Source organism: Acartia tonsa, chromosome 1, assembly GCF_053477335.1.
Source record: "Acartia tonsa isolate MP-2025a chromosome 1, ASM5347733v1, whole genome shotgun sequence".
Classification (NCBI taxonomy): Eukaryota; Metazoa; Arthropoda; class Copepoda; order Calanoida; family Acartiidae; genus Acartia; species Acartia tonsa.
Genome location: NC_137260.1, coordinates 60,281,422 through 60,419,976, shown reverse-complemented (window position 1 = coordinate 60,419,976; position 138,555 = coordinate 60,281,422). Strand labels below are relative to the sequence as shown.

General features: G+C 32.9%; 7 protein-coding genes across 9 annotated transcripts; 1 reads left to right on the top strand and 6 right to left on the bottom strand.

Moving 5' to 3' along the window:
* Positions 1–39,513: 39,513 nt before the first annotated feature.
* On the top strand, positions 39,514–71,495 carry LOC145325222 (uncharacterized). 2 transcript variants are annotated; one of them, XM_080168142.1, is made up of 16 exons: positions 39,514–39,947; positions 49,605–49,655; positions 61,891–62,022; positions 62,641–62,724; positions 63,318–63,401; positions 64,105–64,197; positions 64,801–64,861; positions 65,249–65,377; positions 65,745–65,808; positions 65,960–66,096; positions 66,368–66,436; positions 66,707–66,881; positions 67,190–67,274; positions 67,555–68,184; positions 68,414–68,523; positions 68,773–71,495. In XM_080168142.1, exons 2-15 carry the CDS (start codon positions 49,653–49,655, stop codon positions 68,507–68,509), a joined length of 1,842 nt encoding a protein of 613 aa, XP_080024268.1. In that variant the 5' UTR covers positions 39,514–39,947; positions 49,605–49,652; the 3' UTR covers positions 68,510–68,523; positions 68,773–71,495. The 2 variants fall into 2 exon arrangements, with proteins under 2 accessions (XP_080024268.1, XP_080024276.1); XM_080168150.1 differs by lacking the exon at positions 62,641–62,724.
* Positions 71,496–72,880: 1,385 nt separating this feature from the next.
* On the bottom strand, positions 72,881–80,224 carry r-l (rudimentary-like). The gene is made up of 13 exons (XM_080168090.1): positions 80,095–80,224; positions 79,393–79,481; positions 78,475–78,566; positions 76,720–76,867; positions 76,054–76,151; positions 75,472–75,560; positions 75,318–75,378; positions 75,103–75,226; positions 74,789–74,857; positions 74,636–74,705; positions 74,037–74,305; positions 73,583–73,744; positions 72,881–73,314 (listed from the first exon to the last, which is right to left on the bottom strand). Exons 1-13 carry the CDS (start codon positions 80,192–80,194, stop codon positions 73,261–73,263), a joined length of 1,425 nt encoding a protein of 474 aa, XP_080024216.1. The 5' UTR covers positions 80,195–80,224; the 3' UTR covers positions 72,881–73,260.
* Positions 80,225–81,588: 1,364 nt separating this feature from the next.
* On the bottom strand, positions 81,589–102,506 carry LOC145325187 ((E3-independent) E2 ubiquitin-conjugating enzyme UBE2O-like). The gene is made up of 25 exons (XM_080168061.1): positions 102,419–102,506; positions 101,918–101,998; positions 101,310–101,395; positions 99,911–100,025; positions 99,472–99,593; positions 98,561–98,694; positions 93,762–93,928; positions 93,041–93,163; positions 92,762–92,831; positions 92,487–92,620; positions 92,038–92,139; positions 91,433–91,558; positions 90,600–90,755; positions 89,516–89,741; positions 88,913–89,001; positions 87,823–88,277; positions 87,166–87,500; positions 86,826–86,954; positions 86,102–86,267; positions 85,499–85,644; positions 85,204–85,274; positions 84,280–84,373; positions 83,200–83,413; positions 82,442–82,510; positions 81,589–82,097 (listed from the first exon to the last, which is right to left on the bottom strand). The coding sequence occupies exons 1-25, from the start codon at positions 102,479–102,481 to the stop codon at positions 81,995–81,997; spliced, it is 3,576 nt and encodes a 1,191-aa protein (XP_080024187.1). The 5' UTR covers positions 102,482–102,506; the 3' UTR covers positions 81,589–81,994.
* On the bottom strand, positions 102,494–108,391 carry trsn (translin). The gene is made up of 8 exons (XM_080168099.1): positions 108,257–108,391; positions 107,545–107,636; positions 105,995–106,082; positions 105,366–105,485; positions 104,851–105,002; positions 104,518–104,586; positions 103,177–103,255; positions 102,494–103,005 (listed from the first exon to the last, which is right to left on the bottom strand). The coding sequence occupies exons 1-8, from the start codon at positions 108,344–108,346 to the stop codon at positions 102,874–102,876; spliced, it is 822 nt and encodes a 273-aa protein (XP_080024225.1). The 5' UTR covers positions 108,347–108,391; the 3' UTR covers positions 102,494–102,873.
* On the bottom strand, positions 108,335–110,359 carry LOC145325215 (dnaJ homolog subfamily C member 24-like). The gene is made up of 4 exons (XM_080168112.1): positions 110,242–110,359; positions 109,920–110,036; positions 109,047–109,116; positions 108,335–108,621 (listed from the first exon to the last, which is right to left on the bottom strand). The coding sequence occupies exons 1-4, from the start codon at positions 110,309–110,311 to the stop codon at positions 108,471–108,473; spliced, it is 408 nt and encodes a 135-aa protein (XP_080024238.1). The 5' UTR covers positions 110,312–110,359; the 3' UTR covers positions 108,335–108,470.
* Positions 110,337–129,765, bottom strand: Sym (symplekin scaffold protein). Of its 2 annotated transcripts, XR_013881413.1 has the most exons (25): positions 129,638–129,765; positions 129,093–129,185; positions 125,518–125,583; positions 124,994–125,059; positions 124,759–124,844; positions 124,152–124,350; positions 123,823–123,899; positions 122,715–122,835; positions 121,899–122,126; positions 121,404–121,514; positions 121,006–121,109; positions 118,189–118,297; positions 117,916–118,056; positions 117,436–117,526; positions 116,892–117,121; positions 116,112–116,224; positions 115,357–115,517; positions 114,614–114,852; positions 114,067–114,292; positions 113,372–113,538; positions 112,699–112,848; positions 112,179–112,343; positions 111,623–111,781; positions 110,865–111,131; positions 110,337–110,684 (listed from the first exon to the last, which is right to left on the bottom strand). XR_013881413.1 is itself a non-coding variant. In XM_080168076.1 (24 exons), exons 1-24 carry the CDS (start codon positions 129,689–129,691, stop codon positions 111,003–111,005), a joined length of 3,285 nt encoding a protein of 1,094 aa, XP_080024202.1. In that variant the 5' UTR covers positions 129,692–129,765; the 3' UTR covers positions 110,337–111,002. The 2 variants fall into 2 exon arrangements, 1 of the variants encoding a protein (XP_080024202.1); XM_080168076.1 differs by having other exon boundaries at positions 110,337–111,131.
* Positions 129,766–129,984: 219 nt separating this feature from the next.
* On the bottom strand, positions 129,985–133,380 carry eEFSec (eukaryotic translation elongation factor, selenocysteine-specific). Its single transcript, XM_080168127.1, has 7 exons — positions 133,168–133,380; positions 132,611–132,984; positions 132,334–132,494; positions 131,660–132,125; positions 131,003–131,150; positions 130,536–130,685; positions 129,985–130,359 (listed from the first exon to the last, which is right to left on the bottom strand). Exons 1-7 carry the CDS (start codon positions 133,294–133,296, stop codon positions 130,117–130,119), a joined length of 1,671 nt encoding a protein of 556 aa, XP_080024253.1. The 5' UTR covers positions 133,297–133,380; the 3' UTR covers positions 129,985–130,116.
* Between the last annotated feature and the right edge of the window lie 5,175 nt (positions 133,381–138,555).

The window sequence follows — 138,555 nt, the reverse complement described above, 5'->3', positions numbered from 1 at the left end:
ATATGTAAAACATATAAAGATATCCAAAAACCTGCTAAAAGGCAATCTGACCCTATTGTTTCCTTTCTTAAAACGCCAGGGAATTTAATCTAAATATCTTGAACTAAAAAAAAGTTGAAAACCGGACCATAAACACCAAAGATATGGGGAAATATGTGAAAAATATAAAAATAGCCCAAAACCTGCAAAAAGACAGTCTGACTGTCATTGTTGTTGTCCTCAAACGACGGGAAATTTAATTAGATTTATTATTCTTGGGTGTACATACATAGAAAAAAAAACTACAATAATAAATGAATTAAATGAATATTATATACATTTATATATACAGAAAAATTTTATTGATATGGTTAATTTATAAAAATATTTTCTTCCCAAATGGCAGTTTCCTAAAAAATAGGAGTATGCAGTAATGTGTATTCACACATTGTTTTCATACAGGCCATATAAATAAGACAAAAAAAAAGATAATAAGCAATAAATGAAATCATATTGGAGAGGAAAGAATGGTAATAGGAAGGATTGATTAGGGCATACAAGTCTCACACCATTATTGCAATAATAGAAATTTAAAAAAATTTAAACAAATAAATTTTGATTAATTTATCAGATTTCAAACAATATTGAAAAGAAATATAAATTTATCTACATTCTTGACATAATGGGTTGTTACACACTAGAATTAAGCTTGATAACAAAGATTCTTTTAGATTTTTAATAAATTTTTTTCTTGGTTGATTGTGGGTTAATAAATCATTATTACAATGGTTATTCCATAATTCTTGAAAATGATACTTAGGAAATCTTTCAATAGATTTAAACTTCGGCTTTTTAACATCAAACATATTTGAGTTTCTAAGATTTCTGGTATGTAATTGGTTACGGCGAAGCCATGTACCTTGAAAGGAACTTGGTAGCTTACTGTTTATAAAATCATACATAAATAATAATTTCAAATAATTAGCTGATTCATGTAAAGGAAGGACATTCATTTTTTTAAATAAAGGCATTGTGTGTGAGATGTGTTTCTTACTAAAAACAATTCTTATTGCCTTTTTTTGCAATTTAATTAATGGTTCCATAGTAGATTTAAGACCACAACTCCAGGCAGGTAAACAGTAAAGTAAATGACTATTTATAAGGGAATGAAAAAGCATTTTTTTGCTATCTAAATTCAGTATATGTTTAGCTCTATTTATAAGAAATAAGGAACTAGAAATTTTTTTACGTAAATGTTCTACATGATATTTAAAATTTAAAGAAGGATCTATAAATACACCTAGGAATTTAATTGCAGGAATATTGCTACTTGAATTGACATAATTTAAGATTTTTATTTTCTCAGGATCAAACTCATTTTCATTGTTAAAGTTTAGCTTAATATTAAGAGCATTCCAATCAATAGTATTTTCGTTTTTATTAAATATCATAATTTTAGTTTTATCAGGATTTAAGCTCATTTGATTACTCCTAAACCAATCAGATATCTTTTTAAGTTCATTGTTTAATTTCAGTTTTATCTCTGTAAAGTTTTTACCAGAAATTAAAAAATTACTGTCATCAGCAAATAATAGGGTAAATAAATCAGTACAGTTTTTAAGATCATTTATGTAGATTAAAAATAGAATTGGTCCTAAAATAGAGCCCTGTGGGACGCCTCTATCTATTTTCAGCTTTGTTGAGTCACTGTTGTTTACATGTACAAATTGCTGTCTATTACTTAAATAATTTTTAAACCATTCAAGTTCAATGCCATTAATGCCAATTTTTGACAACTTTTTAATTAAAATATGGTGTGGAATTGTATCAAAACATTTTGCAAGATCACAGAAGACTCCAATTACAGTTTTGTTATCGTTTTTTGCTTCGGCTATGTAATTTAAGAGGTGTACCACAGGGTGTATTGTAGACTTTTTTGATTGAAATCCATACTGATGTTCAAAAATGATATTATTACTAATCAAATAACAAGAAAGTTGTTGATAAATGACTTTTTCTAAAACTTTTGAGAAAATAGCTAATAAACTTATTGGCCTATAGTTTGATGGATCAGCTTTTTCATTAGAATTATTCCCTTTTAACTTAAAAATAGGTATAACTTTTGCGATTTTTAATTCAGAAGGTATTTTTCCAGTTAAAATAGTTTGGTTAATGACATGAGAGAGAGGAAGAGCAATAACAGAAATAATTTTCTTTAAAAAAGAGTTTGACAGGCCAAAAATGTCCATACTTTGTTTATTTCCCATTTTTTTAACAATATCTATAACTATATTTGGGTTTATTGTATGCATTTTAAAACTGGAATTATAATTAGGTATATAGCTACACGGATCAATGTTAGAAGGATTTATTTTAGATGATATCTTGCTTGCTACAGAAGTGAAGTGTTCATTCAATTTCTCAGAAATTTCTGCATTATCCAAATATATAGAATCATTAAACTTCAATTCATTGATACATGTTGCTTTATCTTTTGTTTTTCGGATTGCATCTCTAATAATATCCCAAGTTTTCCTCAAGTCAGATTTACATTTTTTTAGCTCATTACAATAATACAATTTTTTAGCTGTTTTTATTGCACGATTATAGACATTTCTATATCTATTATATAACCTAATATTTTCAGCAGTTGGTTCATTAATACTTAACGTTGACAATTCAAATTTTTTATCTCTACATCTCATTAAACCATCAGTCATAAATTTTTCAATTTTATGTATGTTCTTATTAATTCTTATCTTTTGTAAAGGAAAAGAAAGTTCATAAAATTCATTAAAAAGCTCATAAAATTTATTAAAGCAATGTTGGGGTTCCATACTGTTAGTTACATTTTCCCAATTAACATTTCTTAATAGATTGATAAACTCAGTAATTTTTTCTTCATTAATATTTCTTGTAAAAATAAACGATTCTTTACTTGCTTTATATGAATAAGGTGTTATTGTGAAAATTGGAAAATGATCAGATATATCATTTAATAAAATTCCTCAATGAAAACTATTATCTTTTGCGTTAGTAAAAATTTGGTCAATACATGTTGCTGTTGTTCTAGAAATTCTTGTTGGTCTTGTTATCAAAGATAAAAAACCATTTGCAATGCAATTTTCAAGAAAATCATTTGTTTTTTCATGACAATAGTATTTTAGAATATCAAAATTAGAATCTGTGAAAATGTAAGAGGCACATTTAAAAGACATTAATTTACTTTGTAGGTTAGAAAAATTATCAATAAAAAAATCCATTTGTTGAGATTCTGTAAATCCAATTTTAGTAGTATTAGGCCGGTAGACATTACTTAAAACAAATTTCTCTCTGTTATATTCAAGTTGAATTGTGAGTGACTCAAATAAACCTTCTTCAAATGTTGACAATTCATTCAATATTTTGAATTTTAGATTTTTATGAATATAATAGGCTATCCCGCCGCCCCCTTTATTCTTTCTACACTTATAGATAAAGATATAATCATCTATTTTAAAAATATCTTGGTCATAGATAGTCCAGACTTCTTGGAATGATATTACATCTATTATGACTTTATTTTCTTTTAAATAATCTATATATTCTTTAAGCTGAATAAATTTACTATTGAGACTTTGTATGTTCCAAGAGAGAAATTTTAATGTTTTAAATTGTTTACATTTTTCAATAAATTGTTTGTTATTAAAATATGCACATGATAAATCAATTTCATAATACGGATTTTCATAATTATTACCATTTAATGTAGAATCTTTATATCTAGATAAGAAATCATATTCAATATTATTTAAAATCTGACAGATACTGCCCACCCTATCGAAAATCATTACATAAATATAGTGTGAGACATATACATAAAAGGTATAATGAAGAAAGGAAGTTGGGGCTGTAAGGGGAAAATAGGGAGAAGTTTTTAATGAATGAAAGATATGGAAATTGAGTATAATTTAACATATAAACAAAGATCACTAACAAGGGTATAAAATTATATTTACATGAAGCAATTTTTAGTTGCGAAGCTACTCTATAATTAAAATATTGTAAAATATAATGTAAGAGGATAAAACTTAATCAAAGTATTACATATAATAGAATAATAATGTTTATCTCTTAACAATATTTCTCAATTATTTGATTGGGTGTGATTTCAAACATTTTTACTTTAAATACTTTCTCACTCTTTTTGGTAATAAATTTGACAATTTTGCCATCTAAATGCCAAACTTTTTCAAATTTCTCAGATTGAATCAATTTTTGCATGACAGCATAACGGCGTTTAGTAAGATCAGCAGCAATACGATAGCTTTTTGTGCCTTTTTCACTATCAATTTTCCGAACCTTAGCAAAATTTTTGTTGGCAAGAATTAGATTTTGAAGGTTGCGGTTTTTGAAACGCACAAAAATAGGTGGGCACATATAATTACCACTCTTTGGGATGGGCAATACATGAGCTGTTTCGATGTAATCTGATGGATGTTCAACGCTGAAACCAATAGAATCTTTCTTTTTGATCAACACAGGCTCAAGCACTTCATGCACAGCAGCCATACAAAGCTTAGCATGGTCATATTCAGAGATATTTTTGGCTTGGGCTTCTGGTACAAATAAGCCATTTATACGCACACAGTAATTCCTTGATGCCTGCTCTCTAGCATCCACTCCTTCTCTGACAGTCTCAAGTCCTTCCTTTAAGGGAAGTATATCCTTATCATTAATTTGTGCTTTAAATGCAGATAGTTCGCTTTTTAAAGCATCTAAATCTGCCTTTTTAGGCCTGGACTCAAGATCATCATTGAGCTTCTTTATCTCCTCTTTCAGATCAGTATTTGCGTCCTGCAAATCACTCATGGCTTTAGAAAGAGAAGCCAGTTCTTTTTCATTTGCAGTAATACGGGCAGACAGACTCTCAATTACTTCTAATTTAGATAGTCTATCCTTGATATCCCGAATATCTTCTGTTAGTGTAGTTTCTACACTTAACTTGTTAAACTTTGACATTTTGTTAATTTGATCCCTTGTAAAGGAAATGAATTACAAATACATGTGTTTATAGGATGAAAACTAAACACTAACTGATATCTTTAATTGAAAAAAAATTGAAAATCGGACCATAAACACCAAAGATATAGGGAAAAATGTGGAAAATATAAAAATAGCCTAAAACCTGCAGTCTGACCGCCATTGATGTTTTATGGTTAATTATGCTCCTTAATAATGGGAATGTTGTCAAAAAGTTTCAGCATTCTACCTTTTATAGGTGCCGAGAAAATCACGTTTCCCCCACTTCGTGACTGACGGACGGACAGACGGACGGACATTTCAATTTATAGAGTAGCTTTGCTACTAATAAACAAAATAATAATAACAAGTACTCTTTAATATTGGAATAGAACATAATCATTATCTACAAATCAAGTAAGAATGGTGATTCCTGTGCCGACTATTTAAATAATATTCTTGGGGTAATACTAATAACTGGCATTTTAGATTATTGAAGTTAAAAAGTGTATTTATATACACTAGTCGCCGGAAGGAAAAAGCAGTTTTTTGAAACAGGCTCTCTGAGATTATTACAGATTCTGATATATACATATATAGACTTATGAAAAATGCAATGAACGAAATCAAAAGCGTTCCTTCTTGGGAGAAAATCCGGGAAAAATATTCTAGCTATTTTTAACCTAAAATGCACTCTTACAAGCCTACAAAAAATATAAATACATTTTAAACATAGCATTGCTCAGCACCTAGAAGTGGTAGAAAAATGCTACGCATATCATTGGAAAGCTTATAACCTCTAGTTTTCATATTGGTGTATAACGTTTTTGTACCATTATTAGTTTTTGAGCTATCCTCTGAAGTATACACAAGTTTTAAAAATGCTGCTTTTTCTTGAATTTTAAGTTTGATACTTGTTACACAAACCTTTACAAAATTATATTGATTAGCACCTAGGAGTTATATAATTATTTTATATAAGTATAATTGTATATTTTGGGTACATTTAATTTTAGCTTAACCCATTAGTGACGAACCGGTTTTTATCGCCCGGTTCCAGAAAACCAAAAAAAACTGGTTCCTAGTTTCTTAATTGCATCATTTGACAGTATGAATCCCCCCTCTATTACCCTAGTTTTCATTTCCCCCTGGAGCAGGCAGTTTTGCTTACTTCAGTTTGCTGGTATAGCTCAACAAAATTGGAAAATCAAGAAAAACGAGGTGATTTTAAAATACCCCTTCTAACTTTTTTGTTTCTGAAGTAAAGTTGCTGATTTTTTTCGTGAAATTTAAAGTTTATTGCCAACTACATCCATTTGTGAATTCGTTTTATTCAAATTATTATTTTTTATATGATTTTTTTATGTTCTATATAGGCCCGGTTCGGCATATGGGGGAAAAGTCCGAAATTTGTATTACCCGGTTTTACTAATAGATCTTTTTTACAACAACAACAAAAATCAGTTTTATTAACCGAAAAGGGCGGTACCTATAGCCAAAATCTTAAATGTGATATAAATCGTTTCGTATGTTAGTTGTAGCTCTATCAATTACATGAGGTTATGTTGTTTTCAATTACGGATCGTATCGTAGTTTTAAAAGTGTTTATCTCACTTTGGGCGTTCAAAAATTACATTTTTAACTTTTTGGGCCAAAAAACCGGGTTTTTAGGTCGAAAACGGGCTTTAATGCCGGGGGAAAGCACCAAAAAACGCCAAAAACGGTTACCAATGCCGAATGGTTTCTTTACTCGCGCTGAACCGGGTTTTCCTGCAACTTTCCTGTGCACGCCACTAGAGCAAAACAAAACAATTGGAATTCCGTTTTTACCATAATAAAGCTTCCCTGAGATTTTCAGCTCGATCGGTCCATAAAAGTGGCGCTCGGCACTAATGGGTTAATTAGAAATAATCTTTGAAATGTGTTTAGTTTGTAGTAAGAACCAAGGAGGGAGGGGGCAATATAGGCAATGAAATTCAGTATAAAATTTTGCCCTGGATGTTTTTGGGTTGGATGTTATAGTTATTAACCTGATTCTTTTTGTAAGATCTAATCTACTGGTAAAACTTTAGAAATTTAATTTTGTCACTTTTCTTCTAGGTGCTTGTGGGGTTAAACACCCCCCAAAACACTAAAATATAAGGTCTGAGCTTATTTTTAGGGATATCAATATAATTTTTTGTAATTTTTTTTACATGATTAAGGCAAGTAGTCACTAAAGATTTTATTATGTCACTTTTCTTCTTGGGACTAGTGGGTTATAACACCCCCAAAAACACTAAAATTTAAGACTTAAGCATATTAACACTAAAATTATAAGTTATGTGCCTATTTTAAAGATATCAAGATGATTTTTTTAAATTTAAAATCTATTCTCATAATTGAGGTACATAGCAACTAAAGATTTTGCTGTTTTTTTTTTGCTGTTTGGACTTGTTGTTATAGTTATCAAATGATTCTTTTTTAACTTGTCTTAAGATTGGATCTACCTGTAAAACTTAAAAATTTTATTTTTGGTGCTTTCCTTCTAGGGTCTTGCGGGGTAAAAAAGCCCCTAAAACACTAAAATTATGAGATTATTTTTAAAGATATCAAGCTAATTTTTCTAATGTAAACATTTTTCACATAATTGAACTAAGTAACTATTACAGATTTTGTTTTGGCACTTTCCTTCTAGAGTCTAGTGGGGTAAAACACCCCCCAAATACAAATATTATGAGTTCTGAGCTTATTTTCAAAGACATCATGTTGAACTTTAATGAATGATTATTTAGTTCAGTTATTTGAAAAAAAATTTCATTAACAAAATCAACCCAATATTTTTAAGAATAAGCCCAGAACTTAAAGTTTTAGTAGTTTTGGGGGCAGTTTTATCATAAATACGAAGAATTTCCCCATAAGGTGCAATGTAACAAAAGGGACTATACCCTATGTGTTTCACCCCACTAGCCCCTAGAAAGAAGCTCAAGCCTTAAATTTTTGTGTTTTGGGGGTGTTATACCCCACTAGCCCAAGAAGACAAGTGCCAAAAAAAAATCTTTAATTGCGTCTTAGCTCAATTATGTGAAAAAAGTATACATTAAAAAATCAGCTTGATATCTCTAAAAATAAGCTCAAGCCTTAAATTTTAGTGTTTTGGGGGTTGTCATACCCCACTAGCCCTAAGAAGAAAAGTGCCATAATAAAATCTTTAGTGCCTACTTAGCTCAATTATGCAAAAAAAAGTTTACATAAAAAAAATTAGCTTGATATCTCTAAAAATAAGCTCAGACCTTAGATTTTAGTGTTTTGGGGGGCTGTTTTACCCCATTAACCCCTAGAAGGAAAGTGCCAAAACTAAAAATTTTAAGTTTTACTGGTAGATTATATCTTACAAAAAGAATCAGGTTAATAACTATAACATCCAACGCAAAAACATCCAGGGCAAAATTTTATAATGAATTGCATTGCCTATATTGCCCTCTCCCTCCTTGGTTCTTACTACAAACTATACACATTTCAAAGATTATTTCTAATTAAGCTAAAATTAAATGTATCCAAAATATACAATTATACCTATATAAAATAATTATGTAACTTATAGGTGATAATCAATATAATTTTGTAAAGGTTTGTGTAACAAGTATCAAACTTTAAATTCAAGAAAAAACTGAATTTTAAAAATTTGTGTATACTTCAGAGAATAGCTCAAAAACTAATAATGGTACAAAAACGTTATACACCAATATGAAAACTAGAGGTTATAAGCTTTCCAATGATATGCGTAGCATTTTTCTACCACTTCTAGGTGCTGAGCAATGCCATGTTTAAAATGTATGTATATTTTTTGCAGGCTTGTCTGAGTGCATTTTAGGTTAAAAATAGCTAAAATATTTTTCCCGGATTTTCTCCCAAGAAGGAACGCTTTTGATTTCGTTCATTGCATTTTTCATAAGTCTATATATGTATATATCAGAATCTGTAATAATCTCAGAGAGCCTGTTTCAAAAAACTGCTTTTTCCTTCCGGCGACTAGTGATCGAGCTAAACTATCAAAACACAAGGAAACTTCAAATTTTTTACTTGCATAAATTTTACAAAATATTAAAAGGCAAGTGAAAAACACCTTTTTAGGACTTGAAAACTAAACTAAAATTAAAATGTATGAGGTTAAACATCGACATTATTGCATTTTTTGAACATAAAAACATTGCATGCGCAATTTTTAGAGATGATTTGCCTGAAATTTACGTCGGCAATGTGTTATTTGATTTTGACATTTCTATAGTTTTCTATGTGATAGTACTATAAATAGAACTGTACATAAGAAAATTTTATTTTCGTTAGACAATGAACTTTTGAACATTTAAATTCCTCATATCAAGGACATTTAATCTCTAAAAAATATATATATATAAATTGATCAATAATAAAAGTTGCGCCCCTAGCATCTAGAGGACTCTGTCTTCAAAGAGGTAAGGAGGTGGCATTAAAATGGCCTAAACCCATCCAAAGTCTTAATTAAAAAAACCTTAAAACTGAAACCACCCCGGAACCTATGTGAGGCTGTAAAGGCTGTAAAGGAGAACCATATCGGCCCAGATTTTAATTAGCGAGATCCTTCGCTACAGACAAAAAAATCTTACTACTTTATATAATGGGACTAGAGGATTCGCCCCTAGCCTTAAAACCCCTAATTCCCCTTAAACTTCCCTGGCACTTTTTTTTTCTTTTTTCATCTTCGCTGTTTCTAGCATAATCATTTTTGTGGGTGCAAAAGTAAATTTCGCAATATCGCTGTCTGTACAAAGTACAACTGAACAGGGATACAGGGATAGGACAATGAGCAATCTAAATATTTTTCACCAAATTCTAATGTGACCGGTAGTTGATAAATATTGGGTGAAAAAAAGGATTGAAGATTAATTTATTTAATCACCATGGCCTTTTATTATACTTCCCTGACAAATTAGTATAGTGGTAAAGGTAAATGCATTTTTAAGGGTTACAAGGTACAATAAAAAAGGGGCTAAGCAGCCGCTTATTAAAAGAGTAGCTTTTCTATAATTAGGGCCGGTTCGTCCGTACGTCCGGAACGGATAGCTTTTTGTGTTAATTTAGACATGTTAGAATTGTCCTATCGATTTCAAACTTTGCATGATGTTAGTAGTTAGGTACGATTTAGCGTAGCAACTCTATAATCATTTCCATAATGTCCGTATGTCCATTTTAAACATGTTGATTTTTTACTTTTTTAACAACAAATTATTATGTGATCTAATAATCCGATTGTTCTGATTTTTTGTATACTGATTCCTGGGAAACAAAGTACAATATTATAAGCAAAGCATCTCTATAATCAAGTCCAAAAATGTAAGTATGTCCATAAACATTATCCTGTATCAAAAAGTGTTTCAACAAATTTATTCACAATTTTGCTTTAACTCTTATTCATTTATATTCTGATTATTCAGTTCTGACACTATACAAGTGTTAATGTCCGTTTGTTCTACCGTTTCAGAGCTTCTAAGGATGTTGTCATCCTTATTTAACAACAAATTTTTATGTGATAAAATTATCCGATTGATCTGATTTTTGGAATACTGATACCAAGGACAACAAAGAACGATGCTATAAGCAAAGAATCTCTATAATCTAGTCCTAAAAATGTTAGTATGTCAAAAAACAATGTCCTGTATTTAAGCAGTTTTTCAACAAATTTACTTACAATTTGTTTCGATTATATACATTTAAATTCTGATTATTCAAATCTTACGCTCTACTTCAAGTGTTAATGTTCGTTTATCTTACTGTTTCAGGGCTTCGCTTTTATGGATGTTGTCATCCTTGTTTCTTTTAAATAAAACACAGTCACATAGATGTTTTTGAGGCTGTATTAGCCATGCAAATAGACCAAAAATCATTTAAAACAAAATTAAAAATGTTAAGCTAATGGATAGATTTCAAATTTATATATGCAAAAATTTTTAACTGGTGCCTTTGACACCAGATTATAGGCAAGGCAAATCAAATTTTAAATTGTTTTTGTGAATCGAATTTCGGTGCTTGTAAATGGCTTTTGGAAATTATTTTGAAGTATTTTAAAATGTTGAAAAGTACAAAACACAAAGAAATCTAATTATTAAATTTTTTTCCGCGGAAATAAAATCGAATTCGTAAGGAAATTTTATTAGAAAAAAATCCTTGACAAATTTTAAAATTTTGCTATTGCTAAAAAGTACGAATTTTCGTCATAAGAAAAGTTACAAAGAAAACGGTAGTTTGCAAAAAAAACCCTATTTTTACGTGAATTTTTGCAATGAAAACATTTAAAGTACAACAATTACTTATTAACATATGTTTAGAAAGGAATATTTTTAGCTGCGCAGCTACTCTATTAGTCTGTCTGTCAGTTTGAAATAATGGTGACTGGCTGGCAACTACAAAATATTTGCGGCTTCAGAACGACACTGACGTCCAAGGTGGAGGGTTCAGGGGGTTATTACCCCCCTCAAACATTGACCAAATATGTAGGATTATAAGGTGATTGATTAGAAATAGCGACATCTGTTGAACTTTCGGATATAAGTCGCAATTAGCCGCCATATTGGCGGCTGTGCTTACTCAATTTCATTCCGGTTGATGATGATGATATAGCCGACTGACGACAATTAATAGACCATATTTCCAATTAGAAGTAAATAGAATCATTCTAGTTCATAGAAATGTTTTTTTTATCTTAATTATCATGTTATTCAAAAGTCATTATTTATAAAAGATATGAAATTGCAAATCATGGAAAATTTTAAATGGTGTAATAAGGATTTAATTATAAGGAGTGTTAAAAGATTTCCAGTATGGCTTCGAAACCCATTAATATCCGCTGGATTAGAAACGGCTTTTAGTCATACTGAAAAATCATGCATAACATTGAATCGCAAACAATTTTTCTCGAATATTAAAATCAAAATCATAAACAGATACCAGCTTGGTTAGGCGGGACTTCGGCCCCTCATACTTTTTTTCCTTTTAATATCCGCGGAAATCTGTCCATAATATTATACGATGCAATAATTAACTACAGAAAATCTCTGTGAACGCGCTTGTTTTAAATATTTTGGGCAAAAACGTTTATGAACACTTGACAAAATATTTTTTCTCTGTTCTTTCTTCAAAATGTAAAACATATTTTATACAATTTTGTCATGTTCTGAACTTTTATAGGCAATAACTACCCTTTTTTTACGCCTGTCAAAGATGTACATCGTAATCTCTGTTTGAGTTTATAAGTTATGAAGTAGAAATGATTTACCACATGTTCGTCAATGTGAGACTTAAATAACATAAAACTTTGTAACTCAGGTTTTAAAATATGTGGTAGAAACTTTGCCATTATCTTTTCAATTTGATTTAGACCATTTTTTGCGGGTTGGTCCAAGCTTTTCAATTTGGGGGGGGGTCAAAATTAAAAATTCATTTGGTGGGGGGTAATCTTTATATCATATAGGCAAGGACGTCCAAGCTTTTTTTTTAAGGGAAGGGGGGGTAAAAATTCAAATTTCAATATTATGGCAAATTCATTGGCGGGGGGGGGGGTAATCACCCCTTTACCCCCCCCCCCCCTCATTGGACGTGCTTTGGGTGGTTACTTCATAAGTAACTCTAATATGTCCGTCTGTGATAAAAAAAATATCCTTGTTTATTGATGGATTTTTAAAACAATGTTATCATAAACTATTTCAAATTATGTGTGCTATAAAATAAAAAATCAAATAAAATTAAGTTTGAATGATGTCCTGTGGCCAACAGGAAAGGGACATCAGCAAGGATTTGTAAGGGAGGGGGGGGAGGTTAAAGGGCTAATAGCCCCCTGATTTAATTTAGTAAGGGAAATAACCCTTATTCCCTACTGTAAATTTTAGTCTTGGGGCACAAATTTATAAAGGGCAGTGCAAGGTACCATAAAAATATCGGCGCTCAATTTTACCTCCCGCTCCACCACCATAATAGAAAGCTTTTACGTCCTTGGACATCAACATGTTATGTATTGGTTTCTTGTGAACAAAATGACGACATTGTTATATTTTATCTGCTATTTCAAACACTGCACTGTTTCTTATTTGCTGGAATACAATTTTATTTCATGGGGAATAATGTGATGGATTTTTATTGTACTCCTGATTGTACTATGGACTAAAATAATTTGATGAAAAATTGTTTAAATTCCAAAAGTGTACTTTTTTTTCCAAATAAATTTTCTACCTGTACAAAATAGAAATATGCAAGACAGAGGGGAAAATGCAATGTTGGTTAAATAAATTTTCATATTATCCCCTAATAATTACTAAAGGCAGAATTCAAATAAATGAATATTTTGTTTTTATCTATTCGCAACCGTGGTTTAACAAGTAGCGCATCTACTGGTTTTCGAGTAGGTTATGGGCTTTAATTTCGGCTCAATACCGTGTTATGGAGACGTTAAAAATGTTTCTGATATGTTAGATCCGCGACATTAATAATTGGAGCAGGGGAAATGCCTTTGCCTAAAAAAAAGGCGCAAATCATTATTATGCACAGTAACATTTAAAACTTCCAGATAAAAGCCGTGCAAACAAAGAGTTGGTTGTTTGTTGGGTTTTACTTAAACTAATACCCCGTTTGTTTTGGACAGAAAATGGAAGATTGGATCCCCTTGGCTATCCTTGGTTGTTGGACCTGACATTAAAGTGTCATGAACAGCAGCCTGGCCCGTATGAGGTTATTGACGAGGTAAGGTAACCCCCACAAATCTATGGACGAAGCCTAAAAAATGTGCGGAATTTCTGGGTATATTGAGTGAAGAGTCTAGCTCCTGATGGCTACAACAACAACAGGTAAGGTACCTCTGTAGTTCTATCCCTGTACGGTTGAGGAAAAGGTGTCACGTTTCAATGTAATGTAGGAAAACTAGTTAAAAATAAAATGGAATTACGTAAATTCTTCAAGAAAGGCAACATCAAGAATGAATTAATATCACATTATTGTCCCTCAACAAGGACGTCCAATGGGAGGAGGGGGGGGGGGGGTTTAAAGGTGTAATTAGACACCCCCCAAAATTTTAAAGTTTGAATTTTTACCCCCTCTCCAAAAATTAAAAAGCTTGGACGTCCTTGCCCATGTCATATAAAGATTACCTCCCCCCCCCCCCCCTAATGAAAAGGCTTGGACGCCCTTGCCCTAAATATTAATGCAGAACAGTTTGCAAGCTATAAATTAGAGAGATTATAAGGGCAGAATGTAAAATGTCAAAAAAATAAATCCTATAGAATAGAATCGCTGCACAATTTTACAACATTTTCTTAAATTCATTTGTCATGCGCTGATATGAATTTATTTATATCTACCCAAAACTTTCTAGTTGTAGGTTAATTAAATATAAAATAAATTAAACTTCAATATTAATATTGCAAGTTTTTAATGAATGACATGTGATTAATTCTCTTTTAGCTGTGTTGGTTTTTATTTGCACTTTTAGTCGGATTTCTATAATAGGTTGCCTGCTACACTAAATCAACATTAAATACACATTAATTTCTACAATGGTTTTCAAGAAAGTTTTCAAGGGGGAAAAAATAATGGGATTAATTCAATTGCGGTGGCGGCGGGGTTAAATCGATCCCCTCACATATAAATTATTCTAATTTCAAAAAGTAAAAGTAAAAAGATATTTTTTTTTTTGGGGGGGGGGGGGTAGGGGTCATTTTTTTATTGGGAGGGTGGAGATCCCTTCCATGGGCCTATATGAAGCTTCACTGGAAAGGTGAACCATTTCAGTTCAGCGGTTGGTCAGATCCTTCACTAAAGACTGAAAAAGCTAAATCATATAAATAGGATAGAATACACCTGGAAAATTGTCGACAATCTAAGTTGCTAACATGGACAACACTCATTGGTTAGTTCGTTAATCCAGCAGGAGGGGAGATGGGGCGAAGGTGGTTGGATGGGGGAGGGGTCTTTATTTTAGCCAGCTACAAGTTTCACATAGAGTACATGATAATCTGGTCTAAGATCCAAGTAATAATTTGTCATTCATTATTATTTTGTCAGTTATCTTGTACTTTTCAATGTTTTTCATATAATTTTCATTTAAAAACGTGTTGTTTCTTATTTCTACGTTTGATATTATTTTAGTTAAAAAAACGTAAACAGGTTAAATGCAAAAAATATAATGTCAATTTTCCTTTTAACAGTAGAAAAAAAATCAAAGTAACTACAATGCGTGCCAAATTGCATAAAAAATCATGCAAAAAGTTTTAGCAGCAAATAATTGTATTTTTTGCTTAAAAATAAGGAAATTTGTTTGCACAATACCCGATACACTTTTCCTGCCATTCAGATCTCGTGCTGTACTTTTATACACCATTCCCCATAACTCACTCTTTTACAAGCGTTTCATGCAACAAGCATGACAACATCCATAAAAAAGGGAAGCCCAATGAATATGAAAAAAAGACAAACAAACACTGACAAATTGAGATCAGCAAGGTTTTTAATTCAAAGTTTTTTTTCAATCTATAACAAAACTTGCTTTTTTTCTGTTATAAGTTAAAGAGATGCTACGCTTATAATATTTTGAATAATAGATTTTTAAGTGACACAATTTTAAGTAAATGTTTGAAATGGACGAACTGACCATCTGGTAGTGACTATAGAGTTGTTGCACTAAAGAGTTTAAATCTTTTTGCTACAGAAATTCATATTAAGGAAGCTGATTATAGTGCCTACAAAAAAAGGGGACAAATGTTTTAACGCTTGGCCGAACTCTGCCGATTGACGTCATATTCCCTTCTGATATGACATCAATCGCCAATTTGTCCACTTTTTTGGTGACACTATAAGATGCTTCATATTAATGTTTGTAACCGATAAGATGTTTCTATATTGCAACAATTTGCATTGAGATGTATCCAGGATGAACGAACACGCCTTTAATGTAGAAAAGATTCACATCTGACAAGGATAAGGAAAACTGAACACGAGAGGGAGCGGCGTTTGTGTGTGTGTGACCACAGTTTGTCAGTCAGGAGGAAGATATGTAAAGAGAGAGAAGGAAATAAATTAAATTTCTAAGAGTGATGAATGGGGGAGAAAGAGGCTATGCTGTTGATATTTCTGTGTTTTAGTGTTGTGCATGTGTGTGTGTGTGTATGTTGTTGCAAAAATATTTGCAGGAAAACTGCATTTTCCTCTTTCCCCCCATCTTTCCCACGTTTCCCACTTTCTCTTTATGTCTTTCCCCTTTTTTTGTTTCATTATGTTTTCCCCAACTGCATCCTCCATTAGTTAGATACTTAAATGGAGCACAGTGTAAATTTTAGAAATAATGTACTTTTTTTAAAGATTGCAGTACTGTGTTTTGAATTTAAGTATTAAGTTGTTTTTAAAAAAGTACCTATAAAAGTTGACGTAATACTGGCCTACCATTGATCAATCAAAATCTATACTAGCATGCCATTGGTAATTTAGTCTCTGTATCATTGGCCATTTGTTTACAGGCACTATAAACAACTTCGCTTTTAAAATATAGCTGTCCTCAATTGTACACAATTGGCTTTGCTTATAAAGTTAGGGCAAGAGGTTACGTTTAGTACAAAAGCCTTAGTTATGTATGAATACCCCAAGGCATAAACTACCATACATTAGGTAATTGTATTGGTTTAAAACTCTAAATACTTAACCTCTAATTTAAAAAAAGAATATATTCACTATCCAAATATACAATAATCCATTCATTAGTCTAGCTGTTGCAGCTGTACTGAAAGCTGTTGCAACAACAGCCTTCAGAGTAAAGCTACAACCGTAGGGATCCTTCATAACAAAAGTACAAAGGGGGTGGCTAACAAAGTAGCAACAGATATAATGACATCTATATTTGCTTAAAATCATTTTGTCAGCATAGTTTATAGTTATTTATGTCAACAAAAGTATGAACAATGAACAAAATGAATCTTTAAAATGATATTATAATTTCTCTGGTATTCGCATTGACAAAATAAAATTGACATGTTTATTAGCTAAAAAAATAAGATAAAATATAAATGAATTGATATTTAAACTAAATTGTCATCTTAATATACTTTCTTTTGGTGTCATAATCCTTAAGTAGCGAAGCACAAAATTCATGGAAAGAAAAACAGACAAAATAATTATAAAAAGATGTAAAGTTGGTAAATATGCAATAAATCATAGAAATCACAATTTAAACCTTAATCAAAAAATAATATAAAAAAATTCAATGTTTTCTGGTGAATTGATACAGGGAATCTACGCTAAAAATTTCATCCATATTTCTACAATAGCAGCCGAGTAAATTGCATTTCCCCAATAGTGTTGGAAGGACAAAGTGAATTTTAGAGTAGTTTCGCTACTAAAACCATGTTAAATGCAAATGACATTTAATAAGTTGATAGAAATATATAGATTTATAAACATCAATATACTTTTATTGATTCTTCCTCTAAAGAAAACATTAAACTATTAACTGTTTAATAAACGTGAAGTAATGAAATGTGACACCTAGGAAAACTTTATTTTACTGGAAAAATAGAAGAAAAATAAAATGTACTGTAAGGCATCGGGAAGAAAACAAACAGCAGGACATTATCCATGAAGCTGAATAAATCAGATTAAGGTTTGCTTCACTGAATGAAAAATAATTATTAAATTTTCTAGAATAAGCGTGCTTTTAGAAGTTTTAAAAAATATGATTGATGTGTAAATCTGTCAAGAAATTGCTTGCAAAATGCTAAATGTAGACATTATACATACTTAAAACTGTCCTGAGAATCACCATTTCATAAATGTCTTTTATATTTTTGGAGTAAAGGTAGCTTTTAAGAATATATAATATATATAATGTATATCGAAATTCTGAATTGGTACAATATTGCATATTTTAATAATATAGTCCAGCGACTATTAAGGGAGTGGCACTCAGGTTAGTGAGGGTCAGTCCCTTATTACGGTTACAATATGATATACTATAATACTTTACAAAATAACAAGATAATAATAATGAAATAGGTATATTTGAAAAATCAGTTTTTTTTCAGTTTTTTGTATGCAACATTTGTTCCCCAGAATTCCTACAGTATACGTCGTAAGGGAGGACAAGAATTTGTCCACCCTCAATCACGCTCAGTTAATGTGACCCCGTAGGGGCTGACGGCTGTATTTGTTAGTTCACTCGTATGTCTGTCCTTATCCTGAGAAAGCCCCGGTGAGGCTGACCCAAGCATCAAAGAGAGATACAAGATCCTTGGTGTGGGGGGGATTATCCCAGGGGGACCACGGGAGCCCCGAGGGTGTTAGGGGTGGAGTCGCGACATGCCAAGAAGTATAGTAAAAGATAAAAGATTAAAAGTGTTAAAGGTATGGTCAAAAAGGAAAATCAATAAGTTTATAAATGAATAAGCAATTAAATAAATAAATAAATAAATAATTAATTAATTAATCCAGAAATAATAAGAGATATCGAATGTTACACTATGGGAGAGTTTATAAATGTATTAAAAGAAACAAATATAGGTGAATGTAAATAAATAAAATAAATTTTGCTGTTGTTGAAGGAAATAAAGTAAAGTAAGGTAAAGTAAAGTAAAGTAAGAATGATAAAAAAGCAGGTAATAAATGTTCGAAAACTTAGCAATTTATTGTGTCACTTGATGTTAATTAATTAATTCGTTCGTATTAAATAAGGTAGAGTCAAATTCAGTTGAAAAAATTTAACAAAATTTGATAAAAAGAAGAAACTTTGTGTAAATATAAGTAAAAAATCATTTCCTTAAAAATTGCAAAATTTATAGATAGAAATTAGAATTAAGATTAAGATAGATAGATTGATAAGTATTTAAGTGCACGTGTTATTATTTGTTTTTATAATTCCCTAATTATGGTGTTGCTTACGTTGATTTTATGGTGATTTGGGGTTTGGAAAAGGGTATACGTAGAGATTTGGATACTGAAAAACAAATGGGAATATAAGAAAAGAAAAGATTAGTCGAGAGTTTATCTGATATAAGTTCATCCATAATAGTAATAATAGTGACGTCGCCTTAATAAAGATTATAATTATACCGCGTGTTAGTATTTTAGAAGATTTGCTGTGTGTTAGATGTAAATTTGTTTGTAATAATAATGATCTTTATCGGTGAGCAAAAAAAAAAGGGTGTAAAGGCGGTGAAAATGTGTCAGAGACTTTCAAAGAAAAAATATTGGGTTGGTTAGGTGGTGAAATGCGAGGAGGGAAAGGGGAAAGAAAAGAGGAGGAGTGTGGAGATGAGAGAAGGAGAGACTGATCTATGGAGGGGATGTGCTGCAGGTGGATTAGGAAGTCCAAGAGGATGTCACCCCTTTGTTTCCCTCCGACGCGACAATTCACTTGATTAAGAATAGAAAAAACATTGCAATAGAATATGTAATAATTTGGGTGCAAGGGATAATTAGTCAATTAAGGGGAGGTCAATTTCCAGGAAGTGGTAAAAAGGGAAGTAATTAAAAGAAATCTCTTATTGGGAGTGTATCCTTACTGTTGCCTAAAATAATGTTGTCATGTGTTAATTTTCGTCTTAAAAATATTAGTCATACATTGACCCCAAAACCGACAGGTTGTTAACTTTTACATTTAAGTTCAAACTTAATTTCGTTCCGACGCTATGTCCCAGGAGCGTAGTCGCGAGGGTGGACGTCGTTATCAGGTGCGGCTGGACCCTCGCCGTGAAGTGTTATATTTCAACGGTCCTCAGCCCAACGTTATTACCATCAACAGAGAAGAGGATGAGATCGATGATGGAGCCGTAGCCCGTCGGAGTCCGTCCCGCCGTCGTTGTCGAGCCCGGAGCTGTGCAGCCCCCTGCCGGACCGATCATTGCTACTGTTCCGCCAGCGAATGTTCGAGGTGTTCCCTTGGTGGAGCAGGACATGATCGGTCTCTGGTATTCGATAATGCGAATACTGCGCAGGTTGACCCGGGTTGCTGAGGAGCTGTTGTTGAGGCTCTCCATCATGGGCCTGTGTCTGGAGGAGGTGGTGGAGCTGGTGCGTCGCGGCATAGACGCCCAGTTGTTCATGGAGCTAGCTCTGCCACTGTCCTCTCAGGCACGTGTGGAGAACCTCGAGTCGATTGCGGAGGCCGAAGTCCTGGACTATGCTGAGCGCGTCGCTTTATATTGCGACGTTGTGGACGAGGCACTCAATCCTATCGTGGTTCAGATCGACAGCGATGGCAGCGAGGATGAGGAGGAGTCCAACCAGGGCAAGGAAGAGGAGGAGGAGGAGAGCGAAGGGTCGGTCATTGACATCTCCGATGTTGACTAGATTTCCATCCTGCCAGCCCTGGCTCTAGTCTGACCTAGTCAATTCCGACCAACCAGTAACAATTGTAGAATTTTTCCTTATACATAATCAACACTTTAACCATTAAAAATTTTAAAATTACTTTCCAATAGTCAAATTAAGGTCCAAAGTTTAAAATAGTATTTATCAATAAATGTTCAATAAATGTTGTACAAAAGTGTATAGAATTTTGTGTTTTTTATTTTATATAGATAGTGTAAATTTTTGTGCAAATTTGATGTAAATTTAATGAGGTTTGTGTAAATTTATATTGGTTAAATGTCTACTGGTCGCGGAAATTGCGTACGATATAATATAGAATTGCAAAGTTTAAGAAGGATATGTGTTAATATTTGTTATTTAATATATTCAATATTCCGTCTATCGCATAAAGAACAATGAAATGAGATCTTAGTATGAAATAAAATATTGTTTAATTTCCGATAGCGTCATTTATGGTAATTGCGATGTTTTATAAGAAAAAAAGGTTGATTGATTTAAAGCTAGTCTATAACTAGGTAATGCATTAATGTGTTAATTAATGAAAAGAAAATAAAAAAGAATTTTGTTCCTTTGACGATAGCGTCACTGTTACCGATCATATTACTTAATAAATTTGGTTGTTAATTAATCATTTTCTAAGAAGTAGTTAAAAGATTTGGTTTTGAATTCTTTATGGTCGACTATAATTTTTAGATGGTTTGGCAATTGGTTCCATAAATATGGGAATCTATAAAGAGGTAACGACTTTAAAAAGGTTCTGTTCGTGAATGGGATATTAAAATCATCATCGTTTCTAAGTTCTCTATCCCTTATAACTCTATTGGTTATCCAAGTATTTTCGAATGTTATAGGCACTTTGTTAAATTTATAAATTTAAGTGCATAAAGTTAACTGCATGAAATTTGATTGATTTTAAGTATGGTAAAATTCGTAGTTGCTTAAATAATTCTGCGGTCGGAGTTCTACTGCTTACATTACTTATAATTCGAATAGCTTTTTTCTGTAGTATGAAAATAGGGCGTAAGTGTACATTTGCAGTCCCGACAAATAAAGGCGCGCAGTAGTCCTTTTAATATAAGAATTATATATTGGTAACATATGCTGTTTGTGCAGTAAATTTTTCATCATTTTAAGCGTAAAGATTAATTTGCTTATTCTAACACGCATTAGATCAAAGTGATATTTAAATGATAACTTATTGTCAATCATGACTCCTAAATGTCTGCAAGATTTTTCCTTATCATTTGGTGTTAAAATTAATTTTGTTATTTTTTCCAGCAAGTTTTGACCCTCGTCATTCATGTCGAAGTATACGGGAAAGTTGTTAAGTATGCCTAAATCGGTTTCTGATAAAAATCTGTTATTTCTAGGTAAACCAAAAAGCAGAACTTTAGTTTTTGATGGGTGTAGCAGCAACTTATTGCTGCTATACCAATCAAGTAACTTAGGTAATTCAACATTTGCTAATTCTATTAAGTCGGTTAGGGTATCGCTTTCCAAAAATGCACAGTTATCGTCAGCAAATAAGTAACTAAGTAAAACATCTGAGCAAGCATTTATATCGTTAACGTAAATTAGAAATAAAAGGACTCCTAAAAAGGAATCAACATGAAGTATTTTATATTCCTGGATTCATGGATCTTACACCAGATTTTCATGTTTTATAATAAAGTGAACACTTGAGCAGGCTAAAATAACAATCTCCCCCTCTCCCCATTCTCTTTTCCCCTACTGGATAAAAGGCCGGACCAATACATAAGGGGGAAATTGCAACCTAAATTGCCGAAAAGTTTTCTCCGGTTATATCATCAACGTATATTTTACATCCATTATCATAGACTTGTTATGATTTTAAAATTGTACCAGATTGTTACAGGAATCCTCATGCAAGCTTTAAAATCATTAGGACATAATAAATAATCAGTGCCTCAGTATTATAAAATTAAATATCTTTTGTATATACTATATGGAGTCTTTAAATTCAATTGACTGAATACGACCTGATTATAAAAAACATTTCCTCATAGTTGCTATCTGGTTTTGGTTTATACCAAGCAAAATTTTATAACTTTTCATTGTTTTATTTTGTACATTTTCATAAAACAATTGCTTATAGAAAATTTGATAAAAAAAAGGTCAAATTTATATAGTATGTAATAGCTCCTCTATTTATGATATGGTTTAGAATGTTGAAAACCTTTTAAAGAACCTAACATTTTGGTTAATTCTTAAACATCTATTCATAGACTCAAGAAAAATATTTGAAACACATTTGCTGAAATGACATAAAAGTATGAAATAATTTAATCTGTATCTAGGATCAGCACCCCTTTACCCCCACCTTTATGCAGCCTATCATCCTTTTATATTATTTACTTATCAAATCTACTAACTTTCTAACTTGTATTTTATTGCTCTTGTTAAAAAAGCATACATTAGTAGATTTTAAAAATTGCTGGTTTTGCGTTGATTTTGTACAGTGTAATAAATACAACAATTCCACAATTGCCTGTCCTCACATTGACCTGGCGTACTATTCTTTCTAAGGAGTAGAGCCACTCTATACCTGGTGTACACAGTAAAACAACTCAATCATTGCTTGTCCTTACATTGCATTGGCTATGGGGCACAGGCCACTCTATAATTAGTGTTAGCTGTGCATCAATTCCAAAACTGCCTGTCTTCACATTAGCCTAATATACTATTTTAACGAGCATAGCTACTCTATACCTGGTGTAAACAGTACAACCACATTGGCCTAGCGTACTATTCTAAGGAGCAGAGCTACTCTATACCTAATGTAAACATTACAACAATTCTACCATTTCCTCTCATTTCATTGGTTTGACGTTTTATTCTAATGAGCAAAGCCACCCTATAACTCTACAATTCCTCTATTGCCAGTTCTCACATTAGCTTAACTTACTATTCTAAGGAGCAGAGCTACTCTATACTTAATGTAAACATTACAACAATTCTACCATTTCCTCTCATATCATTGGTTTAACATTTTATTCTAATTAGCAAAGCCACCCTATGTAATATGGAAGTTTCTTTTACAATATATATGTAATCTATATATTATTTTAAATCTATAGTTTGCTAAATGATTAAACTTGGTATTTTAATACAAAATCTTATTGATTCAATGGCGATTAAAACTCTAAAAGTCTGAATATCGTCATGCTTGTGTGACCATCTGAAAGGTACTATGGTAACTGTACAAACTCTGGAGATTATCATCCTTGTGTGACTATCTAAAGGTACTATGGTAACTGTACAAACTCTGGATGTTATCATCCTTGTGTGACCATCTGAAGGTACTATGGTAACTGTACAAACTCTGGATATTATCATCCTTGTGTGACTATCTGAAGGTACTATGGTAACTGTACAAACTCTGGATATTATCATCCTTGTGTGACCATCTGCAGGTACTATGGTAACTGTACAAACTCTGGATGTTATCACACTTGTGTGACCATCTGAAGGTACTATGGTAACTGTACAAACCCTGGATATTATCATCCTTGTGTGACCATCTGAAGGTACTATGGTAACTGTACAAACTCTGAATATTGTCATGCTTGTGTGACTAACTAAAGGTACTATGGTAACTGTACAAACTCTGGATATTATCATCCTTGTGTGACCACCTGAAGGTACTATGGTAACTGTACAAACTCTGGATATTATCATCCTTGTGTGACCATCTGAAGGTACTATGGTAACTGTACAAACTCTGGATATTATCATCCTTGTGTGACCATCTGAAGGTATTATGGTAACTGTACAAACTCTGGATATTATCATGCTTGTGTGACCATCTGAAGGTACTATGGTAACTGTACAAACTCTGGATATTATCAGCCTTGTGTAACTATCTAAAGGTACTATGGTAACTGTACAAACTCTGGATATTATCATCCTTGTGTGACCATCTGCAGGTACTATGGTAACTGTACAAACTCTGGATATTATCATCCTTGTGTGACCATCTGCAGGTACTATGGTAACTGTACAAACTCTGGATATTATCATCCTTGTGTGACTATCTGAAGGTACTATGGTAACTGTACAAACTCTGGATATTATCATCCTTGTGTGACCATCTGCAGGTACTATGGTAACTGTACAAACTCTGGATATTATCAGCCTTGTGTGACCATCTGAAGGTACTATGGTAACTGTACAAACTCTGGATATTATCATCCTTGTGTGACCATCTGCAGGTACTATGGTAACTGTACAAACTCTGGATATTATCATCCTTGTGTGACTATCTGCAGGTACTATGGTAACTGTACAAACTCTGGATATTATCATCCTTGTGTGACCATCTGCAGGTACTATGGTAACTGTACAAACTCTGGATATTATCATCCTTGTGTGACCATCTGCAGGTACTATGGTAACTGTACAAACTCTGGATATTATCATCCTTGTGTGACCATCCGAAGGTACTATGGTAACTGTACAAACTCTGGAAGAAAGAGGAAATAAGTTTTAACCTAGTTCTAGCCTCTGCACATTTTCCTTCAAAACCCTTTCTTGCACATTTTCCTTATTGTCAAGCCAAAACCTGGATGTGCGCATTTGTTTGTGTGTGTGCAGTTCTAAAGTTCTTTATCAAACGAGAGAGGCTTACATTGAGGTTGTCATAGGGAGCAGGGAGGGAGGGGACATTGGACTGTAAATTGCAAACCCAAAGTTTTATAACCAAAAACTATGATTATTTTTATTGAATTTTGATTGGATTATTCAAGACTTTTCAACATAAAACCAATCTACAGCAGGGGTAATCATATTTATCATCATTGGGGGTGTATTTAAATTTACCGTCCATTGAATTGACTTATCCCTTAAGATCCCTGAATGGGGGAAAAGATACAAGAGAGATATTGCCAGTGGTTTCCAAAATCATTTAAGAATTGCTGTGTCACAGTACATATTGAGGTTACCCTCAATAAAAGAGTTAACCGTTATGTGACAACAAAAGTGGGTAAAAGAAAAATTAAATGGATATCTAATATCTATCAAAAAAATTATAAAAAGGAAGGAAATATTGTGTTATCTATAAAAGGTATTGCACAACAAACATAAATAAACTAATATTAACTTCCAAGCAAAAATATGAATCTCAAATATAATTAAACTAGTGGCTTCGCCCCATGAGGTAATGGAAAGTCAACCCTCCAGAATAATTTTAAAGTTATATTTTCAAAAAAGTTATTCTTTGCCGAATTACTCTTTGGTAAAATTAAACCCAGGTTGTGCGCCGTATGCACAAAAATTTCAATTCGTAAAAATTAAACCCAGGTTGTTCACCGTATATCTCGTACGGGGTGAGCATAAGCGACTACCCAGTATGGGGGGGGGGGGGTCATGGGGGCTTCGCCCCATGGTGCAGTGGGGTTCCCCCAACCCAATTACTGGTTTTTGTTTACAAAAATAAAAAAAAATAAAAAATTTGGAAATAGGGATTTTTTTATTTTTAGGGGGGTTGGGGTGTCCCACCCTCCTGAATAGGAATCGGGAAAATCATAAAAACATAAAAATCTAGGAAACAATCTAGCACCACAATTAATAAACAAATATTAATCAAACTTAGTGGAAAATCTAAAATTGATTAATCCCTGAAAATTTCAACTCTCTATCTTGAAAAGAAGTTGAGAAAATCACAAAAACTTAATAATCTAGGAATCGATCTAGCAGCCCAAATAACAGACAGATCAACAAAACAATTTATAGATTAGATGGGCATATGTCATAGGAATCTGCAATAAAAATTTCAGACGTGTATCTTAAATAGGAGTTAAGAAAATTACGTTTCTCCCATAGCATTATGGACTGACTGACTGACAGACAACTTGAATTAAAGAGTAGCTTCGCTACTAAAAAGAATAATGATGTAATTTTGATAGAATAAATGTGTTTTAAAGCGTGCTTAAAAAGTAATTGACACGTTTATCAACATTATATTTTTAAAAATTAATCATCCTAATAATAAAGTGACAATGTCAATAACCTAATTAGAATTGTTTAGTAACGAAGCTACTCTAAAGTTAACCTCTGTCTGTCGGACTGAATGTGATATTTCAGTATGGTTTCAAAACCAGTTCATTTCTGCTATATGAGCCATAATGAAACAAAGATGACAACATCCATAAAAGCGAAGCACTGAAACGGTAGGACAAACGGACATTAAAATTTGTATAGTGTCAGAACTAAATAATCATAATCGAACCAAAATTGTAAGTAAATTTGTTGAAAAACTGCTTGATACAGGATAATGTTTATGGACATACTTACATTTTAGGACTTGATTATAGAGTTGTTTCGCTTATAACATTATACTTTGTTGTATCAGGAATTAATATACCAAAAATCAGATCAATCGGATGATTAGATCACATAAAAATTTGTTGTTAAAAAAGTAAAAAAATCGACATGTTTAAAATGGACTTACGGACATTTTGGTAATGATTATAGAGTAGCTACGCTTTCTAAATCGTACCTAACTACTAAAAATCACCATGCAAAGTTTGAAATCGATAGGACAATTCTAATATGCCTAAATTAACTGAAAAAGCTATCTGTTACGGACGGACCTACCCTAATTATAGAAAAGCTTCTCTTTAAAAAAATATATGTATTGTTTCGTATTATAGACAACAAAACTGGAATCAACCTTCTTATTTTGCCATCCTCAGAAAGCTGTCCATCCATACTACAATGCGATAAATAACTATTAATAAATTTCCATTAATTTCCTTATTTATAGAGGCTTTGTATGTACAGTTGGATGTAAACCTCCTTGTTCTACTCTGTTTTTTGGAAGATAAACAAATATGAAATTAGTGGCAAAAAATATTTATCATAATTTTTCCTTACATTGTAGAAGAGAAGCTACTTTATGACTAGAGTATGTACGTACATACACATGACGATCTAGTTAAGACCATTAAAATTATAACACCTGGAAGACACTTAAATGGCTTCAAATTTAATAAGCTATATTATCATAAAACACAAAGTAGAACGATGTTTGTTTGCCTGTTTGTTTGTCTGTCTGTTTTCTGTCTGTATGTCTGTCTGTTTGTCTGTCTGTTTGTCTGTCTGTTTGTCTGTCTGTTTGTCTGTCTGTTTGTCTGTCTGTTTGTCTGTCTGTTTGTCTGTTTGTCTGTCTGTTTGTCTGTCTGTCTGTCTGTTTGTCTGTCTGTTTGTCTGTCTGTTTGCCTGTCTGTTTGTCTGTCTGATTGTAGCGAAGGATCTCGCTAACCGCTGAACCGTTCGGGTTCTTCTTTACAGGGTAGCTTCTCATAGGTCCCGGGAAGGTTTATAATTATTTTCTTGGGGGGGTTGGAATAGATAAATATTTTGTGAAAAAATTGTACTTCTAGCTTCAAAAAATAAGAAAATTACTGCCATTTAAAATTTTAAAAGCAGGAATTTTTGTTGTATAATATATAGATTACAATGCCGGATATCCGGTCGGATAGTTTCAATTGATATTGAAAATGGCCAGATATCCAAAACCCTAATATTTAGCAGAGTATTCATATAAGGTTCAATTTTAAAAAAGTCAGATAATTTAAAGATTGTTGTATTTACTGCATTAGATTTACTGCTTAAACTGCGCTACTTATGGACAAAATTGTTCTATTTATGAGGAAAATGATAAAAAATTAAAGTTGTGTACACCTTTATACCACAACTAATTATCAGCAGTTAGAAACAATTTTTGCAACTTTAAATTTTATTATAACCTTGGTTTTATACACAATAAATTTGAAAAAAATATGATTTAATAAAATACTCTAAAGTCATTTTTCAAAGAAAAATTTGATATAATTGATAGAAATTACTGTAAACAATTATAATCTAAAATGATATAAATTATCAAGGTTTGTTTTTCTGCTACTATTCACTTAGGGGGTTAGATACCCCCACGGGCCACACTCCCCAAAAAAACTCTTAGCATAATTAAGATACTTTTTCAAAACATGTGTATATAATCATCTGACCGTTTTAGAGATCTTATATAACATTTAGACACACATACATTCAGTTATTTAAGTACATATAGTTATATTTATGTTGAATCAACAGTTCATTAAAACGCAATTACTAGATCCTAATCGTATAAATTCTAAAAATAGATATTCAACCTATATATTTAACAAGGATGACAACATCCATAAGTAGAGAAGCTCAAAAATATCCGGAAGATATATAGCGGTTTCATAAAAATCATGAAACTAAAAAAATCACAAAAACATGTAAGATTTATAACGTGAAAATATAGGAATCGATCTAGCACCTCAACCAATAAGCAAACATTAATGAAACTTTGGGGATATGTAAATTGTTAACTTATTTAATCCCTAAAAATATCAGCCGTCTATCTCGAATATGAGTAAAGAAAATCATGAAAACTTAAAAATCAATGAATCGAACTAGCACCCCAACCAAAATTTCAACCGTCTTGAATATAAGTTGAGAAAATCATGAAAACCTAAAAATGTAGGAATCTATCTAGCACCCCAATTAAATGACGAATCATAATGAAACTTGGTGAAAATATAAAGAATATTAACATATTTAATCCCTGAAAACAATCACCCTTCTATCTTTTATAGGAGCCGAGAAAGTCACTCCACCTTTCTGTCTCTGACATTCAGACGGACGGACAGACGGACAAACGGACAGTTCGAATTATAGAGTATCTTAGGCACTGGGATGATTTATAACTTCTTCAAACTTTTTACATACTGCTACAGATAGACGTACAGACAATGGCAGCCAAAGATTAGCTTCGCAAATAAAAAGCACAATTTTGCAAAACATATCTAATTGTTATCAAGTATATTTGTGATTAATGAAGACTAAGTTTCGCTGCTGGCGATCAACGTGCATTTGCGTTTACATGGGGCGGTTGGCGGGACATGTATGTTTTTTTGTATCAATGCTCGGCAGCCTCAAAAATTTAGGAAAGCCCAGCAGAGATTGTAGAAAACAGGCCACATACAAGAGCGGCTTTCTTAGCTGTGGCTGCGGATTGGAAAGCTGCGGCTTGCTTTTAAAGGCGGCTGAACTTAAGGATATCAGCCGATAATGGTCTCACAATAAGATCCCCCCCCCTAACAATCCCTAGTTATTGTATTATTATAGTTCTCCGAGATTTCAAAGATATTCCATTTAGAGGGGAGAAGGAGTAAAAAAAGAAAAATTTAAAATCATGAGCACGCCATTAGCTACGTGTTCTAGTTAAAGTTTACGAAAATGCATTTTAATATTTTACAGGAAGGGATAGGACAATGATTGGTAAATTATTCTACAACCAATTCTTTTCATACTTTCCAGCTACAAACAGAGCTTGATCTTTAAATAATTTTTATGGTGCGCTGAATCGGGGCGATTCAGAGGTGAACTGTAGGTGCGCTGATGGTAAGCCACAGCGCACCTGATTTTTAAAAGATTTTTGGCGCGGTGTTGTTAAATCGCTTGCGCACTCACTAAAATATCGATCCGCGCCAGTACAACTTTATTACTTAAGCAGTGTCAGTAAGGTATTTTATATAAAATGCCGTGTCAGTATGGTATTTTATATAAAACACTAGCGGCTTCGCCCCTAGCCTCTAGGGGCTTTGCCCCAAGAGGTTTGATCAACTTAATTTTTCGTATTGTAGATTTAAAAAGAAAAGGTAAAAATTTTTTTTTTTTGGGGGGGGGGGTATTTTCATTTTTTTGGGGGGGTTGGGGGTGTCCCACCCCCCAAGAAAATAGCTTAAAACCATCACAGGACCAGTAGGTATATTCCCTGAAGAGTAGAGCCCAATTGGTTCAGTGGTTACTAAGATCTTAAGCTTCAGACGGACAGACGGACAGACATCGTTCTACTTTGTTATTTTAAAAATAACTATAAAAATGTTTTCACGATAGTTTTGCAATAAAATATTAAAGTAATTAAAAAAAATATTTATTTATTAAATAAATCACCCCGATTTGGTTCGGTACCGCGCCACTGGGCGCGCCAAATCGCCCATGTAAATTCGATTTAAAGATTGGTATTTAATAATTTGATGGTGCGCTGATTGAATCGCCCCGGTTTAAATCACCTATAAACGATTTAAAGATCAAGCTCAGATAAATATCTCAAAATATTATTTTTTTGCCTTTTGTTCTATCCCTGTTTCCCTGAATATTAAAAATACAAACTGCTCTTAACAATTATATAATATTATCTATTTTTTATAATTATTTGAATCCTAGTATAGTCACGCGTAGCCACATGTGCTGTGATGTATATACAGAGAAACTTTTTACAATTTCAGATAAACGAGGATGGTTATGTCCTTAGGAGCGCAGCAACAACAACAAGTTGACAAATTCCTGAAAGAAATGAGAATATGATACTATATTGAGCTTTTATATGAAAGTAACTGGATGTTTGTCTGTCTATTTGTAGCTTATGATGTCGATAACGATATTCTTCTGATTAATAAAGAACCTTCTTATAGGTCTAGGGAAATGGAATGTATATAACTTTTTGGGGGGCATAGTATGTTCACCATCCCAATAGAATTTGAATGGTCGACTAACCTTACACCCCCTTCCCTCAAGTGCCCCTAGAGGCCTCCAGGGGGCGTAGCTGTTGGTATATATATTAAATAACTTAAACTGTACGAAGGAGAAGCTCATATACGTACAGAGCATACTTATAGAAAAGCTGTAATAGTGAAAAATTTAAAAAGGATCTAGTGAAACCACAATAAATTATAGAGCAACACATTTTTATCCATGAGGAGATAAAATATATTCATCTTATTTTAAAAAGAATTTTCATGGTGATAAAAAAGAAGTTAAAAAATGAATCTAAAATGAAACCCATGTCGTGCACAGGGTTCGACACTCCCAGGGACGTTCCAAGGGGGGATAAAAGGGTGTTTACCCCCCGCCCCCCCCCCCCCTTCCAACGTATTTAGAGGTTCCGAAGACTAGACGCCCTTTAAATTTTAAATATATTAGATCCTATATCAGTTACTAGAGGCTGCACTCATAGCCATAGCATATCCAGAAAACTTGTCAGTTTAGCAGTTGTTGAAATCTTAAGCCACATATAAAAATTCCTACTACTTTAATTCAGTGACTAGAGGTTGCGCCTAAGTTTTCTAAGACAGAGAAATTAACACCATATCAAGACTTAAAGCTATTTCAAAATAGCCTAAAACCAAGCCGAGAACTTTGTGAAGATTTTTAAAAAATGGAGAATTCAATCGGTTAAGGAGTTACTGGAATCTTCAGCTACACCTAAAAAAATTACTACTTAATATCATAGGATGTATTAATTTTAAGATAATGCTTAAAAACAAAGCATTTATTTTCTGAAATGTTAATTTTTCTAAAACTTTCCTAGTATTATACATAACTGTCCTTGTTTATTTTCACAATAGTTTTTAATTAAGGATAATTTTTTTAAAACATCTTTCTTTGTTAAAAAAGATGCTAAAGATTTCACGAGAATTAAAAAATATTAAAATAAATATCCACGTGTATGTCCTTGCCTTTTATTTTTGGTATTCTTTAGAATTTATTTACGTGCTGCTCTAATCGAGATTGGGGTCACAACATGCGAATGCGGGTAAATTTGGATAGTTATCGATCAATAAAATAAATGGATATAGATTACGTGGATATCGTGACAAGGGAATTATACTGTCAATTTAGGTTGCTAATATAGTCCCTAGTTATTGGTTAATTTGTTCCTCCATTGTAACGGAAAAGGATGGGATAAAAAGGATGACAATATCCACACACTGTTACTTAGTTAATGATTTGGGGTGGGATTCTCCTTTGATATCTATCATTTAGAGAAGCCAGAGCATTATTTGCTTGTTATGGGATGCGATACTCTAAAACTGACAGATATTAGGTTTAGTAACATCTAAAAGACAACTGAACCTTTAATTGCATGACCTTTACATGGATCTCCTAACTGTGCATATTAATGGGTTGCACACGCTTAGTGTCCAAAGCCAGACATAGCAGTAGTAGGCAAGTTTTCAACATCTCTAGTTTGACGCAATTTGGACCAGACTTGAACCCAACATCTCACCAATAACAAGCAGGCACACTACCATTCCGAGGGTTGTTTGCTGTTAAGAATCAAAAGAATTATAACATCTTGAAATAGCAAAGTGCAGAAAACAAAAACAAAAAACCACTGTTCTAAGCTGTAAAAGAATAAGTATTACAGATAGTGAGCATACAGTTAAACACATTTGTAGTAAAGCATCTTTTTTAATTCTTTAAAGGTAGAAAGATTTTCTTTACAATGAAATCCCTAGAATATTAGCATTATAGATGAAGTCTGTTTAATTCTGATCTATTACCATATAAGATTAGAGGGAAGCATTTTATAATTGTATACAAAAACAGAAACCCTAAAAATCAAAAGCTCCAAACAAAATATTACTCAGCAGTAACCACATTTATTTTAAACTTTTATAACATTTGATAAGTTTAGTCTAAAAACTGTAGACTTTCATTTCAACTTTTAGATATTAATGATATTGGCAAAATAGTCTTGCATTACAACAATGTGTAAAGTAACTTATATCAACTTTACATCTAAAAATAACAACCATCATTAAATTTTTGTACCTTACTTAAAACTCAAATTAACAAACTTATTTCTTATGAGATACATTATTAATGTATTTATGTCCATTCCATTGGTAATACTGAATAAACAAATTAATAACATTATGCAAAAGAAATTTTTGACCCTCCAAGACACCATTAAAATTTTAAAAATCTTTAGGTTTAGTATCCAATCAGTGTAGTTTTGCAAATAGTGGTTCATGGTCTATCAGATTTCTGGCCATTCTTATAGGGTAGCTTTGCTACTTTAAAGGAAAGTGATAATAATATGAACAATAAATTGATGTATATCCTTGACAATATTGAAAAGAATGTGTCCTAACTTTTGTGTTTTTGTTTTAACCCATTTGTGACAAGCAAACAAAGTTCAAAGTTTTGATTCACTGGGCTTCAACAAAAGAGATTTTTTCAATAATTACTCAACAGAATTACAAGAATTACGGTGTCAAATTAAAGATCTTACTACATTCTATGGATCATTTTACATCTACTACTTTCTAAAACACCGACTAGCTAATTTTTAACATATCACAAAAGTAAGAAGATGTTCTTTACTTCTTCCCTAGATTGATAAGTTTGGCCTCTGCTAATTTTAGCCAACAACACAAGCTTTAATAAAAGTAACCAAAATTTTAAGCCAACAAATTTGAGAGTGTTGTTGTAATACTTTGGGTACCTAAATAATATATAGTACAATGTCCTCTCCCTTTCTGAGGGTTAATACTGTTTAGTGACAATAAAAATCCTAATTCAGTCACGCGTTAAAAAAGTCACAACACACTCTCATTGTCCAAAAATACTTTCATTTTGTTACATTAACTTTTAATAGGTAGATTATATTTTGAAGACAGCCAAGAACAATACCACATTCCAAAAAAATGCGTTTATGTGAAAATAAAAGTTTTGATTGGACGCATGTTTTGGTACGAACACAATGTTTTATCTGGATGTTGTCCGTGACCTCATGGTTTTTGCAAAATTTAAGACCTACTATAATTCATTTTTAATATTTTCGTTTTGTATTTATGTTACCGAACGATTTATTAAAAACAGGGCTCTTGTTAATCCCCTAGGGGCTCAGCAAAAAGAAAACTAGAACATTTTAGATATAGTTTTAAAGTTTAAAATATAGATTCAAAATTTATGTCATGCAGGGCTTTACAGCCGCAATTAAACCCGCAAATTATCCAACAATAATAACGTCTGATTTCGGCTGTAAACGATTAACGAACATTAACGAATCTAGAGTAACAAAATATTTAATAGGTATTTAATGTTATCTATAATACAAAGTAGAACGATGTCTGTCTGTTTGTCTGTCTGTTTGTCTGTTTGTTTGTCTGTTTGTAGCGAAGGATCTCGCTAACCGCTGAACCGATCGGGTTCTCCTTTACAGGGTAGCTTCTCATAGGTCCCGGGAAGGTTTATAACTATTTTCTTGGGGGGTGGGACACCCCCAATCCCCCCAAAAAATGGAAAATACCCACCCCCGAAAAAAAAAAAAATTTCTTTTTAAACTAAAATTAAAATAGTGGGGTCGACTACCCCTCGCCCCACAAAAAAAAATTCCCCCCCCAAAATTTTTTTAAAAATTTTCTGTAAATGTAAAATACCAAAATATAGGTTGATCAAAACTCTTGGGGCACAGCCCCTAGAGGCTAGGGGCGAAGCCGCTAGTTTAAAAAAAAGAAACAAAAATATATCCCAAAATTACTTAAAATACAAGATGCTTCATAATTAGGCATACTTACAGTAATAGAGATGCTTTGCTATAATATTATACCTTCTAATCAAATAAATAGGAAGATTATATCATCAGAAACATAAAAATCAACATTTTTAGTATAGACATACTGACTTTTTTATACTGATTTAAGAGTTGCAAAGCCATAAAAAAATATACCTGTTACAGGTATCATTATGAAAGTTTGAAATCAATATGTCAATTCTAAAATACCTAAAATAAAGAAAAGAGCTATCCGTTACGGACAGATAGACCTAAGGATGGACCTAAATGTTGCAAAACTTTGCCGTTAAAAAAGCCTAATTCATAAAAAAAATTATATACATAGATATAATACCCTATCCATGGAAATATTGGCCTAGACAGACAAAATCAATCATTTTAATAAATTCATTGCTGCATTTACCTTCAGACTGGGAGAATGCATCATATGATTTCATTTTTTTAAAAGTCAAAAATTGTAACTTAACAATTTGTAAATAGTTTAATCGTTTGATAAATTGGTGTCAATTGGACAAAAAGGACATCAACTAAGAAAAATTGCCCACAGAAAAAATCCCCCCCCTTATTTTTTGGCTTTATCTATAAAATTAAAATCTATGGTGGTGGATTCACGCCATCTGAATTGCCCCTAGAGACCTCATAGTATATAATATAGGAAAAAAATTATACAGACAAACATACATTGTGCCATAGCGTAGCTTCGCTTCTAATAGATCCATTTAACTGAAAGGGTAGCAATTCTAAGGAAAATACATAAATCATGATACACACAAGAACGTCAGTTGTGTTAATACGTAGCTCATCAATAGACTGACAATAATTTAAATAAATAAAACATTCTGAATTATAAATAAATTTATTAACGGCAGTACGATAAAAGTAAGCATAGATGATTTTGAGATCTAAACAATTATCGCGTTTGAGCGAGGCTGCTGTTCATGATCCTTTAACGTCAGGTACCCAGCAATTAAATAAAGGGATGCCAATATCTCCTGGTATTTGGTTAGATAACACAAAACCAACTCTTTGATTACACAACCTTTGTCTGGAAGTACAGGGAAATGAGTTGCATTGCGCCTGATTTGGTCCAAGGCAGTTTCCCTACTCTAACTATTAATGTCGCAAATCTCAATAACAAAGTAGAGTTGGTTCTAAAGTATACGTCTCAACAGTACGGACGGATGCTCGTACATATCTATAATACAAATTAGTACGATGCCTGTCTGTTTGCCCGTCTGTCTGAAGCTTAAGATCTCAGTAACCATTGAACCGATTGTGCTCTACTTTTCAGGGAATATACCTACTGGTCCTGGGATGGTTTTAAGCACCCCCCAAAAAATTAAAAACTAAAATCGACTACCCCCCCCCCCCCAAACAAAAAAAATCCCCCCCCCCCCAAATTTTTTTTTACTTTTTCTTTTTAAATCTAAATATCACAAAAATAGATTGATAAATAGGCTAGTTCTAATTATAGAGTATCTGCACTTTTAACAATTTGTGTATATAAGATCTGATTAAACTAGATAATGTAAGTAATATGTGTGTTGTAAGCATAACAATTAAATTTTAATCTTTTCCACACAAAAAAAAACATCACAGTTGCGGTTGCGCCCCTAGCATCTAGGGGCTATATTTTAAAAGGGGTTTAAATAGTCTAAAACCATCTCAAGAACTATAAGAAGCTTAACTGTAAAGAAGAACCATATCGGTTTGGCAGTTAACGATATCCTTCGCAAAAATAGGCTTACTGCCTCAATAGCATTAACATTTCCTCAAACTTTGCTATGTTGTCAACTGTTTTTACTGATATTGTATTTCGCGGATGGGATCGAACATCTTAATTTTTATTGAGATGAATCCGCCCTTCTACGCTGGCCCGGGCCAAAAGCCAGTACATGCAGGGGTATAAAGGGATAAGACAATTGCCGATAAATTGATGTACATCCTAAATGTTGATAGAAAAAATTACCCCTTCTGTAGATTATGGTCAATTGTTGAAACGCTTGGAAACTTAACTTGATGATCCATCAAATAAAAATTTAATAGAAGTCCTCAAAGTTAAGAAAATGTTATTATAAAACTTTGGTGACTAGGGTAATAAACAGTCCAATGTCCCCTCCCTCCCTCCAGTACATATAAGTGTCTATCTGTGTAGAGTGCGGTAGGGATGTTGAAACACAAGCCCTTTCCTTGTGTGACACAATTTTATATTTCTGTTTTCATAATAAGAATGGTTACCCTTTATTATTCGACAATCACTGAAAGTGTAAAAAATCTTTAGTTATGTGGACTACAGTTTAAATAAAAACCTACACATAACATAAAAAACAGAAGATTAATATCTTTTACAATTTTAAGCTCTCCAATTATATACATATATATAGTTTTTGTTTGTTCGTTAAGATTTCGATAACCACTGAACCGATTGAGTTCTCCAATTCAAGGAAACTTCACACATGTCTTTTTTGGCGCTACTGCGACAAATCCCAAATTGTGTCAAAAATGACCCACGTGGCGTCTTAAAAATAAGGGAGATGAGAGGAGAAGTGGGAAAGAAGACCCTCAAAAAAGAGATGGATAATCCCTCATTTATATGACGTCACATGGATCATTTTTGACACAATTTGGGCTTTGTCGCTACCCGCTAGTATTTTACTATGTTTATTGACTTTGTTCAGCATTAAATTGTTTACTTTTTAAAATAAATGTTACAAGTTTTTTAAACAGGAAAAAGTAATCTGATGTTATTAAGAGTAGAAACTTGTTTCCCCCCTCCCTACTTCAGTGTACTGTGCAACCTTACTTTATAATCTAATGGTGTTTCATCGCGTACAAGAAAATTTCATCAATTTAGCATTGTAAACCCTCTAAAAATTCTTTCGGCTCTATGCATGATATAATCATTGACATTCCACAATATGTGCTACTAGTAGGCGCGCCCCTAGAATCTTGGGGCTCCATGCTCAATAAGATATAAAAGGTGTAGAAAAATAGCCTAAAACCATTTTAAAAATAGGTTGAAATACATACTAACTTTAAAATAGCCTAAAACCATACCAAACTTAATCTCAAAAAATAAAATAGCCAAAAACCATCTCACGATATATAAGATTCCTCACTGTCAAAGGAGAACCATATCAGTTAAGCGTTTAGCGAGATACTACTTAATATAATAGGATTGATTGCCTGATATCTACATTCACATCATTCACATCATATAAAGATCACTTGTGGCTTCGTCCTTAGCACCAAGATGCTCTATATTCGAAAGGATGGAGCAGAAAAATAGCCTAAACCCATCTTAAGCAACTAACGGAAGTATTTATAATTTCACAATCATTAAGTTTGAATATCAACTTTTAATACAAGTTATTTTGTTAAAAACTGTAGCTGGGGTGTGCAATAATCGCTGGCAACCCTTTGTATAAAGAATATTTGTCTGTGCTTATCCCCTCCCCCCCCCCCCCCCCAATACATGTAAAAATTTAATCCTTTGTGTCGACACACATTTTCAATATTATATGACATAAAATAACGCCACTCTAATGACATTAACACTGTAGTTTCATGTTGATATAATAACAGCGCAAAAGATTGGCAGAAAGTTCTTTTGCGAGAGCGAAAGAACGTCACTTATCCATCTGATATGCACGACAGTACGCAAAGTACGAGCACGCTATAACATTTCATCTTGTACAGTTTTGAAACTATTTTTACTAAATTTTGACATAAAACATGCGATATTTCAAATCAATTATTGATTTCTCTAAATTATATGTGTTTTTTTTGTGTATAAATGCGAGGCTTGGTTTACAAAATTAAAATTCCAGGCTAAATAGCTAAATTTGTCTTTAGTTTCAACTTAAAATTTTCTCTATAGCAAGAGCAGTTAAAAGGGAAAAATAACATACATGGGGAGATGGGGAGGTTTGTGTGTGTGTGTTTGTGTTTGTGAGTGGTCACGTTGCACCCAGCATGGAAATATTGTACGTAATGTCACGTGTATTGCTTGCTTGCTACACACTCTCTCTCTCTCTCTCTCTCTCTCTCTCTCTCTCAGTGTAAGCCTGTCCGTATCAAGTCACGAGGCATCAACATGCTTTTCACATGCTGAGGCATACACCCCCGCCACCACCTCCCCTCCAACACTATGCCCTTAATTTCTTTGTATTTTACTGTCCTTCTCTATCTATAGTGTTTTCATTCTGTAGTTTTAATCCAAAATTCTCTCTCTCGCTCTGTCTCTCTCTCTCTCTCTCTCTCTCTCTCTCTCTCTCTGTCTCTCTCGCTCTGTCTCTCTCTCTCTCTCTGTCTCTCTCGCTCTGTCTCTCTCTCTCTCTTTCTCACAATTTACTGGGTCGGTGTAAGCAAGATAGAGAATTTGCAGCTCTATTCCAAATTCTAGACCGTCGTTTTCAACGAGACATATTTCGCCGTTCCTTTTCTCCTCTGTGGGTGCCCCACCTCCCCCCCGATAAGCCGCCCCTTTTTTACGTGAAACTAAATAATGTGCACGTTTTTCTCCCTATTCCAGCCCTCCTCCCTTTTCTAACTCATATCAACTCTCTGAATGAAATGAATTTAGTTCTCAGTGATCACAAGGTCGTGTTTTTTACACGACTTTTGCCAAAAAGTCGTGTATTTTTAAAATTTTCTTGCCTTACCCCCTTCCGTTTTTAATTTCCCTTTTCCCCCTTTTTCTTCCCCCCCTTCCCTTTTAAAAAAAAAAGTCGTGTAAAAAAAAAATTTCATGTGAGATCCCTGTTAGTTCTTTACAAGTTGTATTAATTCAAACAGCTATCGCAGAACAAGTTTTGCGCAAAAAAGTGCGAATTTAAGTGTTTATTTTTACAATCAATAATTATAGATAACTTATAGTGTTAAAAAATCAAACATTGACTATAATCTAAACTGTGACCCAAAAAGTGCTTATAACAATAATGAAATAAAACAATAACAAATAGTTATTTGTTTTGATTATCAAGTGAAAGCAGGAAAGAAAATATATTATCGGTGGTGAGAAAAAAATAACAAGAAAGTGTAGTTATACCATTTTAATCATATTTACCATTATATTATGTAATATATATAATAATGTAAAAGTGTTTATTATGTGTTAAAAATTATTAAAAATGATGAAAAAATAAAATGGAGTGAAATGTTTTCTGAAACTACAACAACAAATGTAAATTTTTATGAGGTATGTACTATGTAGTTTAAAAGACATGATTACGAAGGTCCTGGGATGGTTTCAGGCTATTTCATTTTCAGGCTAATGCCTTGCAATGCAATGGTTATGTATTTTTTTTCTGCCCTCTTCTTCCCCTTTAGCCTATAGATGCTAGGGGCGCAGCTGCAAGTAGTTTGATATAGAAAAACCATAAAAAATTAGAAATACCTAAATGATTTGAATGATTTTACTAAATATTGTTTTCTACTCCTACTTAACGAGGATGACAACATTCAGCAAGGCAAAAATTTAAAAATATATTAACTATGACCCAAATTTTGACAAATGTTAATAGAATAATTTTAAAAACGATATCATACATGGAGGGACAGGACATACCGTAACTCCATATATATGAAAGTTTCACAAGTTCAACAAGAAAAATAGATTTGTATGAAACTAGGATTTTACTAAACAAGGATGACAACATCCATAAAAACGAAGCTCTGAAAAAAAACAGTAGAACAAACAAACATGAACACTTGTAGAGTGTTAAAACTTAAGCAGAATATAAATGTAAAGGTATTAAGAAACTTGTTGCAAATTTACGCAAATATAGGATTCTGTTCAAGGACATACTTACCTTTTTAGGAATTAATTATAGAAATGCTCCATTTAAAATATAGGACCTTGTTGTCCTAAGAATCATTGTTTCAAAAATAAAATTCTAAAATAAATAACTTTAAAATTATGACCATTACCGATGGCAAGAAGCCTAATAATGCGCAAAAATGTTATTGAAATGTAAATTACTGTTAGTTTTTCATGCAAAAAGTGTATAAACATGTAATTCATATAGATTTTTAAAAGCGAAAATCTTGTACATTTAGGGTATATATGTATGTCCTTGAAACTTAATAATTCATTTGATGCTAAATTTAGGAATGCTAAAATTGTCCAATCAATTACAACCACATATTTAGCAATTTTTAAATCCTATTGATTCGACGTTTGAAAGGTGATACATATGACAATTAGGCACGTTTCGACTTCAAATATTTCTTATATTTGTTGGACTTTGCTTTAGTGGATGTTCTTCCTTGTTTCTCTTATAAAAATTAAATCAATCAATCTCTATTAATCTAAGTTTAAGCAAACATGTAAGATTTTTTGTTTGAATTAATCTATCATTAATCTATTACGCCAAACAAAACTGTGCTATAAATATAGTTTTTGAATTTAAAAAAAAAATTAGCACTCCGGGTTAGCTAAAAAAAGAGAGATTTTTTATTGATTATAATTTGGGAACTCTTGTGTCGTGTGCAAATGCCCCTTTAGGTCGGAGCCGGAGCCGCACCAAAATCAAACGGCTCCGCATCGGTGATAAATATTTGCCATTGGACTTTCTTCTGATTCTAATTGATAATTCAATTTGTGCAATGATATTGTAAAAAAAAGTTTTATATGGTCATAAAAAGAACCACGTTTGTTTAAGATAACTTTAAAAGAAACCCTTTTTAAAAAGTCTAATGTTTTTAAATATAATTTTTACACGTGTGATACCATATAAAAGTACCAAAATATTCAAAAATTTTCTCTTTTTTTAAAAGGATTTATTCAGAAAAGACTCTTGTTATTGAAAATATGTATACCAAAGTCGTACAGCTTTTTTTTGAGGAGGGTAAAATGAGAGGTTTTAAACACCCTTTGGGGCCTCTTGGACGTCAATAATGTATAAATATTTCAAAATTTGTCTTTAAATAGAATAAACTAATGTTAATATTATTTTAATCTAAAACCTGTAAAACAAAACAAGGAAAATCTGACCAGAATTTTGAGCGGTTCAATAATATTTTTTTATGCATTTTTCTTTCAAAGAATAAGGAAAAATCATTTACATTTGTGAACTTGGGAAGCAATATCCATTCATTCGAAAGTTCCCCCCCCCCCCTCCCAATGCCCCTTTAAACACAAAATTTTGAAATTGGTCAAGTTTATACTAATCATATGTATATGTTTAAGGTAGTTCCCTATTTCTGCTGGGCTAGGTAAAATAAACTTTGATGGTATATGCTAGTTGATTATTTTTAAATAACGTATTAACTTTTCTTCCGTATGGGATACTAATTATCCTATTTAATAAAGTAGTAAGGTTTTTTGTCTAAAGCTTAAAATTTTAATAACTATAAAAATGATTAAGTTTTCCCTTTTAATTGAAGCTTTCTATTGTTTTAGATTTAAGTCTTGGGATCATGGTTTTAGGCAGAGTACCTAGTTGCTAGGGGAGTAGCAGTTTTGTAAAACGATACATGGATTCTTCTTAACTTGGGGGAGTAAGAGGGGGGTTAATGTTCCACTTTCAGTTCAAGGGATATCCCCCTAGTTTGGGAGCTATGACACAATCATTTGCAAATTTAATGGCCATGGGCAAGGGATAATGCCTCTTATAAAAAACAATTTGCGTAATTTTTGGTAAAATAATTGTACCTTAAAACAAATTGGACATTAAAAAATAACTATTTAAAACGGCGAAAAGTTTGCGTAAAATGTTTTCTTTTAATGCATTATCCCCTTTCTTCTGGGCTAAGTTTGTACTTTGGCAAAATTTGCGTTTGCAATAATTTTGTTATTTTTTCTCTGTGTTATAAGGAAAATAAATTTACAGTTCTGAATGTACTTTGGAAAGTGACAGAGCACAGCTAATATTTAGCTCGTTTCATTTGAATTTTTTAGAATCTTGAAATTTAAATTTAGCCAAAAAAACTTTATTTAAAATTAACGGGAGGTTCATCTGTCTGTATGTACCGAAGGATATCGCTATCCGCTGAACCAATATTGTTCTATTGAACAGTGAAGCTTCTTATAGTTCTTGAGAAGGATTGTAACTATTTTGGGAGAGGGTACAACCATCCCCCCAAGAGAAATCACCCCTCACAAATATTTTTTAATATTGAAATTTGGTTCCTCTTTCCTAAGGGGTCTCTAGAGGCCTCTACAGGCGTAGCATTTTTGCGTAGAATAAAGCGTTTAGACTATGGCTGTAATCTACTACGTTTTTAGACGGATGTTCGGACATTCCTTAACTATAGAGTAGCTATGCTAGTTTGAATATTCAGACAAAAATTGATAACCTTCCCAGGACCTATAAGAAGCTTCACTGTAAAGGAGAACAATATCGGTTCAGCGGTTAGCGAGATCCTTCGGGACAGACAAAAAACGCTTACTACTTTATATAATAGGATACCTCAAACTGATGATCTAAAACATTTATAACAAATTCTTGCCACCTAAACGTTTTGTGGGCAGATACAAAATTAGAAACTTATTTTGTTGTTATGTTCAAAACTTGAAAATAGATTCAAAATATCCAAAAAGGCGAAGCTTAACTAATAAGACAAACAATAATATGGCAAAAAATAAAACAACAACAATCTTGATACCAGTCAGTCAAAGTTTTAGAGATGCTACACTCATATTATGCCCAATCTTTCTAAGCATCGCCTTTACTTTTAAAATGTCAAATGTAAATATGCTGATTTGCGTCAAAAATGGACGTACTGGCTTTTTAAATTTTCTAGATCTAACACGGTTTTCTCATCATTTATTACTCTTACATACATTAATTTACTATCAAAACTTTACGGATGGACACGCTCTTATTATAGAAAAGTTTTGCTTAAAAAAGAGGCACATTTACCACCGACTATGCTATGCTATGACGTATTTGTATTTTGAATTTACATTGGAATTTTTGTGTCATGCTTACTAACACGAGACTTTACAAGTTTGTTGTGCATTAACTTCCGCGCATGGAACATGTTTTCAAATCATCAGAACCGCAGGTTATTATTACAGCACAATCTTCCCCTTCTCACTCTCTTTCTTAAAAACCCCTTGTAAAATTGTTTGCTATTATGTCTTTTTATTATTTAACTTACACCAGATTTTCATGTTCTCTAATAAAGTGCAACACGCAGCAGGCTATAATAACGATCCCCTACCTACACCACCTTTACCCCATCCCCTCCCCTCATAATGGATGAACGAACTTACCAATAAATATCAGGGAAAATAGCAACATAAATTGTCGACATTTTTCCCCTGTCATAATATCCACGTATATTCTACATCTAGTGAACTAGTGTCTGTTTGTACGTCATGCTGTCTAGCACGAGACTTCAACAAGTTTTCAAATAATGTTGTGCATTATAAAATTTGATATCTAATTGATGGACATTGAATATATAATATCTTATTCTTCAGTTATATGTGTAAAATTCTGCCTTTTGTTGCCAATATTTAAATTTAATCTCAAATGTCCTTTCCTTAAACTTACACAGCTTTAGCTATATTAGTGAAATTAAGAATATATAAGAACATATTCTAAGTTGATTTTAATCTTACAAAATAGGTTAAAACCTGACTATGATCAAGATTTCACATGATTTTACTGGATACTCACTTAGACACACACTCTCACACATGTAGCAACTTTAGACTCTGGGTACTTTTATGAACGAACACAGTAATAGTGTCTGACTGATTATGACGTAACAAAAAAAATTAGCCAATGAGAGGACACTATAAATTTTACCATTGGTCAATAACGGCCTCTCATTGGCTAATTTTTTTTTGTTACGTCATAATCAGTCAGACACTATTACTGTGTTCTACTTTTATTAAAACCTGATTGGTTGGGTTTAAACATTCGCCATCCAACATTTACAAACGTTAATTTTAATTTTTAGAAGGGGCAGTTTTGTACATAAAATTATCGTCCAATGTCTTTCCCCTGGAGGAAAGAAAAATTCAGATAATGGGTCCAAATTGATTTAGAAGTGTTTTCATTTGTTGCATATTTTTGTCGAGACCACTCAAATATTTTTAAGACAGATAGCAACAATGATTAACCAGAAAAAAAACTTGTTTATGAAAGGTTAGGTTATAAAACTTTGCCTTTGTAAACCCCCTAAAATTACGGGGAAAAAAGATATCTTATTATCAATAGGAAAGGTAAAAATAAATGTATTCTTTCACACTCTGGAAAGCTTAAAAATCAAACTTGGACTGCATTTCAATGACTTCAAAATGAAGAGAGAAAAAAGGATGACAACATCCATAAGTGGTGAAGCTCAGAAACAAGGTTCATTAATATACAATTTAATACATATGAACAATATTTAAAGAGACTGACAGACTTTAAATTATGTGACAATCAAATTATAGCAGCACAAAATAATATTTGCCCATAAATATCTGGAAGACCTTTTTATGGCCAAAAGGACAATTTGAGTTATAGGTTTAATCATCAATTACAGCTTATTAAATCACATTTTCCAGAATTTTTTTTATAGCAGACTGACAGACATTTATAGTTATCCAGCAGCTTCGTTAGTTAAAAGACGGACTTTCCAGAAATAGTCACTGGTTTTAGTCATGCTATGGGTTTTTGAAATGAATATACACGTGGAGTTGTTTTAAAGATTTATTTAAATTTTAAGTCTTGTAAATAACCTTTCTTTATTTGTTCTAAGTGCATCTATCTACAACAAGTCTGTATGTAGAGCTGAGAATATTTACAAAATCATCATAGTTTTTTATTGTTTCTTGACGTAAGTTTAAATTTATCAACATAAATAGCATAAATTGAAAGACGTTAAAACAAGTCAACTTATCAAAAAAATTGACATAACCTACCAAAATTAGAAAATTTGTTACTATTATTAAACTGCTGAGCTTGATCTTTAAATCATTTTAGTGGTGATTTAGATCGGGGCGCACCAAAATTTCAGCCAATCACAGCGCTGCATTTTGAAGAAGGAGCTGTGATTGGCAGAAATTTTGGCGCGCCCCGATCTAAATCACCACTAAAATGATTTAAAGATCAAGCTCTGACAAGTTGTTTGAATTTAAATACTAGAAATCGTCTTTTATTAAAATATATGATTTAAAAATAATGATGTTTAAATTTAAAATTGACATACTTACTTTGAATTTATTTTGCAAAATTAAATTGTGTCAAAGTAATACAAAAACACATTTTTACATGCTTTCTATATGTTGATATAATTTAGTTAATTTATGTTGTCAGAATTCATATCCTGCATTTCATTTTAATTTTCTTTGATTGAGACATTTTATTAGACATTAATGAGCAGAAGAAAAAAAACATTTTTTTCTCATTTAGCTGCTACACCACTAGCATATAGGGGATGAAGGGCAGAAATATTAGGTAAAACCGTCTCTTGACCTATGCGATTTTTTCCTAAATTGAAGAACTTAATCAGTGTAACTTGCAAGATTTTGCAGACAATCAAGTTAAATACCTTACTTTTTATATTTTGACAGAAAGTTTGATGCTAAATAATAAATCCTAATAAACCACGTACAAGTTAAGTACCTAATGCCTATCTATATATGATTTATAAAGCCATGTCCATCGATATTCCTATTTATTTTACTAGATTTTTAAATAACTGTGAGTAAATAAGCATGTGAAGTGAGTTTTGATTGTATGCAAGTGTGTGTGGGTGTATTTGTGTGTCAAGTGCAAGTTGCAAAATAGTTTGCAGTTAAAAACTAGGTCGCCAGTGGTAAATTAGGCCAGTAGAGAGGGGTAGGTTAGGCCTACAGGGAGGGTAGGTTAGGCCTACAGGGAGGGTAGGTTAGGCCTACAGGGAGGGTAGGTTAGGCCTACAGGGAGGGTAGGTTAGGCCAACAGGGAGGGTAAGTTATGCCAACAGAGAGGGTAGGTTAAGGGTGTTGCAGTACAGCACAGACCAGAGGAATGAGTGTGCAATCACCTTCACGAAAATGCTAAATTGATTTCTTAGTGACAACAACATCAAAGTTTGCAATGTTTGAAAATATTTTTCTGTGTTCTAGTAAATAATTTGAATTAACTGTGGTTTTAACTGTAAAATAAAATTTCAAATGCAAAATTTAATGGAAGAATAATCTTTTAACTGCCCCTTGATACAGAGTTCGAAAATATGTTTAGTTTTGTTATAAAGATTTAATAAAGGGGTATTTTCTACGTAAATTTTTTACTTTTTATGCGGAAGTTATTGAACACACTATAACGAGGATAGAGGATAAAGTTAACCCAAATACCCACTTACAGACTCAGACCTTGAATTTAAAATGCAGTGGATGTGAAGAGGGTTGCTGCACATGTAATGTAATGACATAATATTCTAGAAGTTCTTTTCTGCTTCTAAAGCTATAAGTAATATTTATGAAAATAATGTGTAGGTATTAATTTTATACCTAGTAATTATTTTAAAAAAAGAAGAAAATAACATGGACTTTGAAGAAATTGTTAAGTTTAATTGGCAGAGAATTTTGGAGCAGAATTGATTTATTTCTAATAATTTTACATCACGTTTCTTATGCAATATTTAGCTTCTATGGATTTTTTCATCCTGTATTTCTTTAAAACGTTTCTGTCTGCCTTAGAGGTAAATGGATAGGTAAATGACTGATAAATTTATCTTTTACCCAAAAATAAATCTATGAATTTCTTAATAGCATGGAATATTTATGTAAAGGGAAGTCTGATTTTATTGGTACTGTCCTCTCCCTTCCTGGGTTAGACTGCAATGATAGGCAGTTGCTTGGCTGTTGGGGGGGGGGGGGTGAGGGGGGCTGCCTCATTGAGGTTGCACTCAATCATAAAGGAAGGGAAAGGACAATGGGGAAGTTTCTATCATGAGGCTGTGGCAAATACAAAGAAACAAGAACAAATGGATTTATGCGTAGCACAGCAACAACAAGCCAATTTTTTTATTAAGTAAACATTGTTTTTTATAATCTATTTGAATTTAGACATTCCAGTAACTTTTTGAAGGATCATAATCACGTGTTGCCCACGATCATTCGAACAACACCTAATTATATAATAGATATGATGCTAAAAAGGAGGTTGTGCGTTGTTAAAAGGGGAAAAATTGATATAAAATTCTTGGAAAAGTTGTTGGGGAAAGTTTGGATGGGGGGGGGGGGGTTGAGAGGCTGTTGGCAGTTCATGTAATATTACATTGCAGTGGCCAACTGCAGGGGCGTATTTTGCAGACAGGGAGAGGTCAATTGCGCCTATTATTTATACAAATAATTGACATACAATTTCATTTGTTAAAATTCCGACATTGGCGAAATTCCAAAATTTATTGGTCTCCCCATTAAAATAAATGTACATAATTAATAATTTTTAGTATGATTCCTTTTTTCATTTGCATAAGAACAAAAAAGTCAGTTTTAAACTTATTTTTCCTGTTACTTTTTTTTAGTGTCCTATTGCGTCTTAGCTGTTGGAACAAAACGATTTGAAAATGACGCAACTAGGGCCTGGTTGTTGCGTGCGTAAAGTAGCATGATTATAAACAAGGATAAGTTTAATGGTTTCTGTCGACTATGATATTGATTAAAAATAGTAATGATTGACGTAATATCAACATAATTAGATTTCAATTTTGATGTAATATTAGACACCAATCTAAAATAGCAGCTGAGTAAATCCTATTCATCACATACACAAACAGACAGGTTGACACATATTATAGAGTAGCTGTAATGCTAAAAAGCATATTTCAGGACATTTCAGGATATTTTGGAGTAAAATTAGATGACATTTTTAATGTCATTTTGCATTAAGACGGCCAAATTAAAAAATGGGATGCATTTGAAAACTGTCAGACACTGCTTTTGCAATACTAGGAAATTTTTTGGGTGTCGGTGTATATTTGTGTGTGTGTGTGTGAGCCTGTGTAAGTGTATATTTGTCAGGGGAGTGTTTGTGTGTGTTTTGTGGGTGTTTGTGTGTGTTTTGTGGGTGTAAGTTTGTGCATGAATGTTGGGTGCATTATTTCCTCGGGAGTTGTACATAGGTATACATTATACATACATGGCCTCAATTCTTCTACGAAGTTATGCAGTGCACAGCACACCTCTGTTAAACCTAGTGGCATTGAGTTGACATTTCATTGACATTTATTTAAGTCGACTGATGATATTGCCTAATGTTTTCTTTGACATTAAGGCAAACTTAATTGAATCCTCTACCTACCTTATAAAGCTATTATAAAAATTACGATATTGTTGTGTTGATACAATAACAACACAAATGATTAACAGGAAAGGAAATAGATATATGTAAAGATGCAAATTTTGTGTTATCACACTTTTCCTTATTTTGATAATAAATGTGATTTTATGGGTATTTTTCAGTAAGGACTGGTACAATGGTGTCTTATTAATCTTAATACACGAATGGGATGAAGATTGATTTATCATTCATTATCTTTAATGATAACAAACATAGTTTTATAAGAATGGATATATTATTACTTGGATATTAAGTAAAATTTTTATTTTCTATGATAAAGTGAAACTCGTGAACAAACTGACCAATAAATGATTTCCATGTTTTCCGCCATTCAGACTTTGTCCTTATTTAGGGTTTTTAAAGAAAAGAAAAAAAAACATTACTTAAAAAGCCATTCCGTCAAGTGTAAAGTATTGTTTTGACAGAAGCGGAAGAACATTCCAATTAATGGATTTTGCATTTTAGAGAAGCTTTCTGTGAGTGTACGGATGGTTTTAGGCTATTCTGAGTGGGAAGGGTTTGAAAGTCCCTATAGTTTTTTTTTAATAAAAAATAAATTGTATTATAATTTTATTTTATTTTAGGCAGATGATTAATTCTCGTTGAAAACGATTCACAGACAGTACTACATTATGGTAAGCTTATTAATTTTAAAAGATATTTAATATATGCAGATAATGACTGGCGGATTGCCTGGTCATAAAGTAGCCGTGCTAGTAAAATAATTTTATCCATAATTGACATTACCTTACATTATTAACTTTTTTTGCTTTTTACCTTATTACTTACAAAAAAATAGATATTTGCAACAAAAAATTATATGATACAAAATATTTCAATTTAATTTATATAAGAAAAATTGGCCAAAATAAAATCTTTTGAAATAAAAACGATGCTCTAATCCCCCCCCTCTCTTATTCTTTCTTCGGTTAGTTCATTTAATTTGTGTTTTAAAATTTGACAAAAGCAAGTTGCATTATTTTTTATAAAGATGTTGGACGTTCATGAAAGCCCTAATTATAGAGAAGGTTTGCTACCATAAAATATTGTTCTTATACCATGAATTAAGGAAGTTCAGAAAAGCCCCTGTAATAAAGTTCCCCGCAGGGATAGGCTATGGGAGATTTATGATCCAATTTAAGAAATTAAACCAAAATTGCACTTAGATTATAATTAAAGCATTTCCACTGATTTACGGCGTTTTGTTAATTTGAGTGTATGATCAATTCCGCATAAATCCAAAATGTTAAATCCTCAAAACCGCAAGTCAAAAATATAAGATAAGACAATTGCCGATAAATTGTTGTAGATCTACATTGATAATACACAAAATTACCACTTGTGTAGACTAGATCTCAATTAGTAACGGAAACGTTTGGACACTCAACTTAATAAACCATCCAATCAAAGTTGTTAATCCAACAAATAAGAAAATTTTACAATAAAACTTTGGGGAGTAGTGAAATAAACTTCCCAATGCCCACTCACTCCCTATAAATACTCCATCTAATTGAAACTTGCGTTATTTTACCCATATGAAGATAGTATGCAGAATTGAAGGTACACCGTTCACTGTTCACTTGCAACGGTTGGCAGAGTTGAATAGGACATAAAAAATAATTGCATAATCCCACGGTTGCAAAAATGCAAGTTGTCCTGGGCATTAATTTTAAAAAGACTGTCAAGATAAAATATATCAAGGCGTAAACTTTTCAAGTTAATTTCATGTCTCTTTGAGTGATACTAATTGGACCTTTTTCTTGCTCTGCTGCGCTCTAGCATCTAGAGGCTTTAATATAAAGTAAAATAGCCTAAAACCATCCAGGGATGTATGCTTAGTTTCCTTTAAAAAAAAGAACTCAATCAGTTTAGTAGTTATTGAAATAATAAGCTACAGACAAAAAGAACCATACTACTAAGAATATTGAGCACTCTTGTGATTCCTGGAAACCAGCTATAAACACTGCTCCCATCAACAGTTCACTGGGTGGTAGAGCTCTCTCTTCTTCAAGGAAACAATAAACACAACCAAAGCAATGAATAAATTCAATTTTCCTTATTCATTAAAAAACATTCCTATCCCACCACGTCACCTGTACGAGAAAGAAGTAATACACAAACTTAACAATGGCTATAACAGATTAAATTGGGATTTTTACTTCAAATGCAAGGAAAGAAATGACAGCACAAATGAGTCAACATCCTTCGGCTTCAAGACTAACAAGGTACCATACTACACTAACTACCATAAACTTGAACCATTTAAGAAAGACTTAGTCAAATTAGTTGCCAACATTAAATACCGCCCACATGCTAATGACTTCCAAAAAAAAACTAAAGGAAGACTGTAATAGAATCAAACAATCCAAAGAAGTTATTGTCAATGCAGATAAAACTTCCAATATGTATGGCATACCTGTTGAGACATATAAAACACACCTGAGAAACAACATAACAAAAGACTATAAAAAGTCAAGCAATAACAAAGTCAATCAAACAAACAAGGAGGCAGCACAAATAGCTAAGAAGCTTAATGTAGCAGAAAAGGCAGAAATTTTATCAGACTCACCTTGTTTTATTACTATCAAAGACCACAAACCAAATTTTCCAGGGCGTGTTGAATGCAGACTTATAAACCCATCCAAAACGGAAATTGGAAAAATCAGCAAAACTATTCTTGACAAAATAAATAAAACTGTCAAAACAAAAACAGGTTCAAACCAATGGCAAAACACCTACCAAACATTAGACTGGTTCAAAGGACTTAAAAACAAACACCAGCTAACATTCCTACAATTTGACATTGAATCATTCTACCCAAGCATTACAAAAGAACTGGTAAACCAAGCAATTAACTTTGCTCAACAATTTACACAAATTACTGAAAATGATATCAACATTATTATGCATGCCAGAAAAACTTTCTTATTCTCTTCAAACGAAGCCTGGGTCAAAAACAACAGTGAAGATTTTGATGTCCCAATGGGAGGATTTGACTCTGCTGAAATTTCCGAACTTGTAGGCCTATTTATTCTAAACGGTCTAGAAAAACTCGTCCCTAAAACACACATTGGCCTTTACAGGGATGATGGACTGGCTGCAATAAATTTACCAGGTCCAAGAATTGAAAGATTGAGAAAAGATATAACAAAATTCTTCAAAACACACAACCTACAAATCACAACCAATACAAACATCAAAATTGTAAATTTTCTAGATGTCACCCTTAACCTAACTACAGGCTGCTTCAAACCATTTAGAAAGGAAACAAATTTACCCTGTTATATCAACACAAAATCCTGCCACCCACCAAACATCATTAAGCAATTACCATTAATGATTGAAAAACGCATTTCTGATCTGTCTAGCAATGAAACTCTTTTTAATGAAGAAAAGGACCTGTATAATACGGCCTTGAAAACAGCAGGCTACAAGCACAACATACAATACAAACAACAAGCACAACACACAACCAACACAGCGAGAAAAAAACGCAAAAGAAAAGTTAATTGGTTCACCATCCCCTACAACGCTGCAGTTAAAACAAACATAGCCAAAGAGTTTTTAAAACTAGTAGATAAGCACTTTCCTCCAGGCTCAGAACTACACAAATATTACAATAGAAACACCATCAAGATTTCCTACAGCACAATGCCAAACATGCAGAGTATAATTTCTACACACAATAAGCGCATCCTTGGCGATTCCAAAATACCTACAATTGAAGGATGCAACTGTAGACAACCCCAAACATGCCCATTGGATGGTAAATGCAAAACTTCAAACATGGTCTATAGAGCCACTGTGACACTAGATTCAGACCAGAGCCAACATCAATATATTGGCCTAACCTCTGCAACTTTCAAGCAAAGATATAGTAGGCACAAAACCTCTTTCGCACGAGACACAGCTTGCACAAAGCTATCTGATTTCATCAAAACACAAAGACAGAAAAACACAAACTATAAAATTGAATGGTCAATTGAAAAACTAGCAAACCCTTACAATCAAAATTCCAAAAAATGCAATCTTTGCTTGACAGAAAGCTTCGAAATAATGAAAGCTTTCAAATCTAACATACAAACTTTAAACACCAGAAATGAAATCTTCAGCAAGTGTCCACACAGAGAAAAGTTCCTTCTTTCAAAGTGCATGACGTGAAACATATTCAAAGCAGTATTTTTTTATATAATATGTATTAATTTGTAAAACTGCAAATGATAAATATGACCTAATTTTGTCTATTTAAAGATTCCCTTTAAACACCTCCCCCTTTTTATATAAAGATGCTAATTCCCCCCCAACCTCAAGAGGATATAGGCAGTAAAAAAACCCCGCAGGGGGCACAATTTTCTAACACTTCTTTCTCATTTAGTTAGTCTTTAAAAAGGATTCAAAATGCATGGACATATATCTTTTTAACTCTTATTTTATACATCTTAATTGGAACTGATGATCTATTTTTATAGAGAAACATATGTATTCCGCAAATAAATAGTTAAAAAAATTAAATGTGTTTATACATATAATAATACTGTATATTATAGGATTTTGATTGACTTATTTCATACAAATTGCTTCGCTAATTTTGGAGGTTTTCATCCCTGTTATGCCTATAAATACGATACAAGAGGTTTATAAATCTTTAGTTTTGATAATAGTTTGAAAAAACTATTTGATACTTAACCTTAAGTTTCAAGAATGTCTAAAAGAACAAATTTATGAAGGGGCAATCTTTTCGGAATAGTTACTCGTGCTTAGTATACTTTTTATTGGTTTAATAAACTACAAAATATGCATTTACAACTATGCATGCTAAATTCCGACTATGCACGCCAAATACGCACATGCACAGTAAATGCACGCGATATTTAGCACCCTTTGTTAAGTACAAATAAAATATTTATTAGCACTTTAATTGTGCTTAGCAACTATGCCCCTAGAGGCAAATAGAGTGAGTCGACCCTCCAAACTTTTCTTTTAGTTTAAAAAAAAGAGTAAACGTAAAGGGTATTCAAACCAAGAACATAAAAATTTGATAAAATTAAATTTCAAAAATAGTTTTTTTTATTATAAAAAATTGTAGAGAGGTGTGCTTAAAGTCTTAAAAATAGATTTACAATTAACTGAAAAGTTTTCAAAACTATTTAAGTAAACTGATTATTTTTTTGTTAAATGATTAGTTTTAAATTTCGACTTAAAATGCATTTTTAGTCTGTGTATTTTGTTTGGTTGTACATACATGCACTGGGAATACGTTGGCGGATTTTCTTTGTTGAATTGTACTCAGCATGCAATTGAAATATTTACCCATTTGTTAGTTTAATTGTTGCTTTTTTGCATCCATAAGCAGACATATTAGTTTTTTTTCCAGGGATCCAAAGGGATAAGACAATTACCGATAAATTGAAGTACATCCCCAATGATGAAACACAGAATTACCCCATTTCTGTAGATTATAACTAGTTATTGAAGTTTTTGGACACTAAATTTGATTAACCAACCAATCGAAATTCATTTAAAATCCCCAGAGTTGTTGATTCAACGAATAAGAAAACGTTATTATAAAACTTTGGGGACTAGTGTAATTAACAGCCCAATATCCCCTCCTTCCCTGATTTAAATGACATAACATCCATCCCTTTCTCTGACTGTGTACAGTAAAATTGCACAAAAAAAACTAGACTAAAGATCCTTATTTAATTGGTTATTTTAACCACAATAATTTTTTTCTTTTTTGAATAGAATCCCTTTAAACAACTTTTGGGTTACAATTCCACCCCCCTCCTGTTTCAAGCATCTGCTGGGAGCTTAGAACCTTACTACAGCCAAAAAAATCACGAAACTTTTTAAAAATTGACCGACAGACAGACGGACAAAACAATTTATAGACTTGAAGTGCATTTTTCCTAGGATTCTCGACTGAAAATTTCAGAAGCCTATCTTCAATAGAATTGGGAAAAATAATTTTACGGACACAACCCAATCTTTCCCGATTTTGTATAATTTTTGAGGAACACGATTCCAGTGACGTCATATTTTTCTTTTCCGAAAAAGGGAAGTGGGGAAGAAAAAAAGAGATGGGAGAAAAGGGGGTTTTCCCCATCTCTTTTGAAGAGATTTTCTTCCCCCCTTCCCTTTTTCGGGAATCGTGTTCCTCAAAAATTATACAAAATCGGGAAATATTGGGTTGTGTCAATTTTACGGACTGAATGACGGGCAGACAGAGTGTTTAGTAAAAAAAGGGGTTTAGTAAGGGGATTATTATCGATTTGAAGGTTAATGCCACCATTTGCGTCGTATATTCTGTTACCAAGTAGCCAGTTTAAGTTTAAATATTCCAAATATCCAAAGTTTAAAATTGAAATAATTTATATTGTTTGATATAAATTTAAAACAATTGAATACGCTAAACAATTTATTTATTGTCAGAAAGGATAATATCTACATTCGTTATTTTGTAATGTAAGTAAAGTTGATAAATTATTAGACTTCCATAGGTGGGGTTAAAGGGTTATATTTACCCTCCTCAACCTTTGAAACCTCTCACCCCCTCCCCCTGAAGAGAAAAAGCTTGGGCGTTAATGTAAAGTCCTTTTAACCATATTCTTAAGCGTCAATACTTTTAACTCAACCTAGCATTAGTTTAAGAGCGTGTCAAGTCATATGTACTTAAACGTGGCGCTTGAGCCGGCCATTTAATAGTATATCGTACCATAAGATATTAAGTTCAACCCCAAGAAAAAAAAAAAAAAAAAAAGGTTAAAAAATACATTCATTAAAGGTAATGCAAAGAAAAAGAGTTGTAAGTGCAGTAAAAAAAATAGCCAACTCTGCAAAGATAAGGTGACACAAAACACGTTAGAATAAATGAGAGAGAGAGACGTGAGGACGTTTGAGAGAGAGAGAGAGAGTGCCAGGAGAGAGAGTCATGAGGACGTTTTAGAGAGAGAGAGAGAGAGAACAATTAAAAGATTTTGCAACGCATATGATAATATATTACCACTGTCCACGTTTTTTAACATGCTGCAGGTAGAAAAACTGATGATTCAGAACAAACATAGGATTTTTTTTTCTTATTTTACAGCAAAACACAATCGTTTCTAACATCATAACTTTATTTTTAAGTAATTAAGTATTTATAATATAAATGCTTATGTAAAAATTGAAATGTTAGGATTATTTTTTTTGTTTGTACTGTAAAAACAAAGACCAATAAAGTCTAAATTTATAGCTTCTTGAAAACTGCTTTGCATCTAGGCTCGGCAGCCACATCCGTGTTAATCTGCATAAGCTGCATGCAAATTTCAAAAATGCCGCAGCGCTTTTATTTTAAACTAACTGCAGCTACAATTGCTAAAAATGGAATCGTTTACCAAAAAAATAGGCCGCAACTACCAAATTAAACAATCAAAACCCGAAGTCGCTATTAAGCCAACAAACACAGCAGTTGTTTTTCTTTATGAATAATCTACCGTAAAAATTGGACGGTTTTTACATTTGTATTGTACTATATTGTAATAACCTTTACAAGGAAGATAATTGAAAATCTATTTTTGGAGGATTTATTAATTCTATCATGCGTTCCTTAAATAAAAACCTTCTTAGTAATTATGGTCGACCGTACGTCCGTCTATAGGATGAAAGGAAGGCTGCAATTTAGTTATAAACAATTATCCTTTATTCCTGACTTTCCAAATGCAGACTTTTGCCCTTTAACTTTTTAAATATATCTAAGATATATAAATATATTTGTGTAACCAAGCAAGTGCAATTTTCCGTCTAGAGTTAGTAAGGGATACAAGGAGATGATAATAAATTATTTTTTTTGTTGTATAATTCTTTCTTTGATAGCTTTTAATTATTGGAAAATGGTATAAAGGGGTGTTACCTCCCTTAGACTTTGAAAACCCTCATTTTACCCCTCCCCCCCTAATGTAAAAAATACATTAGACTAACCTTCTCAAACCCCTATGATTTCATCCCCCTAAATAAAAAAGCTTGAACATCCCTGAGTATAGATTAATCTAATCACCCATGTCCCTGCCTTCCTGGATGACATTAGCAAATCTCAATTAGGCCATAAGGTACTAAGCTTAGTCAAGACATGATAAGTATGTACTGTACATTTTATACAAACAACATCAAAATACAATAACAAGGATGATAACATTAATACAATAACAAGAATGATAACATTAATACAATAACAAGGATGATAACATTAATATGTAACAAGGCATAGAAAATAACAAGAGAGGTTAGTTGCAATGTTTGTATGTGCTCATTGGTTCTGGGAATTTTTCATTTTACAATCTGCCAATTAATTTACATATCTTACAGAAATTCCAATATTAATAGTCAGAAATATAAGTTAGATATTAAGAAGATGCACAATAATCAGAGGAATGGTCACAAAAAAGTAGCTGTCTGTGTTCATTAGCAGCTGATGCAATCACTCATTTGTAAGTGATAGACGAATATTTGGAAATATATAGAAGCCTTGCTATTAACTCCTGATAAGAGCCATAGAACGCAAATTATGATAAATAAATCATGTTTTTATTGGCCATTAAGTATGTTATTCTAGGAAATACTCCAATTAATATGATAAGGTATTTGTATATCTATGATACAAAGTAGCATGATGTCTGTCCATCCGGCCCTTAAGATCTTGGTAACCACTGAACCGATTGGATTCTACTTTTCAGGGAATATACCTACTGGTCCTGTGGTGGTTTTAGGCTATTTTCTTAGTGGCACCCCCAACCCCACCAAAAACCAAAAAAAATCCTCCCGCATTTTTTAGGCAGTGGTGGTCGCAGCACCAGAGGTACTTAATTTTTTTTTTAGATTACCTCCTGGGGCAACGCTCCTAGAGGATAGAGGCTAGAGGCGAAGCCGCTAGTTGTGTATATATATTTCATTCAGTTTCGACAGAAAGACTATTTTAAAATTAATTTGTTGTATATTTCAAGATATAAAAAATCCATTTTTTTATAAATTGTTTTAAATCGCCAAAACGTTTTGGATCTAAACTAAAAGATACAAATCTAAACTTGTACAGTATTGTAAAAATCTCGGCATATATCAATATCATATCTTATCATTGTTTATGGGGGTTTATTGAACACGAATTTCCAAGAACTCAATTTTTATCTAACAGTTCAGCATCTCTATAACTAGAAAGTCTCCGCACGTTCTGGCCATGTAAAATAGTAGTATCGGTTTTTACGCCAAAAATTTGTCCCTGTTTTTAATAATATTCATTCTAAGAAAAATCGTGCTAAAAATGTGCTCTCTAGAAAAATAATAAAAAAAAACGGATCTAAAAAAGCACGTTTTTATATATTGTGTATGAAAAAAGAGAGTAAAGTATAATTAGAGCGTTTCTAGAGGATACTTGTTTTTCTGGCCTCTAATACATGTACTGTACATACAGCTATTTCCTTCATTAAAAAAAGAGAATAATTTACTATATCATTAATTAAGTCGACATAAACTAATACAATTACATGCAGATAGGGGACAATGAGCTGTTTATTACACGGGTCCCCAAAATGTTATAATAACGCTTTCTTATTATAATTTTGTGTATCATAATTTGGGATGTAAATAAATTTATCGGCCTTTGTCTTATCCCTTTAGATTCCTAAATTACATATGAACAGGAACAGTAAAGTGTACAAGTATAAAGACACTGTGTATCGCACGTGTAGCAACATTGAATATTGTAAGTCACGTGTTGGTAAACTCTGCCAGACTCTAGACAGAGCCATACAAACGTGATATTATGTGTGGATATATACATATATATTTCTCTAACAATTATACTCGATAAGCAGCGTAGCAAAATCAACTTGTAGGTAAAAAAGAACAGTAATGCGCATTTTTAGATATCCACAGTGTCTCAAATACACAAAAAAAGCTACCTAATGAATAAGAGGGGATGTTAAGAGTTTAATGAATTTGCTGCAAAGGGAAGGGGCAGTTTGTGCTGTTTTAATAAAATATGTGTTCATAAGAGAAAAGACATAGACTGACATGCCATAATTAGAGTTGCTACGCTACTTATAACGTGATATTACATACATATGTTCTATCTACCTATCTCATACTCCTCAGTTTAAAATCAAACACAGTGGAATTTTGTCAATTTCCCTTTAAATTGTATGTACTGACACGATGATTTTTAACATTTAAAAAACTATATAAATAGGTGTAAAAGAGAATCAGGTTTTAATTCAACATCAGAAAATTCTAATAAAAATCCCTTTCTAAAACGTTTTGGCATTAAGTTTTACAAGGAAATGATTACAATAATGGCTAAATAAATCTATTGTATACTTTCTAACCCTTTAAACTCACAAAATTCTGGCTAGTTGGCGAATGTGCGGCCTTTTTTTTTGTAATGGTCCCATATATGACAGGGTTATTAATAACGTGTCTAAAAAAACCTTAGCAACCTAGCTAGTAATGCGTATGTATGTAATTCTCCTCCAGTTTTCCTTATTCGCACCTCACTACACACAAAGAAGAAAGAGGACTAAATCAGGGATCTAAAGGGATAAGAAAAAGGCCCATAAATTGATGCACTACGTACGTCCCCAATGATGTTACACTAAATTATCCATTCTGTAGATTACAATTAGTGGTTGAAACGTTTAGACACTCAACTTAATAGACCAACGAATCAAAATTCACTATCAGTCTCCATCTTCGCCAAACCAAAAAATAGGAAAACTTTTATATAAAACTTTGGGGACTAGTGTAATAAATAGCTCAATTCCTCCTCCCTTCCTCCCTGGGAGGACTAAATAGAAATTTCCACCATTTTGGTAAGGGAGACGAAATATGAAATTTAAATGAAATCAAAGAGTTAAGTAGCGCCGCAATAACAAGCTTACAACATGAATAACAGTAAATAATTCATCAAATATGGCAAATTTATAGCTTAATGCGACTTTTTACAGTTTTATAGATCGGTCAACAAATTTACAAGTTTTACAAATTTTTCTAACTGTTGCTCGTAATTAAATGATTATTGAAAGAAAATACTATGACGAACAATATTTGTTGACAATATCTACCAAAATTTGATTTTGATTGATAATGCTATCACATATTATTGCTGCGTTGCTTTATACCCGTTGTCTCTGGCATTTAACACTTGCATTTCTACTTAATTTAAATTCTTAAGACGGAGACGAAAAAAATTTCATGTGCACGTTTTATCTCATGTGAAAGAATACATTTTTTTCAGGGATCGGAAGCCTCACGTAAGCCGCGCATAAGCCTCAGTTTTAAACCTGCTTGTGAGCAGAAAAAAAAAAATTTAAGAAAGAAGGATTGTCTGCTAAAGAGCCGTTTTATACATCCAGCTGAATTTTATAGTGATAAAATCACGATTTCACTGAGGCTTACACGCGGCTTACGTGAGGCTTCCGATCCCTGATTTTTTTCATCTCTCACTCACAAGACATTTTTAGCAGAGACGGAGAGGATAATGAACTTCCCCCCTCCCCGATCTTGCAAAAGTTAGAACTTAAATTTTAAATAGGGGGTAATTTTTCCATCCTTCTATCCCTGTGTTTTTATTGTAACAGGACTTGCAAGTTTCTAGTTGCTAGCAAGCAAAACGATTTGGATTTATTAATAAACTAGACCTAGTTTAGATGAATCATGAAATGGAACAAATACAGGGTGCGCCACATAAATCCACAATTGTATGTTTAAACCTACTCTGTATAACTTTGGTGCTGTTATAAATCAGCAAAAGACTGTTTATGTAGTCACAATGTAAGATATAAACTGAATTTTTATAGTTGATATGCCATTTTGGGAAAATTGCATATCAGCTATCTTAACATCATTTCTTACTATTAGATACTAGTGGCTTCGCCCCAACCTCTAGGGGCTGTTTTGGTGGGGGAGATGACTGTAGTCGACCTCCCCCTTTTTTAACTTTAGTTTTTTTTTTAATAGGAGGGGTATTTTTCTTTTTTGTGAGGGTTGGGGGACGGGTGTCCCACCCCCGAAGAAAATAGCTTAAAAACGAGTAAAAAGCAAGGGGAAAGTTTAGAAATGGGAATAAATCCAAATAAAAACACAACATTATATAAATAAAGTTTTTAAATATCTAACCCTATCCAGATAAATATGAATGGATCTTATGGCCTCCGGAAAATATTTATGTCACCAGCGATGCTCAATTGTTTACAAATTATATCCACGCTCGTTACAAATTCACGTGCAATAAATGTGTCTTATTTATTATTAACACGAAATAAAAACAAGCTTATAAAGCTTATAAATTAATATTAAAGAAAAGTTAATAAATCTCTTGAATATTAAAATATTAAAGCTTTAAAAACTGATAATGATGAATTTAAATATACTATTAAAACTTTAAATTGAAATTAAAGAGTAACTTTGCTACATAAATTATTGTAAATCATGAATTGACGTACAGGACCTAATTCTAAAAAAACGTTGCTTCTAAAACTTGTTCTATTTACTGAATGCTTGGTAAATACACAAAAATGTTACATGCGTCATACTTAATATTTTTAATTGACAAATAAACTATTAAAAAAATGACACTAGCTGTAAAACGTTTAGACTGGTTAATAATTAATAGGATTAAGGTTAGAGAGAAATGAAAAAAAATCGTAGGTTTTTTTTAGGCTAATATTTTCTTTATTGATAACAAGTACAAGCATGCTATTGTGTTATGAGAAGAAAAATTATATTCAATTTGATGTCCATTTTTATTGGAGGTTTTTTCATGGGATTAAGTTTCAAATTCTGAATCATCCCGTAGTCAAAAAATTAAAAAAACATGTTTCTTTATGATTAATACTTTTTCAGACTGACCGGCGCGGGGCGGATGACCAGCTACGCCTGGGCGAGGACGAGAGGCCAGGTATGAGTGGTCAGTACAATCCAGCCGTGTCAAGCTCCAGCGGATATGGGCCTGGCTCTGGCGGTCACAGCGCTCAGGTTAGTCTACCAGTTAGATCATACGTTATATAATTAAAATAAAAAACAAGCAAGCTTGTCGAAGCTCTTTATAGTGCCCATAAAAAATTACGTCATACAATAAAAATGCCCAATGAAAGGCAAATACAAAGACTAAATTACCAGTGGCAGGCCAGTATACATTTTAACTAACAAATTGTAGGCCATTATAACGTCATTTTCTATAGGCACTATAAAAGGCTTCCAGTTTGTTGGGAAAGTAATGAGTTCAAGTCCCGATCCAAATTATGTTACAGCTAACTAAAGATGACAAAAATAGTTCTTAAACATACATTTTAACATTGTCGGAAATGCCTCGATCCAAAAACAGACAAAATTCAATCATAAATAAAAGGTAGTTCTGTATGTTATCATAAGACAGGTCCTAAGTAAGCCCAGGTCAATTGAAGAATAAGTGCTTGATTAAAATTGCGAAAAAGATTCCTGAATGTTTGAAAAACTATTTTGCCCCCAACTTTCCGTAAGTAATGAAGATCATTAATGAGACAAAATGCACATTAAAAATTTAAGTTCGAGGTAACATAGTTTTATCTGATGTTGATTTGAAAATTGTTTGCTGATTGCGTGCTTGTGTGCTAGGCTGGAGTACCACCAGATCTTGTTGAGGGTAGCAAGGATATGGATAAGCATAACCGACCACCTAAAATGAAGCCAGATCTTTCGGTAATACTTTTAGTGTAGAAAAGTATTTATTTGTTAACTTAACTTAACTTGTTTTTTATCATTTATGTTTTTTACAATGAAGTGAGTTCTTATTGTGTAGTACAGCTCTAGCCGCGCGTTTTTTGAGACATTTATGTTTTGTTTAAAGAACGTGTCCTATCTTTTGTGATTTTTTTAACCCATTCTTGACGAGCTCCCAATGTTCAAAGTTTTGATTAAATGGGGTTCAACAAAATAGATTTTCACAATAATTACTCAACAGAATTTAAAGAGTAAGGTGTCAAATTAAAGATCTTACTATTTTGTTCATGATGGCAATTTTCTTTTTTTGTTGTGTTTTAGTACCTTAAAACCAACTTATTTAAAAAAAACTTAATTACTTTAAAAATAAGAGGTCTACAAAAAAAACGATTGCATATCTAAATTCTATGGATCTTTTTACATCTACTACTTACTAAAAACACCGACTAGTTATTTTTTTTTAAATCACAAAAGTTAGGACACGTTCTTTGATAAATAATTCTAATATTTTTAAAGGTCATGTTGATGATTTCTTTTCCATGTAGTTTTGAAATAATATAATTTTTGTTTAGTTAAACAGTTTGGACCTGTTATCCCGCAGAAAAGATTTACCCGAGGATTTGGCCTGTTTCCTACTTCAACAAAAACAAAGACAGGTATACAAAAATGGGTATTATCCTCTTAAAAATATTTTTTCAATTTTGAAAATGTTTATACCGACCTCCCCCCCCCCCCCTCCCCCCGACAGAACAATGAAAAAATTTCAAAATTAAAAATGGATATAGTATAACTTGGATCTTACACCAGATTTTCATGTAATCTAATAAAGTGAAACATGCAGCGGGCTAAAATAACGATTTACTCCTTCCCTTTACCCCATCTCCTTCATTTCTCCCACTGCAGTCCACTGGATGCACGAACTGACCAATAAATGAATTCCATGTTAGCAAGCTTAATCTAAAATTTTCCTGTCATAAAATCAGTTAGGTTGAAGTTTTCCAAAACTACAAAGTATATAATATTTTTTAATGCGCGATACATAAAAGTCACTTAAATTTTTGATATAAATAAAAGTTTCAAATTCAATTTTTAAATAGGTTAAAAATAATCGTACGTCAATAGGTATTATTTTAACTCTTTCCTCATTTAACTGTTATATTAGATGATAAGGAACGTATTTTTAAACTATAGGAAAAGTTTTTGATAACAAGTTTTTAAAAAAAGTAAACAAGCCACTTGGCGCCCTATCAAAACTTTAGACATTAGAGAAACAATTATGTATTGAAACCCCACTACACCCCCTACCACACGCCACCGATTGTGATCTACTATGACACTATTCTAATAATGAAATTTCAGGCCCGTTTGGAAACGACAATGAGGTCCTTCCCCTCGTCCTTGGATATGGACCAAGAGAAACAGGAACTAAAGAGAAAACGTGGCTCACACGAGGTTAGTATAGATTAGTTATTTCTCGCATCGTATTATAAACAGCTTTCCGCGGATTAAAAAATGTATAATTATAAGATTAAAACCAGTTTTTTTAGCCCCGAGATGTCGAAGGCACGGGCTTCAAAACTGGTTTAAATCTTAAATGTTTGTACATTTTTATATTCGTAGAAAGCTGAATATAATACGATGCTAGACATTGATTTTTCGTGTGGATCCAATTCAAATCCACTGGATTTAATTCGGTTTCGAATGAATACGAGAATACCACGTTCACAATATTCTTGTAGAAAATTAATTGTAAGAGAAAACGTGCCTCTCACGGGGATAGATTCTAATTATAATTAATTTGGAAATTTATTAACAATGTGCTTTTAATTTTATTGTGTTTCAATCAACCTATTCAATACAATATGGAACAGTTTTTGTATGTTGTTACCTAGTAAACAAGGATTGCAACATCATAAAAGCAAGGCTCAACAAACCAGAAAGAAAAGACCATTGACAAATAAAAAGTACTAATTAAATACCTAAATGTTAAAGGAATCATCACATCAAGAGCTATATGTTACGTTAAAGACATCTAATTAATAATTAATTTTTTAGGACCCATTATCTCATCGAGTAATTGAAAAGAGGCGAAGAGATAGAATGAACAGTTGCCTAGGTAAGGTTATTTCTTAACATTATTAAAGTAAAAGAATAGAGGGGGCATGATCTATATGTTACTCTGCGTCCAGGGCGGGGATCTTGTCCTGCTTTACCAAGATAAAGACAGCCAAGTTCCTACAAAAGGGCAGAAAGCAATATGCTAGGGAAGGTAGATGTCTGAATTATACATCTATACTTGTACATTTATTTAACATTAAACAAAGACAATTATGGGAAAAGAGGTAAAACAAAAAGAAAAATAGAAAAGGAATAAAACATCTGATAGCGTTACATACATACAAACAAACATCAGTATCTTGTAGAAAAGCTTCACTACTTTAAAACCATCATAAATATAATGTTACTTTCCTAACAAATTAAAATAATGATTGCAATATTTCAGCCGACCTTAGCCGTTTAATCCCGAGCAGCTACACAAAGAAGGGGCGGGGCAGGATTGAGAAGACGGAGATCATCGAGATGGCCATCAAACACATGAGACATCTACAGCACCATCCTTGCCAGGCTAATGGTAAGTCTACAAATTTAGTTGCGCATTTTTTTCGATTTTGAACAAAAATGCTCTACATAAAATTCTTGAGTGTTGTTAGTCTGTCAGTTATGGTATTGGAAAAGTGTCATCATGTGTGACGTCATAAAAATATGTTTAAATCCATATCTATTTTATTGATTTTCATCCCCCCTTCTCCTCTCTTATTCCCCCCCCCCCCCCCATTTAAGACGCATTTTTGTGACGTCACACATGATACTTTTCAGCGCTTTTACCCTGCATGTTGAACATGAATACCTATAAAACTAAATAATAATAATAATTTCCAATTTAAGAATTTCTAATCTAAGCTATCTACAATTTTAAATAAATCAACTTTTTGTTTCAGAATGTGACATGGTAGACGCCGGAGAAAATACTGTCACAAAAACTTCAAATATTGAGTCTTTCAGGTAATTTTACCTTACTCTTTTGCTCATTTTAAAAACAATATTCATATATAAAAAAGAAAATATGTAGGTAGACGAAAATTAAATTTAAACATTTCGTCTTTTTTGGTGATTATTTTATGAAAGCAAAGTTTATAAAAAAAAAACTATTCAGAGTTGGTTACCATGAATGCCTGACAGAGACCATGCACTTCCTGGTGGAGAAGGAGGGTCTGTACGCCGGGGATCCCACCTGTGTCCGTCTCATCAACCATCTACAGAAACATTATGACCAGCTTAATAAGAACAATGGTAAGGATTTTAATTATTATAGTAATTTTCACACAAAGCACCCTGTTCAACTTCGATACACAGCCCCCCCCCCACCCCTCTTTATAAAAAGAATTTAAGTAGACAGAGCAGTATTGTTTACTTCAGGTTAGGTCAGGTTTTATTTAATCTTGTTGCGATGCTTATTAACATTAAACAAATCATCGATCTTTATTTTACTCTCTATTTATAAATTCAAGACAAAATTAAATATACTATTATTTTAACTTATAATAAACTTAATTTTTTTTAGCAAAATTATCCCGTGAACATCCCAACTCCAGCCATCCGCATGGAAAAATCTGGTCCTACAAACCAAAAGGTAATTGAAGTTCTGTTCTTATGTATTTTTCAATAGAATTATGTATCTTTTCAAATAAGCTAAACAGATGAAACCATCTATTTTGATCTGTTGGTTTTCTTCTCTAGCTGTATATGTCAGGTTTTACACATTGAAAGGTGATAAAAATTGGGGGGAAAAGTGGTTTTTAGATTATATTAACTAAGAAAATGGGAATAAAATCTTCTTCGAGCAGATATAAAACTTAAAAAATCCTAATTAAATTCAAAATAACAAAATCAATTTTTGTAGAAGACAGATCCGAAGAGGGTGTAAAATCTGAAATATCCGAGGAGTCTGGTTACCATTCTGTCAAAACTGAGGAGGAGGGACTCAACCTGAGCACCCACGCGTCTAGCAACAACAGTTTGTCTGGATCAGCGCCTTCATATCACCTGCTGGCGCATGGAGAAGGTTCTAGCTCCAGGTATTTAAGTAGCTTAGTTAGGTTTATGACTATGTGGAGAACATCCAACAGACAACCAACTACTTGATATTATTACCTTTGTGTGGGAGTTTTAACTATGCATTTGCGTGGTACAGAGCTCCAACAAGTTTCAGGAATCATAATTCTTTATGCAATGCTTATTATTTTATTCGTATTTAAAACCTTATCTTCGTATTTAAAGCAAATTTACTTTGGATGACCGACCTTGATCAGATTAGACCTTCACAGCTAGTGGAGACATTAACATGATCGCTGAAACCAGTTTTTAACTGTCTTTTTATTTGTAGGGATGCAGACAAAGATCGTCCAGACTCAAGACAAGAATTCTACTCTAGAGAGAGAAAATCTTCTTACACAGAACCAAATATGAAGGTAAATTTTAATATAGGAGTACTTGGCTTGACGGGCAGACCCTAGTTGAAGAGTAGCTGCGCTTGTAGTAAGTAGTGGCTAACTTATGTCAAACTAAAATCAAATTATTTCATTTGACACAAAGACTAAAGAAAGGATGGTTAAATCAAGGGAAGAAAGCAAATATCCCAGTTTTAGGAGATACAGACATACTAACATTGAGTGACTTATAAACTATTTATAAAACAAAAAATATGCCAATACTATTAAAGGATAAATATTACCCTGACCTTTCCTTTAGAATTGTGAGATGGACCAGGATGGACCAAGCGACCTGTCTCTCAAAGGCGACAGCATCCATGATTCTGAATCAAACAGATACAAATTCAAATCAAACATCCAGAAAAGATTTTCCCAGCAGGATCCAAGTATCGGCGGCAGTGGAAACAACAACGGCGATTGGCTGTCGTCCTCCAGAGACGGTAGTTCGGCTAAACAGTCCCACGGGTCATTGGCTGGCAACAGTCGTGGCGGTATTGAACAATCTCCTGACTTGGAGATTGGCGGGGGCGGCGGAAGCGATCGGGTACGCATCGCCAGCGACGGGTCGGCCTACGGTGGAAGCAACAGCGGGGCCGGAGTGGGTGAACGGTATCCTAACCTAAGTTTAGACTGTGATATGAAGAGTAGGATGGTGGAGGGGATGGATAGTGGCGAGTGTGAGCACACCAGACAGAAACAGAGCCCGGAGAATATTGCTCCCCTCTCCTCGCAACAGTCTCCGAGTGTGCCAATATTTGCTCTAAACTCCCGCGGCAGCTATTACGTACCAATGACAGTCGGCCTCTCCGTCATCTCCCCCTTCATGTCGTTGTACAAGGAGGAGTCATGTCCCATTCTACATCCAGTCACCATCTCAGTCAATTTTCAGGTAAAATATTTTTTCTCTCATAGAATTTATTTGTTTATGTTGCTTAAAACATAAGTGAAACAAGAACAATTATGTATAAAATTAGCGAAGCTGTGTTGAGAAATTTACAATAAAAGTAAAAAAGTGTTTTGGGTAGGAATAAAAAGAGGAAAGTAATATACTGTCAAGCTTTCGATAAAATCTCAATAATTCTTTTAATATTCTATTTTAAAGATAACTTAAATTTCAGAGCGTTCACGTGGAGCCGAGACCAAACAATAACACGGCAATGCGCTCAACTCATACGTCGGTTATAAAGCATTGGAAAGATAGAGGGTCGTCTTGATATTCCTATACGAGGTAAATTAGTTTGATTAAACATTTTTTTGATGACGTAGCTACACTAAACTATGAGATGTACGTCTAAGAGGACCTTATTGAATATTAAGAAAATAAATTCATCATTATTATTGCAGAATAGTTAATGTTCCTATTTTAATTAGAAATTGTAACTTTTAATTTATAAGTATATAAGTTTTAATAAAAGACTTCTGTTTTCTAATATTCTTCTGGAAAATTTCTTGATTTCTTATCATTTTATTTGTTTAGGTTGGCTAAAACAGCTGAGCCAGTTTGGAACTTAGTCAATCCAACATCAACAGCTGGTTTAGAGTCAGAACTTACTCAATCAAAAGGCATGGATGACATAACAGTGACAAAGCCACTGTTCAACATACAAACTCCCTCGGGGAGTCTGAAGTCGTACATCTGTACGGGCGGATTTCCACAAGGTTTTCAGAATAGCGCGGATCTTTTGTCGACGGTTAAAAATGGCGACTGTAGCTGCAAGGATAAATCTGAATTGTTGCCTTGCAAGACTCATCGAAGACATCACACAAAATCAACTTCGGTTGGAAGATACCCTGTAGCCTATGATAGTTTGGAGAAGGTCATTCTCGAAGAGGCCAACATTCATAATCAAAATACAAGAGCAGACAGGGAACAATCAAAGATTCCAAGTACAGCCAGTAAAGAAAACGGAGCCAACTGCAAACCTGTTTTGCCTTGGGATGCAACAAATCTGAACATGGGCCAAAAGTTGTTAAATTTTGTGTCGCCAGGTGGTGCTGCTGTCGTGGATGCCATTGATCTTTCATTTCAAAACAATGCCTCTTTACCACAATCTCATAATGGACGAGGTATTTCAAACAATGTTAGTAGTATCTAGGATTATTTTTGGATGGTTTCGCTTATCTTTGCTAATGCTTTTTAAAAGTAGAGGTTTCTTAACAAAAACTGAATAATTTGCTCTAATTAGTCCTGTGAAAAAAACTGATTCAATCAATAGAGAAAATTAAGTTTTTAATAAACATAACACCTCACAAAAGTGATTATATACAAAGAAATAGATATTTGCACAAGCACGTATTGAAATATTTATTAAAAAGCATAAACATATGATATGAGCCATTTAAAAAATTGTGATTGTTGCCCCTTATTTTATGTTAAATAATTCCAACTAAAGAAACTGAAATAAAATGTGTTAAGAGAACCTGAAAGAAAGTATGAACTGTGCCTAAAATATGAAATGTGATTTTTGAATTTTTTCTACTTAAACTAAACTTGGATAAACTGTGAATTATTGAACATAAAATAAGCCGTGAAACTGTAAAACTTTTAAGTGAAATAATCTATTATTTTAAACTATGAATAACTGTGATCATTATTAATGTTAAAACCTACCGAACACTTTAATGAATCCTATATAAAAAAATATATTAATCTATCTATTGTATGACTTAAATTATACTTTATGTAATAATATTCTTTTCCTTAAAATAAGTTAAAACGGGTATTCTTTTCTTTATCTTTCCAAACATTCCCTTGGGCCTCTTTATTTTTCTGAAACATTATTACTAAGATTTATATGATATTAAAATCTTAGAAATTGTGGAAAATTCATACAGCTATAAATCTGTTAAGTTTATTATTAAAGAGGTTTTATATTATATTAAAGGGAAGGTTCTGTGAAGAGAACCATGTAAATAAGAAAGAAAAAAAGAATTTGAAATACTATATTTAAGATTGTAAAAAAAAAGGTTTAATTTTGAAGACGTTCTAAAATAGTTCTTATCGTTATTCAGGATATATTACTCAGATTGAAACCCACCTCGAAGAAATATCCCACCACTTAAAGCATTGTAAGATATCAAACTAAGTTTAGGCCACTATCCTTAGCTTCTTTTAGGGAAAGAATAAGAAAACAATTTATTCTTTTTAGGACTGTGTGTGAAAAATAATTAAAAAAACAACACATCTGCATTTAAGGCTAAAATATAACCAGTGAAAAATAAAAGATTTTTTAATTGCTAAAAATTTAAAATCACTATTAAAAATCATGCAAAGTCCTTGAAAGAAATATAAAAATTTTACTTTTGTTATTCAGTCATTTAACATTTGTCGAGAGCCAAGATCTAATCCAGTCAAAGTCTTAGATAAATAAAAATACCAATATTTATTTAAAATGACATCTCAGCTAACTTTGAATTTAGTTTTTATTGATCTGAAATCAAAATGAAGTCGATAAATATTAAATTTCATGGATAATTATTTTTCTAAAATTTTCAGCACAAGTTTTAAAAGAAGACTTTCTGTGGGAGAGATGTTTAAAGTTAGGTAAATAACAGCAGTGCATCCAAATAGTTTTCATCCAAGTACTTGAAAATTTATACCTACCCGAAAATGAAGTTTATAAATATGGTGTATTCAATCCACAGAGAGAGGGAAAATTGGCTGTTTATTACACTAGTCCCAAAAGTTTTATAATCACGTTTTCTTGTTCGTTAGCTTAACAACTTTGGAGACTTTTGAATTGAATTTTAATTGATGTTTCATTAGGTTGAGTGTTCAAACGTTTCAACCTCTAATTTTAACTTTTAGAAGGGATAATTTTTTTTATCATCATTGGGGATGTACAATGTACATCAATTTATTGGCCAGATCTTATCCTTTTAGATCCCTGAATTTAATCAATGGCATTAATCTGAAGCCATTAATGGCACCTTGATATCAACAAAACCTTTGATTATAAAAAAATTTCAAGTTCTTTTTATGTACAATTATCACACATTAATTCTGTTTGGATACACTGCTTTAGGTTGCTTAAATCTGCACTCCTTCTGCATGGATAGTCTCCTTCTACTTATATTTAAAGAATATGTTACTTGATTGATATTGTAATACCTTACTATTAAAAGGCGCCATCATATTTATTGTCTGTTTTAATCTTGAATGTAAAATGTCAAGTGTTTTAACATAAATATGTACCTGACCTCAGGAGTTATTCATTTAATCGACGGTTAGTTGTATAATAATAATAGCCCTGATTATCCAGGGATCTAAAGGGATAAGACAATGGCCGATAAATTGATGAACAATCCCAATGATTATACACAAAGTTACCCCTTTTGTATATTTAAATTAGTTGTTGATACGTTCGAACACTCAACTTAATGAGCCAACCAATCAAAATTAATTGAAGGCTTAGAAATAGTTACGCCAATGAAAAAGAAGACATCATTTTAAAACTTGTAATATCCAATTGTTCCCTCTCTCTCTCTGCTGATTATCTGAAGTTCAGAATTCAGATACACTTAGAGAAAGGCTGTAAGACAACGCTAGATCTTGAGGAATCACATTAGAGTAAAACAATAAATTGGGAAAGGGTAAAATAACTGTATGTCCCGATCCCCAGGACCCTCTGCCCACTTTAAATTGTGTCTGAAAATCAATAGCGTCGGGAATATATTAACACAGCAAAGTCGCTACAAAAGAACAGAAAGCAATTTGCTCTAGCAGACGTAAAAGATCCCCAACGGGGGGATCCAGGTAGTTGTCTGGTTATATATCTTCGCCTTTGGGGGCTGTGCCCAAAGGGGTAATTTAAAAAGAAAAAAAATGGAGATGCAACCTCTAATTTCAAACTGATTTTAAAAAAATTGAGGGGGATTTTCTTGTTTTTTTTGGTGGGTTGGGGGTGTCCCAACCCCCAGGAAAATAGCCTAAAACCACCACAAGACCAGTAGGTATATTCCCTGAAGAGTTGAATCTGATCGGTTCAGTTGTTACCGAGATCTTAAGGGACAGACAGACATCAAGTTTCTTTGGATTATAGATTTATTGGAATCACAAAGTATGTAGGTGGCGTAATTGTATCATTTTGACAACTTCAGTTTTTTTCCAATTCAAATGTTCATTGGGCCAAAAATAACATATACACTTAATATCAACATTTGTAAATCAACAATATAATTCTAAGTATCCAAGGTCGCCTAGGGAATCTTTGTGATAATTCCAATTTTCTAAAACATCTAAAAGATAATCAGGCTTTGAAAACGTCTCAAAGCAACCTTGCGCGGAAAAAAATAACAGTGAAAATTCCTGGTTTAAAGATACTTAAAAAAATAAATATAGAGTACACCCTTAGATATTTGATGAAGTTAAAAAAAAGGCTGCTGGTATAGTAATACACCTACTTGAGAAAATGTTTCGTCCGTGTAAAAAAAGGTGAATTTTGTGAAATAACTTGTAATACATAGCATACTCAATCGTCCTTTGATAACGCACACAGTCACATACATAATACTCTTAAGTTCCGCTAATCTCCCTTAAAAATAGATAGTTGTTGATATAGAAATCTATTTATTAAAACCATGCATAACAAATAAATATTTATTAGTGTATATAAAGTTTTTATCAAAAATATAAAATATTTTATTAAAGATCAATTAAATCACAATAAAGTTCTTAGCAGCAAAGGTACAAAATGTAAAATAAAAATAAGTAAAAAAATATCATAATCTCTTTCATGTAAATAAGTTTATTTTTAAATAGGTATCTATTTAACTATATGGCACATATTTGATTGAAAGCTCATTTTTTTTATAGATAACTTTTAGGTTAAAACAACAATAAATGGAAACAAATTAAATATGCATATGTGTATGTATACCTATTTACTTAATATGGTATATATAGATTTAATATCAATATAAAAATGCTAATAAAGACTACAAATGCTTAGACTCGATTCTCCATCTACTTTATTCTTTGTAGGTATGCATCCCAAGCTTTTTGTCTGTATTCTTCAGCCTGAAATAATTAAGATATTTCTATAGAAAACCTCCTTACCTTTAAGTTACAAACTACTTGTCTTTTCTTTCATTTAAGTAAAATTAAGATGTAATAAACATAATAAAAAGAAAATCAGAGATCAAATCTCTAGTTTCTCTGAACAAAATTAGAATCCGAATCCTTTTCGAATAGTGACAATTTTAGACACAAAATCCTATAGAAAATTTTGCCAACAAACCCTGCAAAAATAATTGACTTTATTGTCCTTGTTGCCGACAAAGCTCACCTTAGTCTCAGGATTGGTATCAGCACAAATGCCCCTGCCAGCAATCACAAGATCTGCGCCCTTCTCCAGAACAGCTTGTCCAGGACTGGTGTACCTCTGGTCTCCTGAGTCGCTGCTGTCAGCCAGGTGAACTCCTGGTGTCATTTGCAACATGCCAGCACGCTAAAAATAAAAGATTTTAAACACTGTGTAGCTTCGAAATTTGGATAGTTGAATAGTAAATCTCTATCTCAAGAGCAGTGAAACTATATTAAGAACTGGATCATGCAGTAAAAATCTTTTTATCACATTATTAGAACTGCATTATTAACTCACAGACTGCCTTGTCCCCTTATTTTAACTTCACTTGCACCCCTTCTTTATTAATGCCTTTTTTGTTAATTTGGAACACGAATCTACTATATTGAAGCCATTTTGATTTTAAATTTTTGTGTTTGGGGAGATATATTGTTACCTGCGAAACTCTGGATTGAGCAATGAACCCAACAACTAGCTCCTCCATTCCCTTTCCTTCTCCCAGACCAACAACAGCTTTAGTGTAGTCTTTATTAAATAAATTTCCAGCATTGCTCATCTCTGCAACAAGCAGGACTCCAATCTGTCTGCCTGCATCAGCACACGCTGCTTGGACACCCTGAAGAAGGCCGGGTCCTGGCAGACCATGGACTGTCAGCAGGTCGGCCCACCCGCAGATTGAACTCGTTTGATGCTTAACTGTATTTCCTATGTATCAAAAAAAAAAGAAGTTAGCCATATAATAATTAAAAAAAACATTGTCATTTTATTTGTAGTTACATTTGTGCGTTTTAAAAAAAGTTTTGCGTATTCAAACATAAAAATTTGTTTTTAAAAAAGTTAAAAATCAGAATGTTTATAATCGACGTAGTAACGATTATAGAGTTGATACGCTTTCTAAATCGTTCCTAACTACTAGTGGAACCAACCATGCAAAGTTTGAAATCGATAGGACAATTCTAACATGCCTAAATTAACGAAAAAACTAACTGTGGCGAACGGACCGACCCTAAAAAGCTTCGCTTTTAAAAATCTTACCAATATCAGCTAATTTTCTGTCTTCAAACAACATAAAATCCAACTCTTTAGATAAGCTCGTTAACTCTTCCTAGATTTGATTAAGCTATAATAAAAACTTAAGTAGGTATAATGTGATATATTAATAGATATAAATGATCAGCTGATTTCTACCTGAACAGCTGATGACCAATCCTCAATGATGTCAGAATGAAGTTTGACAACAGCAACAGATTTTCCAACCTAAAATTTACAATTATTCTATTATACAAGCTCTTTAAACCTAAGAATCTTAAAAGATAAGACAATGGACGATAAATGTAATTTGTATTATACTTATTGGTTTAAAGTTTGTACCTAACCAACCAAATTTCAATAAAATTACCTAGTTTTTTAGCCAACGTATAAGATATTGCGCTTATAAACCGGCCAATGCCACTCAACCCTATTTAAACAAGCAAAAAAAGATATTTCCGAATATTTCTCACCTTTTTAACGAGCTCCAAGACTTGAGATGATTTAGTTTTATCAATAGCAACACAAAGGTTGGATTGTTTTCTTAGCATAACATCCAGCAGCCGTCTGGTAACAGGATTTACATTCATTTCAGATCTTAAAAACAAATTAGATTAGGTATTCATCAATTTAAATATCATTTATAAATAATAAAAATTAAAATTGTTATTATAATTTAAAAACCTACCTAGCTTGGAAAGACATATTTTCAGGGTGTTTTTCACTCTTTGCAACTCCATTCGTTGAGTCTTAAAAATAAAACAAAAATTGGATTACAGTTGTTACTAAAAATTTAAAAAAAACATATGTAAGAAAAAATCATACATTATTCTGAAACTTACTTGTTGTTTGATTGTTGTTGATAAAAGCTTGAACGGCTTCAACAGTTGCGGAGTTTATTTTTTTATGCTTAACTAACGTGTCAAGAACTCTAAAAAAATTATATTTAAGGGGGAGGGGGACTCGAGCTTTTTCTTAAAATTAGCGTAACTACATCCCAAAAGGAAACTTTTTTGTGAAATAACCTGTCCTCTCACTCCAAAGACAAAGCCTGTAATCACTGTTTACGCATAAGTGTCAAAACTTCCCCTTCCCCACCCCTTAATATAAAATTGCATGAAAGGAAAAAAAAAGTGAGTTTAAGTAAAAGGTGTGCAGGAAGTGCCACTTTTCAATTTTAAAACACTAAGCAAATAAAGTCCCAGCACGGCGTTTCTTTGGAAGCTGCAGACAATTTTCTGCAGAATTTATGCTGGGCAAGTTTTATCTGCTGGTTATGGAGGCTATTAAAAATCAACGAAAGCAACTGCCAGACAAAGTTTAATGGCTGAGTTAATTTGTATTGGTCTTCAAAACGTGACACTTCCACCTATACTCGTTTCATGTTTTGTTTACAAATTGCACTTAAAATACTTGGAACTTACTTTGAAATAGGGAAAATGCTGATAACATTAATTCCATCGTTGATGAGATTCTGTTTGCCACCCTGCTCCCTGTCAAGCAATACAACACACGTTGTCACCTGAAAAAATATTCTTTGTTGAAAACATTTCTCAGAACATTTTATGCACTCTGTGTACCGATTAAGGTGTTAAAGCATTGTAAAATATGATGAAACCTTAAAAGGAAGAATAAAAATGAACAATACACAGACGAGCGCAAGTTGTAGGGTAAAATATAGACTGATGTAATGATTTGAATTCCTTACACGCCTTAATATAAGGTTTGTTTTATGTGGATTTTAAGAAGGATTAGTGAAATACTCGGGTCAGAAAAGGCAATAATAAAGACGTCCAAGCTTTTTTAGAGGAGAGTGAAATGAGGGGTTTTACATTTTGAGAGGGGGGGGGGGGGGGAGTGGGTGGGTGGGAGTTGGACACATCTTTACCTTATTCCCTTAGGCGTCTATCGTGAAAATAGGAAAGATTTATGACGTTATCTGTTATCAATACATTAAGCTTCCATAAAAAAAATATTTTTTTACTCCCCCTGCGCGACACAAAAATAGCCAACACAACATTAACCGTGATCCAAACCTAACTCCCCCCCCCCTCCCCCCCTAAAACTACTCAACAAAAAACTTACTGAACCTTCATATCATGTTCTCTGAGGAGTTGAGCAGTTTCCTTTACACTTCCTCCAGAGGTGATGACATCCTCCACAATTATACAATCCTGACCACTGGTCCAGGTACCCTCAACCATCTTCTTTGTTCCGTAATCCTTGGCTTCCTTTCTCCTGGGATAAAGGTATCCAATCAATTCCGCATATTTACAACATTATGGCTAGCGCACTACGCTCTAGTTGGGAAAATCCGAGTTCAAGTCTCATTAGACATTGTACTTGGTTGACAAGTGCTGTGGCAATTTGTCGGATAACAATCACGCAAGCTTCCCTGAGATTCCCTTAGGTTGTAAGGAGGGAGATTTGTAGGAAGTTAGGACCATACAAATCTGCTATCATTGAACAGCTTTCACGAGAATTGCGGGTTAGCTTGAAATGTAACATGCAATTCATTCAGCTGTGCGCGAATCTTACCAATCTAGTGATTGGCCAAATGATTCTCACAACCAATCTCTGTGTGCATCTGAATCCTAACTTCAGAAAATCAGGGCTACAACAAAATGCTGATATGAATGATAATATGCAGAAGTGAATTCACACCAAAAGGGATAGTTTCACGAAGTGCATTTAAAAAAAAATAGTGAACTGTAAGTTTTTTCTATTTAAAATAACGTAGTAGTGCATAATATAAAGTTATTGATTAAAATTAAAAGATTTGACCAGGGATTTTCCTTAAAAAATGAGTTTTTCATTTTTATTTTCAACTTCGTTGCATGTTACATATGGCAAAAACTTTTTTGTCATAATTACAACTTTAGATAGCATTTGCTAGTTAATAGAACTTCAAACTTTTTATACAACGAAATACACATAACATCAAAGAATGACCAATAAAATATTTAGTATAGTACTTAGAGTAGTGATCTTTTTATATGTCTTAGTAGAATATATAAGGCATTGGATAGATATGGTTGTGATAAAGAATTTTAACATTGACCGGACCGAACTTTTTTTATTTGACAATATCTAAAAAAGTTAGTGATTTGCCACATAAATTACACTAGAATGGTCTATTTTATGTAGGTATATATATATATATATGTTGTATGGTTAGTTGGTATTTCCGCGTGAGATAATGTGTATATTGTAAACCGGACGGTTTTCTTTGTTTTTTTAAAAAGAATCTATAGAAAACCTGTCTTATAATGAACCGGACGTTATTTTTTATGTTTTTTAAGTAACTTGTCCCAAGGGGAACCCCTGTTCAATTTTTTTATAATTCTTGTGAAATATGTGGAAAAAATTCTCTTATATTGGTGTTTTGGCTATACATATTTGGAAAAAAATAGACCATTCTCATGTAATTTATGTGGCAAATCTCTTTAACTTTTTTAGATATTGTCAAATAAAAAAAGTTTGGTCTGGTCAATGTTAAAAATTCTTTAACACATAATAATATCTATCCAATGCCTAATATATTCTACTAAGACTTATAAAAGTTCACTACTCTAAGTACCTTAACTCTTTAAATACACTTCGTAGAACTATCCCTTTGATGTACTGCAAACAACAATTCTTTTACAATCTTATAAAAGCAACATAATGAATATCAAAAAAAATCTAAATTTCATTTACTAATACATTACACAATAATAATGTACCTAGCAAGTTGGCCCTTGAACAAAAGAATAGGACAATTACAAAACAAAAGATTACCTTTCAGTAATACGTGTAAGTAGAAAAGCTCCGCTTATTAAAATGATTGAAATTATAAAACTTACCTAACAACCATCCCTAGGTTTCCTTTGACCGACATAATACTGGCTATTGGCAGAGCAGTGTAGGGTACTCCACATAGCAGACTCTCATTACTATAATTTGTCTTTTATTTGCCAAGTTTCATTAACAATACAATAAATTCTTATTTTAAAGTATAAGAATGTTTGTCTGTCTATTTGTAACTAACAAAAGATCTCGCTAACCGCCAGGGAAAAGGGAATGTGATTCTCACAAACAATTCTAAAGGAAAATTTCCCCCACAGCTCCCGTACCCTTTTCATCCCCTTCTTACATGAAAATACAAGTTAGATATACTCCTGCAAAGGTTTCGTGATTTTTTTTGTAGAATTGATTGTTAGAATAGCTATACCTGGCTAACCGCCTGACCGATGTGGTTCTACTTTACAGTGAGGCTTTTCATAATTCCAGGAAAAGTTCAAAAATATTTTACGGAGGGCACCTCCAACTATCAAGACAATTTTCCCCCGGAAAAAAATCCTCCCACCCCCCTATCCAAAGAACCTTCATAATTTCATTAATTGAAAATGGTCCATTACTTTTCGCTCATACAATTTATCTATCCACTTAAACACAGGCATGCAAACCTATTCTAGTTAAATGTAATCTAATATAATTGGCCTTCTTATCAGGGAGGAAGGGGACATAGGGCTATTTATTACACTAGTCACGGAAATTTTGTAATAACGTTTTCTTAATTGTTATCTTAGCAACTTTGGGAACTGAATTTTAACTGATTGGTTCATTAAGTTCAGTGTTCAAACCTTTCAACCACTTATGCAATCTATATAAGGGGTAACTTTGTGTATGCTCATCGGTCATTGTCTTATCTTTTTAAGTCCCTGTTTTCTTATACCAATTTCAAAAAAATATGGATGCTTAAACTTATTACAAATATTCCTTTGCACTTCTTTGATTTGGTCCAGCATTATTTGAGCAACAGAGTCCAATATCTTAGGGTGGGATACTATTACTCTCAGATCAAAGTACACTAAAAAATTTTAAACAAAGATACTTTAAATGTGACGAATATTTAATACTTGAGAAGCAATACCTAAACATTATATCATTGGAATTATCACAGAAAATAGGTGGGCAGGGGTGGTTTTTTTATAAGCTAATAAAAAAAAACACCATATCTTCCCCCAAAGTTTACAATTAACGGAAAGCAAAATGTTATGCATAAAAATAAGGGGTTAAATGGATTATATCTAATAAACTGGATACAACATTGGACTTTAAATAAAATCTTGCTCATGTAGAGACGACTAACGATTTAATTGCACGATTTCAGAGTAGCCAAGCTACTGTCCATCCTTAAAATAAACAGGATCTCTGTGTCTGTCCATAAGGATCTCGCTAACCTCTGAACCGATATGATTCTCCTTTAAAATGTAGCTTGTAATAGATCCTGGGAAAACTATTTTTAGGTTAATGTACCACTCTAGAGAAAGCACTCCTATGAAAAAGCATCTCCCAAATTATTTTATTGTTTAAAAAAAGATAAAACAAAAAATTTAGGTTGCCAAATTCACTCTACTCCCCTTTCCCAAGTGCCCCTAGAGATCTCTGGTAGCGTAGCCGCAAGTATTGAAAAAAATTACCAGGAGACATAAGGCCAGACTTGAGTTTAAACTCTCCAAACTTTATAGCTCCAATATTTTCCAAGTCAAGGACAAGTTCTTCCACGCCTTGCAAGCTCATTTTTAAGTCTTAAATAAGATCAATAAATCAGTCAAAACCGAAGAAAAAAGCTCTGGACAAATTATCAAAAGAATTGAGCGAACATAAGTTATGAATTGTGCTTAGCTGTAAGCGAATAATACAATTTTTAAGTCTTGGATTTTATTGGAGGAAAAAAGTACGAAAACATAGTTAAAAATATCCTGAATGAAACAATTTACATAACATTTAAATAATACATATTTTGGTTCAATTTACAACAAATATTATTTTATGATAGTCTTACATTATTTTCATTCTACCAAAGGGGGTAATTTAATATATATTTATATTTGTCTAATATCACAACTGAGAAGTATCTTGAAGCTATTGCTTTATTTATATTTTTGTTATTGTATTTTTTTTAACTGTGTGGTAATAACTTTTCTCGTATTCATTCGAATCCGGTGGATAGGAACCGGTTCTCATCCACACGAAAAAACTATGTCTAGCATCGTATTATATCCAGCTTTCTACGAATATAGAAATGTACAATTATGAGATTAAAACTAGTTTTTTTAGCCCCGAGGTGACGAAGTCACCGGCTAAAAGCGGAAAGCCGTTTATAATACGATGCGAGAAATAACTATTAGAATATGAAGAAATATTTTTGAATTGTATTTGATAAATACCGAATTTATTCAAAAAGTCTAATTTTGTGGTGTACATTGCACACATATAACTATTAAAGGGGTAGTTGCACGAAATGCATTTAAACTCAAATTTAGTGAACTACATATTTTTTCCTGTTCAATGGTTTAAACTACATTTAAAGCACATATTTTAAAGAATTTTAATTTTCTACCATTGCATGTAGTTTAAAAAATAGCAAGGATTAGAAATCGCATTCTTGTGATATATGCAATTTTTATAGGTAACATTTATTTATTTTCACAAAATCAGCATGGTGACTAATTTAGAGTCGTCTAAATATTTGTCATTTATTGTAATATAAAATTATACATGTTTTGTGGTATACTTGTAACTTATTCTTAAAATCAGTTTTCTGAAATACACTTCATGCAACTATGCCTTGTGCTTTAATAAACAAGACGCTTTTAAACATTTAAACATTATTGGTAGTGATGCTTAATATATTATAGCAAAAATATTTTTTTGAATAGCTAGAACTAGAATGGCAACTATTGATAGTCTGTTACATTAGATATATATTTTATGTTAATTTGGCAAACTTTTCTTATTCTATGGAGTAAATATGCATATATTATTGAATTTTTTTTGTTGCTTATTAAATCTAAATATAGCTTTTAGCTAGACATGCATAACCAACCAACAAGTAAAATAATTCGAAATACAATTTTGGGAAAACAACTTAAAAATTTCTCTATAAATACACCGCAAATATAGTGTTTTCGTTTTCGTGTTTTATGTTAGTAAAAGTTTTTTTCTTGAATTTTATACCTTATTGTTAATTTCCTATGAAGAACTTCTTTCCCAAATTGCTCCAATTAATTCTGCTCGTTGGCTAAGCTACATCTGAAGTACTTTACTGTGTCAAGATATTTTATAAAAATATCTTTTTAGATAATTAATATTTGATTTAAATCCTATTTTATATGAGGAAAGAACATCTATAATTTTTTTTATAGCTAAGCAGCATACAATAATATTTGTTTTTTTTAATAAAGTTTCCTATTAGAGGCAAGTCGAGTGCTGGTCAAACAAAATAAAGCTGTGGTTTAGTGCAGTTTAATCACCAGTTAGAGAAATCACAAGCATGGACAGGGGGCACATTTAAGGTTTCAAATATAATGACAATGACTAGTTGAGTCCAAGGGCTTCTTTGTAGCTGGCAATAGCTTTCTGCAAGCTGAGACAGAATCCCTTGGAGGCTGGCAACAATGGGAAGTCTGGTAACTGCAACCTGCAAAAATATTTGTAAAAATTAGTATGAAATATTTTATTGAATCAATAGGAGGCATTTGAATTTCAATTCATCTTAGTAATAATGTAAATGGTAGCTATCCGCTTGCCGTCAAAAGTGTTGGGAGAGAATGCCTTGGCTTTCCACAGATATATTGTGCAACCAAAAGGTTGACCGACTGTTGGAAGTTACTTAACCTTATATTCCTAGGTGATAAAGCTTCACACTCAAGCAAAATTGAAAAGTATCTCGACCAATATAGAATATTTTTTTAAAAGTATCAAATGCTATGCAAAAGTCTAACTGACTAATACAAGGAATTTTTAATGAAATCAATTCTTAACCTGATATCCAATTCTGTTTTACTTTGAGCGAATGCGTAGTCCAAAGAAACTTTAATCCACCTTTCTAATCTGAATAAATAAAAAAACTCCAATTAATCTCAGGGATAATAATGGATAAGACAATGGACGATATATTGATATACTCACCCATTAATGATTAACAATATTACCCATTCAATACAATTTTTGATTGAAATGTTTGGACAAAACTTAAATTCAATGTAAGTATCCACCTAAGTTATGAGCCAAAGAATAATAAAACACCGGTTTAATAAAACTATTAATATCAGAGAGTAATAAAATGAGTGAAATTGAGAAAAAGGAAAAGATATGCATCCTTATAATAAAGTAACAGGATGTTTGTGTGTCTGTGTGTTTGTACCGAAGGATCTCGCTAACCGCTGAACCGATCGGGTTCTCCTTAACAGGGTAGATTCTCATATGTCCCGGGAAGGTTTATAACTATTTTGGGGGAGGGTACCACCACCCTCCCTAGAGAAATTAAATTTTTTTAAAATTTCTCAATTTTAGAAAGAGAGTTCAACGAAAAACAAACATCAAACGTAATTTTTTTTTACTTTTTCTTTTAAAATCTAAAATAAGAAATTGAATTATTAAATTCGACTCTCTCCTCCTCAAGTGCCCCTAGAGGCCTCTAGGGGCGTAGCCGCTAGTACATATATAAATATATAACTGACTTTTTGGTATAAAAATAGCTTCGCTACTAATAATATATACAAGGATGCAAAGATTCGTACCTCTCAATCATGCAAGGAGCATGGGTATCACAGTACGTCTTAATCTGTTCAGCAAACAGGCTAGGCGGGTTCATCACCAGTCGCGTCATGCTCTGCACCAGCTTCAACACCGCCATTTCGTTGTAGTTGCGCGAGTTCTCGGCACCCTCGCGAGTCCCGCGCTGTCGGTCATAACCGGCTTCGTTGTAGTAAGGTTCACGAACCAATATCAGGCCTTAATGGTTACAATTTAGCTAAATAAGTTTTATTTGAAAAAAAAATACAATATAATAGCAAATTAATGAGTGGCACTCTCACAATGAAAAAGAACACAGAGTCTATGCAGATTTTTTTTATAATAAAAATATTATTCAATAGACTTGTACCAAATATAAATACACAAATAACAAGGATGACAACATCCATAAAAACGAAGCACTAAAACGGTAGGACAAACGGACTTTAACACTTGTATAATGTCAGAACTGAATAATCAGAATATAAATGTATAAGAATCGAAGCAAAGTTGTAAGTAAAATTGTTGAAAAACTGCTTGATACAGAATAATGTTTATGGACATACTTACAACTTTAGGGCTTGATTATAGAGTTGCTTCGCTTATAAAAATGTACTTTGTTGTTCCAGGAATCAGTATACCAAAAATCAGATCAATCAGATTATTATATCACATAAAAATTAGTTTTTAAAAAGTAAAAAAATCAACATGTTTAAAATGGACGTACGGACATTATGGTAATGATTACAGAGTTGCTACGCTTTCTAAATCGTACCTAAATACTACAGAAATCACCATGCAAAGTTTGAAATCAATAGGAAAATTCTAACATGCCTAAATTAACGAAAAAAGCTATCCGTTACGGACGGACGTACGGACGGATGGACCGACCATAATTATTGTAGAAAAGTTTCGCTTTTAATACTCTGTAATTTATGATCAAATCAAATTATGAGGAGTATACAATTGTTTGTTTTAATAGGTAGCTTTTTTGTTTCACTTTAGAAAAGGTAGTACTTATGAACAAGATTAACTTAACATTATACTTTGATGGATGACAAATGAAAATTAAAATAAATAGTTACCTTGTATTGAAACAAGCAGCTGTAGCAAATTGGAATCTGGCGTCCAAGTTTCTGTTCCCTTGCCATTCCAAGTTCCTAACAAACTCACACACACCTTTAAGAGAATATTGTCAACTTTTTATTAGCTTCAGGTTTAAGAAAGGGGGGGGGGGGGCGAAAGTGACACTTTTTGAAACCAAAACTAAGAGTCAACAAAGGAACTCAACTAAAAAAAGGGTTACAGGTCTGAGATTTTGCATGGCAGTTGCTTTATAGGGGTACAATATGGAACTGTGAAGAAACGGCGGCGCAACCGCCGAAAACCGCCGTTTCCCGCCGTAATTTTTGTTGCCTTTTCTCGGCGGTTTTCGGCGGTTGCGCCGCCGTTTCTTCACAGTTCCATATTGTACCCCTATACAGCAACTGCCATGCAAAATGTCAGACCTGTAACTCTTTTTTTAGTTGAGTTCCTTTGACTTTTAGTTTTGGTTTCAAAAAGTGTCACTTTCGCCCCCCCCCTTAGATAATTTTCTTAAAAAATGCAGTCTGACATAAACAAGAATCATTTTAGAAATTAATTGTAAAGGCTAAAAGCGGCTGAAGGCCTGCATAAAGCAGTCCGACAGCCATTGTTGTTATGTACTTTAGGTTGCTTAAACATTATGGGAATGTTGACAAGAAAAGTCAGGGGTCTAGCTTTAATAGCAGCTTAGTACATCCCATTTCCTCTGGGGCTGACGAACGGTAAAGAAGAATTGTAGAGTAGCTTTACTTCTATAAGGTAGGACTTACAGTAAAGTTTTTGGAGATCATTGCATTGTTTTAGAGGTCATAAGACCGTACAAATGAGAAGAAAGCATTTCTATTGGTAGAAAAAAAAAGCTATACCAATGCATTTTTTTCTAAAGAGATATAATGAATATTTAAAAAGGTTGACAACCCTGCCTTGCCATCTTCATACAGATTAGGATTCAGCTTGTCTGAACAGTAGGAAATGTAGTTACATGTTGGTGGTACTAGAATTTACAACAGACGTTTATATTTTCTATCTTATAGTTATTTAAGTACTAGTAAATTAATCAAAAATAATCTGTTACATACTGTAACCTACTTACTAAAGCTACAAAATCGTGGATTTGGTATATTTTAAGTTAAGTTGACTAACAAACAATTTATATTTTCTTCACCTAATCTGTGATCTTGAAATATATTTCTCAAAATAAAAATACAATTGGTCTGCCTGAAGGATATTCTGGTCCCAGCTGGAAATCAAAGAAGAAAAGACCATCCTCGTAGGGTGTGTTCTTTGGTCCTTCAATCATGGCACTAAATAAATCCATCCTATCCTCAAAACCTCGCATTGTGATGCCAGAGGGTAAACTGGACCTAAACAGGATGTCACATTAATTTAAAAATTACAAGGACAATTTTGACTTTACAACACCAACAAGGTAACAGTATTTTGGATTTAAAATACCAGTAAACGGCAGGGATCTAAAGGGATAAGACAATGAATGAAAAATTAAAGCACATAATATTCCCCTTTGGTTATAAACAAAATTACCCATTCTGTATAAGTATTAAAATTAAAGTTTGAAAAGTTTTGACACTGATTGTTATAAAAGTTTTTGAGCAAAAGATTTTTGAGATGTGTTTATAAAGCCTTGGCTACCAGTGTAATTTACAGTACACTGTCTCCTCTCTTCCTATAATCCCGATTCCTTGCAATTTTTGGATGTGCTTAATCTTATGGGAGTCCCTTTAACATACCTTTTGAGTAGCTGCGCTTATATTATAGAGGATAAGCAACATTTTCCCTGGCGGGAATAATATCATTAATCACCTTAAAAGTTCGATTTCTTTTTTGATGCTTTTGACGAACGGCTTCATATTTCTTGGCTGGAAGATTGTGAGCTTGAACTTGTGCCCGTCAGGGACAGAATCAACTGTCTGGAAGCTGCCTGGAGTTAGAGGAACTATGGAGGAGAAACTTGTGTCACCCGCTTCACCTAAAAAAAGATTGATTTAATTTTTCAGTCCATTTCTTTTAAACCTTCACACTCCAAAATTGGTATTTTCAAGTTGCATTTGACTTTAAATGAAGACAAATTTTCAAATAACTTTAAACTTTTAAATAACTTCAAAAAAAAAAGTAGTAAAATTTTTATGACCAAATGTTAAAAATTTCAATAACTAATGAACTGATTAAGCTCTCCTTTTAAGGCAGGCTTTACATAGGTTCCATGATGGTTTTAGACTATTTCATTTATAGATTTAAGCCATTAGGTGGTTTTAGGACATTTCTCTGCTCCCTTCATACCCTTATAAATACAAAACCATATTAATATATGCTGGTGGCATAGCAGCTAGTATCAATATAAAACAATTCTATTCAACTTCTAAAACAAGGATAACAATATCCATATAACAAGCTTACAAGTTTTGAATAAAATAAACATTTTACTTTATTATTTGAATCTTAAAACCAACTGATAAACAAGCAAGATACAGTCAATTTATTTGTGATATTCGTTATAAGTAGGTACTTCAAAATAAACATAACATACCCATCGGAGACAATAAAGACTTAGATTCTAGGACAGGTGTATCACAGGGGATAAAGTTCAACATCTCAAGTTCACTGTCAACATTATCCAAAGCATTCTCGCACATCTCAAATCTTTTTGTAAAGTCCTGCAGAAAATTTGTTTCAGTCTTAAACTTTTCTCAAATGTATTAAAAAAAATACTGTTGGACAAACAAACATTAGCACTCATAGTGTCAGCAATCAGCACTTATAGGGACAGAATTTTATTCATAATAATAATGATAAGTAAAGACTATAAGTAACATATTTTAAACAGCTTCATTTTCAAAAATATTTTAACCAGACTAAAATAAATTCCTTTAGAGTTTGATCTCCATATTTGTGTCTAGCAACATCGTGCGCAAGCTCCAGAGCACTTTTCAACATTGATCTCAGTTCATCACACCTGTTCCGAGGCTGTTTAGGCTCATTATTTGATTTACTGTTATTCAATCCTTCGTTGGTTTTGGAAAGGTTTAGTGTTAAGGCTGTTGGTTTTACAGGCGGGCTTTCTGTAAAAGAATCAACCCCGCTGTCTTTGTCTGGTGTGGAATGGTTAGGTTGGTCGGCAGCAGGGCCTCCGGGGGATTGTGATACTCTTGTGTCTTGTGTTACTGGAGGTGGGCTGGTTGGACCATCTCCGTGAGAAAATAGTCTAAAAAGATGAATGTTACAAAAAAATAAGGATGAGAAATTATAAGAAATTGCGAAGTAAAAAACATAGCAAACCATTTTCCTATTGGCAAAGATAAAAAAGCATTAGAGCATAACCCATTTTTTTTCAGGAGAATCTTCACAAGATTTTCAGAGGCCTATCCTACATAACAACCATAACAACGTAGTAAATCTGCTTTTTCACAAAGCGTTATGATGTAATAAATGAGTGATGGAACCATTCACCTACACAAAATTTCCGTATGCACAGAAAGGGCTAATAACATCCCTCCTCCCCCCCCCCCCCAAAAAAATAACTATACCTGCTAACATGACTTTGAACAGCTCTTTCAACACTAGAGATCTTTTCTTCCTCTCTGAGTCTACCAACAAGCTCATTCAACAGACCATCATCAAAGAATTGTGTTCCCATCAAAGCATCAAGATTAGTCATTTGTGTATGCAGAGCTAGTAGATTTTTAACACAGCACGTAGCGCCAGGTTGTCCACTGCAGGGTTGCTGTAGCAAATCTGCCTGAACTTTGTCAAATCCCAGCAAGATTTGTTGACGCGTTGACTCTTCAGCATCATTAACATCACTGCCTTCCTTGTCACTGTCATCATTCTCGCAGTCACCAACTTCATACTCGACCTCAGTATCCCAGCTGTCATCACTGCTGGTGCCTCCCTCCTCATGGTTGTGTACATCATCATTATCATCATCCTGCTCCTCGTCATCAGCCCATAACTCTCCATCATCACTGTCATACTCACCAACCTACATATTAGCTGTATCAAAATTCATATCATGTATTTCCAAATTTAAAAACAATAGGTATTAACAGGGAATTTTTCTGTTATTGATAAGTAAAATTACACATTGTTTGCATTACAATAGAAAGGGAGACATTTTTAGTGCGGATTTTCCGTAAGTGTGTGTGTTTTAACTTTTAAAACTTTAAAACAGGATAAGAACTCTAAAATTTGACATGGCAATTGCTCAAATATGGTACCTACTACTATATGGAACTGTAAAGAAACCGCGGCAAATCCGCCGCTGCCGGCTGTGTTCTACTCCTGTTTTAAAATCTTATAACACAAAACTTTACGGAAAATCCGCACAAAAATTTTCTTCTTTATCAAATCCGGGAAAAAGGAATAGCCAACAAGCAAAATTATTCTAAAAAAATATATATATTTTTTTATGGGGGGGGGGGGGAGGCGTTAGATGAAAAGGTTGCCAACCAATACCAGCTGGAATTCACGTATAGGTTTTGTGTTTTTCCCCCCGAAATGATCTGTTGTTGGTATAAGCTGAGTTGCATAAAAAAACATGGTTACCTTTTTTGCAAAAGGAATAAAATAATCAAAATCACTAAATCAAATTAGTCAATAAAAGAATAAAAATAATACCTTATAAATATCTTGAGGATAACACAGTCCGGTTGTTTTGGTATTATAATCTTCTTTTTCATCCGCCCACCAAACTTGCACTTGGCCATCTAATATTTATGAGAATAAGATCTAAGGAATAGCTGTTAAAATGTCTAAAATTAATTGCCCCCCTCCCCCCCCCCCTTCACTTACAATCTTTAAATAAAAGTAACAGGATCTGTCTCTCTTTGTACTTAAGGATCTCGCTAAACACTGAACCCATATGGTTCTCCAATACAGTGTTGCTTCTCATAGGCCATGGGAAGGTTTATAGCTCTTTTGGGGGAGGTTCACACAAACCTCCCAAGAGTAATCTCCAAAAATATCAAAAAATCTATCTAATGTCAGCTAGGCGGCGTCACTGTTTTACTTACTGGTATTCCTTTCCTACAAGGGAGTCGAAACCTTTTCTATTTAAAACTATGTACTCTAGGGGCGTAGACACTAGTTAAATATACAGCAAAAGGGCAGAATCTATAGCACAAAGTCTGGGCGGAGTATTTCTTAATTTAAACATTATAAAAAGTAACCTAAAATAAAATTTTTAAAGCGAAATTAATTCCAATATAAAAACCTTTCTACCTGTATTGATATCTAAAACTTGACCCGCGCCTAATCCACAATTTTCACCCGTTCCTGCGGCAACCCTAATAACAATGGCACCAGGTCTAAACTTGAAATCCGGATGCTCTTTCAGATCATAAACACTGCTCTCAGAGGCCTCAATGAAAATAGGTTCCGGTCTGCTTCCCTCTGTGTAGGTTCGGTACCATTTCACCAGGCAACATCGTCCAGCATAGTCAACACTCTAAATTCATAAAAAAATAATTTATGGATTACAGGCAAATAAATTAACCTAAATTATGAATATAATTACACAAGGAGTTAACTTGAGTTACCATCTAAATGAAATCCCTTAAGACATAATTACTAAAAACAAACTCAGGAACAAAACATTGGACGATAAAATAATGCCGTACCCAATGATGATAGACAAAATTATCCCATCCATAGATTAAAATTATTAGTAGTAAGGATTGAAAGCCGAAGTTTAATTAAAAAAAACAAGGTTGACAACATCCATAAAAGTGAAGGACAAACGGAAATTAACACTTGTATAGTGTCAGAACTGAATAATCATAATATAAATGTATAAGAGTTAAAGCAAAATTGTAAGTAAATTTGTTGAAAAACTGCTTGATTCAGGATAATGTTTATGGACATACTTACATGTTTAGAACTTGATTATAGAGTTGCTTCGCTTATTACATTATACTTTGTTGTCCCAGGAATCAATATACCAAAAATCAGATCAATCGGATGATTAGATCACATAAAAAATTTTTGTTAAAAAAGTAAGAAAATCAACAGGTTTAAGATGGACGTACGGACATTTTGGTGATGATTATAGAGTTGCTACGCTTTCTAAATCGTACCTAACTATTAAAGGAATCACCATTCAAAATTTGAAATCGATAGGGCAATTCTAACATGCCTAAATTAACGAAAAAAGCTATCCGTTACGGACGGACGTACGGACGGACCGACCCTAATTATAGAAAATCTTCGCTTTTAATAAAGATAAAATAAAAGAACCCAAACCTTTAAGCCATTGAACTTGTTTTTAAAAATTTTGGTACCACTATGATAAAGTCTCTGAACAAACCTGAATAACGCCATAGTTATGAGGATGGAATCCCTCCTTTGACTCAATAACAAAGTCCCCAGGGAAGAATTCATGGTCATCAAGATGTTGAACAGGATATAATTCACTGGAGCTCAGTCCTGACTCCACCCGTCCGTCCTGCCACATCACTTCAACCTAAAAAAACAGATGATTATTCCAATAAGAGGTTTTAAATTGAGGAAATAATATGAATAAAATAAAGAGTTCTGAAAATATTTTTTCATTTTCCCAGGGGTGTATATAAATTCTGCAAAGTTGACCCTGCTAAAGGAGGGGGGGGAGGGGGATAAAAAACACGTGGTTGGGGGAAAAATGTAAAAAATAATACAACTAGGTAAAAACATTCTTTTTTTTCCATTTTTCTACCCTCCATGGTGAAAAAAAAGTAAAAGAATAACTATGTGGGAGAGGGAATAACATGAATAAAATAAAGAGTTATGAAAATATTTTTCCATTTTTCACCTTCCCTGCTGAAAACTAGGAGGGTAAAAATAAAATAAAAAATTTTGCAGCAGGAGGAAAATTGGAACCCATGCTACTATATCTTCTATCTAACAGTTTTCAAATTATCATACTACGATTTTTAATGAATTACTGTAAAAGAGTTATGTTAAATTGCATGATGTTACCAAATAGATAATAAATTTTAATGACATACTTATTTACTCGAGACTTTTTGTTCAATCTCCATAATAAATAACCTACTTTATTTTGTAATCAAAATATTTTAAGTAACAAAGTTAAATACGGTTCTGAAACCGTGAAATATCCATTTATGCAATTAACCAAGAACAAGTAAAAGCAAAGTTTACCTCTGACTGTGTTGATAAAGTTTCAGTGACAACTCTCATTCCAGGCTGGGCCATCAAACAAAATTGTGAGGCAGGATCCTTCTGTCCACCTCGGCTCATTTTCAGCTTCTTTTTCCCTCTCAGTACCTTAAAAAAATGTCAAATTTATCTTCTTATAAAGGGATAGTTGCATGAAGTGCACTTCAGAAAAATGATTGCAAGCATAAGTTACAAGAATACCATCTAACATGTAATTTTGTATTACAATAAAGCCATATAAGTTACATATATCAAAAGAATATGATTTTCAACTCTAGATATTTTTAAAACTACATGGTAGAAAATTGAAATTCTTTCAAATATATGCCCTATAGTCTAGATGTAGTTTAAACAATTGAACAGGAGAAAATACGTAGTTCACTAAATTCAAGTTTAAATGCATTTCGTGCAACTACCCCTTTGATTTTTTTAAAGGATAGAAAATAATATATTATTCAACATTTCAGGTTTCCTTTTGACTACAATTTTAGTTTCGTAGCTACTCTATACATAAAGCGTCCCGTGACAAATTGGGTTAACAAAAATTAAATTTTCTCAGATGCTACAAAAGATAGAGGTCTTCCTACCTTTGTGCTAACTCCTTTTCTTCCTTTACTTCTTTTAGAGGAGTCTCCGCCACTACCAGAATCCATCTGTCTATCACTGCAGTTACTCTCCGTGTCCTTGTCCTGAATAAGAAAATATTTATATATTGATTGATTTTAGATTAAGTAACACAATTATTGCTAAGGTGATGGTTTCTAGTCTAGTCCAAAACCACGACTTACGACGATTAGGCCAAAAAATGAGAGCAACTCTTGGCACTTAAACGAATTGACGAAACTAAATATCCTGGACAGTTAGGACTTACAGGTAAAGGTTATTAATAGACCATAAAGACTAAGAGTCTTGTAGCTTGAATGTACAAAATGGCATTACTGACAAAGTTTCAAAGTCACTCTGTGGGTCATATGGTGGTATTTAAAAAATACTACGTAATGGACAAACAGCTGCTTTTCCAGACAAGATAAAATACCTCCTCACAGTCTTCATATTCTGAGCTATTATCCTCAACAGTCTCAGTGGCCTCTTTCTTATCACCATCAACGCCTTTCTCTTCATTTGCGTCTCTTTTGGCTGCTGGGTCACTTTTTGATTTTGATGTGATGTCTAAAAAAATACAAAATAAAATAAATAGGTACATATACAAATATTCCGTACAAACTACAAACTAACAGATAATTTATCAAATCTATTATTGACATATCCTCTCCTAGTATTTCTGATATTATTATATAAAAAAAAACTTACGAGATTTTTTTGAAAGCTGTTCTAGTTGGATTTTCTTCCATTCGCTCTTTGTCAATAAGGAATCAGTTTCCTAATCATAAATAAATGCATAAATATAGTACAAAAAAAAGATAAGTTTTTACTAGCGAAACTATTTTAATACCAAAAATTTTTTTTAAAGCTTTAAAATGTGCTAAATATCATGAAAAAATATTGAAAATTAAAATGACCAGTAAGTTTTTATTCATTACCTAAGTATTTCGTTCCGTCTGTCCGTCCATTATACAAAGGCGAACTTACCTTAATTCTGTAGAAGTTTCTATCTCCCATTTGTACTGTGATTGGCTCGAATACATTGAGCATGCGCACTCGCTCTATTTCTGGCGGGAAAACTTGCTTTGGTGGCTGCTTACTGTCACTTTCCTGTTACAAAATCAATTCATTATCAAACAACATTCTAACAACAATCTCACATTGAGTGACAATTTATCGTAAGAAAAACATCGAAAAATAGAGCAGCAACAAAAAAAATATAATACTTATTTCTTTCATAACTTCGGCACCTCGGGGCTAAAAAAAACTAGTTTTAATCTTATAATTGTACATTTCTATATTCGTAGAAAGCTGGATTTAATACGATGCTAGACATAGTTTTTTCGTATGGATGAGAACCGGTTCCTATCCACCGGATTCGAATAAATACGAGAAAAACTTTTTGTCGTCCAAAAAGGGAGACATTTTTTTCGTAATAATCCCTAAAGTTGGGTACAAGCTTCCAGTCAAATGCTCTTATAAGGTCAAAACATAGTTGTATAATTAAACGAATAATTAAGAACAATTTGACCTAATAAGCGCATTTGACTGGATCCTTTCACTTAACTTTACAGAAAATCCCGAAAAAAATGCAATTCCTATCTTAATTTTTGTGTTATTTGCTACAAATAAACATTGATAAATTGTGTGTAAAAAGAACGTACGGACTTGACCTAAATATAGAGTAAATGTGATACTGACAACTTACTTGTGGTTTAACAGAGCCAAAGTTTGCTCTACACAACCAGTTGACAGTCAAGTAGAGAACCTCGATATTTTCTACGGTCATTTTGTACGCCTTTGTTGGCTTCTTTTCTCTGATTTGTTTCAAGTCTTCAGTGCACTCCAGCCATTCACCACTCTCAATATAGGATACTAAAAACAAGAAATTCATTAAAAAAACGTCATGATATTAAAAAATTATTGAAAATGAGATCATGGAGGGAGAGATGGGACATTGGGCTCTATAGTACACTTGTCCCCCAAAGTTTATAAATCCATTTTCTTATTCGTTGGCTGAACAACTTAAAGGACTTTAATTGAATTTGTTTTTTTTTAATTTGGTGTCCAAACGTTTCAACCCCCAATTGTAATCAATAGAAGTGTATCATCATTGGGAATGTACTTACATTTCTATATTGGGCAACGTATTATTCCTTTAGATCCCTGTTTATTCTCTGTAAAATGTTCTCTCTTGTAGATGTTTTATGAAGGATGTAAAGTTGTAAACTGCTCGGGTTGCAAGTTTTATTCCTTTCTCAAGAAATAAAAGATCCAAACCTTTATTATGCTTACTTCCGAAGGGTGGACTCATGACGACCACATCAACCTTATCCCTGACAACACTGTCTATGTCGACAACACTCGTGTTAACAAGATCCACATTGTCAATGTCGAACTCCTTTAGGTTCTGTTGACATATGTCGAGAGCGTCCGAGTCAATGTCGACACCCAAAACGGATCCGGCACCCAACATAACACAACCTATAGCTAGCACCCCAGTGATGAGAAATCAGTTCCACATAAATGATTTCTTCTTATTACAGATGGCGAGTCCTGGTACGAGTTCTGCCTTATCGAGAGCCCACATTATATTATTGTAATTAATTATAATATGCTATTAAATATATGATCATGTCAATTATCCTTGCCTATGAAAATATATGACTTAACAATTGATCTTTGTTATCATTGCAGATATTCATTGTTCATAATAGTTAAGGCTTTGAAGTTTGATTTGTACAATCTATTTTCAGTATAGCGATTAAAATGAGAGTGTACTGCTACCGTACGTGTGTGTGTAGACCGGCCACGTGTCACTAGGTACTATTACTAAAGTTACCTGTTTTATTAACCCTAGGCCAATTTTATCACCCAGAACAGAGATGGCATAAAAAAACACGTGGTTTAAATCAAGTGGTTTAAACCAAAAAAAACAAGGTGGGATGGTTTAAATGTTTTTTTTTTAAATATTTATACAAAGGCCTATCTTTCCAGTTACAGGGCGACCACTCTAAAACAAAAAAAATATAGTATTATTATAGTATATTTTTTTAATCCATATAGTATATATAGTATATTTTTTAAAACTCATATAGTATGATATAGTATCGGACTTAGAATTATTAAGTAATACATAGTATATACATCATCAATAATAATTCAAAGCATAGTGTTATCAAAGCAATTTCACATATAAGGGGCTTACTCTGTGATTATTAGGCTAGGTATTAATGTGAGACTATAGGTTATTTAGGATAAAAGTTTACTTTTGGTTAGTATTTTACATATATTTAATCATTTTATTTTTTTGGATATGTCTCAGGTTCAGGTGCTGCATGCTATCTGGAAGGTGGTTTCTGGACAAGTAAAAAAATTTTAATTTCTGTTTGAATAGTTAGAGACCAAAACAAAATATGCATCTTTTTGGATGTTATTAACATAAATGAAGAAAAAATTAAAATTGGCCTCCAAGTTCTGGTCTTGCAGGCCTCCAGGTCCACTCTGGACAGGTTATAGATATTTTTTATTGGAAGAGTTAGAGGCCAACTAATAAAACAGAATATGCATCCTTTTGGATGCTATTAACATATCTGAAGAAAAAATTTTAATCGGCCTCCAAGTTCTGGTCCTGTAGGCCTCCATGTCTACTCTGGAGAGGTAAAAAATTCAAATTTCTTATTTGAAGAGTTAGAGGTTAACTTATAAAAAATAATATGCAGCTTTTTGGATTAACATAACATAACTGAAGAAAAAAATTAAAATCGACCTCTAAGTTCTGGTCCTGCAGACTCTGGACAGGTAAAAATCAAACCTCTCAATTGAACAGTTAATGGTATACAAAATGAGCTTATATTTGGATGTTCTTTATATATTTGAAGGAAAAAATTAAATTGGCCTTCAGGTTTAGGAGCTGCAGGCCTCCAGGTGGACTCTGTACACGAATAAAATAAAATCTTAAATTTTAGGAGTTAGAGGTTTATTAAACAACATAAGCATCTTTATAGGTGCTATTTATATGTTTAAAGAAAAAATGACAACCGACCTCCAGATTTTGATGCTGCAGGCCTCCAGGTGGACTCTGGACAGGTAAAAATCAAAATTTCTTATTTATGTAGTTAGAGGTTAGTTTATAAAACACCATAAGCATCTTTTTAGATGTTATTTACATATCTAAAGAAAAAATACAATTAACCTCCAGGTCCAGGTGCTGCAGGCTTCCATGTAGACTCTGTCCAGAGAAAACCATGGAGGTCTGAACTTAATAAAAAATTTGAGTTTTTACCTGTCCTGAATGAATCTGAACTTGGATTCCGATATGTCAATATTATCCAAGTAAATGCATTTTCTGTTATATATAGACCTCTAACTCTTCATATAAGAAATTTGATTGTTTACCTGTTCCAGAGTGGATCTAGAGGCCTGCAGGACCTGAACTTGGAGGCCGATTTATATATTTTCTTCAGATATGTTCATAAGATCCAAAAAAAAATACATATCCTGTTTTATAAGTTGACCTCCTAACTCTTAAAATAAGAAATTTTATTTTTTACCTGTCCAGAGTGAACCTGGAGGCCTGCAGGGCTAAATCCTGGGGGCTAATTTTCAATTTTTTTCAGATATATTATTAACATCCAAAAAGATGCATATTCTGTTTTGTAGGTTGACCTCTAACTCTTCAAACAAAAAATTTGAATTTTTACCAGTCCAGAGCGGAACTGGTGGCCTGCAGGACCAGAACTTGGAGGCCAATTTTAATTTTTTTCTTCAGATTTGTTAATAACATCCTGAAAGATGCACTTTCTGTTTAATAAGTTAATCTATAAATTTTACAATTTTTTTACCTGTCCAGAAACCACCTTTTAGCCTGCAGCACCTGAACCTAAAAACTTATTCAAAAAAATTATTAAATATAAGTGAACTACTACTTAAAAGAAAACTTTTATCCCAAATAACCTGTAGTCTCACATTAATACCTAGCCTAATAATCACGGAGTAAGCGAAAGTGGTAAAACTTCCCTCTCACCCTTAAGTTCATTATAAGAAAAATATCTGATATTTAAATCATAATCACAAACAAAAATATATTTTAAAGGATTTTCTTCATCTCTTTTTTACTGTACCTTAAGCTTTATGCATTTTTGTTGTATCACAGTATCTTTTGAGCAGGGGCTAGAAATAGGAGAAGACCTACTGTGAAAATAAGACAAAACGCTCCTTAAGAGGCGTTGACACAAAACTGAAAATATTCGTTTAATAATATATAGTATATATAGTAAATTTTGGTCATATAGTATGATATAGTATCCAAATTCATCCTATATAGTATAAATAGTATAATATATAGTATGCAGTGGTCGCCCTGCAGTTATATCTTTTCATAACGTAAATAATACAGTAAATAACTGTCAGTCAGGGTTGACAAATCGGGCGGGCGCTTTTGGGCTGCCCTTTTTCGGGTCCTTTTGGGCAGATTTGTGCAACCCCCCCGTTTCGGGGGTGAGAAAAAGTGGGAGGGGGTGAAAAAAGAGGGGGGGGCAGGCCTATACTTTGGATATTATTTAAAAAAAACAAAAAAAAACTGGTTTTAATTAAAGAAAACCAAAAAAACCTGGTTTAAACCAAAAAAACAAACTGGTTTGTTCTTTTTAAAAAAACCTGGTTTTTTTCCATCTCTGCCCCAGAACCACACCCAAGATCCAGAATATGGCGGTCCTCTATATCATCAAACGTACTTCAGTTATGGTATGAATCATGCAGGCAGCTATGTGTGGTCTGGTGGGGTATTGTTCCAGTAAGACCTTAGGGGAGTCAAACCCCTCAACTTCTTGCAGATGAGATTCTAATTCATTTGCGCCATTTTAATCCAACCACTACAGCAATTTCTTTTTTTTCAACTAATCAGAGGGCAGAACTTATTCTAAACTTGACCAATCAGAGGACAGTATTTATTCCGAACTTGACCAATCAGAGCAGAAAAAAATGGACCAATAGATGAGAAGCTATACTACTTTCTTTTGTATTCTTGGAATAACGGGTAGGATAATGTTTCCTATTGATGAATCCTGGGGAATGAAATATCCAAAGCTTGATTTGTTAGCAGATTCCAGGACTGAACGTTGACCGCTGGGCAGGTGAGATACCAAGTTCTGTTTAGGTTGAGGGGTAGGAATATTGTTGACAAGCAGATTGGGACCTCCTCCTGATTTTAACAATTTCTGTTGGCGTTTCAAATCCTCCAGAATCTGGCGCTGTTGGTCAATTTTACCTGTACCATCTCTTCATTCCTCTGGGGAACATAAGGCCTTGACAAGATTTTTCTATTCTCTCCAATACTGGGCTGTCTCCTCCACATCCTCCTAGGCTAGGTTGGCGTCCTCCAGCTCCTTCTCCATGGTCCTTTTCCAGGTTCCCTTGGGTCTTCCCAGCCTCCTGCTGCCTCCTGGCATCCAGCTAATGTATTAGTAAAAAACAAAATATAGTATAAAAATTATTCTAAAATCTTACCTGGACCAAAAAGAATCTGCCCTGGATAGAAATCATATCTCCTAAACTGGGAATCATTTTCTTTCCTGGCAAAAACGTCCTCTAAATCTGAGGCATAGGAATCTTCAGCTACAACCTTGGAGCCGTCAGCAAACCTAAATGGATAAAATACAATTAAGCCTAATCAAATTGTAAATAGGGGTGGGGGTTGGATTTGCTGATTCAAAGAAAGAGTTTCTTCACAGTTTCTCATGCTATGCTAAATGTCATTAATGTAAACTTTTTTTGGATAGGTTACTTTGAGTTTAGGTTTGATTAGAAAAAAGTAATTTAGGGATGGCAATCCGTATCCGGAATCCGGATCCGGAATCCGCCCAATTTTTGGCCAATTTTGGAATCCGAATCCGGAATCCGTTTTTTAATAGCGGATTCCGGATTCTTATTTGGTAGGCTAAAATTAGCGTCTTGAGTTTTTTCTTTCAACCCCTCCTCTTTGAAGGCAAAGATTTTCATCATTATATACAATATCTTTTAAAATCTGGTTTGATTCTCGGAAGTGTATTAAAGAGAACACCAAGAATATTAATTTTTAGGACATATGTAGCACTTAATTTATAAAAAAAAAAATTAAAATCCTTTTAAAATATTGCTAGAATCCGGAATCCGAATCCGGAATCCTCGGGAATCCGCCACTTTTTTTGACGTATTCTTAAAGAATCCGGAATCCGAATCCGGCCCAAAAATTCGACGGATTGCCATCACTAAAAAGTATCTAGACCACATTCTCTGAAAATACGTTTGAGGTTTCTAAATATTAATATACTTGGATTACAAGGCTGATACAATTACACTGTCCCCCTGGTATAATAGACAAATGTTTTTAAATTATCCCCAATTAACAAACATGTCGAGTATCAAAATATTAAACTTACTTTAGAGTGATCATAGATTTTACATCCCTGACAATTCCGACCCATCCATCCTTACAGATAAGAATATCAGGTCTGTATTTGTCCAGGGGTACCAGATCTTCAGTTGAAACTCCGTAAACAACCTGAATGGAGAAATTTTTTTCTAGTGAATTGGCTAACCAAGTTCTCCTGTAAGATAATGGCTTACAATTGTTGTATATATTTATTTAATATATTCAATGGCCGACAAATCAATGTACATCCCCAATGTTAATACATAAAATTTCCCCTTCTGTAGATTACAACTATTGGTTGAAACGTATGGAACTCAATCTAAAAATTCAACCAATCAAAATTCATTAAAAGTCCCTAAAGTTGTCGAGCCAGCGAAATGGAAAACGTTGTTATAACGTTATGTTTAATTTACAGCCCATTGTCTCCTCATTTTAGTAAATCTTACTTGTTTAGTGCCTACAACTTCAACGCTGGCATACATCTTCACCTTCCTACAGAACCCTCTCTGGATCTGCTTATCATCTCCGTGTCTCCGCACTACGTCTCCAGGCATTAGAGATCTAAAGGGATAGTTGCATGAAGTGCATTTCAGAAAAATGATTTCAAGCTTAAGTTACAAGAATACCATCTAGCATATATAATTTTTAATTACAACATATAGCAATCAATTAGGCACCACCAAATTAGTCATCATGCTGTTTTTGTGAAAACAGGACAGCAATTTACGTCGCACAATCACATACCTACCCAAAAAATATGTTTTGAAGGTTTGATATTTTTAAAGCTACCTGGTAGAAAATTTAAATTATTTCCAAAATATGTCCTATACCTAGATGTAGTTTAAACTATTGCAAATAAAAATAATTTGCAGTTCACTTAATTAAAGTTTAAATGCACTTCGTGCTACTTTCCTTTTTATAAAAACGTATCAAATACTTAAAGTTGAAAACCTTTGGAAACTATAAATATGATATCTCTTTGATGTTATGTCAGGTGCAAGACATCAGTGTAAGAGTTGTCTTCGAACATTTTTTGTTACTTTAACTAAAAAAGACCTCTAGAGGCATAGCCGCTAGTCCATATATTAAAGAGTCAGATGTTTTATCTATCTATCTGTATGTGTGTGTGTTTGTAATAGATCTCGCTAACCGCTGGACAAAAAATATAAAGGGGGGGGGGGGGGGCGAAAGTGACACTTTTTGAAACCAAAACTAAAAGTCAAAGGAACTCAACTAAAAAAAGAGTTACAGGTCTGAGATTTTGCATGGCAGTTGCTTTATAGGGGTACAATATGGAACTGTGAAGAAACGGCGGTGCAACCGCCGAAAACCGCCAAGAAAAGGCAAAAAAAAAAATTCGGCGGGAAACGGCGGTTTTCGGCGGTTGCGCCGCCGTTTCTTCACAGTTCCATATTGTACCCCTATAAAGCAACTGCCATGCAAAATCTCAGACCTGTAACTATTTTTTTAGTTGAGTTCCTTTGTTGACTTTTAGTTTTGGTTTCAAAAAGTGTCACTTTCGCCCCCCCCCCCCTTTGAAATAAAGCTTTTTCTCGTATTCATTCGAATCTAATGGATAGGAACCGGTTCTCATCCATACGAAAAACCTATGTCTAGCATCGTATTATATCCAGCTATCTATAAAAATGTACAATCACAAGATTAAAACCAGTTTTTATATTCGTAGAAAGCTGGATATAATACGATGCTAGATGGTTTTTACTATGTTAGTTCAGAATCAACATCTTCCTCTTTTCCCAAAAGATATCGACCATTTCCTTAATAAAAAAAAAAATATAAAGAACATAACTGTATGGAAAAAATACACGAGGTAAAATGATGTACCTGTCAACTAAGGAAAGCTTCTTTTCTGGAAGAACTTCTTCTTCTCCAAGTGGATACCAGGCAACCCTGACGTGGCCTGGCTTGATCTAAATCATAAATTCAATAATATTATATAGAAATAAAGTCTTTTGAATGTACATGGAATCTTTATCTTTTTATCATTAATCTTTTTATCATTAATGTTGTAAATACAGTAGGTAATTAAACTGTTTCAGGACTTGATTATAGAAATGCTTTCCTTAAAATATTGTACCTTGTCATAGAAATCAATGTTTCAAAATTCAAACGAAAGGATTATACCTAATATCATAAAAAAAAATTTTTTGTCAATAAAGCTAAAAATCAGCATGTTTTAAGTGGACATACAGACATTCTGTCAAAAATTGTAATGTTTCTACGCTCTCTAGTTAAGTTGTACCTAACTGTAACAGCTATCATGCAAGGTTTGAAATCAATACGACAATTCTAATATGCCTAAGTTAATGATAAGAGGTATTGTTACGTACAGTCGGACGTACAAACTAACATAAAATTTCTAAATATCAACAACAAAAGACGCGGGTAATTTTAAAGTGATTTTTAAAAAAGGCGGGAAAATGAAGGCAAACCTGTTCTTCATCTTCATCACTGCTGTCATCATCAGAGGAATATTCTGAAGTTTCAACCACCATACCAAGCTTCAAATGACCCTAAACATTCAAACAAAATGAACAAAAACACTAACATTTGTAAGTAGCACGACAATAAATGCAATATTTTGTAAATACAATAAGCAGTAAAAGGACATACAATAATTTTTAGGATTTGATTATATAATATATATGCTTCGCTTATAATATTATACCTTGTTATCTAGGAATGATTACTACAAAAATCAAATGACAATAATAATTATATCATACAAATAATATAAAAAGTTAAAAATCAGCATAATTAAAATGGTAAGTTGCTACTCTTTCTAAATCGAACATTATTATTATAGGAATCATCAAGCAAAGTTTAAAATTATAGGAATATTCAAACGAAGAGTTATCTGTTACAAACGTACTGACCGACCCTAGTTGTAGGAATGCTTCGCTTTTTATAAATATTTAGGGTTGCAATGTTACCTTTTTCAATCTCCAAACCTCATCCTCATAGAAGTATTTTTGTTCTTGGCCACTCCTAGCCATTTTTATTGCCTATTCTGAAAATAATAAGCAATAGGTACAGAATTTTCAAACATAAAAAAACGTTAGTAAAAAAGATACAAAATAATAGTTAACCATAAGAATAAATTAAATGTTAATATAAAGTAAAAAATTATTTACAATTAACAGTTTTTGTAAAATGATGCTTTCTGGGAAATTTACATATCTTAATAAACATCACAGCCAATTTAATAATTTTTAGTTATCACAAGAATAACTCATTTTTAATTCTGAATGATTTTAAATAATAACAAAATATCAACTGGTAGCAAAGAAAACAATAAAAAATACAGGATAGGTAGTAAGGTACTTTGATCATGTCAAAAAATCTTTAAAAATATGTTTTTACAAAAACATATTACATTTTCTTAATTTCATTTTGCTTCTGGATCTACTTCATCCACTCCTTGAGTTTCAGATACCTCTTTCTTGTCCTCTTCTTTCTTAGGAGCCTCCTTGTCACCTGTCTTACTACTTTCACCTTCTAGCTCGAGAGTTGAAATCTGTTTCAATGGATTTATTGTAAAACGTTGGTTTTTACACTTTACTTAATGGTCAAATTTAGGTACTTTCATAAAAATAATAGAAGATTAGCGCAAAATATTATTTTCTCTAGTTTTCTCACGTTCTCTAGTTTGTGGATACTCCCCTTTAACATTAGCAATAAAACCTTCCTGACATAATTTACGAATACTGAGATCATATACAACCTCCTCTACTTTCTTCAGATCATATTTGATGGAGTCAAATCTTTTCCTAAAAGTGAAATATACATGGAAAACATAATTTCGGGGAAATGAAAACCCCCTTTACCATATGCTTAAATGGTTTTTCAGCACAACAACCTTTATTACATAATATGTTAATTAAAGGGGGGGGGGGGGGTTAATGCAACCATCTCGTAATCAATGATTAAATGGCACTTAGAATTCGAATTTCGATCTGAAATTGTGCATGAATAATCCTTGGTAGGTCTATTTTCCCTAAATCGAGCAAAAACTAGGAAAAGTAACGGCTAACGGCTAACGGCTAGCGGCTTAGCCGTTTTCCCATTTTTTTGCTATCTTAATAGCATATTAGTCACGAAACCTATCTCCACATAATACTTTATCTCGCCCAAAAACCTTATCAAACGGTCCTAGCCGGTAGCTGTTGGTACTAGAAATTTAAAAAACTGTTATTGCTATCATTTAACATGAAATAAACCAAAAATATGTTTTAAAAAGTTGATTTCTACGTAATTAATGATGAATTTGCTCTGAAAATAGGCAAAAAAACGGCTAAACGGCTGAGTCGCCAGCCGTTACTTTTCCAACTTTTTGTTCGATTTAGGGAAAATAGACCTACCAAGGATTACTCATGCAAAATTTCAGATCGAAATTCGAATTCTAAGTGCCATTTAATCATTGATTACGAGATGGTTGCATTAAAAAAAACCCCCTTAACATAAAGTCAAAAACTGCCTTTGTACACTAAAGCGTGTATGTGTGTGAACTGAACAATAAGATATATAAGTTTTCCGGAATTTTAAAGGTAGGGGGAGATTTGAAATCTGCGTCAAATTTTAAGGATTTTTTATAAAATTCGTTTTTTCTATAATTCTTTATCTAAGAGCGGAAATGCATTTTAAGTTAATTAATTTTGACCAATAGGATAGGTGGATTTTAAACTACCTGCGCTCTAATTGGTTGAATGATGTACGACATCCAATCATAGCGCAGATTTTTTAAATCCACCAATCACAGATGCCAAAATTAATTAACTTAAAATGCATTTCCGCTTTTAGATAAAGAATTATAGAAAAAACGTATTTTATAAAAAATCCTTAAAATTTGATGCAGATTTCAAATCTCCCCCTAACTTTAAAATTCCGGAAAACTTATATATCTTACTGAACAAGCCGATGTTGAAAGGAGGAAACCATAGAGAGGGACTTACAGTAAGAAATTCTATTTATAGAGAAGCTACTCTTCTAAACAGAATTAAGCACCCTTAACAAATCAAAATATAAAAGAAACCTGAGGTTATCATTCTTGAGGTTGAGCATTCTGAATCCTGTGTACAGTGCGTTCATGAAGTTTTTGATCCTAAAAATATAAACCTTTTCATTAAAATCAATATTCAGCGCCTTACCCCAGCGGGGTCGGCCTATATATCCTGTGCCCTTACCGTGAGAGGCTACCTAACACCTAAGATAACCTAACCTAAAGTAATAAACGGACAAACGAAAAACTACCCCCCCACCCCCCCCCCCCCCCACCTTGCCTTATTTATTTTTAATTTATTTCGAAATAAGGGTAACTTTCATTTATTCTATAAATGGCTCATCCAATCAAATCTTATCAAATTACCTGACAGGCCGTTGATAGTCCTCACTAGTGACCGAGTTGACCGCCAGCCTGGACAACTCATTGCACAGCTGGCAAAGGCCTAGCAGGTACTCTTCTATATCCAGGCGCAGAGATTTCATCCCACCCTTCTTTAGTCCGATTATCTCAGTTACCTAGAACATAAAATTATTATTTAGTTTGTGGCATTCATAATATTAACATTAAACATGTATGACAATTTCAAAGGAAGTTCCTAAATAAATAATTCAATGCAATTATGGATTTCTTCACTTTGTCACTAACCTATAGGCAATAGGTAGATATCATCATACATTTTATGTTTTGTTATAAGGGTGGGGGGCAGGGGGGGTTTATTCAGACAGAAAGACACCAGTAAAAAAGAATGCAAAATTGTTCAAAAAATTTGTGATATAATCAGAAATTATATATAATTTCTGTTACAATGATCTAGTAGCAAAAAAACAAAAAACAGCAAAATTTCCACATGAATATGAAAAGATTTTAAGAATACTAACCTGTGGCATTTCTGGCAGAGAGTCAGTTTTGAGGTAGAGAATGAGGGATCCCAGGAAGGATAACCAGGAGATTGTGTGGTTCCACACATTCTGGTACCTCCAGTAACTATCCACTGGAATCTGTTAATATGAAGAAATTAGTTCTTGAATAACAAAAAAAAGTATAATTTATAAGATTGTTATTGAAAGTATCTAAAAACGATTAAATACAAAAGATGCATATTTTAAAACACAATTTCATAAATGACAGAAAATCACATAACTGTAAATTGTCGAAATCAATATTGTTATTGTACTTGAATTTATCTTTTATAAATGTTCTTCATATACCTAGACACCCCATTAAAATGTGTAAGTATGTTGCTTTAATGGATGTTTCAATATTTTGAACTTACATCAGATTTCCATGTTTTCTAATAAAGTAAAACACGCACCGGGCTAAAATAACGGTTCTCCACTTCCATCCCCATTACCCCATTCCCTCCCCTCCAACTGGATGAATGAACTGACCAATAAAAGGGATCCATATTAGCAGGCTAAATTGACGACAATTTCTTACCTTGTATCCACGTATATTCTACTACATCCCTTAAGGGCCCTTATTGCATTTATCAAACTGTGAAACTTACCGCTTCATCCAGAATCTTCAGTGCTGAATGAATGTCAGTAAACATGGCCTCACACTTCTCAACAATCTTAGGAATGTCTGCACCGGGTCTAAATAAACGTAAGCTAGAACGTGATAATAAACAAGTTGTCTGTCTGTAACTTAAGATCTCAATGAACTGATATAATTCTTTTTTACAGTGAAGCTTCATAAAGGTCCATGGAAGGTTTATAAATAGTTTTTGTGAGGTTATATATTATATAACCAACGCCCCCGGCCCATCCCCCCCCCCTCCATGGAGAAAAATTCCTATCAATCTCTATTTCTTTTTAAAACTAAAATTGAAAGTAGGGGTCGACAAGCTCCCCGCCCCCTTCACGACCTTCATTCATTGATGCCTCTAGGGGCAAAGCCGCTAGTTAATTTAAAAGACAAAAGAAAAATCAGAATCTACAACAAGGATGACAACATCCATAAAAGCGAAGCACTGAAACGGTAGGACAAACGGACATTAACACTTGTATAGTATCTAAACTGAAAAATCGGAACATAAATGTATAAATGTCGAATCAAAATTGTAGGTAAATTTGTTGAAAAACTGCTTAAAAACAGGATAGTGTTTATGGACATACTTACATTTTTGGAATTGATTATAGAGTTGCTTCGCTTATAATATTGTTCTTTGTTGTCCCAGAAATCAATATACCAAAAATCAGATCAAACGGATAATTAAAACACTTGAAAATTTGTTGTTAAAAAAGTAGAAAAATCAACTTGTTTAAAATGGACGTACGGACATTCTGGTAATGATTATAGAGTTGCTACGCTTTCTAAATCGTACCCAACTACTACAGGAATCATCATGCAAAGTTTGAAATCGATAGGACAATTCTAACATGCCTAAATTAACGAATAAAAGCTATCTATCTCGGACGGACGGACGTACGGACGGACCGACCCTAATTATAGAAAAGCTTCGCTTTTAAAAATTGTCATTTATTATAGAAAAACAAGGATGACAACATCCATAAAAGCGAAGCACTGAAACGGTAGGACAAACGGACATTAACACTTGTATAGTGTCAGAACTGAATAATCATAATATAAATATATAAGAGTCAAAGCAATTTTGTAAGTAAATTTGTTGAAAAACTGCTTTATTCAGGATATGTTTATGGACATACTTACACTTTTAGGACTTGATTATAGAGTTGCTTCGCTTATTACATTATACTTTGTTGTCCCAGGAATCAATATACCAAAAATCAGATCAATCGGATGATTAGATCACATAAAAATTTGTTGTTAAAAAAGTAAAAAAATCAACATGTTTAAAATGGACGTACGGACATTTTGGTGATGATTATAGAGTTGCTCCGCTTTCTAAATCGTACCTAACTATTAAAGGAATCACCATGCAAAATTTGAAATCGATAGGACAATTCTAACATGCCTAAATTAACGAAAAAAGCTATCCGTTACGGACGGACGGACGTACGGACGGACGGACGGACGGACCGACCCTAATTATAGAAAAGCTTCGCTTTTAACAAGAAAAAACACTTTTCTGACCTGTGGATATATTGAATGATGTTGTACATTTTTCTGCTCTCCTTTTCTACAGCCTTCACTGCCTCGTGCAGCTTTTCCTTTGTAGCACTTTCCTAAATAGTAAAAAATAACTTTAATGAAAGAGGATACCTGCGACGAAATTCATAGTGATGATTAAGCTTCTATTATAATCATAGGTTTCATACCTTAAAGGTACATTTTTTTAGTAGGGACGAAATCCTCTTCTGGCTATTTGATTGGACGACTATTGTCTGGAAGTCCTAATTGTGATTGGTAATAAATTTCGCCTTTCAACGAAAATGGATTATGAGCAGCCAATACAACAACAACGAGGCAAAGCATTTCATTAACTGTACCTATTGAATACGCATGACATATAGTAGACTCGAACCCGACAACTTGACGACGATAGGCAGGAACACTACACACCATTTACTCTAATGTTGCATGATACAAGAAGCTTTGTCTCAAGCCTCTTTCTTAAGGCTACTTATTTAGTTGTTTCAAGAAAATATTCAAAACATGCCTCATGTCAATGAAATAAGAAACTTTCTTAAAAAGCGTAACCTAATTAATAAAAATAACAAAGGATTAGCCATTAGATTGAATAAATTAGACGCAGAAACATTTCTCTCATTGGTGGTATCTCACTTCTTTACGAAAGACCACAAAAGTCGATACAACAAAACAAAATTTCTATCAAAATTCTTACAGCAATCAAATAATCTCCATACTCGCTGAAAACCTCATAAACACTCTCCGCTTCTTTATCAATAACATCCATTTTAAATCTGAAAGTCATAAAAAACCTATGAAATTGTATTCATCTATCACAGATTAATAATAACATACGCAATGCTTGCGTACCATCTTTCTTCGTTACTCTTAGCACCAGCATAGAAAATGTTCCAATTTTAAACATTCTTCTATAAATTGAGGAGTATTGTGAGAGAACAAGAATCACAGGAAACAAAACAACTCTTATCTCCCTCCTGGAGTATTATGTCTATTTCCTCTTGGTGGATTTCATAATTACCAGAGCATTTACAAGAGTAGCTGTACTCCTCACCGTTAAATCTAATGAATAATAAATTTTATATCATAAGGTTAGAAATAAATCTTATTTTCAAAATATGTTCCTAGTGTTTTTTATAAGGATTATGATACTTATTCCTGAACTATTATGTAGGATTATGCTAAATACATAAAGTTGTTACCTAGGTATTACTTAGGCATTAAAGAAAATCGACTTTTGTCATGTAGAAAGAAAGTTATACCATTACAAGTTACACAATAATGTTAACAAGAGCTTATTCTCAAAATGAATTAATTCAATATAATATTTTAAAAACTCTACGATAAATAAAGATACTAAAATTACTTAGTTTACTTTATTGTATGATAAAAAATTTTAAAACTTAAGATACCAAAGATGTTACCAATAAATGTTATAATATTATGCATATATCATAAAATAATTCTACTCTTACAAATACCCCTACCTAAGATCTTGTAAGTTGAGCGTGCACCAAACTGCACTATCTTGGCTCAGCTGAGATCCAAATAATTCTGGTCATTTCATAATATTAATAAAATTAAATAAATATTTAAAGGAGATGGAGGGGGTACTTTTGTATCTAAATCCAACCAGATTGAAACCTGTTGAATCTGCTAACGTACTTTTAAATAATTACATTTAAGAATAGTACAAAATTAGGAGCCAGATTTTCTTGAAACTAAGGCCAACTTCTTTATATTTAAAATGTGTTTGTACTTAAGAAAACCACTTTCTAAAGTCTACTAGAAAAACCGGTTCTAATTAATGTACTTTATAAGGTGTAACTGTACAGGAGAAAACAACTTCCAGTTCCTGTACTTTTTGAGAGAAAAATCGGTTCTAAATAATGTACTTTCTGAACTCTTACTAGAGAAAACCAGTTCTAATTAATGTACTTTCTAAAGTCTACTAGAAAAAAAACATTTATAATTAATGTACTTTCTAAAGTCTACAAGAGAAAACTGTTTTTAATACTTATTTCTCGCATCGTATTATAAACATCTTTCCATGGATATAAAATGTGCCTTCGGCATCTCGGGCTAAAAAAACTGGTTTTATTTTATGATTGTACATTTTTATATTCATAGAAAACTGAATATAATACGATGCTGGACATAATTTTTCAGTATGACTGTGATCAAGTTCTAATCCACCGGATATTAATCGGTTTCGGAGCGATACAGGAAATAGAATTATTGGATTTGATTGAAGCACAACAGTCAATCAAGTTTTCATATCTAAAGCAAAAAAGATATAAATTTTATCTTCCATCAACCTAACCCTGTATTTCTTGAGCTAATATTATTGAAATTTCCTGCATCATATAATTTTCTTGCCTCTGGGGTAGATAAATGATTCCACGCCTTGCGGATCTCCAGAAATTCTGAACTCTCAACGCCGCCATTTTTATCAGGATGGTGTTTTAGTAAAAGCTCTAAAAAGAAATTATAAATTAGAGTGTTTTACCTTGGAATTCTCCCCTCCTTTATATCAAATCATTTCTCTTTATCAAAGTTATTCTTTAGCAAAATTAAACCCAGGAAAAAATCTTCTCCAAAATTTAACGTGTACAAACATCCCTAATTAGTAATTATTACCTAAAAAAAGCTATGAGTAGATTTAAAACAAATTTTTTTTACCTTGATAACGCTTCTTAATCAAAGCCAAATCATCTGCATGGCTACTTTGTAAAACTTTATAATAATCCATGTAATATTAAACCATTCCACAAATATCTGAAAAATTCAAAGAACTTAGGAAAAATAGAAAAAATAGGAATTTTGTTTCATGGGACAAATTTTTTACATGATTTAGAGGAATTTTATGATTTATGATTTGACTATTGCAACTAGAGTTTTCTTACATAAGGTATAACAAAATTACAATTGACAATATATTGATTTTCAACCTATTTTTCATGAATTTTAACGAATCAAGACATTTTTCTAAACTTATGCGATTTATATTGCATAACAATAAAGGTTGAAAATCTTTTAACAATGATACATAATTAGCAAATATATTACAATATTTCTCATGACATGTTATTCACAGGTTTAATTTACTAGTTATTTATTTCATTCTTTATGGTAGATCAGTGTAAGTCAGGACTCAAATGCTGGACAAATTCGGTATGACAAGAAAAAATGAAATGATGGCCATTTCCTAGGCTTAATTTGTGTAACAGGACATTAATTAAGCTTTTATTTTTTACTATATTCTTTCATCGAATTTAACCCACGGGGAACGAGCCAGCACTGACTTAACCAAGGTATTTTAGAAGTTTGGGGGATAAACTATTTTTCTTATATTGTGAAATATTAAAGGGCATTTTGTATCTTCTGTAGGGTGGAAAATCCTTTCCAAAAGTATAACTAGATCACAGAAAATGTATTGAAGATCATGATCCTTCACTGTTAGTTTCTTTATTTTCTTTATCTTTTGGGTCCTGTAGGGATGTTGTGTACTTGTCGTACAGAACATCCATTGTTTCAGCGGACAAGTGTTGGCGTTGGGCATCTGTGAAATTCTAAAAAAATAATTATCTTTCAATAAAATAAGGAAGTACAGTTGGCGAATGATTAGAGCTTTTGCTGACAATTCATTAGAGAAAAACAATAGAGGGGGAAAGAGTTAAATAACTGTATGTCCCCTCTCCGAGGACCCCGTGCCTACTTTCAATTGAGTCTTTGAAATTCAATCAATATCGTCGGGAATATTCACACAGCCAAGTCGCTACAAAAGAGCAGAAAGCAATTTGCTAGCTGACGAAAAAGGTCCAAAACAGGGGGATGCAGGTAGTTATCTGGTTAAACATCTATACTAGAGATTTATTGAAAATTCTGGAGGAAGCTGGATTGAATCTCATCAGTGTAACACAAAAGATATTGTGATATTAAATTTTTTTTTTCATTAAAAAGGCAACTTAAGTAGTAAGCTCTGCTGTTTATAAAAGCGGGTTTAATTCCCGATAGTGATCATATATCAGATGACAGGACTAAAAGCATTTTTATGGCTTACCTGAACATGTATAAGAAGAGGATCCCTTAGATCTTCTGCCGCCTGGAGGAGGTTGTTCAGCTGCGGCGGAGGCAGCTGAAGCAGCACTGTAAAGGACTGCGGCTTTAACCGTTGACAACATTTGATAAATCCGTCCCATAGAGTTTTCTGTTTCCATACCTAATAAACAACAATGTCATCTCAAAATTTCAATTTAAGCGTCACTTAATCATTAAGTTGTAGAAAAAGTGGGATTAGGTGCAAAAATAGCTGAAAATGGGATTTTTCTATTTAGAGAACATTATCTAGGTTAAAACTGACCAATGCTTTCCCGGTAGTTTTTTTCTGTGCCTAACCCCATTGGGAAGCCCTAACCTGATAGGGCCTAATCCAGCGGTGTCCTAACCATGCTAGGCTACCCAGTACCCAATATGATCTAACATCACCTAAGTGAAAAACAAAACAACGAAAAACTTACACCCCCCCCCCCCTCATCTTTTCTAATTTGATTTAAAATAAAATGGGGGAGGGATTCACTTCTCAACTAGGCACTTTGTTAGGGAAATCACTTACTGACCTGTTTAACAATAAGTCTCTGCAGGATGTTCATAATGAAGCCCACAAGGCCAGGGTATATTGAGACAGACTGTATGACAGTTCTCATCATGAGGAGAGGTATCTCTTTCTGTTCCATGAGCTGCTGCAACACTATTGTCAACACCTCCATTGTGTAGGTTGATCTAATGGCAAGATATGTAATTCAAATTCTAGGTTTTTGTTTGCAATTAAAAGTGGCAACATTTAGGACAGGCAATAATTAACCAATAGGGAAACATGAATAATAAATAGAAAACTCTTCAAATTTAAAAAGCGCAAATCTTTTAATTCTATGTGTTTCTTGTCCAAAATCTTTCTGTGCGTCGATGCAGTTATATTATAACAATAATATAAAGATAAATTGGCGTTTTTAACGGTCTAGATATCTATTTCAATTAAGCTTCCTAATTATATATGAAGCTTCATTTCATTTCATAGCTTTCTTAATTGCTGGGGTAAATTTTTTGTTACAAAAATGAATTTTTTGAATTATCATTCCTGTCACTGAAACAGATGCCAGTGGCCTTCATAACAGTCTTCATATCACACTTGGTTGGATCAATATTGTGCAGGGCTATCAGAAGGTCAGAGGGTAACATTGCTCCGGTCATCCCGTTCGTACTCAGGCCCAGCAACCTATTGAATACTTCCTAAACATAAAACACAACTTTGTTAATATTTCAATTTATTGAAAGTGTGTTATCTTTGTATGTAAATATTCCTAATTGTTTATATCTGTGAAAATTAAACTTTTACATAACATTATAATATTAATATTAAATACAATAGAACCGGACATAAGCAGAAAATGACGATTAAAAATGTAAAATTTAAGTTATGGGTTTGAGTTTTTTTGAGATACTATGGACAGAATAGAATCTACAAGTGTTTTATTAAAACAAATATAACAAGATTAGTATCACGAAAACTGATGCCTTTTTAAAATTAAATAAAATCTTTAAATCTCGATCTAATAAATGGCTTAAAAACAGATTTTTTTCATGAAAACTGATGCCTTTTGAGATGAAAAAAGATTACTATCTTTTTATAAACAAACAAAAAAACCCTATAGGGCACGAGAAACTCATTTTCTGTAACTTAAAAGCTAAACAAATTTAATTGGTGGAAGGAGTAAAAACAATAAGTCTTGTTGAAAATAAAATATATCCTGACCTTGACGACACCGGGATTAAGTTTAATAAGCTTGGGTAGCGCAGCTATAACCTCTGGACGTGAGAGGCCACTCAGGACAGGAATAAGGAACCGGACATCAGCCACTCGGTGAGCGTACAGCTCTCGGACTTTGTCTACAAGTTCCTTCGAGGGTATTGTGCGTTCTGGTTAAAATGTATATTATTTTTTTTTTAGCACTGCAAAAGTTATTTTACACATCACATTACTAACTGCTTTCCGTAGATGATGAAATAAATAAAAAATTATGAGATGAATTTCAGTTTTCTTGACCCCGAACATATTTTGAATATGAAGAGACATTTTTTAATATGCGATTGCGATACTCAAACAGATAATACCTAGAATATTTTATTGACACTTTTCGGATATTAGTTAAATCTTTTAGGGACACAGCTACTATAAAACTGAAGTTTGTCCGTACTTATGTGAAATTCAGTGACGTAGCAGCCTGTAGGCATTAGGTAATACTCACCCCCCCCCCCCCCACCTCAACAAACACACATTTAAGAGATTTAACATCACATTAACAAAACTTATATTTTCTTTAAATTCCTACTGTTTGTTAAATTACTGTTCTTATTCTTTTCTTTTTGCTTTACCTTGATTTCTTATTGTTGCACTACTTTGAATTTTTTTATTGCATCCTATTGTATTAAAAATAATGAACATTCCTGTGAGTATATGAATAATTCTTGTGATAAGAGTCTCCGATCCCTTGGGACAATTCTCTACCAAGGCCAGCAATTGTGTGGACTCCATGCCAATATCCCGGATAGGATCCTCAATGATGCGCAGGATGACCCTCTTTGTGTCCCCGCTGGAGCTCACATACACGTCCGCCAGGTTGTTCAGTAATTTCTGGCATTTGGGCAACAGCGCCAGGTATAAGTTGAGACAAACCTAAACCATATAATTAAAATATATGTGGCTTTTCTGTAAAATAATTTAAATTAGCCAATCTAAAAAAAATCTTGGCAATTTAGCATTTAATTTAGGACAATTTTATAAACTTTGCAGGTATTGGGAACAACCTGCTCACAAAAAATTGGTGGTCTGATAGTAAGTGGGCAAACAACGGCTAAAATCAGCTGTTTTTAGTTGGAAGAATAATTTCGTGCCACCAAGATCAGAGTGAAACCAAAGCATTTGTCCAACAAAGTTGTTTTTCGAGTTTGCTGGCTATAGCAATTTAGATAAAAAATGTGAATACATAGAACTAACCTTAATAATATCTTCATTCCACGTGGAAACCGCTTCCGGCCTGCCCTTATCCGCACCAAACAACATATCCGGGGGCCTTGCCAAGGGCAGAAACTTGAGAAACATGACACTGTACTCCTCGATGATGGAGGCAAGCTCGCCACGGTCGTACAAGGAGATGACGGTGCCCAGGGCAACGTCTCGCACCTCCTTGTCCTCGTGAGAACAAAATTCAAGAATTGAGTTCAGGAAGTTCAACTATATAATTTTAGTGTTTATTTATAGATATTGATAATAAGAAAAACAAAATATGAACACAAAACGGTGTATCTAAGCAATTGAAACATGCTTTACAATGCATTTTATATTGGCTTATACCCTTTTCTTCTTTATTTAATATTCTCTTTCCTACTGGTGACTTGGAAATCCTTATAATAAAGTTAACAGGATGTGTGTGTGTTTGTCTGTATGTCTGTCTAAATCGAAGGATATCGCTAACCGCTGAACTGATCGGTACTCCTTAACACGGTAGCTTTCCATAGGTCCCGGAAAGGTTTATAACTATTTTGAGTTGAGGTTACCACCACCATCCCAAGAGAAATCACAAAAACATCGAACTTTTTTTACGCAGAGACTTAAACGCAACATAGATATGTCACATATTGTTTTTTTTTACATTTAACATTTAAAGTGTTACTAGAGGCCTCTATGGGCGTATCCGCTAGTTTTGTTAAAAACAATATTAAACTTATAAGCACTTTCCTGTTTAACCGGTCTTTTCAGGACTAAGTCTTTCATAAGACTGACCCCTTGTAGGGCACGTCCATGTTCCATACAGAACTGTTTTAACAACCCGATAGCGTCACTGGTGATGATTGGTGATTCCAGGTATAATCGTCGCAGAGTTGCATCTCGGTCAACCTTTATCCAAGTGTACATTAAACTATTTTGTTTCATAAAAAAATATAAGTTACCTACTTATTTTGTTCTATAGGTATCTAATAATGAAATAAAAAAATAACCACCAATGACAGCTCTTATACGACGAATATCTTCGATAGCTCCAATGTGTTTTGGGAAAATGAAAGTGTTGTAGATTGATCAAACACATTTCTTAGTTAATTAGAAGCGAAGCTACTCTATAAAAGCTAAATTTGTATACATATATCTCCCTTTATGTAATACTAGGGTGGCTCGTTTTTTGTTAGAAGTCCTGATAATTTAGTTGCCTTTACATTCCACTTTCCCTTACCTTATTATTAAGATTAGAGTAAAACACTAGAGGGAGAAAGGGTTAAATAACTGTATCTCCCCATCGCAACCGCCTTGAGCAACCTTTTTATTGGGTCATTGAAAATCAACCAATGATGTCGCTTATATTAACACAGCTAATGAAGTAGCAGAAAATAATTTAGAAGAAGAATAAGAGGTCTGTGAAAAAGGAAAGGAGGTAATTGTATGTATATACATACATCTATACTATAGATCTGTTTATTAAGCTTAATGTGAGTTTTCCTTTGAAACATCGCCAGTACGATGATTGACACCATTCAGCAGGGAACAAAGTATATCATTATATTTACTGTCGTCTCCTGGTGGGCGGTTAAAAACAGAGGAATTTCGGTTGAATCCCTAATATATTAAATTGTTCTTAATTTAATGAAAAGTCGATGTTTCACAAAACAAGGATTTCAAAAATAGTTACATATTAAATAATACCAAATTACATAGTATCAACAAATCAATGTGTTGATTTGAACTTTTATCTTTTGATTGCGTAAATAGAAAAACTGAGTTGATACTTTAGCCTGAAGAGAATATAAGAGATAGTTGCATGAAGTGCATTTTAGAAAAATGATTTCAAGCATAAATTAAAAGTATACAATCAAACATATGTAAATAATTTTGTATGATATTAAATAGCAAACTATTATACATCACTAATTTAGTCGTCATGCTGTTTTTGTGAAAATAAACCAGGTAATTAAATTGCATATATCACAAAAATACAATTATTAAAGTCTCCATATTCTCTAAACTACATGGTAGAAACTTGAATTTCTTCCAAATATATGCCCTATGAATAAATTCAAACCATTGAACAGGAAAAAATATGCAGTTCACTAAATTCAAGTTTAAATGTTTTTTTGTGCAACTACCTCTGTGACAATCATAAATCTGCGCTGATTTCTCAGACTTACCCAAGTACCTAGAGAAGATGCATCACTAAAACTACATTTTAATTTTAACCGTATTAGTTATTCAGTCTTAGACTTGTCATTTATTAAGAACATTATGCCTGATAGAAACAATACTCTTCATAGAGCCATCCAAAGGCCAGATCAATCCTGGAATTAACATCCTCCAGAATATAATCCAGCAACAACGTCCTCACCTCCTTAGGATATGAGGCGGCTAGGGAAGTTATTATTTTAATTCTCACATCCTTAACACCTTCAATATTGGCCGCCCGATCGCAGCGTAAGATTCGCTGCACTGCGTCTAATACCATTACCTTCTTGGTGGCACCTAAAAGAAAAAGATGAAGAGTTTTTTTAAAAGGGGAAAAATTTTTTGATTTTTTTTAGACCTCTTAGCATTTCCTTTCAATGTCTTACATTTTCTTATTCGTCTTTTGAAGTAAAGTACGCTATTAAAATAGTGATTACTAATAAAGTTTTTTCTATTAAATTAGCCTTTACCTATAATTTAAAGTTATTTCTAGTAGGTAGATGTTCCTTTAAATTTTTTTTTTAATTTTGGCAAATTTTTTGAACTTTTTTTACTTAGGTATTCGAAATGCCTCTCTTCTGTTTGTCCTCCTTACAAATATATTTACTTACTTGTCAAAGGCTTGGTCACTTCAGATAGTTTAAGAGCTTGTGTTTTTCTACTGGGTCGACTTATCCCACTGGGAGCTAGCTTCACCTGTTTCTAAAAATGTAATTCTTGTCACATTTGATTTATTTTTAGTTGTATTTAAATTAGGATATATCTATTTAATTTGTTTTTATTCAAAAAAAAAGATGTGCAACAGCAATAGATTAACATTATTTAAATTAAGAACTAAAAATTAGATACAATTAAAAATAACTTCAAGACATATTTTAATATTGTAATGATTTAACGACAAAAATAAACTACTTATGTTGCAATTGTGTGTTGTGTATGCACTCTGGTCTGTAAAATAATTATAAGAGTTACTTCATTAATACCGTTTTCAGCGGGGGTCCTTTAAAGTTTGAGTGTCGGACTATCATACCTATATAGAGTAGCTGCAATGCTTTACTGTATTTTTTTACCAATCAAGCATGGATAGATACCTTTTCGAAATCTTCCATGGATGGCAGGGTCTGATCCCCTCCTTCAGCTGCCATCCTGCGACGTCGTTTCTCCTCCTGGATACCTGGACCTAGGCCAGCATTTGTCAGCTGTGCAGCCAACAGTCGGGACACATGCTTTACCTACATTAGAAGTTTGTTAATCATTACCTTAATAAAAATAGAGCATTTAAATATATTTTCAAAAAGGTATTTTAAAAGTAACAGTTACATTACATTTGAGATTTACAGAATGAGAAAAAAATATCCTCAAACCTGTGTTTCCGTGCCCGCTGCGGCTATGGGTGTGTAGGTATTATTAAATAGGGGTGGAATTTCTTTAGGCAGTCCTCCCATTGACATCATTACAAGCTCAGCAGCAAAACTAAACAAACAAAATTTGTTATTTAATAAGAATCATCATTTTCGCTCAATTAAGGGGGGGGGGGGTTTAATGCAACCATCTCGTAATCAGTGAGCAAATGGCACTTAGAATTCGAATTTCGATCTGGAATTTTGCATGAGTAATCCTTGGTAGGTCTATTTTCCCTAAATTGAACAAAAAGTTGGAAAAGTAACAGCTAACGGCTGGCGGCTCAGCACTTTAGCCATTTTAAAAACTATTTTCAAGGTAGATCATCACGAAAACTATCTCCACATAATACTCTATGCTGCTCCAAAACGTTTTCAAATGGTTCTAGCCGCTAGTTGCTGGTACTAGAAATCTAAAAATGTTTTTTTTTTGTATCATTTCACATGATTTAAAGCAAAAATATGTTTCAAAAAGTTGATTCCTACATAAGGGGGGGGTTTTTAATGCAACCATCTCGTAATCAATGAGCAAATGGCACTTAGAATTCGAATTTCCATCTATAATTTTGCACGAGTAATCCTTGGTAGGTCTATTTTCCCTAAATCGAACAAAAAGTTGGAAAAGTAACGGCTAACGGCTCAGTTGTTTTGCCATTTTTTTATATCTAAATTGCAAATTAGTCACGAAACCTCTCTCAACATAATACTCTTTTCTACTCCAAAACGCTTTCAAACGGTTCTAGACGGTAGCTGTTGGTACTAGAAGTTTTAAAATTGGTTATTGCTATCATTTAACATGAATTAAACAAAAAATATGTTTTAAAAAGTTGATTCCTACGTAATTGATGATGGATTTACCCTGAAAATAGGCAAAAAAACGGCTGAACGGCTGAGCCGCTAGCCGTTACCTTTTCAACTTTTTTGTTCGATTTAGGGAAAATAGACCTACCAAGGATTACTCATGCAAAAGTTCAGATGGAAATTCGAATTCTAAGTGTCATTTGCTCACTGATTACGAGATGGTTGCATTAAAAACCCCCCCCTTTATGGCAGATTTGCCCTAAAAATAGCCAAAAAACGGCCAAACGGCTGAGCCGTTAGCCGTTACTTTTTCAACTTTTTGTTCGATTTAGGGAAAAAAGACCTACCAAGGATTACTCATGCAAAATTTCAGATCGAAATTCGAATTGTAAGTGCCATTTGCTCACTGATTACGAGATGGTTGCATTAAACCCCCCCCCCCCCTTGATAAAAGTACTTTTTAGTTATCCTTGGTGTTTTGAGTAATACATTTATAAAAAAAAAATAATGAATGTTCTAAATATGGATTCAGTGTGGCCACAACCAAAAAAATACTGATACTGAAGAAAAAAAAGGAAATACTGAAAATACTGAATCCTAAAATAAGAAAAAATACTGAAATACTGAACAAAAAAATACAAATACTGAATAAGTATTTTTTTATATGATTCCTCATTTCAAAATTTCATATCATCATAGCTTTGTTATTAGTGGGATATTTTAAAGATCTTTTAATTTTGCCTCTTAGATTTTCTTGCACCAATTAAGCAGAAAATGACTGATAAAAATTTTAAATGATTACAAAACTTAAATACTTTTTAGTTGAGTTAAGAGCATAGACGTCCCACCTTTTTTTGGGGGGGGGGGGAGGGAAATTTGTTTAAGAGGGGGATAATTCGCTTTTGCAGGGGGTAAAATGGCGCCGCAAATTTTTTTTACCCCCCCCAAAATTTTTACCCCGGGGGTAAAATTTGTTTGGGGGGGGGGTAATTACCCCCCATGAAATCTGTTGGCAGTGGTAAATTTTGTTTACCCCCCCCCCCAAAATTTACCCCCGGGGTAAAATTTTTGGAGGGGTAAATTATGAATGGGGGGGGGGGAGGTAAAATGAAAAAAAATTTGGGGGGGGTAATCGCCACTTTACCCCCCCACCTAAAAACTTTACCTTCAATAATCATGCAAAGTACTCACCTTAGATTATTCATTCTATTAATAGACAAAAAAAATACTGTATAAAAGCATCTCAAATATCTAAAAAATTTATATTTGAGATGAAATTGAAAAAAAAAATGTATATTACCATAAAAAAAAACAAAATTAATGTACAAAGTTATAGGGTAATTCAAAGGAAAGTAAAGTGAGGCGCGAAGCGCCGAAAAAAATCTGACATCAACTACTTAAATAAACATCGTATTTAAGCAAATTTTTTTGGAATTTAAGAAATAATGAAAAAAACTGAATCATGAAAATTTCCAAAAACTGAAAAATACTGAATAAAATTTTCAAATACTGAATATTCAGTATTTACTGAAAATACTGAAGCCCCAATTTCCAAATACTGAAGAATACTGAAGATTTTCAGTATACTGAAGAATATGGCCACGCTGTGGATTCTTTTGCTTTTATATTTACTTATGTAATACCTACTCCACAAGGAGCTAATCTTGTTTGTTGACATTTCTATTATTGTTCTATTTGTAATGTATTTAAGGGTCATATGAAATTCAATTATAAGACAGAAATGTTATTCTAATTAAGCTAGGCAACTTTATAATTTCTTCCCATGATACGTGTCCTACTTTGATATATTCTTATTAATGAAACCTAACACCTACCTAGGTGTTATTCAAATAATTACATCTTTTTAAGCTGTGGATAGACCATTTACCCAAAGTACCGTAAGAAAGTTCCTTAACCAATAACCATTCACCCACCCAACTCCACTTGTCAATAGACAGACAGTAATTTTGAACTATTCACCTGGGATTTTTTATTTGTTCGTAGACAAACTTTTCAGTGATGTCGACAGCAGATTCAACTTTGTTGATTTGTTCTGGAGCTGTCTCGGTATCATCTTCGTCATCCTTAATAGTTTCAATTAGATTGTATAAGTATCAAAAGAAATATTTGGTTGTTTTTATTTAGTTTATGGACAAATCTGGTTTCGAGTACAAAGAAGTGAATGATGTAAAAATATTTTATATAAAATAACGGTAAACTGTATATCAGAAATTTCTTTGAAATATTTGTAAATGTACAGGTAAAAAAATAGGTAGAGCAGCAGATATATAAAATTATAAATCTTTTTTTTTAATGATGAAAATGTTAACAAGAGTGAATACCTATGTAAATAAAATTTAAAAAAACCTATGTTTTACCTCGTCATCAGCAAAGTCAATCTTTTGACGTTTAGGTTGGCTGGAGCCCCAACTTTGTTCCTCAGCTCTGGCTGCCGCAAACTTCAGGGCCTCTCGCTCCTTCCTCTTGGCCTATAAATTGTTATTTTTTAAACAGCAATAACAACACAATATTAGATAAAAAGCTACCTAAGTGTAATTCACTTTTTTCCCAACATAATAATATGAAATTTTCATATTATCTGATTGCACAATACTTTTCAGCCATTTATCTAAGTCCAACAATTAGAAGAAGTTTAAATTATTTTTTTTCTGATTGGATTTGTAAATATACCTACCCTAGTTGTAAAAGAATAGATACGCTTTAAAAACTAAATAGTGAAAATAATGATACGTTTAAACAAATATTGTTATTTAAAGGTAAATTTCTTCATTAAACAGAGAAAGAACCTAATACAAAATGAAATTTTAATTTTACGTTATTTTTTTGATGAAAATAGTTGCATAAAAACTTACCAACTTCTTCATTTCCTCGTACTGAGGCAATGCCTTGTTGACCTCTTCTCTGGAGGCGCCTAGGTCTGTCAACAGCGTTGTTATGTTGGTAAAGTGGTGCTCCGCGGCCGCAGGGTGGCGCAGCAAGGATAACAGCTGATTCTTGAGGTGCTTGCGCACACTGGACACCTGGCTCTTGGCCAGGGTGGGTGGTAGGTTGGCCTGCAACATCTCCAAGGTCGTGATAACCTACAAAATGTATTAAATTATTTTTAGAACTTGTGGTAAATTTTATTTGCAACACATCAATTACTTGCATTCCTCCTCTTTACTTTTATCATTTCATGATGTTAAAATACTATTAGATTTTAAAAATGAAATATTAAAAAAAACAAAAAAAAACGAGAAACAAACAGGTCGAATCGAAATACATAAACTTTTAAAGTTACCTTGAAAGAATTATTATCTTAGCTTAGCAATCTTAGTTAGAGCTTCCATGTGGGCTATAAATATGGTAAAACCAATCATTTATTGATAAAAACCAAAGATTTTAAGGGCAATATAGCGTTTTACCTTCCTAAGATATTTGGCAGTTATTTAAAATAGAGTTACCTACCCTGTGATAGAAATTCCGACCGTACTTTCATAAAAACACCCAATACTTGTAGAAAAGCATTACATCATACCAACTTTACTTTGTAATTAACAAAATAACGAAATTCCGGCCTGAGTTTGGCAATATTATATGAGACACCCAATATAATACTGGTACCCTATAAAATACTGCCATAAAAGCTTTGCTACTTACCAACGTTAATTTCTATTTGTCTAAATTACCTTTGATAGAAATTCTGGCCTGAGTTTAGCAATATTAGTTAGGGCTCCCATGCAGGTCATGAGGTTGGCGCTGCTGATGTGAGCAGAACCATGGTACTTTACAAGCTCGTCAAATACTTTCCTAAAGACAAATTTTGTTAATTAATCATGTCTTAACAGCATAATTATCAAAAGGCGATGAAAAAAGAACTTTTAAAGTCAATATTTTATTTAATACTGGATGTACAATATACGTTGATATTTTATTATTATGACAGGGGTAAATTGTCGTCAATTTAGGTGTCTAACATGGGCATCATTTATTGGTCAGTTTATTAGGGGGGGGTTAATGCAACCATCTCGTAATCAATGTATAAATGGCACTTAGAATTCGAATTTTGATCTGAAATTTTGCATGAGTAATCCTTGGTAGGTCTATTTTCCCTAAATCGAACAAAAAGTTGGAAAAGTAGCGGCTAACGGCTGGCGGCTCATCCGTTTTGCCATTTGTTGGGTATTTTCAAGCGAAATCCATCACAAAACCTCTCTCCACATAATGCTCTTTTCCGATCCAAAACGTTTTCAAACGGTTCTGGCCGGTAGTTGCTGGTACTAGAAATCAAAAAATGTTTTTTTTGTATCATTTCACATGATTTAAAGCAAAAATATGTTTCAAAAAGTTGATTTCTACGTAATTTATGACAGATTTGCCCTAAAAATAGCCAAAAAAAACGGCTAAACGGCTGAGCCGTTAGCCATTACTTTTTCAACTTTTTTTTCGATTTAGGGAAAATAGACATACTAAGGATTACTCATGCCAAATTTCAGATCAAAACTCGAATTTTAAGTGCCATTTATACATTGATTACGAGATGGTTGCATTAACCCCCCCCCCCCCCCCCTTAGGAGGGAAGTGGATAGTGTAAAGGTGGTGCTTTGGGGGGGGGGGGTATCGTTATTTTATCCAGCCAAGAGTTTCACTATATTAAGGTAAATGATAATCTGGTGTAAAATTTCTATAACCCACGGTTATTTTGTGACGAAAAAGCAATGTATCATATTTTTATATTTTGTCAATAGCTAATACAATTGACCAATTTTAACAAGTCCTAGATAATAAATTATGTACCTAGCATCCTCTTCTAGTTTACGTGGTCTGGCAAGCTTCAGTGACAAGGGCACATCGTCCAAACAGAAATCATTCTCCTAAAATAAATGGATAGTTTTAAGAATTCGTTTAGGATACGTCCGTAAGTAACTCAACTTTGGGGGACTAACATTAAATTTGATTGGTTGGTTCATCAAGTTGAATGTCCAAAGTTATCAACAACTTATTGTAAATCTGCAGAAGGGGTATTTTTTTGTAGGTATCATTTGGGACGTACATCAATTTGTCTTATCCCTGACTTAATGCCAAAATGGACTAGGTAATCCTAAAATAAAAGAAAAAACATAAACCTTAGGTGCAGAGCTGGGTCCTCTGTGGGTCTGTGTGAGGACAACCATCTCCATGAACTTGATTGCCACCGTCCTGACACCATCGTTGTCTGAGTCCACCAGCTGGATAATGACGTCCTTGAGGTTGACCATGTTGGTCCAGCCAGCCTCCATGCCCTCGGAGATGTTGGTTGCTGTGCACAACCACTTCAATGTCATTCTGGGAAAAAAGGGGATTCTTTATACATTTCGAAACTAAGTACCTACCTATACTTCCTTAAATTGTTACTTATCAGAAAACTAAAAATTCAGTTGGGAAATGGTTACGACGAGAGTTTAGTTTTTGGGTAGAACTAGACATGTATGGTTGAGTTTCATAAAAGAATTAGGTTTCCTATATTTGATTTATTCACTATAGTTTCTAATGTAAAGGAGTCAGATACAATGTAATGTAATATTTATAACGTGAGCTCCACCTGAGTTACTTGAATCGATCAAAATAAAAATGCCATTTTCAGGCCAGAAAAGAAAAAACTGGTATTTGATACCTAATATAAAAAGATCTTACAAATTTTACAACGTAAAGCTTACACAAAATATGAAAAAAGTTACAAAATATCAAACTTACTTGTACAACTGTGCCATTGCCTGAATGACCCTTTTCTTGACAACCACAGAGCGGTCATTTAAAAGCATTTGCAGGTTTGTGATTACCTAAATAAGAAACAAGAACGATATCATTACATTGTGCATAATTCATGTGTCTTAATGTGTATGTGACAATTAGCGAGAGAAAGACCAACATATGTAAGTTGTTAAGCAGATTAAATTTGATTTTTATGAAATTAGAAAGATAAACTTACCTTTGGAAGGAATTCTGTGTATTTTTTGCATGTTTCTTCTATGAAACCAACTACAAATTTTCTCACCTAAATAACAAACAATTAGTAAATACTCATAATGTTAAAATTTCTTAAAAGTACAAAAGAATGCGCAGTATCATATGGTAGTTGGAAGTAAATTCATTTTGATTTCCCGCTTAGAAAACTTATTTCAGGGGGTAGGTAAAAGATTATGATATAATTGCATGTCATGTGCAGGGAAAAGGGAATGTGATTCTGACAAACAATTCTAAAGGAAATTTTCCCACATTTTCTCGCCCTTCTTACCCACTCCCCTTCTGTTACATATAAAAGAAAAAAACAAGTTAAACGCCAACTTTAGACCTACAAAATATCAAATTTTGCGGCAATTTCATTTGAAAATAATTGGCTGAATTGTAGACCCTTGTCATGCTTATTTGTAAGTTAAACTATCATAGTAGAGGGGCATATAAATGTTTTCATTTTACAATATCTAGGTATGGTAACAGACAAGATGAACTTACCTCTTGGCTATGACTAGTTTGGAAAGCAACAATCTCATCCAGGAAATTATCAAGCAAATCTGGATCCTAGTAAACAAAAATATTTTTACTGTATCCAAAATAAGAAAATTAATTAGGTACTTATTGTATTTTTTTTTTGCGTAAAATCAACATTGATATTGGTACTTAAATGCTTCATTACTTACATACTGAACATTATGTCATGGCCATAATACAGGCAAACCAAAAGTGTTTTAGATTAAGGATTCTAATTTTAAAAATGAATTGCCATTTAATATTTAATTTAAATCAGAATGAATGAGTGTCCCGACTTTTTTTATTAAATATTTGTCTTATGAGTGGTTAAAAATCCCAATAAACATTAAGGGGTGTATATTCTACACAAGATTTATTAAATATTTAAAGAACTCTATTTTTCATTTATTTTATCCCTCCTACCACACATATTTTTGGTTTTTTCACCAAGGAGGGGGGGGGGGGGGGGATGGAAAAAATGTTCAGTTTTCTTAATTTTTAATTTTTTTAACCTCCAACCACTTATTTTCAGGGCGACCACTCCAAAACCAAAAAAATATAGTATTTTTATAGTATATTTTTTTTATTCATATAGTATATATAGTATATTTTTTTTTACTCATATAGTATGATATAGTATCGTACTTTGAATTATTTAGTAATACACAGTATATACAATACATCATCAATAATAACTCAAAGCAAAGTTGTTATCAAAGCAATTTAACATATAAGGGGGTGGGGGGAAGAGTTTTGCCACTTTCGCTTACTCTGTGATTATTAGGCTAGGTATTAATGTGAGACTATAGGTTATATGGGATAAAAGTTTACTTTTGGGTAGTATTTCACGTATATTTAATCATTTTTGGATAGGTCTCCAGGTTCAGGTGCTGCAGGCTAGCTGGAAGGTGGTTTCTAGACAAGTAAAAAAAAATTCAAATTTCTGTTTGAAGAGTTAGAGATCAACTTACTAAACAGAATATGCATCTTTTTAGATGTTATTAACATATCTGAAGAAAAAATTTAAATAGGCCTCCAAGTTCTGGTCTTGAAGGCCTCCATGTCCACTCTGGACAGGTTATAAATAATTTTTTTATTTGAAGAGTAAGAGGTCAACTTATAAAGCAGAATATGCATCTTTTTGGATGTTATTAACATTAATGAAGAAAAATTAAAATCGACATTCAAGTTCTGGTCCTGCAGGCCTCCAGGTCCACTCTGGACAGGTAAAATTCAAATCTCTTGTTTCAAGAGTTAGAGGTCAACTTTTTAAACAAACTATGCATCTTTTTGAGTAATTTTTTTTACATATTTGAAGAAAAAATGACATTTAGCCTACAGGTTCATGTGCTGCAGACCCTCAGGTGGACTCTGTACAGGTAAAAATCAAACTTCTTATTTGAGCAGTTAATAGTTTATTTGTTAAAAAAAATGAGCATATATTTGGATGTTATTTATGTATTTGAAGGAAAAAAATTGGCCTCCAACAGAGGCGTCCAAGCTTATTTTTTTTTTTTTTTGGGGGGGAGGGTTAATTTAATAATGTAAATAAGTACCTAACTAATAATAAAGTACTAAAAACAATTTCAATCCTATACATGAAAACAAAATACCTAATCAACCCACAAGCGTTACTAACTGATGAACCAATATGATTCTCCTTTAAAGTGTAGCTTCAAATATGTCCTGGTAAGGTTTATTTAACTAGTTTTGAAGAGGGTATTTGATATTTTAATAATTATTAAAATGTTTGATCTATTTTATGGAAGGTAGACAATCAATTTTGATTTAAACATTTTTTTCTTAATAATTGGGAAAATGTTACTTCTTTGAAAAGACATTGATAGGACACACCCAGTGCATTGTTTAATTAAAGGGCCATTGCAAACTATAACACGTGTTTGTATCATGATTAAGAACTGTTTTTATCTGGTGGAACTATTTAGTCTTTTGATTTTTGGCAGTGGTAAAAAATTTTGAAAGTGGAAGTAAAAAAGCGCGCGAAGCGCGCCAGAACTTTTTAGGGATTATTTATTAAGGTGGGCCCATTTCCCCCTTTTTTTAGATTTTACTGTTATCATAAGTTGTGGAAGTCATATATATGTATGATAAGCCCCTTTCAAGTTTTAAAAGTGACTTGGCTCTTATAGCTGCCGGCGCGCGGGGGTATAAAAAGTGCCCACCCCCTTATAAAATCAAAACTTTAAATTCCTTCAAACACAGGCATGTTGCATATCAAAATGACTGCATTGATATGCTGATTACAAATCTGAAATCCGTTTTGTAAAATATTGCTCCTTAGTTCGAATAAGATCTCATAAAGTACCTAAAAACAGCTGATTTAATCAAAATTGTTCATTTTGGTAGGTTATTTGAAAATCATTTCAGACTAAATCAATATTTTTCAAAACGGTTTTCAGATCTGTAATCAGCATTTCAATGCAGTCATTTTGATATGCAACATGCCTATGTTTGAAGGAATTTCAATTTTTGGTTTTATAAGGGGGCGGGCACATTTTATACCCCCCACGCGCTTGTTGTTTTTGGATTATAAAACCTCTTTCAAGTTTCACAGGGTTTATATTGTCCCAGTAACCCTTGCCAATGTCTACTAATGTGAAATTCCAAAATCGACCCACCCTATTATTCATTCTGGGTAATTTTTATATGTGGGGGAATAAAATGGAAAAAATTTTGGGGGTGCCAGCATTTGCCCTCCAGTAGACTCTGGACAGGTATAAAATCAAAATTTTTTATTTAAGAAGTTAAATGTAAGTTTATTAAACAACATAGGCTTAGTTTTAGATGTTATTTATGTATTTAAAGAAAAAATGACAATTGAGCTCCAGGTTAAGGTGCTGCAGGCCTCCAGGATGACTCTGGTAAGGTAAAAATCAAAATTTCTTATAAACATCTTTTTAGATGTTATTTACAATTTTACATATCTGAAGAAAAAATACAATTGCTCTCCAGGTTCAGGTGCTGCAGGCCTCCATGTGGACTCTGTCCAGAGAAGACTTGGAGACCTACAGGACCTAAACTTGATGGCCGATTTTAAAATGTCCTTCAGATATTTTAATATCATCTAAATAGATGCATATTCTGAAATCTAACTATTCAAATAAGAAATTTTAATCTTTTACCTGTAGAGCTTTATGTATTTTTGTCATATCACAATTAACTTTTGATAGGTTATTGAAGGTTAGGTTAGGTAAGATAAAGGTTAATGATTGCCGCGCAGGGGCTAGAAAATAGAAATAGGAGAAAACCTACAGTGAAAATATAAGACAAAACGCACCTTATGAGGCGTTGGCACAAAACTGACAATATTCGTTTTTTGTTATATAAATGTAATATCATATAGTATATATAGTAAATTTTGGTCAAAAAAAGGTAATATTATATAGTATATATAGTAAATTTTTGTCATATAGTATGATATAGTATCCACATTCATCCTATATAGTATAAATAGTATATATAGTATGCAGTGGTCGCCCTGTATTTTGGATCCCATGTAGAATATACACCCCTGTAAACATTACTGGAAAATAAATTACCTTATGCAATACTGTTTCTTGTACTATTTTTAAACTTTCTATTCTTTCATTGTCATTTGGGTTTGTCTGGGCATTATTCAACAATTCTACCACCTTTAAAACAATAAAATTACTAGGCATTAAACTTTTTTAACAGAAAAAATCATATTAACATTGCAACTATTCTATAACTTGGGTACAATGTAAATACATCTGAATGTCAGATATGCAGTACATTGTGTAACAGAATATATTAGATTTTCAATTAATTCCTGTATTACAGTTTAATAAATATACTATACATATATATATTTGTTGCTTTGCTAATTGTGGACTAACTCTTCCTTGTTTCATTATTAATGTTGATTAGAAGTTTTGGGGGAAAAAAGAAATAAGGTACATATAGAAATCTTCTAAATAAATTAAATACCTACGGCATGACGTATAAAAAATGCTTATTAGTCAGCAGTGAAATAAATCTAATTTACCCCGAAACGTTACATACGGACTATGTTTTAGAGTAGCTTCTATACTAAAAGTTATCTAAAGCCAGAAATTAGTTTTACCTTTTGATTAGTAGAGGTTTTACTAGGAGATATTTGAGTGCGAGAGCTCGCCATCTCACACTTTATTATTCAAATAAATATATTTATACAGTTTACAAATCAATTTATCTGAAATTTTAAAAATGTATAGGTATTAACATAACAAAATAATTGAACAATATTCAATAAGCATAAATCACAGTTTAATCATGACACAAATAGAAAACAAGGATAACAATCTACAGAAAAAGCGTAGCTCCATTCAGTTATCAAAATTGTATTAAAAAATAATAAGTCATTCTTTTACACTTACAGGTAATAGGTATACTATTTAAGGAAATCTATGAATATGAAATTAAATTTGTCTATTTTACTTTTAGTTTTGATGTATTAAGGCAAATCAATAATGGTAAACATTCAAACGAACTATGTAATACACTAGTTGTAAAGTAGCTACTAAAACAACCTAAACAAATATAAATATTCTAATAGCACACTCCTCATAATTGGATCATTCTTTTCTTTTCATCAAATACATATCGTTTAAACTTCAGCTTAACAAGAACAGGTTCTGACGGTGCTGCAGGTGGCGCAGCCTCTGCTCCCTTTTTCTTTTTACCCCCAACAGCACTCAAGCGGGTAAAATTTTCTGGTTTAAGTCCCTCCGGTATTCTGGCTTTAACCTTTCCACTCAGGCCAAAGGATCCCTCGATAACACCTTTTTCTCCCGTACTAAGCTCAATCTAAAAAAATATTTTTTTTTATGCGAAAATAGAATTGAAATTACTACAATTTTACAAAATAACTTTTTAAAATGTTAGTTAATATGTAAGTTCTCTGACTTATGATACAAGTGATCGCGGATTCATCTTAAGAAGTTTTAATTAAATCTTTTTTTGTACAAAAAAAAACACATTACCTTCAGGTTAACAAATAAATCTAGATTTGTTTCCTTCTTGACAAGATCCTTGACAATGACTTCATATTCATTAGTAGCTCTTTCAACCACACCTTCCTTGCTCTTGTCTTTGTAGATTTTTAGGTTGGGTAGGTCAGTCTTCAAGTAGTCCTATAATCAAACAATACATATTTTAGTAAAGAATTTCAATGTTGAAATCATAACAACTAGGTACTCTAAAACTTATTTAGTTCATCAGTAATGCTTAAACAGACATGAAAATTATTTGGCTTCAATGAAAACGCTTAAACTCCTTTTGCCCTTTTGTCCCTCTATTGATAACAAGTATATAGAATTATTATTTACTCTAATGCAACATCCTTAACTGTTATTAGTGTGAGCTTAGCTTATTATGGATAATGTCCTTCTTACTTTGAAAGAATATAAAATATTTAGTTTCAAGATTTCAAGTATATTAAATACCTCACCTTATTATTAAATGTTTTCAAAGCTCTGCCATTAAATGCCAGCCTGCACAGATTTGCATTGATGTCTGTGTCCAGTTTTGAGCCAATGACAATACAGTTCGGTACAACAGCTACTGCTGATTCAAATTCTAATAACACAAACTTTTCCCTGAAAACATACTATAATTTATTACATTTATACAAGTCATCAAGTGAATCAGGTTATAAAACAAGGACATATTTGTCCATTTGTAGCGCAAAAAAAAGAAAATTTCAAAAATAATAAAGTTGAAAGAATGATAATGAATTCATCACTATAAACACAAATAAAACCATTTCTAGTATTCATTCGAATCCGGTGGATAGGAACCGGTTCTTATCCATACGAAAAAACTAAATCTAGTATCGTATTATGTCCAGCTTTCTACGAATATAAAAATGTACAATCATAAGATTGAAACAAGTTTTTTAGCCGGTGCCTTCGGCACCTCGGGGCTAAAAATAACTGGTTTTAATCTTATAATTGTACATTCCATATCCGCGGAAAGCTGTTTATAATACGATGCATAGATAATACTACTATCTACGATTCCATGCATTTAAACGGTGTGACGGAGAAACCCTGATTAAAGAGTAATTGCGCTACATCAAAAAAGTAGGTAATTAATTTGAAGGTACCTTGGTTGAGCATTTTCATCTTTATCCTCGTTTGAAATATTTTTGCTAAATACTTCTTCGTATTCATATTCCCGTGTGAAATCGAATTCATCCCTTTTTACATTATCACATGGAGCAGAGAATAAGGTCACTTTAGCCATCACAGTTTCATGTCCCAAGCTAATATGAAACTTTGCCTTTGATTTGACTTCTCCTTTGAAATATTGAATAAGGTTACAGTCAACAATTACTGCATAGGCGACATGTACAGAGCCTGGAGCGCAAACTAAACCTCTCTCTAGGAGACTTGGATCAAATTGTGTTACACATACACCTGCTCTATCTCCGTGACATACGCTTTCAACACCCTTCCGGAACATTTGCATAGATTTTACTTTCTTGGCGACAGCAAGTGTTGGAATTTCCAAGCTGTCTCCAACTTTGATTCTGCCCTGCAGGACAGTTCCAGTCATAACAGTACCTTGACCTGAAAACAATTAAATTGAAACTTAATGGAATTTTTACCTATAAGCTGGGATGAAAAAAAGCGCAGTCGCCCTATAGGATTATGTTATAAAAGAAAAGACAAAAAATGTTAAAATGAAATGATATTTAATTAAATTTCTGAATATTGTTAGGTAGGTAGGTATTTAATAACATGGTTTTGTCCAAATTATCAATAAAACATTACCTACCTTTGATAGAAAAGCAATGATCAACAGAAAACAAGGCAGGGGCATCTAAAATCTTTCTAGGTACGTAGGATTCTGCATTAATAGCTTCCACAAGCTTGTCAAGACCGTCAGGTTGAACGTCAGAATCAGGTCCTCCAGGTTTAGCAGACACAGGTATTATCCTAAGAAAATAGCATTGAAAAAGATCCCCTTAACCGAATTTCAGAATTGATGAAAAAAATCATTAGTAATTTTTAAGTGATTCAAACCAAATCTCCCGACGTTGATAAAAAAATACCTTGCATCGTGAAATTTTGTCCCTTGAAGAGTTTGTCTCAGCCGCTTTGTCATTTTTTCAATCATTGCTGCTCTTTTCTCAGCCGGCAACATATCAGTCTTGTTCATCACTACCAACATTCTATCTGAGGTTATCTGACCAATGACCAGACACTCGGCAGTTTGGGTCTGCATCCCCTTGGTCACATCAACAACAAGCATCATTAGATTGATAATTTGTGCGCCTCCAATGATTGTCTTAATGAGCGAGGCATGACCGGGACAGTCAACCAGAGTAATTTGGAGTTGATCAAAGCCTTGCTCCTTGATGTGATGAGGGGCGGGTAAGCTAAAAGAACTGAATCCTAGATCAAGAGTAATACCACGAGCTTTCGACTCTAATCATTAAAACCTTGATAATCTTTCATGAAGTGAAAAAAGCTAAAATATTAATCAAATACATTTTGTTTTTCCGCTTAATTTAATGTGTTTATTTATCTAGACTCATAAAATTCATGAAACGTACCATATTGTATAAGGCAATAAGAACTTTCTAATTACTGATATAAAAAGATAAACAAGATATTTTCCTGGATTTTTATCAAAAGCTGCAGTAGAGGCTATTGTTGAGAGTCCCTTGGACAAACTGGTCTTACCACTGTCAACATGACCAAGCACTCCAATATTAAAATTTAGTATAGTTGACATTTTTATTGGAAGTTGTAATTACTTCAGGATTGTAAATAAGTTAAACTTTTCTCTGGATTAAATTAAATATTCATGTTTTCTGAAATAGAAATCGACAAACTAACCTAGATTTTATCTTTTTATGCATTTCTTTATGTTAAAGATATACAAAACGTTGAAAAATATACATTTACGTAAAAGAAAAAACGGATGAATTTGTACTCGAATAAAATAGAAAACATATTTAATATTTAGATTTTCTTATAACACTTTTCAATACTTGAAAAACAATTAACAAAATATACATTTAAATATTATTGAGATTAAAATTAAACCATAATATCCACATGCGTATTTTAGAAATAAAGTAATAATTATTAAACTTATATATTAACTGTCATTTCGTATAAACTTAATTAACATTTAATAAATGGAATAAAGAATTGCCAAGAAAAATTTTCAATTCCGAATTTTCAATGTTGACATTTACACAAGTCGCGGCATTCTCGCTAGCATAATGTCGTCTTTCGTAGAAATGAAATAAGGAAAACAAGAATAAAATAGAATGCGTGTGCAGAATTTTAGTTGAACATTTGCCCATGAATTGTCAGGAACTAAATATTTCTTTTTGCTGTAGCAACTGCGAAAATAAGATCTTATTTTGGTGTATAAAATAATCTAAATTAATTTAATTCCCAATAATTATGAATTTTATAGGCACAATTACTTGCGGATTGTGAATTTTAAAAAAATAGAGGCTAAAGGTTACGCCCCTAGCCTCTAGGGGGTCATAATTTTAGGAGGCAAGAGGATGGGCTAGAAAAATTGCTTAAAATCACCAAAGAACTTAAATATGAAAATATAAAGGCTTAAAACCATCACAGGAACTATATGTGAAGCTTACCTAAAAAATAAAACTCTATCGGTTCAGTAATTATTGAGATTTTAAGCTTCCATAAAAAAGCACTTACTACTTTATATAATTGGATAAGCAATTTTATTATTGACACTTCCTGTCAAGTGCCAGTCAGTTAGTATACATGGGTTAGGGTTTCTTAAATTTATTAAGATTTACTTACTTCTTTACTATTTATTTAAAATTTGAAGCTTTCCTATATACGTGATGGTATATACTATATAGCTCTTATATTTGAATTAGGCTTGATATAATTGTCCTTTTGATTTCAAACTTCACTTGGAATTAACTTGTAACAGTTAGCAATAATTTAGAAAGAATAGCAACTCTATAATCATCCCTTGAGAGTCCATAGGTCCAAATATTTTGATTTCTTAACTTTTTTGACAACAATGATATTTTCATTCATTCATTAGGTGCGTCTCTAGACTATCTAGTCCTGAAAATATAGCAACATGTTTCCTCCATGAAGTCCTGTCCTTTGCATGTTCTTCAGCCTGCACCAAAGGCCATTTTATCTAAACAAGGTCCCCTTCAGTGCTCCAGGTCCTTTTTGGCCGCACTGGTCTCCGTTTTCTTGAGCACTTCTTTGGAATACTGAGCACTTGTCCTAGCCACCTTAGTCTTTTATTTTTCACTTTTGCTTAATACTATATGATATAACTATCGTATTTCATTGATTTTTGGATAATGATTACAAGAACGATTAAGTACAATAATATCAGCCAAGCATCTCATCATAGGTACGACTTAGAAAGCGTGGCATCTCTATAATCGTTATCAGAAAGTATTTACGTTTATTTTAAACATGCTGATTTTTTTACTCTTTCAAAATAATTTTTTGTATGATAAGATCATTCTTTTCATTTGATATTCGAAGTAATGATTCCTAGAACAAAAAGGTACAGTGTATAAGCAAAACATCTCTAAAACCAAGGTTTTTTTGGATGATGTCATCCTTGTTTGGTTAAGTTTTTCCTTAAAATATATAACTTATTTATGTAACAAGTAAATATATGATATCATCCTTTTTGGTTGGAAATATATTCTCTACATATAGCACTCACATATCTATAATACAAAGTAGCTTGATGTCTGTCCGTCTGTCCGTCTGACCGTCTGTCCGTCTGTCTGTCCGTCTGTCTGTCTGTCCCTTAAGATCTCGGTAACCACTGAACCGATCGGATTCTACTCTTCAGGGAATATACCTACTGGTCCTGTGGTGGTTTTAGGCTATTTTCTTGGGGGGTGGGACACCCCCAACCCCCCCAAAAATAAAAAAAATTCCAACCCCTAAAATTTTTTTTTTACATTTTTTGTAAAATCTCAGTAACTGCTGATCAAATTGGGCTCTACCCTTCTGGGAATATACCTACTGGTCCTCTGGTGGTTTTAAGCTATTTTCGGCGAAGCCCCCATGAATCCCTCCCCCAGAAAAAAAAATCAAAATATTTTTTTTTAATTTTAATTTTTGTGTATGCGAACAACCTAGGTCTAATTTTTACGAATTGAAATTTTTGTGTATACGGCAAACAACCTGGGTTTAATTTGTACAAATTAAAATTTTTGTGCTTAAAGCGCACAACCTGGGTTTAATTTTACCACAGAGTAATTAAACAAAGAATAATTTTTTGAATATTTCTATTAAGGAGGGTTGACTTCCCAAAAATATATAGGGCGAAGCCCCTAGAGGCTAGGGGCGAAGCCGCTAGTTATATTATATGATACACACAATATATTACATATTACAGCCTTGTAAATGATATTAAATTAGCTATTAAGATATAGTTGCCCGTATAATGTGTGTATATAAGTGTAACAAAACAAGGATGACAACATACATAAAACCAAAGCTTAATAAATCAGACAAAGGGGGCAAAAGTAAGCAATATTGTATAGAAGAAATGCAACATTCTTTTAAAACAACAGTTTAAACTTCTTTAAAGATGTTTAATATAAACAACCATCATAAACAACAAAAAGAAAAATTCTCTCATTAAAAAACTCGGCAGGAAAATAGTTTAAAAATCAACGGGTTACATAGCCTGATAAAGTCAAAGATTTTTTTGGTCAGTTTTGATAAAATATTGGGGTATAGTCCCTTTCGTGGCAACACCTCTTAATGGCACTTATTTTCACAGTAGCGTTTGATGGATTATTTTAGGTTAGGTTAGATGACCTCCCCACAGTTAGGCAATTAGCCCACAGGGTTAGAGCCCCCCACAGGTGCTAGAAATATGGGAAAAGCTACTGTGAAAATACGAAAAAACGCCCCTTAAGAGGCGTTGTCACGATGGGGACTATGCCCAAATGTTGTAGTTACTTAAACTTAAGAAGAAGGGGGGGGGGGAAGGTATAACCAGCAAACCTAAAAAAAACTCTCCTGGAAGTTCCTTACTTTTATTGGCTAAAGAGGTAACATGTCATATTTATAGAAAAGCTTCACCTAGAAATATTATGCTATAATAATTTTCATAAAAAAAAAAGATAAGAGCTGTAAAAAATATATTAATACATAGATATATACCATGAGAGCGTAAAAAGTGGGTTAGTCTTTTTAAATTTTATATAAGCACTTTATTTATTAAAAGAATAACACTTTTAGGGGCGATAAATCCCAAAAAGAACCTTTTTTGAAAACATAGTAACAGAGAATAAAGAAATCAAAATCATATGCTTAAATTAGAGGAATCGTCTTAAATATATTCAGAAGCAAATTTTGTATTTTAACAAAGCAACCAGCCCTTTTTATCTAGAACTACAATTCATAGATGATAAAACAGCTAGAAAAGTTCTGATAATAATTGCGTTAAACACTTTGCTAAATTCTAAGTGGTTCTAAAATTCAAAACATTTGATTATTCATTTAATGTTTGTGAGTGGTTGAGTAAATAAAATTTCTTTTTAAAAGCGAAGCTTTTCTATAATTAAGGGTTTACGTTTTTCCGTTCGTCCTTCTTATTTAGAGCTTCGCTTTTTAGGATGTTGTCATCCATGTTCTTTTAAACATTTATTGTTTTTTTTTCGATTTTGTCTTTTTTGCTTTATGTTTCAGAAGTTCTTAGAATGTTTTGATTACAAATTTTAAGATGTTTAGAAAAAGGGCATAAAAAGATTAATAATAAATGAAGTACCTCTTTCATGTAAATATACTTTTAAATTAATATGATCTTGTGTTTTACATACTTCGCCCCTAGTCTCTAGGGGCTATGCCCGAAGAGGTAATTAAAAAAAAAGAAAGAAATAAGTACCTCTGGTGCTGCCACCACCACATTTTTAATTAACTATATAATAAAATGGGGGGAGGGGTATTTTTTTCTTTGGGGGGGGGGATGTCCCACGCCCCAAGAAAATAGCCTAAAACCATTACAGGACCAGTAGGTATATTCCCTGAAGAGTAGAATCTTATCGGTTTAGTGGTTACTGAGATCTTAAGGGACGGACAGATGGACGGACAGACAGACAGACGGACGGACAGACATTATTCTACTTTGTTTTATAGATAAACAGAATAAAATGTTTTTTTTTTGATAATGAAAGAAATATTGTACATTTTGTAATAAATGAGCCAAAGTTTGGACCGTTGTTTAATTATTGAGTTCTGATTAATCTTTCTAAAGGTTTCCCACTATAAAAGTTCAGTGCTATGGAGCCACAATTAAGTAGAGCAGCAATAACAAGCTTGTGTGTGTTTATTTATGTGAGTCTGTTTGAAAAATTTGCCTTAAAACCACCTAAGACATTGTTGAAGCCATTTGGACAAGCAATTTTGAGATGTTTAGCCAAAAGAAAAAATAACTCACTAGAGAGTAACTGAGCGTAAAAAAATCTGTAGTTCCTCAATGGTTTCTACGCCGGAGCCACACCACTGTCCACAATACACAATAGAACAAATTACAACTTTTCTCAACCTTTTCCAACAATCTAGACACTCATTATCAACAGTGGAAATGTGTTCTATAACGCTTTGTATCACATTTATGTCTTTCTTAAAGATTTTCTCTACTCTTAGCTTTACCATCAACCCGTGGAGGTTTCGTCGCAGGAGGGTGATAATTCCCCTAATTTGTTTCAAAAAAAAAAAAGAGGGGGGGGGGTCCTGCAGCTACTATTTCCTTATAATCAAGTAACAGGATGTATGTTTGCCTGTTTGTATGTCTGTGTGTCTGTACCCAAGGATCGGGTTCTCCTTAAACCGGGTAGCTTCTCATAGGTCCCGGGAAGGTTTATAACTAGTTTGGGGGAGGGTACCACCACCCTTCCAAGAAAAATCACAAAAAAATGAAAAAAAGGAAATGTTCGTAGAGACTTGAGCGCATCTTAGAAATCGCACATTTTAAAAAAAAACTTTATCTCTTAAAAAT

What these genes read in the sequence shown, in the direction of transcription:
- Sym (XM_080168076.1), bottom strand. Translation starts at nt 129,691, where the DNA reads ATGGCGAGCTCTCGCACTCAAATATCTCCTAGTAAAACCTCTACTAAT. An exon ending in GCAATGGCACAGTTGTACAA is followed by an intron (nt 124,351 to 124,758) that starts GTAAGTTTGATA and finishes CTTTTTTCCCAG; the next exon opens with AATGACATTGAAGTGGTTGT. An exon ending in CCATGGAAGATTTCGAAAAG is followed by an intron (nt 117,527 to 117,915) that starts GTATCTATCCAT and finishes TTACATTTTTAG; the next exon opens with AAACAGGTGAAGCTAGCTCC.
- LOC145325215 (XM_080168112.1), bottom strand. Translation starts at nt 110,311, where the DNA reads ATGGATTATTATAAAGTTTTACAAAGTAGCCATGCAGATGATTTGGCT. An exon ending in GATTAAGAAGCGTTATCAAG is followed by an intron (nt 110,037 to 110,241) that starts GTAAAAAAAATT and finishes ATTTCTTTTTAG; the next exon opens with AGCTTTTACTAAAACACCAT. An exon ending in CTCAACTTACAAGATCTTAG is followed by an intron (nt 108,622 to 109,046) that starts GTAGGGGTATTT and finishes ATTATTCATTAG; the next exon opens with ATTTAACGGTGAGGAGTACA.
- LOC145325187 (XM_080168061.1), bottom strand. Translation starts at nt 102,481, where the DNA reads ATGGCTAGGAGTGGCCAAGAACAAAAATACTTCTATGAGGATGAGGTT. An exon ending in TTGGCTCTGTTAAACCACAA is followed by an intron (nt 93,164 to 93,761) that starts GTAAGTTGTCAG and finishes ATTTTGTAACAG; the next exon opens with GAAAGTGACAGTAAGCAGCC. An exon ending in GCTCCTTGCATGATTGAGAG is followed by an intron (nt 82,511 to 83,199) that starts GTACGAATCTTT and finishes TTATTTATTCAG; the next exon opens with ATTAGAAAGGTGGATTAAAG.
- eEFSec (XM_080168127.1), bottom strand. Translation starts at nt 133,296, where the DNA reads ATGTCAACTATACTAAATTTTAATATTGGAGTGCTTGGTCATGTTGAC. An exon ending in ACAAAATTTCACGATGCAAG is followed by an intron (nt 132,495 to 132,610) that starts GTATTTTTTTAT and finishes CTATTTTCTTAG; the next exon opens with GATAATACCTGTGTCTGCTA. An exon ending in TCATTGCTTTTCTATCAAAG is followed by an intron (nt 132,126 to 132,333) that starts GTAGGTAATGTT and finishes AATTGTTTTCAG; the next exon opens with GTCAAGGTACTGTTATGACT.
- trsn (XM_080168099.1), bottom strand. Translation starts at nt 108,346, where the DNA reads ATGACTTTCAGATTTAAAATGGATGTTATTGATAAAGAAGCGGAGAGT. An exon ending in ATCATTCAATATATCCACAG is followed by an intron (nt 106,083 to 107,544) that starts GTCAGAAAAGTG and finishes ACGTTTATTTAG; the next exon opens with ACCCGGTGCAGACATTCCTA. An exon ending in CTCTGCCAGAAATGCCACAG is followed by an intron (nt 105,003 to 105,365) that starts GTTAGTATTCTT and finishes TTTATGTTCTAG; the next exon opens with GTAACTGAGATAATCGGACT.
- r-l (XM_080168090.1), bottom strand. Translation starts at nt 80,194, where the DNA reads ATGAGCTTGCAAGGCGTGGAAGAACTTGTCCTTGACTTGGAAAATATT. An exon ending in CAACAACAATCAAACAACAA is followed by an intron (nt 75,379 to 75,471) that starts GTAAGTTTCAGA and finishes TTTATTTTTAAG; the next exon opens with ACTCAACGAATGGAGTTGCA. An exon ending in AATATGTCTTTCCAAGCTAG is followed by an intron (nt 75,227 to 75,317) that starts GTAGGTTTTTAA and finishes TTTGTTTTTAAG; the next exon opens with ATCTGAAATGAATGTAAATC.
- LOC145325222 (XM_080168142.1), top strand. An exon ending in TAGAATGAACAGTTGCCTAG is followed by an intron (nt 64,862 to 65,248) that starts GTAAGGTTATTT and finishes GCAATATTTCAG; the next exon opens with CCGACCTTAGCCGTTTAATC. An exon ending in CCATCTCAGTCAATTTTCAG is followed by an intron (nt 68,185 to 68,413) that starts GTAAAATATTTT and finishes CTTAAATTTCAG; the next exon opens with AGCGTTCACGTGGAGCCGAG.